The sequence below is a fragment of the Psammomys obesus genome, unplaced genomic scaffold (assembly GCF_907164565.1).
Source record: "Psammomys obesus unplaced genomic scaffold, mPsaObe1.curated_primary_1811, whole genome shotgun sequence".
NCBI lineage: Eukaryota > Metazoa > Chordata > Mammalia > Rodentia > Muridae > Psammomys > Psammomys obesus.
In genome coordinates this window covers 23,109,594-23,239,802 of record NW_026592510.1, presented here as the reverse complement: position 1 = coordinate 23,239,802, position 130,209 = coordinate 23,109,594, and the positions used below count along the sequence as shown (strand labels likewise).

The 130,209-nt window shown below is 39.7% G+C and overlaps 4 protein-coding genes and 1 non-coding gene across 6 annotated transcripts; 2 read left to right on the top strand and 3 right to left on the bottom strand.

The window, feature by feature from the left end:
• Positions 1-10,277: 10,277 nt before the first annotated feature.
• Positions 10,278-16,713, bottom strand: Cntf (ciliary neurotrophic factor). Its single transcript, XM_055613778.1, has 2 exons — positions 12,012-16,713; positions 10,278-11,177 (listed from the first exon to the last, which is right to left on the bottom strand). The coding sequence occupies exons 1-2, from the start codon at positions 12,123-12,125 to the stop codon at positions 10,689-10,691; spliced, it is 603 nt and encodes a 200-aa protein (XP_055469753.1). The 5' UTR covers positions 12,126-16,713; the 3' UTR covers positions 10,278-10,688.
• Positions 16,714-16,802: 89 nt separating this feature from the next.
• On the bottom strand, positions 16,803-47,916 carry Zfp91 (ZFP91 zinc finger protein, atypical E3 ubiquitin ligase). Of its 2 annotated transcripts, none has more exons than XM_055613776.1 (11): positions 47,455-47,916; positions 42,927-42,955; positions 30,220-30,426; positions 29,922-29,958; positions 29,213-29,317; positions 28,121-28,255; positions 27,161-27,211; positions 26,717-26,795; positions 25,377-25,491; positions 17,933-18,032; positions 16,803-17,428 (listed from the first exon to the last, which is right to left on the bottom strand). In XM_055613776.1, the coding sequence occupies exons 1-11, from the start codon at positions 47,805-47,807 to the stop codon at positions 16,918-16,920; spliced, it is 1,722 nt and encodes a 573-aa protein (XP_055469751.1). In that variant the 5' UTR covers positions 47,808-47,916; the 3' UTR covers positions 16,803-16,917. The 2 variants fall into 2 exon arrangements, with proteins under 2 accessions (XP_055469751.1, XP_055469752.1); XM_055613777.1 differs by having other exon boundaries at positions 29,213-29,314.
• Positions 47,917-48,804: 888 nt separating this feature from the next.
• Positions 48,805-82,692, top strand: Lpxn (leupaxin). Its single transcript, XM_055613902.1, has 10 exons — positions 48,805-49,263; positions 51,109-51,203; positions 56,331-56,488; positions 61,913-61,959; positions 66,973-67,072; positions 74,655-74,822; positions 75,549-75,722; positions 75,831-75,912; positions 81,328-81,476; positions 81,817-82,692. The coding sequence occupies exons 2-10, from the start codon at positions 51,191-51,193 to the stop codon at positions 82,084-82,086; spliced, it is 1,161 nt and encodes a 386-aa protein (XP_055469877.1). The 5' UTR covers positions 48,805-49,263; positions 51,109-51,190; the 3' UTR covers positions 82,087-82,692.
• Positions 54,490-54,615, bottom strand: LOC129682061 (small nucleolar RNA SNORA40). The gene has a single exon (XR_008720928.1). It is a non-coding gene; the product is annotated as a small nucleolar RNA SNORA40 (small nucleolar RNA).
• A 45,567-nt stretch (positions 82,693-128,259) lies between the features above and the next one.
• Positions 128,260-129,207, top strand: LOC129681972 (olfactory receptor 5B12-like). The gene has a single exon (XM_055614190.1). The coding sequence runs from the start codon at positions 128,260-128,262 to the stop codon at positions 129,205-129,207; it is 948 nt and encodes a 315-aa protein (XP_055470165.1).
• The last annotated feature ends 1,002 nt before the right edge of the window (positions 129,208-130,209 follow it).

Here is a 130,209-nt window from a genome sequence, read left to right as displayed (position 1 = left end):
TCTATCTATCTATCTATCTATCTATCTATCTATCTATCTATCTATCTATCTATCTATACCTATCTTACCTACCTATCTGTTAGTTATCTATCATCTATCAATCATCTATGTGTATGTGCACTTATGTATATTATGTATGTATGTATATGTATGTGTGTATATATTATGCAGTTTCCTATACCTACATACATACAAAGAAACAAATTATATATATATATATATATATATATATATATATATATATATATATATATATATATATCCATGAGTTTAAATTTGTAAGTTAGGTGCAATAAAATTTAAGCACAATAACTAATAATAAAATGGAAGAATTATAACAATGTTCGGTAATAAAAGTTATATTAATGTGTTGTCTTTTAAAGAGATCAAGACAAATAGTAATGTGTTCAGACTATAGCTGACCATGAATAACTGGGTGGTGAAAGAAATATGGGCAAAGAGGGACCACTGAGGTTTACCACTCACTGGTTCTGTAGCTTTGAGCCAGCCAACCTTTCTAAGCTTTGGGTGTTTCATATATAAAGTAGAAATGTCTGTAAAACAAAATTGAAATTTTCTCAGCAATATATTTAAGGCTCTTGAGGGCTGAGCCTTGACCTTTTCCTCTAGCCTCATTCTTTACTCCTTTCTTATTCTGCTATTTTGCATATTCAATCCAGCTCATACATAAACCAGCATTAAACAGTCCTATACACAATCCAATACCTGGTCCCCATACTTGTTTTCTGCTTGATTTATTTTCCTCTTGCTGCTTGGGAGTAGATGCTCCTTGGTTTCTACCTCTTTTTCAAATTCACTGTCCAGCTTTCCAGTTCCATTTGCAAAATCTTCTGTCCCATTTTCCAGAATTATTCTCTTTTTCTCCACGCCAATGGTCACTGTTCTGATTCAGGGTCTCAGGTTTTACTTTCATTATTTTTCCTTCACTAACCTATCTGCTTATAGCAACTTGAGTGCTCATTTTAACAATATAATATGAGCTCCATTATGTTCTTACTTAAAACTTTCCAATGATTATTTACAGTGTTGGTTCTCTGAATCAAACATTACTTGAAAAGCATATGGACCCATAGTAGGGTTTATTGGCTTGTTGCAATTAGGGAGACAGACTAACATGGAGGACATTGGGACACCTCAGTATGGAATGCTAACAGTATTTTCCATTGGACCAGATGTGGGTTAGTTAATTTGGGGAAGGATTCAATAAAGTACGGTTTTGTTTCATATCTGGTGCCATCAGAAAACTATAGTGATTCTACCATTAGGTATCTAAACACTGGTTTAGGTAGGAATTTTTGACCTTTGCTATCTAGGAAGAATAGCAACCAATAAGGATTAATCACACACTGATTTTAGAATCATTTGTATATTTGTTTGTGCTCACCAGTTTCCTTTCCATACATAACCTTGTCACTAGTGAGAGGTGTGTATAATCCCCGATGGCGAGAATCGAGCATTACTCTGGGATTATTATAAGCTTAGCTGAGGTGCACAGCTCAGTGAGCAGAGACAATGTAAACAACTTCCTAGAATTACAACCTCAGACCAAGTTACCCTGAGACTACAATAACAGAATAAAATAGCCCAGTTCATAATTTTGTTCACACACAGACAAAAATACTATGGTGTCACCCATAAAATATCACATCATAAAATTATATACATACATATATGTATACTATGTGTGTATATATATATATATAATTGTATTAAATATATAAAATTGCATTATATATAAAATTATATTATATAATACAAACACATTTAATTAGCCAAAGTTAAGTAATCAGATACTTATTTAATTAATATTAATGCATTAAAATATTAATGTAATTAAAATATTAATGAATGTTTAATTAATTATAATATGTTTGTATTAAAATATAAATATATTAATATATTTCTATTATACAATATATTACACGTTATATAAGATGCAATTATATCCATGTATGGATGCAACCTAGAGCCCCTGCTCAGATGTAGCCCTTGGTAGCTCAGTATCCAAGTGGGTACCCTAATAAGGGGAACAGGGACTGTTTCTGACATGAACTTGGTGGGCTCTTTGACCTCCCCCCCAGGAGAAGCAGCCTTGCTAGGCCACAGAGGAGGACTTTGCAGCCAGTTCTGAAGACACCTATAAACCAGTATCAGATGGAAGGGGAGGAGGTTCTCCCTCATCAGTGGACTTGGAAAGGGGCAGAGAGAAGATGAGGGTGGAAGGGTGGGATTGGGAGGGAAAGAGGGAGTGGGATACAGCAGGGATACAAATTAACAAACTGTAACTAATATTAAAAAAATTAAAATTAAAAAATAGTCAAAAAAGATGCAATTATATATAAATCAAATTTATGTATAAAATATAGCATATATTATATATAAGATGCAAAGCCCAAAGATAGGGCTCAGGCTATATATATATTTGTTTTTGTATATTGTCTTCTTTGACTGTACCTCAACACTACTCTACAAGCTCAACCAACCATTTTAAAGGCTTTCCTATCTTGAGCAGTTTTATAGAGGTTCACCTCTCGCTGTGATTTCTTGTTGTGTTTGGGGTTAACTTAGTGCTCAGTGCAAGGGCTTTCCCCAGCTTGATGTATGGGGTTTTCACAGCTGAATGCAAGCACACAATGATGGGCTTAGTGCTTGTTTAAGGATGTGACAGCTCTGGAAACCTATGTGCTAGGTCATCATGGTGAATTAGGCTGGTCATCAACATCCAGCCTCAAACTCACGATCTTTCTGCTTTAGCCTCTGAAGTTCAAGGATTGTATGCATGCACGATCATTCGCCATCTTTTGTAAAACCGTGTTAAGTCATCCTCCCTCTGTGTAAAACCAATGCAAATCTCTGCTGTCATGTCATTGTAGTAACAGAGAGCTGCCCACTTCTCAGAGCAAAACTCTGCCCTGCTTAGCCTCTACTCCATCAGCCAATCACAGCCTAACAGTAGATGCTCTAACATGCCCTTCCTGAAATACAGTTCCTCTTGGATCATCTTCCTCATAACACAACTGCTTCTCAGCAGTGCTTCTCCTGGCCTTTGGCTGAAAGACCTTGGCCTTGGTGTTCCTCCTCAAATCATCCAGCTTCAGCGCCATCAACCTTTCATTCCTTGAAGACAAGAAACTGCTTCCTGCCTTGGAGATTTGCACTCTAATAGTGTCTATACTCAAATCTACTAATGGCCGATTCAGCTCTCAGGGAAATGTAACCTGAAAATGAATGAGAGTAAAACAGCAAACCCTTCTGGAAAATGAAGAATAGTAATGTCAGACACAAACCATTTAATATGGCTAGAAAGCAGATCCTCACTATTTTACACAACACACCGTTTGTTGCTGAGGTTTTAGCAACAAAATACTGTAGAAAATGCAGTCTCCCAGTTGTAATTTCATTTCCCTTTCCTGAGGATCTGCCTTGGCTAGGAAACTTCCTGTGTCGTTCCTGACTCCACTGTAGAAGGAGTGAAGCCCTGGATCAATGTTCCTCAGTGATTCTTTTGCTTTGCCTATGTAGTCACCACTCTCAGTAACACTTAACTTTTTCTATGTAATTCTTACCATTATCTAAATTATACTATTGTGTGTGGCTTGTCTTCACTCACCAGAATGCAACTTCAGAAGTAAAGAGCTACTTTGTATTTGTCTCTATGTCCTGGTAGCTCCAATATATCCATGAGTTACCTTGAGCACCAAATAGCAACTTTACAGTGAATTCTTCTGCCTTTAGCTCTGTTCAGCTCCTATGCAGACACAGCTGTCTCACTTTTAGAACAAAGAGTTGCTGCTAGCACTCCTTATCTTCAAAAGCCTTCACAGATTCTTTTTCCAAGGTGTCATCATATCCGTCTTGCAGTCTCATGCTCTTTGAAACCCTGAGAAAGCCCTGAGATTGAGCCACATTGAATGGTCTCAGGCATGCTACAAACCTTCCAGTAACCAAGCCCTGACAAGTGCCGCTGCATCTAACTGCAGTGCTTTTGCCTGCCTCTCCCTTCTATTATTATTATTTTTTCCTAAGGGCAAAATTCTCATCCTCTTCCAATGCTTCACTGCCAGGGTGACCAACTTCTAAAGTGTGTTTTCTGTGCTTTTGCAGCTCTGGGTTATCCACATGAATTACTAAGCACACCCAGACCCTTCACAGTTTTATTCTTGGCATCTTTCCCAAGAGACCATGAGTGTTTCAAGCATAATCAGTGATCAGCTCCATGTTTTCACTGTTTCCTTTGTAAAAACAAGTATCTTTCTATGTATCTTACAGGCTTCTTAAGCGGAATAAATGAGCTAATGCATGGAAAGCAATTAGAACAACACCTGGCATAAAGTGAACACCACTTACATTTATTTTATTATTCAGTTCGGTACTTTGAAAGGGATTGAAAGTAGTCTTGTCAAAACCCATTGCTGTTCAAATTGGTTGAACTTCGGCTGGGAACTTTCAGGGAACTTCAAAATGTTGAGCTTTAGAGCTTTGAGTTAGCTTGGGAACTTCGGCAATTTTCCCCTGGTGCCCTTTCAAGTTATTTATATAATCCTCAACCTTCTTGCTATTCTGAATTTCGGGGATAAGAACTGGATTGGTAGTTAAGCAAGAGAAATGTTTTAATTCTTACTAGGGCCTTATAACATAAAGGTTGCTCTGATCTGAAAACACCTTTCTTGGGATATTATTTAAAGTCTTCTCTGGGTGACTTCAGCCCTGGAAAGGTCTTTAGAATGTGTTCTATGCCTCCCACCAATTCAGAGAGGGGTAGGATATAAGACTATTAGATTACAAAAGAGGTTGTAGTTGGGGAGTAAAAGGTATCTGGGTTATGAGTTCCTAAAACTATGAAGGGTTCTTTGAGTTTTAAAGGAGTTAGAGTTCTAGAACTTCAAAGGGTTATGAGAGGCACAGGAGCTGAGGAGCCTTGATGTAAGCTAAGAGACAGACAGCTGATCCCTTCTGAGAGTGGGTCTAATGGAGAGGCAGGGATATGCAGTGGTGTGTGTGTGTGTGTGTGTGTGTGTGTGTGTGTGTGTGTGTGTAGACTTAGAACACAGTTCTCATTCTCTTTGGAGCTGGAATATTGGGACAGATCTTGGAGTGTCTTTGATTCCCTGATGCTATATCCTTAAAAAGGTATAGGACTAAATGAAGTTTGAGTTCCTTCCTGTATTAAGAGGAGGGTGTGGGTATATGAAGGACGAGTCTAAATGCATGCTTTAACACATCTTGGGTGGTGCCTAGGTTTGCATGTTTGCTTGGCTACCCAGTCTAGGGCCTGCCAGGTGTCTCCAGGGCCTGTCTGATCATACTAAGAAAGACATCTTCTATGAGCAGTGAATGGCCTGTGCCTCAAACTCTCCAGAGATGTAGGATTCATGGAGGCTTGGAGTGAGGCTGGCTTGGTGTTGTGTAACCTAAGGTCAACAAGGTGAAAGCTAGGTTGTGACCCTACCAGGTCAGTCCTGGTAGAGAAGACGATAATGTCTGAGATACTTAGAGCACACTCCTCAGGACAAAGTGTAATTGGAACCTAGGCTACTTGAGTGATTAAATAGACTTGAAGTTCACATGCCACTTACAAGTACATACAGATAACTAGGTAACAACCTGTGAGGTCAGGTATTTGTCATCCTTTCCATTTCATAAGTGTGGAGTTCAGGGAAAGTGACTTGTCCCAGGCTGGGGACTTAAATTGGCCTTGTTATCCTTTGGGACAAGTTGATACTAGTTTTAATCCAAAGAATGTGAACTGTAGAGGTAGAAGTGGATTTCAGAACCAGATGATCTTGGTCACCAGGTTTCTTGTGGTATGGGTATGGAAGAAAGTTTTGAGACCAGAATGAAAACTTCAGCCCTGCCATATGCTAGAGGAATGAACTTGAACAAATTCATGCCCATTGTTGTTTCCCTCATCTGTGAAAGAACATCTCAAAGGATTAAATAGCACAAAATAGTATTCAAGTAGTCTCATATGCTAATGCCCTGTTCTCTTTCTCACCACCTTCACATGCAGTCAGGAGCACAATTTTATTTTCACCAATATCGTTTGACACAACTTAATTTCTACCTCTAAAATAACTAGGAATGGACTCATCAGAGATCTTTCTCAGCCAAAGGGTTGACTGGGAATAAAATTTGTGAAATGAAACTAAACCTTCAATTACAGCCTAGGTGATTGAACTACATTTTCAGAGGGTTGCAGAAACATTTGGCCTAGTGTTGTGGGTGCATTCAGCCTTTTCCAGGCTGCCTGCCGCTGGGACTTTTGCCCAGCGGCCTGGCATCATGGAGATTTACCCAGCATGCTTGATCGAGCCAGGCCCTGGCTGAGGATTACATTTCATCTAGTGTTGAAATCACTTGAAATTCCCCTTGTTCATCCAAAGACACAGAAATAAAAGAAGCAACTTGTGGTCTTGCTGAGAAGAGAACTCTATTGTTAGCAATTCTTGCATCTTTTATTTTCTGTGTGCCCCAGATAGATATTCTTTTGTTAAGAATCTCAAGAACATGGATATTTATTTTAAACACTAAACATTTCGTTTTTTCTTTTTATCTGTGACTGTCAGAATTCTTTAAAAGCTTTTGTGGTGAGACTGTTTTTACTGCTTTTCACTTTTGAATGCACTAGCATTCAGAAGATTCATTTTTGACCATGAAGCTCAAAGCTGAGAGGCCAAACCATTCTCTTTAAAGAATTCCCTGTTCTCAAACAACATATCACACACATCACAATCAATTGAAATGTCAACTCAGCTCCCCGTTCCTTATTTTGGTGAAGGCTTGCTTCCTATGTTGCTAATTTACCTCTTAATACAGTAATAAATGAGCTGATGCTCTGGTATCCAGTTAGGACCCAAGGACACATGATAAGAAGCCATTCAAAGGCACTTTTCAGATTTTTCTTTCTTTGACCAAAGATCACAACACTGTCATTCATTGGACTTTCATCCACAGCAGCCTGAAATAACAGCAGTACCAGGCCTATGTCTATACTCTGCATGTTTTATTAAAACGATAACTTCCCTCAATTCCCAGTACCTTAAAGCTGATTCTTTTCTATACTTGATCCCAGGTTTGTGCTAATTTGTCTTTCAAATCATCATCTTGAGAACTTGTCAGTCCTCATCCATGAAATCCAGGGAAACAGAATTTCCCTTTTTAGGGTCTTTTAAGGGGGCTTTGGGGAAGGATATATATGGTTAAAGGTAAAGGGTATGGGAGAAGGGAGTGTTAGGGTGGGGCAGAGGAAAGAGGGAGGGGGCTGGGATCAGGCTGTAAAGTGATTAAATAAATAAAAGGAAAAAAGTTGAGAAACTGGATTTGTTTATCTTACTACTATTTTTTTAGAGAGTCTATCTGTAGACAGGACTATGAAGTAAGGGAATAAAATCTAAAAAAAAAAAATCTCATTGATTTCGTAAATTAACTATACGCTTGCAAAAGCCAAGTCTGCAGCACAGTGTAGAGTGCTTGCCTAATATGTGAGATACTGGGCTTGATGTCTAAAGGTGAAAACCTCCAAGCCCAACAAGATCAGTGCCTTACGAGCTATGAAAAGAACCAACCAACAGTGTGTGCCCACAGTATTACCTATATTAGGATACATCTAGGAAACTGACACATTGCCAGCCCTTTATTCAGTCTTATGCATTTCTGGTAACCATGATCCATTGTCTACACATTCATATCTCACACGGGTTTATATTTGTGTTATATGGCTAAGTACCTACTTACCTTCTTCCTCCCCCGTCTCCCTTCCCCAAGACAAGGCCTATGTAGTCCTGGAGCTGTACCAGGCTGGCCTGGAAGACGTCTTCCAGCCTCTGCTTCCTGAGTGCTGTGATTAATGGTGTGTACCACTACACCTAACTTTTTGTTTGTGTGCATGTGTGGTACATATGTTTACATGAATGCTCAGGTCAGAGCAGGATGCCAAGTGTCTTCATTTGTTAATGTCTTATTGTCTTGAAACAGTCTCACAGGACACTTAGTGTTTTGGTAAGGCTAGTGAGTTCCGAAGGGTCTACCCTGTCTCTGCTATCCAATGCTGTCATTATATGAAGACACAGTCATGTTCAGCTTTTAGTTTTTGGATTCTAACTCTCTTACCCACTGAAACATCTCCACAGGGAACAATCCCTCTTCTGCTTTTTTTATTTTTTCAGTTTATTTACATTCCAAAGGTGACTCCTCCCTTTTCTCCTCCCATTCTCCCCTTCACCTCTCCCTTTCCCCCAGAAAAGGGGAGCCTCCCTCCCCAGTATCAACTCTTCTAGTACATCAAGTCACATCACTGAGCATATCCTTATCCCCTGAGGCTAGGCAAGGCAGCACTGCCAGGGTAAACTGATCCAAAAGTAGGCAAGAGTCCATATTAGAAAGAGGGGCCCCCTCACTCACCAGGCACCCCATATGAAGACCAATTGGCTACATATGTGCAGGGGCTTAGGTCTAGACCATGCATGCTCCCTTGTTGTCTCTGTAAACCCCCATGGGACTGGGTTAGTTGTCTCTGTGGGTCTTCTCGTGATGTTCCTCTTACACACTGCTGTGAGGCATACTTGAAGTCCTTTTCTTTTTCTTTTTTAGGGGAGGGAGTATGTGTGGGTACAGATTCTTACTATGCAGTTCGAGCTCACCTCTAACTGCCATTCCTTGAGCTGCCTGAGTGTTAGGATACTGTCATGCACCACACATGAGCTTCTTGAAGGAGGAACTGACAGCACAATATGGCAAGGCACTCAGGACTCACTGTTTGTGAGCTACAGGGCTCTCTCATTCAGTAGCTGTGCTTTATCTGGGCCCTTTCCACTTGAAACTTATATACATATTCCTTCATATGTACCTGAATAGAGTAAGCCACTGGTTTCTGAAAATCCTGCAATATCTTTCATAGCTGTGAGAAACATAAATCCCAGAAGATGGAGCATTCATGAAGTAGATGGTTCATAATCTGTTATTCCTCATAATGAAAGTATAGTCACACCTTTCTTTTTTAAACATGAACCCTGTTAACAAACACTTTACTAAATCGAAAATGCTGACAGAATGTAAAAATCAGCATGAATGAAATACTCATTTCTAAACTTAATCAGAAATTAAGTACCTATACCAAAACAACATATGGAATAAAACAAAATAGGCCTTATATGGTGTTTACTGTTTACAGATATTTACTGTTGTCTAAACTGTTTTCAGGAGCCAACTCTCTGTGCTTCTCTCTTTTAGGTTTTTTTTTTTATATTGTACTCCACCAGCCAGGGAAGCACATTTACTTGTGGCTTTAATTGAGCTGTTTCAATTCTCTATAATCCAGCCTAGTTTTGGTGAAATACATATGTAACTGCATTTTCACAAACACAGTAGAGAGCAGGGTCTCCCTTCCCCTGAGCTTCCACAGTGCTTGGCTGAGTCCTGTCACATACTTGGGAGCTTTAGCCTGTATGGAGCCCTTCTAGGAAAGGATGCAAGATGAGGCACACATCCCCACGTCATGTAGCTTATGGAAGTTGGCTCTCCTTGACTCAGGGTTCCTTTACAGCACAAAAAGTTGTGATTAGACTTGGGTACCCAACTCAAGATCTCTCAAGTTTTAATTAAAGAAAAGTAAAAACAAATAATAAATAGGTGGATTTACACTGCATCACTAACTCATAGGTCTACTTGCAAATGACCTTCCCAGGAATGTGTGTTTCCTATCCTTCTATGCCATGTGGTTCTCAAAAGAACATTAAGAGCAGAGCTTTCCTGTGTTTTAAGAATCTCTGGTATTCTTAGTGGGGACCAACTAGGCCTCATCCTCCCCTCATGACTAAGTCCAGAGAATGTAAGGTGATGGAGTCCTGTGACTCTTTAACCTAAGTAACATTCCACCCACTGTCCATGAGCATCTGGTCACGGTACCTGTACAACTGATCTGTTAACTTGTTATAAACTAAGACGAACCCAATATTCAAGTACATTAGTCAACACTATGCCAGGTTGTTACTACATATCTTCAGCTTCCAAGTATGGAAGTTCTTGGGCCCATTTTTTTTTTTTTTTTCTTAAATGCAATCTGAAGATGTATAGCTGCTGTTCTTTGCCAGGTGTGGGCAACAAATACTTCCTTTAACATGGTGGGATGCTGTTGACTCCTGAGAATGTGTAATAAAGGGCTCTAGGGATAGATTGCAAGACACATCTTCCAACCTTCCAAGACAAAGATGTAAAGTTATTAAGAATATACAAAGCCCATAGCACACTCACTGCCTCAGCACAGCAATAATATTTTTATTAGGATAGTTTGAATGGCCATAGTCTAGGACTTCCAATTTGTCTACTGTCTTTTCAGAAGTCAACTAGAACTAGTTACAATTTTTCTTCTGCGGGTATGTAAGGTTGTTATAAGCCTGGAAAGGTTATTTAGTACCAGGGAAGGCTAAAGCCCAAAATGCAAGGTTAATGCCCTTGTTTCTACTCTGTTATACCACCAATGCAAACCAAAACATGTGCACACATACGCATACACCTAGAAAAACCCTGTATATCCATCTGTTCATATGTGGCTCAACCGTACTTGATAAAAATGCCTGTGGTCTGAAGTTTTAAAAGACTGATGCTGAGAAAACGGAGAACTGCCAATATCCCATGAGAACAGAAAGGGAGACAGAGGGAAGAACTAACTGCTATATTTGCTTGTCTTTGGCCCCATAATGGCCCTCATGTGTTGAGATTCCCATCTGATGAGAAGAAATGACACGGAGGTCATGGATAGACCTCACGGTCCACTGTGAAAGCTCTTGAAGGACCTTCAAGCCCCACAGCTTCTTCTCAAAGAGGCCACCATTTCCAGCAGCTACAGGCATCCCATCAGCTTCATTTTCAGGGATCTTATGTTCCAGAAGCACCATTAACTCCTCTAGCTGGTAGGCAAAAGCAGAAACTTGGAGCTGAAGAGTATGTATTGCCTGATGGAAGTCACCTTCAGTTGGGGTGAAATGCATCCTCTGGTCTTCTAAAAGCCTGGTTAGCATCCCATGGAAGATACGGTAAGCCTGGAGGTTCTCTTTGAGTCGCTCTGCCTCAGTCATCTCACTCCAGCGTTCAGTGCTTGCCACTGGTACACCATCCACAGAGTCCAGGTTAATATTTTTATTCAAGCCCTGATGCTTCACCTGGCCAAGGATATAGCAAAACATGCTCCATATCATATCAATTCTTCAATCACAAATAAAATCTCCTTAATTTTCATTGTAAGTGGTCTAAATTATAAAGAACATGTCTAGAACAGAAACCCTTCCTTTGGAGGCCTATGATTCTACAGCACTTCCTGAATTACCCTATCTCCAATGCCCACTCTCAAGGTGAAATTGATCTTTTAGAATACAATAGGACTGGTTTTGAAAGGGCAACCACTAGTTTCATAACTGGCAAAGCTTTTCAGAAGTTATTGATTCTTAGAGAACGTAAATGTAACTTTATCAGAGGCCTAGAGTATTTCCACAGCAGGCCTTTAGATGGAGTCCCTTCATGAAGAACTAAGTCCAGAACTCTCCGGTTAATTTGACATTTTCACAAGATTCCAGTGAATATTCTAGGGAATCTTTTTGACAGATATATTTATTTAATCACAGGTATACATCTGATGTGGAATACTAAAATGCAGGTAGCTTATACTGTACAGAGAAAAACTACATTTCTCTAAAATTCCATACAGTTCTTACTAATCTTATAAACCTTATTTCTAAAGTTCAAAAATTCTATGAAGAACCCAAACTTAGAAAGCCTGTCTACCCTGGCAGGATTCAGCTAAAAGGCAATCAAATAATGTATTTTCTCATTTAAGGAAGGACCTGTCTCTTAAACAGCCTGGAGGACGGCAGTAAGGTTATGTGAATTTCCTCAAAAAAGAAAAGCCATGCCAAATTATCGGTGTTTAATATATGAATGACCATTATGACTAGGGTTTTCATTACTGGTATGGAGTTGGAGCAAAATAGACAACTTACATAAGATTCCATTAGGGCAGTCAGGTCTGAACGAATCTTCCTTGCTAGCCAGATAGAGCGGCTACAGAGGTCCCGGCGGTGAAGGGTCAGAGGTGACTGCTCTGCGAAAGCCATCCCCTAAATTAACTGTCCCAGGCAACAAGTGAGCTGGTTTGCTTCTGTCTTCACTGGTCCAAATAAGAAATGTGACTCCCACAGACTAAATCCACTGGGCATTCTCTAATGGGATTGTGCACCCCCATCCCCACCCCCTGCCTGACTCAGAGGTGGCAGCAAATTCCTGGCTGTGGATTTTTTTGACTGTGGAATCAAAGAGCCCTTTTAATCAGTCTTTTTTTTTTTTTTTCCACAGCGTCTGCCTCCATCTCTCCTCAGTACTTAGCACTTGTTTTTATGTCATTGTTTTGCTTTTGTACTTAGCAACAAGGTCACTATCACACTAATCCTCATAACATCCACCTCTGCCTAATGTAGTCTGTTATTTACACATATAATTTGATTTTATTATTCTGCTTTCTATGCTCGTTATATTTAAAATTTTATAACTTGGCAAAGTGTACTAACTATTGAGATAGGTGCCATTTATTAAATGAGTCAGATACTGTGCTACATATTTAAACTTCATTTGAATCTTAAGTAATATTAAATATTAGTATTTGGGTATAAATAAGTTTCCTCACTTGACATAAGAAACTTTTATCAAATAAATTAACCCAATAAAGTAGATTCATGTTTATTCACTGGTCTTTGGGTTTACCCCCCACCCCCACCTCCCACAGACTTTACAATTTCTTTGGGTAGCTCCTGTTTTGTGCAAGAAACAAAGACCATGTGATAGAGGTCCTTTGTAGCATCTTTCCATTCCCATCCTTTGTAAGGTTTAGACTCATCTAAAATTTAGCTAAAGGAGCATCTCGAATCTCAATCACGGTAGTTACAGGATGTGGAAGACAGTGTTTAGGCCTGTTCTCTCCCAAAGGAAAACACCCAACCCCAACTTGGTAACATTTCTTAGGCAGTTTTACTCAAGTGACAACATGCTTCTTTTTCTTCCCTCTCCCAATCATATTCCATTTTAAACAGGGGAATAAAGACAGCTTTGAAATGAGGACAAAAGAGTCAAAAGGTGCTTACTGATCTGTCATTCTACTGTACTACACTCACAGGGTGATATAAATAAGCCAAAGTTTCAACCCCAAACGGGTCAATGAATGCCCCCATTTTATCACAGATGTTGCCAAGAAGTTTAAACATTTGCCATGTCAGGAGCAAATTGACATAAATGAACGATAAATGAGAAATGGCTGCCATAGAACTTTTACCAAGATTTTTTTTTTTTAAAGTTAGAACTTGATATAGGTACTAAAAGCTTTATTAAGAAGCACTGATGTTAAAATGCAACCAAGGTTTTGTTATTATCAGAGTAAACTGTACTTCACATTTCCTTAACATCCCCTGGTAAGCAACTAAAACATGACTTGGAGTCTGCCAAACACAAGGCATCTCAGCCTGGGAACTGCTTCCCAACTCTCAACAAAGAGCAAATAGCAGCATACAAAAGCCTACCCCGGGGGCATCTGTTTTCCTCATTTAGTAGCATCAACTGTTTTACCCTCGGATGACTAACTCAGTACAACCAAGGAAGACCAGTTGCTTCCAGGAAGACTTTTATTTTTCTCTTTACATATTTATTTTGAATATGATTACCTAGATTAAGAGGAAACAAGATTTTAAAAGCAAAGTATCCCTTTTATTATAATTTTTTTTTTTTTTACATAACTTTTAAACCTAGATCAAGTAACCACCTATCTCTCATCACAGGAAAAGGGTCCTGCACATTTCAACAGGCAAAAAAAGGTTTTAGGAAATATGATTGCCCCTTGACGATGTTCCGGTTTTCTTGAGTATACTGGAAAATTGATAGAAAGACAGGAGGGAAACTGGTCCTGCAGCAAGGCTGTAAGACTTCACTTAGGTTGGTGGTATAGTATATGCTCTTCCTCCAAACATGTACAAGGGAGGTCCAAGTGCTCTACACTTATGTTTTCTTTGCTCATACCCAGGACTCCCAGCCAGTGTCTGACTAAACCCTGTAAAATGCACTAAGGTCTATCTAATTAAGCAAAACACGATAGCAACCCAAGCAAAGAGGTCGCATAAGTCCCCCCAAATTCTGAGTACTTATCACAATTATTATCCATAAAATTTAGAACTGCCAATTGAAGATGGATGTATGACTAGTTATTTAAAAGATAACAAGATGGGTATAAAATATTGTTTTTCAAGATTAAAAGGACTCCTTAGAAGGATAACTAAATGAGTGTCACAGGAAAAAAAGAAAATGAGAATGGGGCTTAGTTTGCTCATATAGACTTTCACTATGCTAGTATTTGTTCTCAAAAGAAAAAAATATAAAGGTCATGAAAAATATCTTAACATTTCTTGCAAACTGCTATAATAATTTATTGTCAGCAAATGGTAGCTACGAAGAAGGCCCAGCCCCTGTACACTCCACTGCACCCCAACGACAGGACAGGAAGTTTCTAATTATTAGGACTAGTTGCTTTCATGGTGAGGGGAATGAGGTACAGAAAAGGTATTTTTCCCCATCCCAGAAAGAAGAGATGTTTACAATATAGTTTGCTTTCCTGTGGGTGGCTGATGAGTAACCACTCTAAGTGAAATTCATGGAGACAGCCTAAATATGAAAAACGACAGATATTAGCTAGAGAAACAGTATCAAGAGGAGCAACTTGGTTGCAGACCCATTTATATTTACTCTTACAGTATTTTCAAATTTACCCAATGTACCAAAATCAACTGCAAAGTCTGTGGGGCAGGAAAGCCTGTCTTCAATGCCTTCTCTGCCCTTGCATGAGAGGGATGGAAGTCTGCAACACTCTAGCGGAAACAATAATGTGTTTAACATTGTTCCTGTAGGTGTATTTCTCCCTCCTCCCTGGAATCCCAACCACTGACATAGGTGGGTGTACAGTAAGCGTCTTTCAGAGATGACATTTTGTACTCTCCTTTTGGGGAAAAATAATTAAGCAGAGAAAATTTGATAAACTCTACAGTTTTAGTGTTTGTGAAAAACAAGCCTTTCCCTGTTTTGTTCTCAGTCAGACTCTTATTTTTCCCAACAGTCATCATGTATTCCTGACAACAATTGGCCAGGTCTTCAGTGGCAGATTCTGAAGTACACTACTAATAATACACTACTACTACTAAAAAAAAAAAAAAAAAAAAAAAAAAAAAAAAAAAAAAAAAAAAAAAGAAAAGAAAAAAAAAAGAAAAAGAAAAAGAGGTGAATCAGGGTTTTAGTCTTCTGAGGTAAGCATGTAAAAACACGATCTGCATCTCCCATTGACAGTAATAAACAGTCCACAATGCATTAAAATCCCTACTCTGAGGAAAACAGATAATTCAGGGGAAAGCCAAAAACATCATCATACGGATTTTCACTTTTGTTTTTGTCTACTGAAGCTTTGTCTCTTCTGAAGAGGAAATAAGACAGAACAGTTTACTCTTAACAAAAACTCAAGGACTCTTAGATTTTGTTCCTTCATGAATGACAGGGTTTGGTCTTCCACTAACGCAGAGTTGGAATGACCAATGACAAAACAAAAACCAAAATCAAAACAAGGGGTCAGTTAGGCCAGCAGAGAGATATATATGCAAAGAAATGCAGGGGACAAAAAGAAGATAAATTCACAGAAGAAAATCTTTTATGTGTGATTCAGACCTTGACCAACATTCCTCATCCCCTCAAAATTTCTTGTATCTCAATGCTCTGAAAACCTCAAAGAGCACACTAGTTACCACAAACCTATCAACCTTCCCCTAAGGCTTCCAAAAAGCACTAGGCTACTGTAGTGATTCTGTTAAGTGCTGAGGACCAGCTTTCTTTAAAGGCCACTGGAGAACTATGATTTTAGAGGCTGGCTGTGCTTCTTTAACTCTAAGCCTTGCCTTCAAAGTACCTCTTGTAGGAAGGATCCCATGTCAGAATAATCTACTCTCCCAGCCCCACAAAACATAGCAACAAAGACCCTCCCCCCCCCAAAAAAAATCAGACTTTCCATTAATAAATAAGAAATCTCAGGTTCCACAACACAAAAACACACATGTTCAAAGTGCAAATTTCTGCCATTAGCCTGGGACTTTTCTCACTAATATAGAGCCCTGTCCTACAGCCAGAAAGACTGTACAGAGGGCAGTCCCCTTTCTCTTGGGAGCCTGCTTCCAAGCAAGTGAGCACCATTAAGAGCCATATGGAGGTTTGGGAGGGGGGACTGAGGTGCTGGGATCCATTGAAGGGGAAGAAGGTGGTCCCCATGTATTCTTCCTTCTCCAAACCTAGTGAGTAATGGAAGAAGAGGGGTGAAGAGATGCATGCTGTTTAACAGCATCCTGCTAAGGGGCCCTAAAGTGCCAAGTCAAGCTGCCAGCCTCCAGAAAATAGAATTATATAATATTTGAGGGTAAGTGTTGGTTGTTGCAGTGGGGAGAAGCCAGAGCCATAGGGCAGTAGTAGAAGAAAACAGATTTAGATGATAGTAATATACTATTATGAGTTAAAAGCTGATCCAGAGCACATCAGTTATAGGTTGGGAAAAGGAGATCTGCCAATGAGCAGGAAGCCTGTTGATGGCTGGAACCAAGTATGCTACTGCTTTTTCATCAACCTTTCTGGTAAAGGCAACATCAATGTTTTAAGGATGAGGGAGGGGAGTTCAGGAAAAAGGGATGATGTGTGTGTATGTGCTGTGATCCACAATGCAAAGAGCAGGCCCTTCAGTTATTTTACTAGATTTTTAAATGCTTTAAATTTTTTTTTTTTTGTCCTTTTTATCTTTTAAATACAAAGTCTGTACTGTCCCAGCGCCCAAAGTCTTCCTTTGCACTAAGGTCCAGTAGAGTCTGTATCTTCAATCAGAACCTCTGTGGTAGCACCGAGTATATCCGAGTTCATGACCAGCCCTTCAGTGCCCCCACTGCTGCCACTTCCTACAAAGATCTTCCCGTCAGCCATAAGGCTCACCCGTTCTGTCCCACTGCAGTATGATTTTGACATCCCTTCTGCTTCTAACAGTAGGCACTCTCCAGATGTTGAGTTTCCCAAGGGCTCAGGAAGAAGAGGAAGCCCCTGAGCATCTGCAGGTTGTGTCAGGGGCTCTGGGTTAGTGCCCAAGATATCTGTGCTGGTGATGAGGGCGCCTGCATTGGCTGCCAAAGCTTCTGCAATCAGCACCTCAGGGTGGCTTTTTGCTTTGTGTGCCACTACACTGTCCTTCTTCTCAAATTTTTTGCCACAGATATTGCAAGAAAACTGGTAGAAGGAGTCTGCATCATGTTTCTTCATGTGCCAATTAAGGGATGCCTTTTGTCGACAAGTAAATCCACAGATCTCGCATCTAAAGGAAATCCAAAAGGAAATGAATGATCAAGCAGAACTCTTAAATCAAGGGCCAGTTGAGAACCGAAAAACTTATATGTACACACAAAACTTATGTAGGATTAGGAAATCATTAGATAGAAATCTAATTTTAAAAAGCATCTGTTTAAGAAAGAGCAAAATAAGCACACTCCACTCCAGTGGATGATCCTATACTCAAGTACATAGGAAGCACAAATTGGCTATTAAAACAAACAAACAAACAAACAAACAAACAAACAAACAAACCCAACCCAAACCAAACCAAACCAAAAAACAACGGTTGAGTTGGGTTAGGTAAGAAGTGGTTAAGAATTCTCAAATTAGTAAAAATATATTTAAAAAGAACAGTAAAGCACTCCCCAATGAAATCTACTCTTTAATTTAGTAAAAGCAAATAGCAGTGACAACTGAATATGGGACATATTTCCAAGTGAGATAAATGCACTTCTACCCAGATGTTGACTGGTAAGCAAATACTCACTGTAATGGCTTCTCGCCCGTATGAATCATCCGGTGTACTGCCAGATTGTGGGAGCTCTTGAAGGCCCGAGCACAATATTCACAGATATAATCCCTCTGATCTAAGAAGAAACGCAATGTGGTTAATATTCCATTAAGACACCTTGTAAGTACTTTCTGCAGTTTGCAGGTGAACAAGTCTTCTGGCATATAACACTACAGTACATAACACTCTTTACAGTGAGGAAATACTTTGAGAAAACTAAATTTAGCACCAAAATATTGTTTTCATTTTTAGTCCATAGATTCAGTAGCATAAAAATCAGCTTTAAAAATTCTAGAAGCTAGTATTACTCTAATACCTAAGCCAGTTATAGACACAGAAAAGCAAAAGAAAAGATAAGGACAACATGCTAATATCCCTGACACACATTGATAAAAATGCTATTAATAAAATACTGCACTGAATACAGACATTTATCAAGTTGGTTTTATCCCAGAGATACAGGGAGGATTCAATACATGTAAGTCAGCAAACCAGTAAAAGGTAGAAACATTCTCTTAAACCAGCTCTTCTCAACCTGCAGGCTATGACCACTTTGGGGGTTGTGTGTCAAACATCCCTTTTAGAGGGGTTGCATATCATATATTTACATTATGACTCATAATAGTAGCAAAATTACAATTATAGAGATAAAGTTACAAATATAATTTTATGATTGGGCATCATTACATTAAGAACTACATTAGAAAGGTTTGGAACCACTGTCTTAAACAGAGAAAAATAAAACAAAACAAACAAACAAAAAAAAACAATTGTACAAAATCAGCAAGTATCACAAATAGATTTTAAGAGGCACAGAGAGGGCCTTAAAGAAACCAAACCAAACCCAGAGGACACCAGGGTGGGTGGATCTGGTAGCAGATTAAAGGAGGAGTAACATCAAGATATGTTGTTATGAAATTCTCTAAGAATTAATAAAAATAACTTTTAGAGATCCCAGTTAAGGATATCTCACAGGTTTAAGTTGCATAATTTCTTACTGTTGTGAGAAAGTAATAGGAAAAAAGGTTTATTTCCTCTACAGAACATCTGATTGCAACCCACTGGAGGGAAAGCTTGGTCCATATTCACACTCAGGAACCAGAAGGAAGGGAATACAATTCCTCAGTTCATTTTCTACTTCCTTTTCATTTAGTTTAGGAATCTAGCTAGCAGTGTAGTGCTGATGCCCACATTCAGAGCATCACTAACTTTTCTTGGAACCCTGAATAGACACACCTAGAACTATGTCTGCTAAGTAAGTCTAAATTCTGCCACCAAAACCAATCAATCAATAAATAAATATCAGGAACAAGACCCACTGTCCTCACTCCTTTTCAATAGCGCCTGAAGCAAAAATTAAAAGTATACAAGTAGGAAAAAAGGTCAAGAATGCCCTATTTGCAGATACAATATTATGTATAACAAAGATCCCTAAAAGTTCACCATAAAACTTCTAGATATAATCAACAATTTCTATAAAGTTGTTAGACTAAAAAAAAAAAAAAAAAAAAAATCAACTTACAGCAGTCTTTCTATTAAAAAAGAATGAGATCACGGACATAGTCTCATTCACAACAGCCTTAAAGAAATTTAAAATATCTAGGAATAAACCTAAACAAGAGGTAAAAGACCTCAACAATGAAAATTAAATCTCTGAGTAAAGAGATAAAGGGATGCATTAGAAAATGGAAACGGCTATTTTATCAAAAGACATTTATAAATGCAATGCAATCTGAATGAAAATGCCCACAGTATTCTGTTCTTTTCCACAACTTTAGAAGACCCTAGATAGACAAGGCAAAAGAGAACAATGTTTGAAGAATTACTAGTTCATATTTCAAGATATATTTCAGAGCCACAGTATAAAGCACGGTATGGCGCCAGCATAAAAACAGACATGTAGATAAATGGAACAAAAGCGAAAATCTACACACATACACGTAACTATAGCTACCTAATATTTGAAGATGCTCTGGTGCCTAGTATTATGTAAACTTAATGAGCTGAAGATATTTTGAAACAGGAACCTCAACTGAGAAAATGGCCCCAGTAAAGTGGCCTGTGGGTAAGTCTGTGGTACATTTTTAAATTAACATTAACAATTGATGCTGCAGGGCTCAGTTCACTGTGGACGGTAACACACCTGGGCAGGTAGCCCTGTGGTTTAAAATCATGCTAAGCAGGCCAATAGGCAGTGTTCTGCTGCTATGACAGCTTTGGTTCCTGCCCTGACTTCCCTTGATAAACTGTGATGTGGAAGCGTAATCATTTAAAATAAAATCTTCCCCAAGTTGTTTTGGGTCATGGTGTATAGCAATAATAAATCTTAATTACAAAATTAAATATTTTTGATTATGAAATTTAATAAAAAGATGGCAAACACAAACCACGGAGACAAGATGGCATCTTCATCAAATAGTGCTGGAAAAACTGGATGTCTACTGAAATCAGATCCATATATATCACCTTGTAAAAAATTAATTCCAAATATATCAAAGACCTCAATTTGAGTTATGAGATACTGAAACTGCTAGAAGAAAACATAGATAGAGGTGTAGGGAAGGACTTTTCTGAATAGGACTCCATTTGCCCAAGAATTAACATCAGCAAGCCTCATAAAAATCAAAAGCCTTTTGTATAGCTAAGAAAATAATTGTGTTAAGTGGACTCCTATAGAATGGGCAAGAACCTCCAGTCAAAAAAAAAAAAAAAAAAAAAAAACACAAATAATCCATTTAAAAATGGAGCTTTGGCTCTGAACAGAATTTGCAAAAAAAGAAAAAAAGAAAGAAAGAAAGAAAGAAAGAAAGAAAGAAAGAAAGAAAGAAAGAAAGAAAGAAAGAACGAACACACAAAGTGTTCATCATCCTTAGCAATCAGAGAAATGCAAATGACAGCAATTCCATTTTATCCCTCCACCAGAATGGCTAACAAAACTGACAACAAATGCTGGAGGAAAAAGAGAACCCTCATTCACTGTTGTTGACATTGCAAACTAGTTAAGTAACTTTGCATATCAGTGTGGAGAATCCTGAAAAATCTAAAAATAAATCTACCATGAACCAGGTAGTCTACTCTTTGACATATGCCCAAAGGACTTGACATCCTACTCCATAGATACTTGCTCAGTCATGTTCACCGCTGCTCTACAGTAGCTAGGAAATGGAAACAAAACTTTTCAAATGATAAATAAAGAAGATGTGATATTATACACTCATATATATGTATATATGTTATATAACCCATATATATATATGTATGGGTTTATATATATATGGGTTTATATAACACACATACATATAAAATGTTCTATTCAGCTGTGAAGAAAAGTGAAGTCATGATATTTGCAAGGAAATGGATGGAACTAGAAGATATACTGAGTAGGGAAACCTAGAAACACAAAAAGACGTTCTTATTCTCTATCATGTGTGGCTCCTAGCTCCAAATCTTCAGATGTCTGCATATAAACTGGAGTAACCAGGCAAGTCTCAGCACTTAGGAAGCGTTAGCCAGATCTCTCTATGAAACTAGCTTTGTGTGCATAGCAAATTCTAGGTCAGCTAGGGCTACCAAGTAAATCTTCCCTCACAAAACCAGAAAGAACTCCACCTAAAAGAAAGGTATAATAAGGAAACCAGAATCTCAATCCCAGTTGTACCAACATTTTACATAATGAATAAACTGGTTAGGATTGTGTAGTGGTTTGAATGAGAATGGCCCCCATAAGCTCATGTATTAGATGTCTGCCTCATAGCTGGTGGAACTATTTAGTAAAATTAGGAGGTACAGCTTTGTTGGAGAGAAGATGGAACTGGCGGTGGGCTTTGAGGTTTCAAAAGCCCAAACCAGGGCAGTTTCTCTTTCTGACTGCAAATTATGGACCAGATATAAACTCTCAGCTACTTTTCCAGCACCATGACCGCCTGCTGTCATGATCCCAGCCATGACAATGAACACTCTGAAACTGTAAGCAATCTCCCGATTAAATGTTTTTCCTTAATGAGAGTTGCGCTGGCCATGGTGCCTACTCACAGCAATAGAACAGTATCTGAGGCAGATATTAAATGCATTTTCCATGGGTTTTATTATTTGAAATGTCTTTTCCAGAGTGTGAAAGATATTCACATTAAACAAACAAAATAACATTTAAAAAGCCCAAATAAAAACAATATTTTTTCTTGCTAGAATAGCTGATTTATATCTACACAACAGTAAACAATGTTTCAGGTTAAATAATACCCAGATATTTCAAATATATGCAAATGATACCCTGTATCTTCTGAATCATTCAAGTATTTCCTCATTCCATTATAACTCCCTCACCCCAAATTTCCCAGAACCTGAATGAATCAATGATATAAAAGATCACTGTACTATGTTTCTACTAGTTAGCTAGGGAACCAAAGAGATATGTTGAATAACTTGTTGAATTAATAACCACACTGTCTATTGCATTTAAAACTACTTCAATCAATCACAGTAAGAACATATTTGTGTAAGTTAAGTTGTCAACAGTATCTATCTCAATCCAATACTCCTTCCCAAATAGCTTTAAAATCAAGTGTACCAGACACAGTATGTGTCTCACTAAAAAGGCTGAGGGATAAGCTATGTTTTCCTTCAACTTTGAACATACATAGCAATCGCTTTGGAGATATTTTTAATGAATATACTGATTCAGCACATATGAGGGAGGGCTAGCAAAAACCCAAATGATGCAATGCTGGTGGTTCTGTGTTGCACACTGTACAAGTTCTGAAAATAAGTTCTAACACTAGAACAACAGTATCACTCAGATGTCCTACAGAGAGTCTTGTGGATAGCCAGCTTTAACTATTTTAGCTTCAATGGAGCACAGCAAATGTGTGGGAAAAACACTTGCTAAGCTACATTTACAAAAGGGATCCACTTCTCTTCCCCCTAGCTGGGTGATCTTTTCAAGCCCCAGTGAGAGAGGATGCGCTTAGACCTGCTGTGACTTGAGGTGCCTGGGTGGGTTGATAGCCTTTGAGGGATTCCCCTTCTCTGATGAAAGGAGACAGGGGAGAGGTCATGAGGGTGGGACTGGGAGGAGAGGAGACACGGGGTTAGGTTGTAAAGTGATTAAATTAATAAATAAAAGAAATAACAACAAAACAAAGGGGATCCGCATAAACTAATTTCCAAAAGGAGTAACATTTTGAAATTATATAAACCAAATATAAATATTTGAATCAGAATGCATTCTAAAAGGTTCCATACTAGATTTGTGATGTTTAGCTACAATAAATAGTCTAAGCTGCTTGTCAGGAAGATTTTCAGTGATAAAACAGCACAGAGAGAGAACAACAAAATAATAGCATGTATTTAGGGAGCAAAACAGCATTTTCCCCTCAGAGAGGACTGCAGAGATAGATCCATCAACCAAAGGCCATGCATAGAGAGGACCTAGAGGCCATGCTCAGATGTAGCCCATAGATAGCCCAGTCTCCATGTGGGTCCCCTAGTAAGGGGAGAACAGAGTCTCTGACATGAACTCGGTTGCCTGCTCCTTGATCACATTTCTCTGGGGAGGCAATCCACCCAGTCCACGGAGGAAGAGGATTCAGGCAGTCTGTATGGGACCTGATAGGCTAGGCTCGGACTGTATGGGAGGAGGACTTCCCTTATCAGTGGACCAGGGAACGAGGATATGGGAGGAAGAGGGAAGAAGGGTTAGACTGGGAAGAGGCTACAACTAGGATACAAAGCCAGTAAATTGTAATAATAGAAATAATAATAATATAATAATAATAATAATAATAATAATAATAATAATGATAATAATAATAAAATTATAAAGAAATGATTGTAGACTGGAGAAATTCAGGCCCAAGATTTCATATTCTCGCTTTTCACAAGTTCTACATAATACATAGAAACACGTCATCTCATTTCAACATTACAATCAGTCTGTCATACTTTTAAGTGAAAAGTAAAGTGACTTGCCTAAGTGAACGTATATGCATCATATTAGCAGCTGAGGGGTGGGGGGGGGGGGGAGAAGAAACATTTTTTTCAGGGGAATTTTTAGTCTTACTGTCCAAGACTGAGAAGAGAAAATAGGTGATTCTCAGTTGTGAGACATATCCAATTAGTACTATATACCATCGATACGAAACTCAATTTATGTTTAAAGCAGAATCTCATTGAGATTTTTCAGTGGCTATAAATGAATAGAAACTGAGCCTACATATACATAATATATATCAGTCAGCTTCTGTGTCTGAATTATTTCTACAGAAATTAGCAAACAAGTTCAATAACTAGATTTTATGATCTCCACACATATAATCATCTTGAGCTATTTAATAGTTAAACATAAAGCAAAATTCCTTTATTTTTTTGGCTTTTTTAGTAATGTTCATTCTATGTTTATTCCCTAATAGCAACTAACAAGTTTCTAGCTTTGCTGGTAAGTATCTACTTGTAGCAGAATTGAAAAATCCTGCTTCTGTTAGTTTAACTAGGTGATGATTGACAAATTACTTAATTCTGCTGAACCTGATTTCTGAGGTATAAAACACAGCTTAGTGGTATGGAGTAGATAATTAGCATGATTGTATGTAAATTGATAGTTGACACAGAATATATGTCAAGTAAAAAAAACTAATCAATATTCCAATTCAAAGAAAATTCTCAGAAGACAATAAAAATTCTAAAGCTCTAGCTGATCATACTCTAATTTAAAAATGTTTAAAGTATTTATTTTTGCCTAAGTATGGTACACATGAAGGGCTGAAGATGAAGTCAGTAGTCTTTTGGGATCCTTCTTTATCCTATTATTTGGGGCAAGATTACTTATGAAACCCAGAGAGCACTGATTCTAGCTAGCCAGCCAGATTGTCCTAGAGATTCTGTCTCTGCCTTCCCAAGGGCTAGGACTACAAGCGGCTACTATGACTGCCTGGCTCTCCCGTAGGTCCTAGGGCATCTGATCTCTGGTTCTCATGCTTTCAGGGCAAGTGCTTTATTCCAACAAGGTTACTTTATGACTACAAAACCAGTGACTGTCAATTCCAATACTTGGGAGAGTATGGCAGGACTGTTTGTTGGGAGCTTGAGGCCAGCCTTTTCTCCACAGTGAGTTCCAGGCCAACCAGGACCTCTTCGGCTTTTAAAACAGGTTTTAACTACGTAGTGAAGTCTGGGAACGTGAACTCCTGCTTCAGTTTCCCCTGTGCTGGGATTATAGATGTGTATGACCAAGCCCAACTTAAAAACATCACATTTAAGTTTTATGTTTATATGTTATTAATATTCATTTTCATTACTTTCTTTCTCCCACGCTTGCCAACTAGGTCCTTTAAAGAAGACTTTTATAGAAAATCTTGCTTTATTATCAGTCTATATACCCAAAGTACAATTGGCTACTTGGTAAACATTTTACTTAGAAATGTACCTGTATGATGTTTAGCATGCCGCAAAAGTTGTTTCTGGAGCCTGAAGAGTCGTCCACAGGAGGGATGGGGACACACATATTTTTTTTTCAGCAAATGCTGGTACTTAATGTGGTGCTAAAATAGCAAAAGTAAGTAAGTAAGTAATAATAATAATAATAAGTTTTTTCAACACCCTTTTTGCTAAGTCGAGAATAATAATAATAATAATAATAATAATAATAATAATAATAATAATAATAATAATGTTTTTTTCAACACCCTTTTTGCTAAGTCGAGAATCCTAAAGGAAAACTAGCAGAGAAAAATGGTAAAGCACACAGGGTATGAAATTGACCTGGATTCTAATCAGCATGTGTCACTCACTAGCAATGTAATCTTGGATGTATGTAAATATTTCAAGTCCTAGTTTTTATTTGTAAAATAAAACACAATAATGAGTGTACAAAATGGCACATCACATACCCAAAACAAAAAAAACAGTAGCTATAATTACTGTAACAGAATCACAATCCAAAAGGCTGTAGTTTCATAATTGCTGTTAAAGACCAGCAGGTATTTATTAAGCAACATTTCACTATTTCAATTCCCCATTTCCTGCCAGACTTGTACCCAGAAACCCAACCAATTAATGTATTTATTCACTTAAGGAAAAAATTTAAAAGATCAAACATTTAAAAATCACTCATTTTGTACTATTTAAAAAAAAAATCACTGGTTTGAATGCTTTATTTTTTATCCTATATATTAAGTTAAAATCTATTATTCTGTCTGGTATTGTTACAATAATCTGCTATACTATTTTGGGACATTCTTACTATAATACTGTAACAATAAAAAAAAAAAAGTCCTGTTCTTGGGCTCAGGTTTTTAGTCCTTTATTATTATTTAACAGAATGTGCTAAGGTTTCAATGTATGCCCGCAAGGTTCCCGGAGTTGAAAACTTAAGTCTTCAAAGCCACAATGCTGACATAGGTTTAAGTGTTCTGTCCCTTCAGATGGATTAAAGTTGTTACCAAAGTAAACAGTTTCCTGCTTTCTCCTTGTCCTCCAGCCTTGTACACTGTGAAGTTAAGAAGACCCTTTCTGGATGCTGGTACCACATTCTTAGACTTCTAACGGACTTAGAATTAAAAGCCAATAAATTTATTCTTTACTATTAGTCTCAGGTATTCCGCTAAAGCAGTGTAAGTGAAGTAGTAAAGATATTAGGTAACTTATACTTAGGAATATTTTTCTTTGTATTTTATGTCACTGTTTACAAATTCCACACAACTGACATCTTAGGAGACAAGTAATGGACACTTTATAAAGACTGTGACATGTAACAACTTCACTGACCTGCAAATAGCGAGGGTGAGCAAGAACAGTCCCACATCCTTCCATCTCACAACGAACATACTGGATTGGAGGTTTTTTCCTATTGCCAAAATGTTGAAAAAAGTTAGCAAGAGAAGTGGTATTCTATATATCGTGATAATAGATACGATGTAAATTATCTATAGTAATACACAGGTTTCACAAAATTTGTAATCAATAAACTGTCAAATGTTTGATAGTTTAAAAATAGCATGATTAAGCTGGCAAGCCACAAAAAGATAAAACAGTACTGAGGATTTCAGACAATTCAATGTCCTGCAATGAAAATGAAAACACACCATCTGTACATCATTAACAAAAGAAAACCACACTTGAAAAAGTTTAAATAAGCCACACCTCCTCTGCTTATGAAAATTAATCAAATGCCTAGCAACAAACCTAAGATAGAAAAAAGAAAGGCTTTACCTCCTTTTGGGTAAACGTGGACTTTTGTCATCTTTCCGCCTTCTCCCTCTCCTAAAATTTAAGAAAGAGTAGTTGACTAAATATTCTAGATGAAAGCTTACAGAGATAAGGATGGCTAAAGGCACGTTCTAAGTGAAAAATAACAGCTGGCAGACACAGTGAATAAAAATAATACAAGAACCAAAGGTACCTGGCCACCGAGGCAGATTTACTCTGAGGTAATTTAACTCTTAATTCATTCTTTATCTTGGAGTAAACTAGGCATTATTTTGGATATGTGGATAAATTTCAATGTTATTACTTGAAGACTAGTTACAGTAAAAAGTTTATCATTTAAATACAATTCATTAAAAAAAAGGCAATCAAGAAGATAAAAACGCATCTAATTTCTGCAGCAAACTCTACCAGGCAGAAAGTTTTTACCCAATCATGATTTGTGCATCATTTAATGTATTTATTAGTTTTTGAGGACACACATTTGAGAAATTTTTTCTGGCTTTCTCTATTCTCTCTCTATCCCTATATATACTGTTTTTATTGCTCACTTGGACTTACTTATATTTTGCTTTGTAATAAATCAAAACCAAACTTTCAAGCTTCTGTTGCTCCAAAGAAACTCGTAGACATTTATCTTTCCTTTGTGTGTTCGGGCCGGCCACTCACTCTCTATCTATCTATCTATCTATCTATCTATCTATCTATCTATCTATCTATCTATCTATCTATCTATCTATCTATGAGAGGGTGTCATTATGTAGCCTTGGCTACCTTGGAATTAGCCATGTAGATTAGGTTGACCTCACAGAGACAGATGTCTGCCCAAGTGTTGCGATTAAAGGCATGTTGCCCCATGGCCAGATGTGTGTGTGTGTGTGTGTGTGTGTGTACACAGAAGTCTGTCTACTAGTGGCTCTAAAAGGTAGAAACACTTTCCACTTTTAGTAGAAACTGCCTACTCACTTCCTAGGAGGCTCCTCATCTTCCCTAATTTCATTCTCTTCTTCTTTAACCTCTACTTCTACTTCCACTTTAATTTCTTTCTTTTCTTTCTCTTCTTTCACCTTCCCTGATTTTCTCCGTGGCTTTGGGGTTTCCCTAAAAACAGAAAAACATTTCAGCATAAATATTCTAACAAAGACTTCATTAGAGGTAGTCTATGATACCATGTTAAAGCTTAGATTTATCATTCTCTTATTCTGAAGCTTACAAACTACATCTAACAAACTGTGCACCCCTGCCCCCATAGCAAGTATGCATACATTTATATATATGTGTGTGTATATACAAGTGTGTGTACACATTTACACACACACATAAATATATATAAATATATAATGTCCATGGATGAATACTGCTGTATACTGGCTAGTTTTATGTCAACTTGACACAAGCTATAGTTATCAGAAAGAAGGTAACCCCAATTGAGAAAATGCCTCCAGAAGACATAGGCAAGCCTGTAGGGCATTTTCTTAACTAGTGATTCATGGGGAAGAACCCAGCCCACTGTATATAGGAACAACCCTCCTTTGGTAGTTCTGAATTCTATAAGAGGGCAGGCTGAGCCAAGCCAGTAAGCAGTGCCCCTCATGGTCTCTACATCAGCAGCTGTCTCCAGGATGTAGCCGTTAGACTTCTTGTCCTGAAATCCTTCAGCGATGGACAATAGGTGTGAAAGAGTAAGCCAAAGAAACTCTTTTCTCCCTAACTTGCTTTTGGTCATGATGTTTTATCATAGCAATAGTGACCTAAACTAAGACAGGCTAAAAACATAAAAATCAAATCTCTGAATAGTTGCAAAGAAAAATAAGATACTGAACAAAACAATTCTCAAGAACATTTCCAGAAAACCTTATTAAACTATACACATATCCACTAAATAATATTAAAGTTCAATAGATCAAAGAGAAATTTATAGGTGAAAGATGTTACAACTGCAAAACAATCACTCATTTAAAATTACTTGTTTATGTATTTAATCTTGCAACAAAAATAAAAACATTCAACAGTGTATTCCTATGTATTTTCGGCCATGTAGTAAAATTTCAAACATGCCTTTCAAGGTGGGGCTTGTAAGTCTCATCTCTTGGGTCATCTTTGAACGGTATTTCCTCTTCACTGATTAACATTTCTTCTTCCTCCTCCTCTTCCTCATCACTACTACAAATAAGCAAACAGAAATGATAAATTCTGGTCTCAAGGACTGTCTAATAGGACTGAATTAGAACACTTACACATAGCCGAATATTTACACTATCTAAAAATTTCATCCTTATGATTTGGTTGGACTACATTCTAAGCTCCTTTATTACAAGCAATACTTAGAACTCAGACTACACAAATAACACTTATAATATATAACAAACTCTTCTAATAAAAATAAGAGATAACTGCCCAATGGCACTAAGACTTAAGACGACTTTGTAAATGTTTATCTGATAACGTGTTTGCTCACAAAAGACTTAACCAACATTAAATTACCTAAGTACCAAGAAAGACAATGGGTAAGATACTTCTATTTTACATTGGTGCCCAACATAGGTTAAGCTTACCCATAGAAGATACTCAAGACATGCTTTTGGAAGTAGGAAACCAAAAGTTTTATGTTCAAAGTCCATTCAACATTAAATATGAAATATTAGTGTGACAAATTAAAACTGAAGTTAATTTTAGTAACAGTTCAAAATTCTATCAAATAAAAAAAGTCTAAATCATTTTATACAACGGAGTATTCAAAGATGTAAGTATAAAATAAACTTTATACCTAATGCCACCGGGAGACTGATGTTCTTCTGGAACGTCTGGAAAATTAAACCAAAGTTTATTGAGAAATACAAACTTTAGATATTCTCTCTTGACAGCCAAAGATTTAAATAAAATTACTGTATGAATCAATTCTATAAATGGAAGACTACAATGTGTCTGAAAAAAAAAAAATGCCTATCTACATTATCACCTGTTACCCCAAATTAAGACATTTAGGTAAATGTTCAACATTACATTTAAGATGAAAGAACAAACTAGATATTGAAGTAACCATAATGTATTTATTTGCACCATACCATAATCAAGTTGATCTGTAATTGGTTCTGACTTGCAGACGAGTTGCAACGAGCCAGTCTTGGACCTAGAGCTCCGAGTGTTCTCAGTGTCTCGAAGGCGAGAGATAGATGTCCTGCTACTACTGCGCCAGCCCCGGCTAGGTCTAGTTGTAGTAATGGAAACTTCCTGAGGGAGGACAGAATCATCTTCTTTTTCTTCCTTGGGATCTGGATGAGTGAAAACATATAATTCTTTTCAAGTTTTTAGTTAGCCAGTAACTATTCTTATAAAAAGAATGCAGAAGAGAAAAAAAATATTGAAATAATAAAAACAAGACAAGAGAATACTTTATTTGGGCACTGTGATGGTTTGAATAAGAATATCCCCATAGGCTCATATATTTGAATGCTTAGTTATTATGGAGTGGCACTATTAGTGTGTTCTTGTTGGAGAAAGTGTGTCATTGTGGGGTGGGCTTTAGGGTTTCAAATGCTCAAGCTGGGCTGCCCCAGCATCTCTGACTGTGAATCCAGATGTAGAATTCTCAGGCACTTCTCCAGCACCATGCCTGCCTGCGTGCTGCCAAGTTCCCCTCCATAATGACAATGGATTAACCCTCAACCTGTAAGCAAGCTCTGCTTTGTAAGAGTTGCTGTTGGACTAGTGTTTCACCACAGAAATGTGTGGTAGGCAGCATTTCTATAATCCATTACTTAGACTGATATAGAAGGATCATGAATTAAGGCCAATGAGATTATTTTAAAAAACAAACAAACAAACAAAGAATCACCAGAATTAAATCTTAGAAATCTACTGCTGAAGACACTACACACTTAAGACTGCAAGACAAAAAAAATCAAGCTGGAACTGAATTGGATTCTTTGTCCCCTTCTAACTCAACTTCATAGGGCTGAAACATCCTATGCACACTGCTGGAAAAGTCATCAACTGTCTCATCCAGTTGTGGATCTTGAAGTCTACAATAGTGATCTGCCAGGCAAGATATACCCATTTCTAGAATAGTGGTCTGACTGTTATATGGGTGATCAGCTGCTTTTTGAACTGAATCTGAGGTCCATTCCTTAAGAGGGAATTCATGTTTGGTAGGGAAAACCTGGTCAAAAACCCTCAGCTGGTAGGAAGCCAGGATATGCTCTAAGAGGGGAAACCTATCACTGTTGATTTCCTAACCAGACATAATGTCACACTGCTTTTATTTATACTTACATCTGCCGACTAGTGTTTTCTCAGCCTCGATTTGGTAAGCTTCTTTTTGCAGCGAGTGGTAGGTTAATATAGAGATCCTTAACTGAATAAAGTACTAACATTAAGTGACTTTTGAGTGCTCAGCCCTACCCAGGACATCTACGCTATGTACTACAAGCTCAGGGTACATCATGGAAGGGAGGGAGAATTTAAGAGCCAGAAAATGGGAATCTGTATTGTAAAATGCTATGTCCCGAATCTGACATGGCTGTTGCATTGATAAAAATTACAGTAACTACAGTTATCTGCCTAAGCCTGGGCCCTTCAATGTCTCTTGGAGGCAGTTAATGCTTGCTGGGAGGTGACAGCCAAACTGTCCTGTGACTTAGTCACTCAGTAAGATACCCTTGTACCAATGCTCATATAAGCAACTCTAGGCCCCCAGTATTAAAACAGCACTTATCCTAATACTGCTACTCTTCATGAAATATTTTTTTATTGCTAAATGGTATTTGTTTATTAAAAATGGAAAATAGACCCAAGAAATTGATTTATGGAATTCTAGCCATTAGCTCTAAGTTAAATTAAGGAAGTGGCCTCAGAAAGAGAACCTGAACTAGAGGTATCAAAAAAGAATGATAGTTAGTACTTAAAAGGATTTTCCCAACAGGAATGGCTTTCTTTGATGCTAAATTTTACTTAGATTCATACCATGATTTAAACTCATCTGTACAGTAACCTCATAGTAAAGTATAGTTCCAGTGTTATTCTATTTCAGGCTCTGTGAGACATTGTACACAGGCATATAAAAAGTTTTGTATTATCTTATATTTTCTCACATTATTAGGGTGAATTAAATGAAGTATATTATCTGCCCTTACACAGCACTAGATACTAGCTTAAATATCCAGAGTGCATTTAGCTAGTGAATAAAGGTAGTTTGTATTAGAGGTGAACCCACTTGGGCAGCAGGACAGCCTTTAAATAACTTCACCATGTGAAAACTTTTCTAAAACATAACAAAATTTCTAACTGCATAACCATAAAATATAGCAGAAGTCAAACAGAACCAACGTCTACTTAATAGCCCAACAGAAAAATGACACCTGAGTAAAATGATAGCTCAAAAAATATGGCTTTCAAACATGTAAATAACAAAAACCTCAATTAATTTATAATGACATCAACATGGCAGTGCGATATCATGTCTTACCTATCATTCTGATAATTATGGCGATAACACACTGCATGATCACAATAAGGCTTCAGGGAAATATGAACCCCAACACTCAGATGTTAGGGTGTTAGTAACAGCAATTCTATTAGACTGTAAGGCCTAAGAATAACAAACGAACAATCCCCAAAGGAAATTCAGAGAAATGATTCCCTGTACTAAAAGAGGAAAAAATATTGCTAAGACAATAATCTTCACAAAACAGATGTGGTCCGAAAATAATTCATATACAAATGCTAGAGCTGGCAAAACTACTCTAGGGAAAGAACAAAGATGGAAGACTATTTTTCAAAATCTCAAAACCTATTAAATACTACAGGAACCACTCTGGTACTGGCAAAAGACTAAACACAATAAGCCAACAAACCGAACAGAGACCGTATCTATAACTCTGATATAAAGCCATCCATCCATCTGCGCGTGCGCGCAAACACACACACACACACACACACACACACACACACACACACACACGTCAACTGATTTTTTAATAAGGCTTTAAGACTGCTGGATGTGTGAATGGACAATCTCTGCAACAAATGTTATTGGGAAAACATAATTCAAAGTGGATCATATACTTAAATTTAAGAGCTATTGCTTTGAAAACTCACAGTGAAGGTAGTCTATACAATAAGAGAAAATATTTGTAAATTATGTCTGCTAGAATACTTCAAACATACAAAACTCATTTTTCAATTTAACAAAGCAAAAACTAGAAACATAAGCAAAAGATCTGAACAAATATTTCATTAAAGATAAACAAGCTGAAAACAAAAAGCCACATGGAAAGATACTCAGTATCAGGCATTAATGAAATGCAAATCAAAATCCTGATGAGACCACAATTTCATACTGACTAGGATGGTTATGAAAAAAATGGAGAGCTGAGAAAGTGAAGAAACTGGAACCGTTGTACAATGCAAGCAGACTTGTAATACTGTGCAGGTAAACCAGAAGATTCTCAAGATTTCAACATAAAATTATGTATGATTGAATGATTCTGCTCCTACTTCATGATTTGGATATAACGGGCCTGCCCCACAGCCCAGGCACTCAAAACGAAGTTTTTACATTTGCACAGTTACGTGTGCTGGGCCTACAGAAGTGACTGGATCACGAGAGTTCTAACTTCAGTGGATTAATCACTGATGAACTCATAGTTTAGTGGACTATTAGGAAGTGGACCTTCCTCCTGGCTGTCACAGAGCAGCTTTCCTTCACTATAATAACAAAGTAGCAGCCTACAGAATAGAAAAAGATTTTTACTGTTTGACAGAGGACTAAAATCCAAAATAAATAAATAACTCAAGAAACTTGTTATCAAAAATCGAAGTAATCCTATCAAAACACCAAAAACACCAATCAAAATATACAAAAAATACAATCAAATGAGGTACAAATCTAAGCAGAGAATCCCAACAGAGCAAATTCAAATGGCTGAGAAATACTTAAATGTTTGATAGCCAACATCTTTGGCTATCAGAGAAATGCAAATAAAACTACTTTTAAGATTCCATTTTATACCTGTCAGAATGGCAATAACACAGGTGACAGCTTACGTGGGTGAGGATGTGTAGTAAGAGGAACAGTTCTCCATTGCTGTAGGAGTATGGAAATCAATATGGTGGAACCTCAGAAAAGCGGGACTTGATCTACCTCCAGACCTAGCTAGACTCCCTCTTTAGCATATAGCCCAAGGACTTTGCATTCTACCTACCACAAGGACATTTGCTCAACCATGTTCATTGCTACCCCTTTCTAATAGGAAGAAACTGGAAAGAATCTAGATGTTCCTCAACAGAAAAATGGAATAAGAAAATGTGGTACATTTATACAATGGAGTACTACTCACCTGTTGAAAGTATGACACCATAAAATTTGCAGGCAAACTGATAAAAGTAGGGGGATAAAAAAACATGCCGTGTAGCTAACCCAGATCACAAAAGATAAATATTGTATGACTTCACTTATATGTGGATATTAGCTGTTAAATGAATGATAACCAAGCTACAATCCAAGATCTGGAGAAGTTAGGTCTAGTTGGGGACACATGGATCCTCCTGGAAGAGGTACATAGATTTTATGGGTGGATTGGGAGTGGGTGATGGTGGGTGGGAATGGGAGGATCAGGTAGGGAGGGGGAGGAGAGATGGGGCTGAGGAAAGGAATTCAGGGAGAGACAGCTAGAATTGAGGGCATCTGAGGAGTAGTATGAAAACTTCCTAATATATACGAAGGTGAAATTAATAAAGTCCCCAAATAATGAGGAAGATGGAATCGAAACTAACCATTTCTTATCACCAAAGAAGCTTCCAGTACTGGGACTGGATTATAGCCAACTGCACTGTGGGCCAAAGGCGTTCTAAGGAAATCCCCAAACAACCCAAGCTGTTGACAAGACAACAGAATGCTCTCCTTAAACTGACAGCAAGTCTGACCCCTTGCTGAAGACAACTCCTACACAACTTACTAAACACTGAGAGGGTGAGGTGGGGCCTACATAGAACCTTCACTTCTATGTTTTAGTGTCTTTGGTATGGGAAGGTACTCTGCAGGCTACCAAAAGAGAAATGTAAACTCCAACCTACCCACAAAACTGATCTGCAATCTGTCCTGCCTGTAAAATCATGCTACGGCAATAGTGGCACAAAGCTTGGGGAAGTAACCAACCAATGTCTGATTTGACATTAAGGCCCACCGTACAAGATGGAAACCATACCTAATACTGCTTGGGTGAGTAAAATCCAAAACTAGATAGCTCCAAGATCTAGGATAAAACCAACTACTACTGGTCTTAAAAAAATGCAGTATTACATGACTTCTAATGACATTCTGCTATACTCATAGATTAGTGCCCCTCTCAGCTATCATTAGAGACACTCCCTCCTGTAGCATATGTGGACAAATATGGAGACCCACAGCCAGACCTTGAAACTCACGGCTTTAAATAGAATGTTTCCATCAAATCCTTACCCTCAGAGCTCAGGGAACCCTGAGGAAGCAGCAGCAGAAACAGTTTAAGGGCCAGAGAGAATGGGGGGGGGGGGGTACCAGGAAAACAAGGCTTTATTAAAAACAAAACAAAACAGAACAAAAACAAAAACAAATAACCAAAGCTCATATGAATTAACAGAAATTGAAGCAGCAAGCACAGGCCTGACATAGCTCTACATCAGGTCTTTTGTGTATACATTACAGCTTTCAGTTTAGTATTTTTATGGGACTCCTGAATCTTGCGGCTCTTTTACTTTCATGGCTTGCCTTGTCCAACTTCAATGCGATGGTTTTTGTTTTTATCTTATTATATTTTATTTTGTTATGTTTGGATGTTATCTCTTAGAAGGCTGTTCATTTCTAATAAGAGACAAAAAGGGAATGGGTTTGGATGGGAGGGGAGGTAGGGAGGTGGAGAGGAGGGGAAAACTGAAACCAGGATATATTATATGAGGAAAAAAAATCTACTTTTAGTAAAAGGGGACAAATAACTGTGCCTCACTACAGGCCTAGAAACACAAGACAAATAACAATAGATGTGAACCTTTGAAACAAGAAGCCAAAATCAATCTTTTCTTTTTGTATGTTGTTTTCTCAGGAATTTTATCCTAGCAAAGACAACTCACAAGTCAAAATGTGAAAACAGGACTATAATCAAATGTTTATAGAGAAGTGGCATAGTATCACAATTCACAATGCCAAAATGTGCAAATAACCCAAATATCTATCAAACAACAAAAGGTTGTGTATCTATACTACAAGTTACTTTTGTGTCTACTGGTCAAAAATATCTGACAAAAACAAGGAAGGAAAATTTAGAAATCTCAGCCATTATGGGAAGATTCTCACATCAAAGCATGAAGTGAAGAAACAAGAGATTGCAGGTAGAAACTGGGACAGCTTTAAATTTTTGAGGCCTGCTCCTAATAACCTAATTATGCTAGTCAAGCCTCCTAACCCTCAGCCTTCAAGACAGTGTGAGAAGCCGAGGACCAAAAACTAAAAACATAATCCTCTAAGTGTCTATGCATACATTCTATGAGTCCATTTAATGTGAAATACCCAGAAAAAGAAAATCTAGATATAGATAGTGGTACAATACTGTAAATATACTATTTTTGGCAATGTTCTATTGCTTTACAGAAATGCCAGGATTGCGGCAAAACATACAGCATTTAATTGGGGCTGGCTTACATTTGGAGGTTTATTTAGTCCATTATTGTCATGATGGGAAGCTTGGTGTCATGCAGGTAGACATGGTGCTGGAGAGGTAGCTCAGAGTTCTATATCAGGATATAGGAAGGCAACAGGAAGAGAGCCATTGGGCCTGGCTTGGGCTTCTGAATCCCCAAAGTCCACCCCTAGTGACACACTTCCTCAACAAAACCAATCCTACTCCAAGAAGGCAACATGTCCTAACCCTTTCAAACAGTGCTGCTACTGATGAGCCTATGGGAGCCATTTTCATTCAAACTACCATAAATACTGTCAAAGAATTGTATGCTTTACATTATTTATTATGCAATTTCCACAACAGACAGAACAGATCTAACAAAAGGATACTCACAGTACCATTAATAATCATGATCAGACAAGAAAATAACTGCCTACAATAGCAGAGAAATCTAGTGACGAATTATACTGTAAATGTGACATGCTGAGCGACATTATGACTTTTACAGTGGTACTTTCCCTTTTACAAAGCTATCCTAAGGCTGTCATGTAATGATACTTGTCTACACATCCACAAGTAGCCACATGCAAGAGAACCTATAACTAGGCAATAGCTGTGCCATATAAGACAGACCATCCTTCCAAAGTTATTCGATTTCACAAATGTCCAATGACTCCCAAAGAAAAACAATTACTCAGCCATCTCAGAAAAATCGTATTTTAAGATACAAAATTTAGTGTTTTCTTATGTAACGTAATACACCGATATTAAATTTCCTTACGTCTCAGTGTCTTCACTTCTTAATGAACAATTAGGGGAAAGGGGCTCTAAAATTACATTCAACTACTGATAAACTCTTCAAATTCTGAGAGGTTACATGGATTTAAGAAGGTAACAGAATTAAGGCACTTAAAAAAATACAGACACATTTCAACAACATTTTATGGGGCTAAATCTAGACTGTGATAAAATACTTGGAAGGTCAAGTGGAGCAGTGAGGCACATAAGAAACACATTATGCATTTTAAACCAGCCCAGAAAGGCTCAATGTAGTTACAATGCCATTTCTCAAAATTAGAGTGTAGAGGAAGAATGAAAAGTACAAGTTTTCGTAAGTAGTTTGATATTGGTCTGATTAAGCACCTGGGAGCCTGAGAAGGGAGAATTTACTTTTATTTTTGGGCCAGCCTGGGCAAGAAAAACAGAAAAGAGATAAAAAAAGTTTTGATCATAGAGATCCCATGCTACCAGATGTTTTTATTATTTAAGAGAAATAAAGTCCTCCTCCCAACCTGGGTAGACAAGATATACAACTATTTCTCTTTAAGGACAATAAACTGATCTCTGGAAAAGCTCCATTCATATTATTCATTTTTATATTAAGGCAGGGCCTAGAACCATGTAGTGCAAGCTGGGTTCAAACCAACATTCTCCTGCTTGCGGGGAATACTATATGCCACTAGGCTTGCATCAAACTCCTACTTTCAAAAGCTTCCCATCCCACATTTCTTTTGAGAGAAAATAAAGACCAACCATCCACATAATTCTACTTTACATTTTCACACTTTACCAGAAAAAGAGGGGGATGGGGTGGGGGTGGAGGACGACAAATCTCTCTGTTCAACAGCCTTGGCTCACAGAGATCCAACTGCCAACTACCTCTGCTGGGATTAAAAGTGTGTATCACCACATAGGGCTTCAAAAATAATTTAAAGAGTATCCAAAAATTTCCTTTGTATTTTATTTAAAAGACTGGTGCCTAGTAGTTTCTGGGTAAATTTAGGACACTAAACAATAAAGATTAAGGTGTAATTAAACATTTGACTTTTTTTTTTACCTCACCAGTATAGGAAGCTAGAGCTAATGGCCAGTGATTAAATCAACCATAGCTACTGAGTGAAGTTTCCAAAAATCCCCCTCCCAAAACCAAACAAACTGGGTTGAATGAACACAGATTTCTGGAGGGTGTCCCTCAAGACAGAAAGGGTATGGATGCTATTTACCTTTTACTCTCATATTCTTTTGCCCTATGCATCTATATTCTTTGTTCTTTCCTTTATATTCTAGTTATATTTCCAAGTTTCATGAGTCACTCTAGCAAGTTAATTGGCCTAATGAAAAGAAGGTAGAAATGTTTTAGTGTTGGTGAGAAGCACTAGTAGAAAAATAAGGGACTTGATATTGGCATTGGAAGTGGTGAACAATTCTGTGGGAGCAATCTGTGACATGGGAAGCCTCCCCAGGCAGGCTTTATTGGAGTCATCTAGAGTAGTGGTTCTCAACCTGTGATTTGCGACTTCTTGGAGGAGGTTGTCGACTCTCCCAGGGGTGACATATTAGATATCTTGCACACCAGATATTTGTATTTATAATTCATAGCAGTAGTAAAAAAACTACAGTTATGAAGTAGCAAAGAAAATGATTTTATAGTTGGTTGTGGGTCACTATAACATGAGGAACTGTTATTTAATGGGTTGCAGCATTAGGAAGGTTGAGAACCACTGAATTAGAAAAACCGTAGCTAATATGGATAAAACCAGCTGCTTGGCATGTGCTAAGAACAAATTTCTATTTAGCTGGTTTTATTTGATCTATGTTTTGAGAATAAGATTGTAGTTAAGTTTGTTAGTCCTACATTGTCACAACCAGAAATGAGGAAAATTAAAAAGAAAACTAAGATAATTTACAAAATGCGAAGCAAAACAAACTAACAATACCCCTTTCCCAAACCAAAAACCTTTAATCACACAGTTCTGGAGACAGGTAAGTCGAGTACACATCATTTATGAGAGATCATATGGCAAAAGCAAAAGACATAAGCAACTGAGAGGTAAGAAAGGCATAAATATTTTAAGTCATTCTGTCATCCCAGTGATAAGGCTTGTGTGTGTGGTTTGTCTATGTGTATAGTCGGGGAATTGGGACAGATTATTATTCTAGAGGCCAAGCTGACTTCAAACTCATAAGTCTCCTGCCTCAGCCTCCCAAATCCTGGAATTATAGATCTTTATCACTACATCCGGCTAAAAAGTTAAAATTCTCAAACTATGTTCATGTTGTAGTTGCCCAGTTGCTGGCCTGAACACCAATCCAGATCAGTTGAAGGACTTTAAGACTTAAGTTTTGGGAAGAAACACAATCTCAAGACTATCAGAAACCCCAAGTTTCCAACCTAGTTTACATTAAAAACTCTAAAACCAACATGAATTTCTACCCTGCTGGTTGACCTTGGGTTTCTCAAAATTCATTTTAACTGATTAGTAATTATATTTAGTGGTGTAGTATATGCTTCTGATTTAACCTTGTCTCAGCACCTACTTCAAATACAAATTGAGCTTTATAGTAATAGAGGTAAGGCTCATCTAACCACCAATTTTCATGCCCTACCCCGAGACAAGTGTTTCTCTGTGTCTTAGAACTCACTCTGTAGACCAAACTGGCCCCAAACTCAAGAGATTCATCTGCTTCTGCCTTCCAAATGCTGGGGTTAAGGGAGTGTGCCACCACCGCCTGGCAATTTTTTATAGCACACTCCAAATGCCTTAAGAGTACAGCCATGAATAAAACCTCCAGAGAGGTCTCTGCAGTCCCATGAACTTCCAGGACTCCTGTTCCTAGTCATCACCAGCGACTGCCTGTTTCTACCTCTACTCTCCCTGACTATGCTAAACCTTGTGTGGGACACTTACCTATGCCACTACTCTCCAGGGTGTGCGAGTACTAAAAACTCAAACTGTGGTTTTCTGCAGTAGGAAGCAAATCCACTCTGCAAGGAATACATGCACTTGCATGTTACTGCTCTTCTGTCCCAGATGCCAGATAAGCTGAAGAAACTTAGTTATAAGCAAAGCATACACCATGTGTGCTTTGTGTTTATATTATAAAGCTCCATAAGCTAATCAACATAATTGCCAGTTCACTAATTTACCATTTTTGTGCGAGCATTTAAAATGACTTTAGCAATCTTGAAATGTCTATTATATTATTACTTACTGTGCTAAAGTGCAGCAAAAATAAAACACTGAAATATACTCTGCAGTCTAAACGAAACTTGTACTACGCTCCCCTTGCCCCGCCCTCAGCCTCTGGCAACCACTCTTCTACTACTTCTGTAACAGTAATTTACAACTCACGTAACATTAAACACAGCATTTGTCTTTCTATGCCTATGAATGTTCCCTATTTCCACCTGTAAATGACAGTTTCCTTTTTGTGAAAGGCTATGGGGTATTAAATTATATACTATACATTAACTTTTTGTTGTTTATGTTTGCTGAAGACAAGGTTTTACTTTGTAGCTTGAGCTGGCCTGGAATTTATGGCAATCCTTCTAAGCTACCTGAGGGTTGGATTTACAAGTATGAGTCATATGTCCACCTACAAACACTAAACAACAACCCCTCCCCCCAACACCAGTTATAAATACTGATAAACTCAAAATTAAATTGCTAAGTCAAACATAACTATTGTCACAAAGAATAGGTTGAGTGTTTATAAGGATATAAAAAAGGAAAACTGCAATACGGATGGAAATGTAAATTAGCAAGCCAATTTGAAAAAATGTTAGGGAAGTTCCTCATAAGACTGAAAGCAGAAGAGGAAACAGTTCAACCAAGAAACTATAAGTTGCTATCACTGTAAGTAACCAAGTTTTAGGGATGAATTGGTTGACTTCTCACATTCTTTCTTCAAGTTTCTTTAATTCTTGAAATGTAAAGCTAATTACTGTATAATTTTTGTCTCAAGGTTCTTTTTTTCACTATATAGCAATAGATAATACTGTAAAGAAAACAAGGCTCAGAAAGTGCTAAGGAGACAAAGTTATGAACAAAATCAATAAAAACTAGGTGACCAGCAGACTTGAGGACCAATGAAGTCAGCAGGTGAGCAGAAGACAAGTTTCTTCTTTTAAGCTCCTCTGACATTAGACTAATGAAGACATGGAGAAGATCGGAGTTTGAAAACACCTAGACTCAGAATGAAGTTTTCATCTTTTCCCAGCTGTACAGCTACTGATCATGCTAGCACTTCAAGATTAAAGTACGCAAGCAAAAATCATCTCCATAAGTAGTTCAAAAATTTTCCCCCAAATCCTCTATTTTTAGCTCTGATAAAAAAGCAACTTTAAAAAACCTAAGAACACTCCAGTAGTACTCATTTCCTATCTACATTTTCTCCCGCATAGTTAAGATCTCCAAAGTGATTTCTAAGCAAGAAACAGACCTTCCACATTTGGCAGACAGTAACATTTTCCCAAAGAGTAACAAGAATCTTGCTAGACAAAACCAGTCATGTCTTATATACAATACTTCTACCTGGTATTTGAGATATTAACTTTACATTCCAAATATCAGAGAAAAACTCAAGGAAGGAAATTGACAAAAGTCTCAATTCAAGTTACTGGTTCCTAATCGCACTGTCATTCTTTCAAATATTATAAAAAAACCACAAGTTTTAGATGTGACTTAAACAGTTACAAAGCATACTTTATTAGAAAAAGCTTTTCATGTAAGTTACAGATATATAAAAATTCTTATGTATTTGTACATCTATCACACACATAAAGTTCACAACTAAAGATTAGAAAAATACATAATTGGCATAACACAATGGAGGATTTTTTTTTTAATAGCTCAATTTGGAAATTCAGAACAAAGTCTTATATTTAAAAGTGAACATTAGCTTCCCTTCATAATCAAGATAAGAAAACTACATTAACACATGTATTTCATTTGGCAAACTATAAATAGAAATGACCTAATGATTTTTTTCAATTATTCATCAAGCTATCTTAGCATACTTTTTGCATTCTTCAAACTACTAGTCCACTAGTTTTCAGGATTTGCCTACACTTTACTGTTACTACTATAATTTTTGGCTACTTCTTAAAAAAAATAGCTAGCTTTATAAATTCGAGTGGCTTTTAAATTATAATCCATTACTGAGTTTCCAAATCCAAAGACACTGTATTGTCCAATACTGCTTGCAGTCATCTAAACAAATTCTAACTTCTACGGCATAAGGTTCCCTTGAATGGAACAGCACTGAATAATCAGTGCCGTTTCTATTAGACTACAAAACAGTACTTTCTACACACGAAAGAGAAGAATGAATCTTACCTTTATCAGTTGTTATTTTTTCTACACACCTGAAAGAAATAAATCAAGAGTTAAATGAATAATTTTGTACATTTCCTTAAAACACAAGTATTTGTTTTAGATTCATCTCTAGAATAATATAGAAAGCATCTATAGTATGTTGTTCAAAGCAAAGCCTAACTTTCAACAATGGTAGAAATAGCCTTTCTGTACTATTTCACGTGGCTGCTGATCACTTGAAATAGTAACTGAAACTGAGGAACTCAATATATTGATTAATCAATATTAAAGAATGGGTACTATAATCAACAGCACAGAAAGAGAATATCATCTGAAAGAGTTGTTTTTAATCATTAAAAAAAAACAAGGAAAATGTTGCTAATTTTATTAAAAGTAGCTAAGAAAGAAAATAAATGTCCTTATTTTATACACGTACAGTAAGACTAAAATGACATCTGAGACCTCCTAGGAGGTAGCAAGGACGGTAAAATCTCAGTTAACTCTCACTCACTGTAAATACTGAAGTTTTGTTACATCACTTCCTTCACTTTATATGGAACAATCTTCCTAACAAAATATAATCAATTTTAAGAGTCCTCAAAATTGATCACTAAATCCAGTAAAAATTTCTAAAAAGTCAATATATGCACATCTGAAACAATATTTATACTTCACAAATTAAATACAAGTTAAAAGCTCAAAAAGTTATAAGCCTACTGACTTAAAAAAACAAAGTGACCTCCATGATTTGAATTTGGGATAGCTTTTATGACATGTAACTGGTAGATACAGTATTGTGAATTCCGTACCCCTTTCCCAAACACAGAAGTAAACTGGCTTCCTATTTGTCATAAAGATAACACACAGTATCTAACAGTGAAAGATTGCTAGTAAACATAATTAAAAAATGTTTTGTGAAAGAAAAGCTGTCATTTTGCCTTAATTTAAAAAAGCTTAGTACCATGATGACTTGACACAAACTTCCCACCTGACACAACTAATTGTGAACCATCTTCACTAAAAACACCTGCTGGATGCCTGAAATTGTTCAATGTTTCTACCACCATCCTGACTGCCCCAGGATCCTGACCACTCCGGATTCCAGTGCTGTGCAGTTGAAGCCTTCTAGAAACAAAGAGCTGTGTTTGTCATTTCAGAATATTCACGACCTCATCAACCCTGATCCACAACGCTTCAAAGGAAACACAGCAAGAAAACGATACCTACAGGTTTACTACTTCACTTTTGACACCCCCCAACACAAACAACAAAAAACCCATCTCCACAAAGAAACCTGAACTCCATGTACTACTGATTAAAATAAACTATTTTTTATGTGTCACTCATCTGTACCTAAAGACTTCTAAAAATAGTTTAAGTCTTAGTTTAAGAAGATGGTGGGATAGCTACATGATCTGTTTTAAGACTTGTCTGTTAAAGAGTTTTAAAATCTGGGATGCAGATATCCAATTTTATACCACAGACTAAAGCAGAATACAGACATTCTGTCTCCTACCCTAGCCTTAATTTGATTTCACTGTTTGCACATGGATATTTTAATTTATTAAAAACAGGAAAGCCAGGCCTTTAATCAAAGCACTTGGGAGGCAGAGGATAACCGACTGATCTGTCAGTTGGAGGACAGTATGGTGTACATAGAAAGTTCCACGCAAGGGCTACCTATAGAGAACCTCTCTTCAAAGAAAGAAACAGAAACCAAAATCAACTAAACACATCAAAACAAAAACAAAACACCCAAGAAACAACAAGCCAATGGGAAAGAAAAATTCTATCTTCAACCTTCAACCTACTGTAACACATGTATGTTGAAGCACATCCACATTTGAAATGAGAATCAAACAATGAGCCTAATTCTTAAATAACATGAATAAACTTTGTACAAACTGGATCTAATTTCCTAACTATTTGCTATCTAAGGTCTTTGTGTATAATACATCTAGAATTTAACAGATGCCCTCCTGAACATATTAACTGCAATTTTTATTTTCCTGCATTCATATTATGTATTCTCTTAATTCTCAAGCTTCAATGTATAACAACTTTGTTATGCAGTCAAGTTTATAAAAGCACAACCTATTATTTTGCTGTAAAACTCCTGCCACAAACTCAAAATATCCACAAGAGGAAATAGCTCTAAAGATGCTAGTGACTTGCTCAAGGTCATTCAGCCAATGGGCAGTACAAACTCAGAAATCAAATATTCAGCCTGAACATCAAGTTCAAGCTTTTCTCCACTATATAATTTGCCTTCCATTAGTAACACAAACTTCAGGTGATCCAAATCTATGTTTTTGATATTTTAAATGATTCTGTATATTTGGGCTATTTCTTTAATTGAAAGAAACAAATACATTTCAAGAGCTTAACAGGATTTTGTAGGGAAAAAGGTTATGGAAAATGGATGAAAAAGTAACTAGAGAGGGAAAAGGATCTGAAAAGAACAAATAGTTACAATTTTATAATAAATTAAATTTCTCACCTCCCTTTTAAATGTCATTTTATTTGGAAGACATTAAACAAGGTCAGAGTTCAGTTCATTCATACTCAAAACTGCATGCCTCATAGGATAAATAGAAAAATGAATTAAAAAACACGTTGTCACAGAACATCTGCAAATCATGTACACAAGTTTAATTAATGGTGCTAATCACTGTTTCCTTCCTCAGCAAGGTCCTTCAAGACAAGGCCAGATCTAGCTTTTTACTGCCTAGGATTAACAGCACTAGCCCCAGTTACTTTTCAAACCAAGACTGCAAAACTGAAATGTGTTGGAATTCTTCTGATTTGCAGGCCACCAAATAAGTGAAAATTTGCAATAAAAATTAATTTTAAGAGTCTAATAAACTCGTATAATCTTAAATACATGAACGAGGGTAAAAGGTAAAGATTACTGTAACTATTGATAGTGCTAGATGAGAAGGGACATTAAAGACTGGTTCTTCCTCTTCACAAGGAATACTGTGATTAAAAAAAAAAAACACAACACAACACAACAAAACATGGAAGCAATCACATCATCCAAGATCAACTGTTTCCACAATTATATTGTAGGATTCAAAGGTCCATTAGTACGTCCTACCTAGTAAAATACTATTCTAGGTATAATTTAACTTGATTCAGATGTACTTAACTCTTAAGTGGTAGCTTTATGGAGAATGATACAAAACCATAAAACTTTACAAAACTGACACAAAACACCATTACAAAGTACCCCTGCCTCTGTTAGGCTACCACTGCTCAAAACAGCAAGTTGAATTCAGTATTTTAATGTGTAAGACACTGTGTGAAATGGTTCCACAACGTATTTAAGACACACAAACTCAGGTCATAGAGGTTATTCCCCGTGTAACTGCAGATGAAGAAACGGAGGGACACATAGTTTCAATAATTTGCCTAAGGAATTTATGTTCAATTGAGATTATTTACATATTTCCAAATTTGTGACATTAAAGAGTTAAAGATTTTAAGCATGAACACTCAGCAGTTACCAGTCTCGATTCAGCTTAAAATTTTGTAACAGGACTTTTATTCTCCACAGAACTACAGTACTAAGTTTTCTTAACTTAAAGAAGTTTAAATCACATTCAAAACCGAAAAGACTCGGATAGCATAATGCCACACACGTGGATTTTTACTCCTGAGGCTTCTTCTGTAACTATTGTAAGTCACAGAGGTAATTCTGGAACAAGCCTGATTTTAAACCTTAAAAGATTTCCTAGGTAAACCAAACCTTGCACTGTCTCTAGTAGGAGCTCGCAGGTTATCTGAAACCGAAATCCCGGCTCTTAGATTTCCTGACTCTTTTCTCACTTGTAAATCCAATGTCACAAAATTCTCTACAGTGAATAGCTAATCTGATTACAACGTGTAACTTATAAACTCTTGTACTTAATTATTTTTTAAGCATTACTCTAATGAGCAATTTAAAATATTTATGCTCCTGGCCATCTGTTAAGGTCCTGTAATTAGTTCAAAGTAGTAATTCAGGTCAATCTAATTTTAAGAACGAGTACCCACGTTAAAATACACGCACAAAGAAAAAGTTCAGATGCTGCTAAAAAGAACTACACTTCTGGTTTAGCTGTGTAAAACACAACTGGCGCAGTCACGTTTCCACCCTGACGGCAGAAGCAAGCGAACGTGACCACTTCGGAGGGCGAGAAAGGCCCCCTTGTGAATGGCTCGCGGGCCAGGGAACCTCAACAGGCAAAGCCACCCCGGGACTACTGTTCTGCGGTCGACTCCTCCCGGGGACGTGATGTAACCCTGGGAGCGAGAGGCTGACAAAGGGGCGCAGGAGCCGGGGCGGCGGGCCGAGCAGGCGGGGGGCAGAGGGTGCGTGGGCCGGTGGCCCCCGACTGCGGGGGCAGCGGGCGCCGGGGCGGCCGGCGGCGTGACATCTGGCGTGCCGGGCCGGCAGGGGGCAGAGCAAGCGGGGCGTCACGTGGAGCGGGCGCTACGGGAGCCGGGAGGGGAGTGCGAGGGCTGGAGGGGGGTCTTCCCCAACGCCTCAAAGACGGTTACTCACTGGAGTCGCGGACTCTTCTTGCCCTGAGCAGGAGACGGGGGCTTCGCGGCCGCGGGCTGCTGCCCGAGGGCGTCGGGGGGCCTGTTGCTGGGGCTGCTCCTGCGCCGGCGGGGGTACTCGGCCTTCCTCCGGCGGGACACAGCGGCGGCGGCGGCCGCAGCGGCCCGGCCTCGGTCCCGACCTCCCCTCAGCACGCGGCTGCTCGCGGTCCCCGCAGGCGCCGCCGCCGCCGCCGCCGCCGCCGCCGCCACGCCGGGCCGGGGCTCGTCCGAAGCCGCGTCGGCAGCCGCTGACTGGCCCCCTTCCTGGTCCTGCTGCTCCGGGGATCGCGGCTCCTCCGTCTCCCCCGGCATCGGGGCTCGTCCGTCCCCCACCCCTGCGTCCCAGGCGGTGGAGGCGGCGGCGCCCGCGGCGCGGCTCCCCCCGCCCCCCTCGGCTCCCGGAGCGTCCGGCTCCCTCACTCCGGAGCGCCTCTCTTCCCCCCCCGCCCCTCCGCCCGCTCCGAGCGCGGCCCCCCCCGCTCCCTGCCACTCAAGCCCGCGACGGCCGGAGGCGCGCACGCGCGCGCCCGTACGGACGCGCAGCGGGCCAATCGGGGGCGAGGGCCGGCTCCCTGGCCCCGCCCCTCGCGGCCTCACACGCAGCCGCGCGCCCAGAGCCCGCCCCCGCCCCGCCCGTCAACCAATCAGGAAACGGCTCCGAGGGAGAGCGCGAGGTTTCCTTCCCCGCGCACCCGTTCTCACCGTTAAACGGCTGCGTCTCGCGACAATCCCAAAGTGACCTTCCCCCCCCCCCCCCCCCCGCTTCAGGAGTTCAGCTCAAGCTAGGGGCGGTGGGCGGGACGGGACGGGCTAGCCCGGCGAGAGGGACAAAACACACCTTTCCCAGCCTCGCGCGAACCCCCCGCCGGCTGCGCGCGCACCTGCCTCCCCAAGGCGCCGCGGCTCCCTCAAGGGGTCTGACTGGCCTAAGAAGTGGCCTGGACGGTATCCCGCCTCCACCCGGAACCCCACCTTCCTGCTCTGTCCTTCCTGTCCCTAGCACCGCCAACTCTCGAGGGGAGAAGGGGTAAATTGTTGGGGCTGCTACGTCTCCTTTAAGAAAAAAAAAAAAAAAAAGCCCCGTCCGTTGCCGGATGAAAGTCTCCGAAAAAATGGCGGCGACAGGCTAGAGGCGGGGCTGAGGGGACGGCGCGGGGCGCTCCTGAGGCGCATGCGCGGGGCCAGCCTAGCCAAGGGCATCCTGGGAGACAAAGTCCTCCTTTAGTCTGTGTTTCCAGGGTAAAGACGGGAAACTAGGGGCCGAGGGAAGCCTGGGAGTTTTTTTTTTTTTTTTTTTTTTTTTTTTTTCTGACTGATTGACCACGGGAAATGTAGTTTTCTAGCCACTGGCCGAGTTTACGTTCCAGACAGGCATCGCTTCCGGGTTAGGCCGCGACGCCTGCGTACAACTGGCACAGCTATTGAGCCAATTCCTGGTTAGGGTTGGCCGGGACCGTATCCTACGTCTTTACACTGTCAATCTTGGCGTTTGTCTAGGCGCTTCGAAGCGCCTCGTCACAGTCCTCCCTTACTTTGGCTGGGTCCCCGGACGCCTCCTCTGCGACCTGCTAGCCACGTTCGTTTTCATTCCTCCATCTTGCGTTGAGCCTCCCATTGGTGGAGCCCTGGAGGTCAGGGGCTCGGTCGGCCTCTGTCAGTGCAATTTTAATAAAACACGCAGGACGGATTGTAAAGTTGTTTCCCAGGAGGAACGGGACATCACGGGACTGACGCTGCCCGAGGTCCCCGAGCTGGAGCTGGAGAGAGGGTTAGCGTGACTCGCCGTGACTTGGGGGGGAGGCTAGCGCGCTCGCACGTTCTCCGCCCCGAGGCTGCGTGCCTTTGCGGTTTGTAGACGCTTCTGCAGCACGGGAAGCACAGTCAGAATAGCAGCCCTGAGGAGCGTGTGCGGCTCAGTACCTTCCTGATGAGTAAAGGGGGATTTCCATTTGTTGAAGCAGAAGCTGGAGGAAATGCAGACGCTTGTGTTCCTTTCCCTCTCGTACATTGTAGGCATTTCTTTCCCTTTTATGCATTGTTTGCATTACTTGGTTTCCCTTTTACACTTTGTAATCAGGGAACAACTTGCAAGCGAAGAAGATGTAAATATCTTCAGTTAAAATCTACACAAAAGGATGGATAGTTACAAAGTTTGGAAATCTAGTTCTGAATTTTACATTAGTCATTACATTGTAGACCTGCAGTGAAGTACTTCTTTTTTTTTTTTTTTCCCCAGCATCTGGCTTATTTGCCACATAGATAAGGCAAATGCTTTATAGTCTGTATTAAATGTTTTGCTCTTTCAAAGGACTAATGTCATTTTCAGTTGTAAAACCTGACAGTGTTAGTAGAAACCTTTTTTTTTTTTTTTCCGGCTGTATTGTATTTACAGTGAGCGGATTTGGAACAGCACTGACATCCAATGGCTGCTTGAAGTAATACAAAAAGCCACCCTCTTAAAAGGGTCTTAGTAAAACGAAAGACTTTTTTAAAAAGATGATCACTGCACTGTAGACTAAAGACCACATACTGAAGTAAAATCCCGATTATGTATTAAATAGCAAAGCTACGTCTTTATTCTGTTCTTAGCCAGTTACTGTTCCCTGTTTCTCTATTGGTAAACACCAGGACAAAACCTACCTCACAGGGCCATAATTATAGTTCTTTACACACTGTCTTCTCAAAGTGGTCCTGTTATAAATGGCTTTTTCCTTTTGAGATGAACAAAAGCAAGGTGATAAGATTTCTTTTTTTTTAAAATGACCTCACCTTTTGGAAAAATTGTTTCAAGGCAATGTGAACTGAGCAGGAATTGACATTCAAATTTTGGAAGCTTGGTACTAAGTGTCTTAAATCTTCTGATTGATTTTTCCTTAGATGATTTTCCTGTAGATGTTTGCACTTTGGATAACTGTATAAACCAGTACCAGAGAATTCAAAAGTGAACCCACTTTTATTCAACTTTAAAGAATGTATAGTGGGCTGGTGAGCATGCTCAACAGATAAAGGCATTTTGCTGACAAGTCTGATGAATTTGATCTTGTAGGACCCAGGTTGGAGAGAGACCCAACCCATGCAACTCATGAGTGACCCCCCCCCACACACACAGGAGAGAGAGACAAAGAGACAGATTTTTTAAAAGACTTTTTTTTTTTTTTTTTTAAATAACTCTTTGGGAAATCAGGCCAGCTTGATTTCTGAGTAAATAGATATAGAGATAGTGAAATGAAGTTGGTGCTATTTAATCAGAAAATTTAAGAAAGGGGCCTATGCTTTCATGATTCTAGTTTAACAGGGGGAAAAAGCTAGCAGTGGGCAGTGGGATACTTAAACTTGGAAAACCCCACAAGTATAAACCTGAAATTCAAGATAAGCCCTTGTATGTGGTAGGAGTTTAATCTTTGAAAAGTCAACTTTCAGTCTTTAGAGCCACACTGGCCAATGTATCATCAAACCCTCAACCTTTCACAACCTGCCTTTTTCTGTCAGCACTATTTTAAAAACTGAGCTACTAGAAGAGAAAAAAAAATTAACAAATCAAAAGGGAGGAAGTGCTAAGCAAATACAGGAACCAAAAAGGGTCACGGAGGCCACTTTGCGCTGTCTCCTTTAGTTCCGTTGTGGTCCCCGTCTTCACCACATGCCAAAGCATCTCTTCACAATCTTCAAGACCAGAACATCGTGGGTATAGGACAATGGAAGAGCTGGGTGAGTGGGGGCTTTTGGAGAAGATGCTCTAAGGAAATGTGGACTTGGCCACCATCATCGCCATGTGTAATGATGAGCTGTGCTCTAGCAAGCTGAGGATAGTGCTGAACGTTTGTTTTCACTTCTGTCCTCAGGTGAATCAGGAGTGATTCAGGAGGAACTGTAATTGTTGGGAGAACTATCCAGTCGCTGTGTGCAGAGGCACAGTAGATAGAGAGCTGAGTGCTAGCCACAGGGCAGACACCCAGAGAAGCGCTTTTAGAAGGACTTGTAATTGAAAATGTTTTCCCCCTTGGCCGATACTGGAGATCATAGGGTGGCTCCCAGCTAGGTGATTGTGGAGATACAATGCTGAAGGGAAAAAACAAAACAAAACAAAAAAACAACAACAACGGAAAGGAAATGAAGGAAGGGAGGAGGGAGGGAAGAAAGAAAAAGGAAAAGAAAGAAAATCATGAGGGAGAGTATAGGGGAAGGACAGGGAAATAGCAGTTCTAGTAAAGGGCCTGCAGAGGTTGCAGAAAGGCCTGAGTGGTTTCATTTCTCTACAGTTTACTTATCAAACTACAGCTGTACCATTAACGTAGTGGTTCTTGTTGCTTTTGGTTTAGAGAAATCTGGAAGGGGCAGATTACTTGGCCAAAAATATGGTCCTTCCTTTCACTCTGAGGTAATGAAAACAGCAGTGGATGTGTCAAGGGCTGCCATGCACAGATCACAGATTTTCAAAGTTTGGAGCTGTAAAGTCTGTCTCCTTGGGACTCATTTCATACACCTTGGCAGCTTTTATCTATCTATCTATCTATCTATCTATCTATCTATCTATCTATCTACCTACTTATCATCTATTTATTTTTGTCATTCTTAACACCAAGATACTTTCACCCAGGTTTCAAGCAGTATTAATTTCACATTATGTGTCTGTACCTGTGCAAAAACTGCCAGCAGTAACAAAATGCGTAGCTTATACATCATCATAAAAAAGAATTATTGGGGTTCTATTTTAATGCTGGAGAAACAGAAAGGAAATAGGGGAGAGAAATTAATGCAGAAAAAGATGTTCTTAATAAATGCCAAACTGTTTTGTCAGTAAAATGTATTTTGATACTGTGATTAATGCTGTATTTTGGACTTTGATGTAGATCCAGATTCTTTTTGTATATAATGATGGTTATTTATTCTTTGAGATTTTTTTTTCTTTGAGAATTTGATGCATGCATATTCTGTGTGGATACTGAGGAAATTTGCATTTCTCCAATTTTTTTTTTCAGATAAAATCTTGCTTTTTTTGTAATTCAAATTCAGTTCAGAAAGTTAAAAGGGCAATCAATACTGGGAAAACTTAAAATATGTTAGTTTACTGTTTGTACTATTCTTCTGAAATAAGTTGTTATTCTTTTTCTTTAAATAAGGAAAAACAGAATGAGCAACTAAATAACAGGGTCACAGGTTGTTCCCCTGTGTCAGGCCTGTGTTTGCTCTGGTGGCCGTGGAGTGATACAATTACAAAATAGACTTCTACATTTTCTGAGTAGGATTGTTGTTAGGTCAATATTGTTCATAAGTGTAACAAGTATGCAGCTTTGGAAGCTACCTGTAGATTTTCCAGTTGGCCCCAAGTCAATGGACTCTTATTAGCTACATAACAACAGTCTCTTCAGATTGTCTTCATTTGTATGCAATGTGCTGTTGCCTTCCTGCAATGCCAATGCTCTGATGGTGGAGGCCCAACGATCAGAAGCTCAAGACTATTTTGGCTACATAGAAAATTTGAGACCAGCCCAGGCTATATAAGATCCTATCTCAAAAAAACCAGACATGGAAAACGGAAACATCTCTGTGAATTTGAGGCCAGCCTGCTTTACATAGCAAGTTCTAGGCCAGCTGGGGCTGTATAGTGAGAATCTGTCTCAAAAAACAAAATGTATCAAAAGGCAGGAATTATCTGCCAGACACAATAGTTTACACCCAGGATCCCAGCACTTGAGAGGCTTTGTTGGATGACTGCCCAGAGTTTAAGGCCAGCCTGGGCTACCCTGCTAGTTCCAAATCATTTTGGGCTAGAGTGAAGCCCCGCCTTAACAAACAGCAACAGAAACAAAATCCAACCTCAAGACTTGGGTGGACTTTTCTTTCTACTTGGGTAGACAGTTCATCAAAGACAGGTTGGCTCAAGTGGGCAAGTATTTCCCTCTCTGCAGTACTGCCTTGGATGTGAGTAGCATGTGTTCACCTAAAAGGTTTTACTTAAATCTTCACAATTTAGGGATGAGATCATTATATAATGAGATCATTGTATTATAGGGAGGAGATCCCTGAGAAACTTGTGTTCTTGATGTGTTAAGGTTGATATTTAATTTCCGAGGGCCAAGGACTAAGGAGACAAACTGCAGTTTTCCCTCTAGTTTCACTCACCCCCAGTAATCTTGTATTTGTCACACCACAGTTAGTTGCCCAGTTTAAATTATAGACTCTGCATGAAGTAAAAGGAGTAGCTTCAGGGTATTGGTGAAATGTATGCTCATTGGAAACAGGAAGTGAAAGTCTTGGTAATTTATGAACAGAAGGAAGAATTTTAATAGATTTGGTGAGGTGATGCTTCTAAGAATAACTTCATACCCTTGGCTGAATGATGCTCCTGTCCCACAATATTTACTCTAAATGAATACTATGGATCCAGGGAGGCCTCTGACTTCTGATTGGAGCGAAGTTTAAAATATAGAAAAGAGATTGGCTGTATTTTTAACAGATGTAGAATGAAATGTTCGAATTCTGAAATTTAGAATTGAGTCTGGCTAATAAAATTCTGAGATAAGACGTTTGTTTTGTTGTCGTTTTCTTTACTTAGACAAAAACACGCCTCATTGTGGAGAATTAAAAAATATACACAGAGAAAACAGTTTAATGAAATCTGATCGCACCCTTCTGATCAGCTTCAATAATCATCAGCTTTTGACAGTTTTCTTTCATATGCTCATATGTTCCTTCCATTTATCTGTTGTTTTCAAACAGTTTCACACATTACGTTTTCATCTGTACGTATTTCAGCATCAATCTGTAACAGAAATATGAACATATTTATAAAAAACAACCATACTAAGAGTATTCCACCCACAATAACTAATAACCTTAATGGTGGTTCCTCAGGATCATGAAATAATATTATCACACCTAAAATTAACTGATGTCACTTTAATGTTAATATTTTCAGATTTGTAAAGTGCTAATATTTACTATTATTGACTATATAGTGTTAAATATTCTTAAATTTATTTTTACTTTTTAGTATCTGCCTACTTATATATATCAAACTCATATTGAACACTGAATTCTGAATTGCCAAAAAGGATTTATTTTTGCACTTACCTTTAAGTTTTTGATCACAAGTTCAGCAAAATCTTGTACAAATACTATCAGTACTCTTGGCTGCTTTGTTTATTTAAATAAAAGTTAATGATCTAAATTGAAATTAGTTATATGTATCTTAGGTTTCTTTTAATATCTGTACTCTTCTGCCCTTTTTTTCTTCTTGCCGTTTTATTTCTTGAAGGACAGTTTGGCCTACAGAGATTAGTTCAGTTTGGTTATTTTTAAAATGGTTTATGAAGGTCAAAATTTTGTGATATGGATAATTGAGAAAGTTCTACGGAAGATCTCCTTTGTGAACACAAAATGATTAGATGGTCCCTTATAATACTGAGAAATACTGATCCTTAATCAGGGGATGTGACAGTGGCACAACGTGCCTTGTCTAGTATTTGTACGTTCCCAGATTCAGCATTGTAAAGAGGGAAGGCAGGACGGCAGTTTTGAGTGGCACATGATACCACACCCATAAATCCCAACACTTAGGAAGTGGAGGCAAAAGGATCATGAGTTTTAGGCCATCCTGAGCTACTCGGTAAATTCCAGGCCAGGCTGATCTATGGCAGCCTCTCTTAAAAACTAGACAGTCAAAACCCCATTCTCTTCAAATATGAAATACACGAGCAAGTCTGTTTTTCAACAGCGTGTAAAGTTCATTTTCTTTATTTGAGAGCTTCAGAGCTTGGCAGGTCCTGAGAAATCATACAGTCTAATGCTTTGCAAACTTATACAAACTGTAACACATATTTTTAAAAAAATCCACTGAAGTTGAAAAAAAAGACACTGAAGTATCTTGACTTTTAATTTGAAAAATATTGTTCCATCCAATTGCTTCATTAAGTAGATGAAGAAAGACCTTCAGAGAACATGCTGTGCTTAAGATGACTCAGACAATCTGGTGATGTACAAGTTTACATTGTTGAGGCTGGGATGAGGTAGCTCTCACTGGAGATTCTGTGCTCAGGAGCCTCTGAGAGCTACGCTTGGCTCTTTCTTGTATATGAAATGAGGACAGTAATGTCCTCTAATGCAAAGTGTTAGGACAATTAAATACAAAATGTACACTCTTCACACACTGTGATTGGCATGATTTAAATGTCATTAATCATTATGATTAAGGTATTAGCAAAATTCTTGTGAAGCCTATTGGCTTTCCCCAAGAAAAGGGCAAAGGAAGTCACAATTATTTGGATTACTACATCTTGCTTAATTGGGTAATACTTTAGTTTCTTTTTTTTTTTTCAATCTCTTTTCCTCTCCACATCTAATCAAACAAACAAACCACCTCCAACAGGAATAGTAAAATAGTTAACAATTTATTTTGTTATGTTATTGGGTTAACCCTTGAGACAGTAGACTGAAAAAAAAATCAGGATTAGCAATGCTTGGTATATTTTGAAAAACTGCAATGAAGTTGCTTCTTTTTTTTAATATGAAGGGTGTGTGTGTGTGTGTGTGTGTGTATGAGAGAGAGAGAGAGAGAGACAGAGACAGAGAGAGAGATTGGAGATAGAGATCTGTCCTATATGGTTAAAAACTAATACCTAGAATGTAACAAACCAAACTGTAGAGAGATTATGAAATTGAATGCAACTATAGGAAATATCAAATGTAATCTCCTCAACCATCTCTTAGAACATGCTGAACTCCTGAAGTGAGATAAGGATGGAGGAAAGTATTTGCAAATTGTTTCTTTCAAAATAAGAGATATTTAAGAAGAAAATACTCTGCGTTATGTTCCTCTTGTTTCCTGTGATGTAGATGCCTTATTGGAGGAACTGGAACGCTCCACCCTCCAGGACAGTGATGAATACTCAGAACCATTTTCTTGCTCCCTGGATCAGCAATCTACACACGAGAGCAAGCTTTCCAAAACTCCAAAGACCTTATCATCTCAGGGTAACACAAGTCCCTTGAAGGTAACATTTAATCTATGGTAGTATTATAGACAATCAATGTAATTTCTGAAATTACCCATGTGAAATTATATTTAAGAAAAAAATATATATATATTCAAGAAAGAAAGAATGTTCAATATTCATTTCAAGATTAGTTTAAAGATTGTTGCTTTTGAAAATGGGAGAACTGAGGAAATGACCATAGAGTATGCCTTTGAAAGTTCTTCTTTCTCTAGTTAAGGCACAACTGTAGATTATTGCCTGGTTCATGTTGGCTACTGTGATGTTACTTCCTGTTTACCAGAAGGACTGGAGTCCCACTCAGTAAGATGGGGTCCACCTGATAATTTAGGCAAGTCTTCTTGGGTGACCTGTACAGCTGTTTCTTTGTCAGTCTTATTTTCTGCTGAATACATTCAGAAATTGTTTTCCTCTAGCTAGATATGGTAAAGCTCTTGGCAGCTACCACAAAGAAACAAAATCTACCAGAGATGATTTATTTGAAAACCCAGAAACCTGAGGTGTTAATTTATGATTAACTGTTAAAACTGTTAAATATATGTTTGCTGAGATGTGTAGTTTCTTCCTTTGGATAACTATGCACAAACCATTATTATAATTAAAGCTTGCTTGATGAGAATGCAATTAATATTCAAGGCATTGAGTGGATGTCCTTCATATCTTATATTTATGAGCTATGGTGTTCTGATTCATTATTAGGTACTTTATAGAATGAGTATCCCAGGCCTGGAATTTGATTGCAGGAATAGCTAGTTTCCAACCTCTCCCCAGATTGCTTATCTGATTCTCTGCTAGAAAGTGATGTTTGTTGAAACTATTAGACTACAGTCATGGCATCCTACCGGTCTCCTGCACAGACACCTGCACTTTCTACCACACAGCAGTTCCAGAGAGCCTTGACGTAAGATAGCTTGACATTCTTCTGCCCTGACTCTTACAGTGACTTACCACCTCGTTTGCAGTGAAAGCCACAGTGTTGGCCCTGATCTTTGTGGATGACCACATCTTTGTTTACCTGAAAGAGACCTGAGCTTTTGCTTCTTTTTCTGACGCCTCATTTGATTTTCTGTCATGAAATACTTTTTTCGGATTTTTTGAAGTTTTATCGTTAGTATTTGCACTCGTATATTATTTTGATGACTAACTCCAAAAGTGACTAATAACGACACTTCATGATCTTGTTCAGACAAAACCTCAGTAACAGCGCCCTTTCATGGCAGTATTCTGTGAGATGGCTATGAAGTCTAGATATAAGCTGACTCCTCTGTTCTTAGACGGTAGCAGGCATGCTGGCCACATGGCATGCTGCCATGCTGTGGTCCGTGTGATATATATGTGGAACATCAAGAGTAAGTAAGAAATAGGAAATCACACTTAATGTCATACAGATGATGTTCAGGGAACAGAATTTAGTATTCTTTTCATCACAAGTTCCATACCATGAATGTTATTAAAGCATTTTTATTTGCATTTGTAAATTTCTAAGTGTTTGCTTTATTTTTTGCTAGCACTTAAGAAATCTCAGTAATAATCTTCTGCCAGTTGGCTCAAAGCAAAAAGGAAACCAAATCTTCAGGTTTTGTTTTCTCAAAGCAGTTATGGTGAATGTGTAATTTTCCTTTGATGTTTTCCAGTCACCAGTGGGAACAGAGAGATATCACTGTCCTCTTGAATATCAAGAGAAAGGTGAAGAACTACTATGTACTTAAAGATTTCATGCTTAATTTCAGAAGCATGTTCCTGGAGATGACAGCTCTTGCACAGCTGCAGGAAGTGTATCTGCAGATTATGAAATACACATTTCCACTTCGAGAAAACCACTCGTAAACATTTTTTTTTTTTGCTTATTTTCAATTCCATATTTTCTTCTGCCTATAAGTAAGGTGGAAAGAGCAGATTCTCCTTGAAAACCATCAAATAATGTCAGTCTTAAGTCAACTGTCTTAAGAGGTCTCAATTGAAAAATTAGAACATTCAGAAAGACCACTCCAAGTTCTTTCTTTCTTTCTTTCTTTCTTTCTTTCTTTCTTTCTTTCTTTCTTTCTTTCTTTCTTTCTTTCTTTCTTTCTTTTCTTTCTTTTCTTTCTTTCTTTCTTTCTTTCTTTCTTTCTTTCTACCCAATGCATAGCATCAAAATAAAAACCTCTGGAAGTTCATTTTTCTGTTAAAAGAAATAAAACAAGGTTACTAATGTCAGTACAGCGAGTTGGAAAATTTTAACATTGAGGATAGCAAAATGTTGTGATAAGAACAAGAAAACAAATTGTTGGTAGCATCACGGTAAAGTGTTGCTACCAGCTTAAACCCGACAGAGCAGAGCTGCATGTGGAGCCGGTGTGGAGCCGGTGTGGAGCGCGCAGAACCCTTGGCTTCATCTGAACAAGCAGCAGCGTTCTACCCATCAAAACTAGAATTCTCAAGACTGGCAAATGTTATGCCAGTCATATTTTTGTTTGTTTTCTCTAGAAGGAACATGGAGCACAAAGTAACATCTAAGCACGGCTGCATTCATTTTCTCTACGTGTTGGCTGAAATCCTCTAGGTTTTGTAAATTCCGCACCCTCTGAAAAACTCATTTCATACGGCTTAGTTTGTATGTTTGCAAAATTAGCTGGAAATCTGTAATCAAATTATTCAGTCGATATCGAGTGAAAAAGTGTTTCTTAGCAAACTGCAGCTATATACAATTGAGTTTACCAAAAGAAGGCAACTCCAGTTTTTCCCAGCAAAAAACAAGAGTTTAGAGATCATGTAGCTAAATTGCTTAATTTAAAAATGGGCTTCTGAAAATCTTGACTTTGATGGATTTTGATCTTATTTTGTTGGATACATTTAGAAGCCAAAATTCAATGGAATTATGGAAGTCTGATTTTGCTCTTGCCCATCCTTTAGAAAATATGTTAAAAAGAACCAGAAACAGAAACAACTTCAAAGTTCGTATTTATTAGACTATTAATGAAGAAAGATGTGAATAGAGGTGGATAGAGATGACACATGGGAATATTGTCTTAGACAAAGTAGAAGGTGGACAATAAATATGGAGGGATAAAAGGGGAGGCCAAGAATACAAGAGAGTTAATGGAATGAAAAAGTATTGCATTTTATGTCCTAGAGCTTTAATACATTGTATAAATTATATAAAAACAAAAAATAGAGTTGTGGTGGGGAATGAACCAGAACGAGGAGGTAGGGGAGACAAGGAGGGTGATGGGAAGGCAAATACAAGTAAAACACATTAATATACATGTATGAAAATGTCCTACTGAAGCCTATTATTTTGTGCACTAAGAAAATTAATCAAAAGAATATATTTTCCTGAATGTGTTTATACATTTTAATAGAGAAAACAGAATTGAGAATGTCTTTCACAGAGCGAAATGGGCTTGAAAAATTGAGGTTCATCAGTATTACACCATATCTCTACTAAAAGATGTATGCTCCAGAGAAAAGCACAAGTTAAAGATAACAATTTCAAATCTACTAAACAGGAAGTGCAGCTTTAGAGAACATTGCAAATTCAAAAAAATGATAGCGATTTATCTATTTTTTTCAAAATAAACATTTTAAAGGAAAGTTCCAAAATCAAACTGTTAGAGGTAACAATGACCAAGTTACCAATAAAGGTATGTGTCTATGTCAAGAGTAATTGTTTTCTTATGCTATTTAAGTGATCAAAAACCACTTAAGAAGCTTTCCATCATGTAAATAGCTATGTGCTGTTTTAAATTATTTTGGGAAAGTTTGTGCAGAAAATAAGTCTCTTCAGGAATGGCGGCTTGCATCTGTTAACTTCAAGGCCAGGTTCAACTATATAGGAAGCTTGATGCTAGCCTGGACTACGTGAGACTCTGCCTCAAAAAAATTTAAAAAATAAAGAAAAGAGGTTTTGATCACAATTCTCATTGTTGCTGTTGTGATTATTTTGAGACAGTTGCTCAGGCTGACCTCACACTTGTGGTCTTGCCTCAGTTTCATGCGCTGAAGATAAAGGCATGAGAGTACAAGCCACCACACGCTGCCCTTGACTGAAATTATTTTATAGGTCCACCAAAACCCACAAGCAAGTGATTTGGCTAGTTCTGTGTCCTTCATTGGGGAACTGAGGTACATGTGCCTGTCATCTCAGTACCAGTGAAGGAGAGACAGGAGCTTGAGTGCTTGAGTTCCAGAATAGCTTATAGAGCCAGCCTCCTCCCCAGACTTAAGTTTAGAGATTACACCACTCGAATTCATCCTGGAGCTCACCCCTTTCCCCTCCTAAGTACCTCAGGTTGAGCTGCATAGTGCCTGATGACCCCGCGCATCCAGTTCATTCCCCTCAGCAGCACTCAGGCCACACCACCTCCCTGTTCTCCAGCCATCATTCCCTTTCATTCCGTGCACATGGATCACGTTGCCCTGATCCCTGCTTGCTTTTCCCACCTCATGCGAGTCATTGTTCAAGTGACTTTTACTCGGTGAAATTTCCCACATCAATGCATTTATAACTGCTACTGTGTCCATACTTCTTATTTTCTACCTCTTTGATTAACTTTTATATCTGCTTCCTGCCAATAGAAAGTAAGGGCTGGAGTATTCCGTTTTTGTTCTCTTAAGGTATGTCTCAAGTAACCTAGGCTGACTTCGAGCTCACTGTGAGGGAGGATGAGTTTGCATTCCTAACCCTGCGTCCAGCTCCCAAGTGCTGGGATAACAGGAGTACCACACCAGGTTTATGTGGTACTAGGATTGGAACCTAGGGCCTTACGGATGCTATGCATGTACTTCACCAACTGGGCTGCACCCTCATTTCCCAGAGTATTTGGTTTTAATGTGATTGTTTTATTTTGTGGTTTGGGCATGACATCATAAGTCCTGGAACTTAACAGTCACTCTGTAAGTATGTGTTCAGTGAATAAACAGATGAATTGCTGTCCGGCCACATATTGGATTGATGCATTATTATTTCTCATAAGGCACATTTGTGAGATAGCCTTCTCCCAGGCATCACTGTGTCTTTTCCCTGAGCCACACCGTGTTTGATGTTTCCTGTCTGAGGATGTCTATGTTTCCTATCTCTTCATGTTTGTTTTTAAGGCAGGGAGGGTAGTAATTGTTCAGGTGCCAACTTCTCTGTTTGGAATTTGTTGTTTTCTCTCATGATGGAAGGTGACTTTGCCTTTGAAAACATTTAAGCAATATGCTAGTTATTACTTTTCTTGATTATTATTATTGTTATTGCTACCTTTCAGACAAGGTCTCACTGTGCTGCCGAGACTAACCTCATACCCATGTTTCTTTTTCTCATCCTCCCAAGTAGCTTAGACTGCAAGCGTGTCCACATTCTGGTTCTCCCCCTTGGAAGCTAAAAACCTTCTTGCTGATAAGCACCAGCCTTCTAATACAGATGTCATACTTTGCTTTTTTCTGTCACTTATGTCCTAGGTGCAGCTCATGTGTACAACCAATGTCCAGGAGCCCAATGTCTACAGGTACGCTTTGGTTCTTAATAAATAATTTTAAAATTAAAAGTTATCTGGTAGTTTATTACCCAAATTGGCAATAATTTGGTTTGTAAAGATTATTATTGGATTTCCTCCATAGTATGCCTTTTCCCAGAGCCTTTGAGCAGAGGCAGAATCCTTTCACACTGATTTGGCGGCCTCTCAAGGTACCTGGCATCCTGACAGTGTCCAGGCTGGAGAAGGGGTGTGTGTTGGTGTCTCTGCATTTTCTTTACCATCTAAAAAGGATAAAAATTTCAGAGTCAGCACACATGTTTTGTCACTTTAGTTCCAGTTATCATGTGGTAGTGTGCAAAGGAGAAAACAGGCCTAAAGAAACTTAAGCCAGGGTCCAACAATGTCAGTGTGAGGACCAGGGCTACATGAAGATGGCAAGGATTAATTATAGACAAATGAGTGTGTACTTCTACTTTCCAGGTCTGCTCAAAGTTTATTTAAGCAGTGGAAGGTTTCTTTTTATTTAAAGTTACACATGAAATAGATTCCCAGTCTCATCCTCTCTCCTTCCCCTTCCCCCTTTCCTTACAAAAGGGGAACTCTCTTTATCCATCCCAGTTCATCAAGTTGCATCAGGACTGAGCATGTCTTCTTCCCCTGTGGCCTGGCAAGGCAGTCCTGTCAGGGGAAAGTGACTGAAAAGCTGGCAAGTGAGTCCAATGCAGTCCCCACTTCCCTTACTAGAGGACCCACATGAGGCCTAAGCTGCCCATCTGCTACGTCTTTGTAGGGGGCCTAGGTCCAGTTCCTGCATGGTCCTTGGTTGGTGCTTCATTCTCAGCAAGCCCTTCTAGGCCCTGGTCAGTTGGCTCTGTTGGTCTTTTTGTGGAGTTCCTGTAACCTACGGGTCCTTTTCTCCCACTTTTCCACAAGACTCCCTATGCATCGCCCAATGTTTGGCTGTGAGTCTTGGCGTCTGTCTTGAGACGCTGCTGGGTAGAGCCTCTCAGAGGATTCCCATATCTGTTTTCACCATATGCTCTGGTTTGCATAAATGAGCTGCACATTGCTTTCGGTATACCTTGAGATTGCAATTAGTAGCAACTGTGACTGCAGCACCAGGATATTTCTAAGCATTGTACATCAATAGCAATATGGCAATAGTTTATAAGGATATCTATTACATGAGCAAAAACATCACTTGTGGTAGTGATGGGGAGAAAAAGTTCACAAAATAGAACAGAATTAAAGGAAAACTCAGCATGATGAAGCTCCTTAGTTGGAAAGTATATGTTCTGTGATTCTTTCAAACCCATGTCTTTTAATCTGTATCATTAAAGTCTCTGAATCACAAATAACTTGTGGCTTGTGACATAGTAAGGCACTTTTGCGATCTTTAAAAAGCGAGGGACAGATCAGAGGTCTCTAATTTGAAGTTTATTTCCTTTCGAGAATACTTTCTGCATGGGCCTCTAGTTTGTAACCATCAGCTCTTCAAGTTCTTATTTCCTACTTAGTACATTGCTGAGTCAGCTATTGTTAGAAAATCTCAACAATGGTCTCCCCTTCATATGCTATACCTGGACTCTAGTTTGAAAGAGTGTGGGTGTTTTTTGAACGTGAGCAAGGTTTCTTCAACTGTAAGGTGAGGAGGCTTATGAATAGGCAGGCTTAAATAAAGAGCTACATTTGGTAAAGTGCCTGCCATTCAAGTGCAAGACCTAGAGCTCGAGCCCCAGAAGCCCTGTGGGGACTTTTCCTATTGTTCTGGGGCCTCGAGTCTTAAATTTAACAACAAAAATTACTTTTTGTTGTTGTTGTTGTTGTTTTTATTCTTTAGTCACTAGATGTTATGTGGACAAGAAATGTGTTTAGAGGCCTAAATATAGCCCAAGACAATTTGCAATTAGGCTGTGAACCTGTAACATCCCAATGTCTCCATAATCACTGAAGTTTAAGTCAATTAAACAGCCCTGCAGATTTAGTTAGTGGCATAATGTCCTTTTGAGAACTTTCATTCATATCAATAATAATAAACATTTGCTTTTATCTTTCTTAGACCTGCTTTAAAAATGATCATGTGTCCATTGGTTTGCTTTTTAATTTATGGATGTTTTTAAAAACATTGTGAATATGATTTAACTATAGTAATTTTGTGAAATAGACTTTATTTATATGTTTTCTTTTTTGTTTCATTTCAGAGGTTTTAAACAAACTCTATTTTAAAATTATTTTTATGTGTGGATACTTTTCATGATTTATGTATGTGTAACATCTGCATTCCTGATGCTCATGGAGGTCAGAAGAAGGTATCTGATCACTTGAAACTGTAGTTATAGAGAGGTATAAGTTGCCATGTGAGTCCTGGGAACTAAATCCAGGTCCTCTGCAAGGACAGTATGTGCCCTTAACCACTGAGGCATCTCTCCTGCCTCATCATTTCAGTCTAATTCCCTTGTTTAAAATACCTTCATGGATCTAAGTTTTTAAAAAGTATTCATTTCCTTCTAATATTTTAATTTTTAAAATATTTATATATTCAGTTCCACTCACTTGCTTATCTTTTTGATATGTTGAGGGCTGTAAATTAATTTTGTTCTAGACAGATTGTTACTGAGCCCATTAAATATATTTCTGACACTTTGAAATGCCTAATGCAGTATCCTGGATCTTTACAGGTGTAAGGGCATGCTTCTGGATTTTCTAGTCTACTCTTTTGATCTGTTTATTTATTCTGTTACCATTGCGCATATTTAATATTTGTCATTTGTAAGTGTTGCATAACTGATTGTTTTCAGTTATCTTTATTTTATAAAATGTTACCTCTATCAGGACAAACTTTTTCTTCTGAAAGTTTTTTTCTTTTTGTTATTTTTGACATAGTGTCTATATATCTCTGGCTGGAACTCACAGAGATCTGCCTGCTTCTGGCTCACAGTTGTAAGGAATACAGATGTGTGTCACCATGCTCAGCCTTTTCAACTTTAAAATTTTTTTCTTGGGTGGTCTAGCCCTTAAATTTAATGCACTTTTACTGATAGCTCAAATAATTCTTCTGGGCTTTTTATGGAATTTTATTGAATTGGAGGGGGACAGTGACACATAGTATATATCTCCATTTAATGTGGGTCTTCTCTTTGATTTAGTGTACATATCACTGTTTATTATGTATAAATGTTTACTTTAGTGGCAATTTATTATGATAAAAGTGTCTCATACACAAAGATTGAAACTTTTGCTAGTCTTTATGGCCAAGGTTAATAATATACCTCAAGGTCACTTAAGGCTTAAGATTGCTATCCTGTTTGTCTAACTTGCCTTTAAGAGAACAATGTAACAACCAACCTTTCTTGCCTTGGATTTCCCATGTAATCAACTTTACCTAAACTAATGTATAGCTGTAACCTTAAGTTATGTACTCCTGACCAGAGAGTGATGCTTGCATGTGTTTTATGATAACCATTTTCTGAAAGCAGAACAAAGGCTCATAGCAACCTTATAAAATGAATATCTACTATAAATGTTGAATTAAACATGGATATTGCTTGATAGCATTGGTTTTTTTATATCTGGGTCAGTTTGAGTTATGATTTAATGCCTTGTAAAATTCTATTAAGGATTTCTATAAAACACCCCTCATTCTGACCTCATGCAGTGACTTCTGTGCCATGTAAAGAATATACAGCAGAAGCATTTTGTTCAGAATGATGGAAAACACAGAGAGAGCAAAGTGGAGAATTCAAACCTAGGCTTGCTCCTGGTCAAATGATACCAATGGGAAGTGCTTGATCAATTTCGGTCCTTAGTGCATCACAGATTAGCTACTGGTGACTCTGAGGTTATTATTAATGTGCTGACGCTGATGTAATGAAGCAAATGAAGAAATTGTCACATTTAGTAGTACTCTCAAATGTATACCTTTATAACTACAGCGCCCAATGTGCATATTAGATCTCTAGACACACATCTGCTACTTATGCTCCTCTGACTTACATTTCCTTTTCTTTCCCCTTTATCACTCCTAGATGTCATTCCTTTCTATTTCTAAGTATTTCATCTTTTTACATTCTACATATAAGCATATAGGTACAATCATACAATGTTTTTTTTCTTTAATCTAATTTAACTTTGTACAATGTCCTATAGGCTCATCTATGTAGACTCAAAAATCAAGATCTCTTTCTTCTCTAAGATTGAACTATATTTTAGTGTCTATGTCATTCATTATAGTTTAACTTTGCTAAGTTGTTCGTTCAGCCACAGACAATTGAGTTATTTTCATATCTTGGCTATGTAAATAACATTGTGAGGGACATAGGATCACAGACTTCTTTACTGTGGGTCAATTTCATTTCCTTCACTGCAGAGGGACTACTGGGCCACATGGTAGTTTTATTTTTTGTTTCTTTAGGAGCCTTCATATTGTTTCTCCTTGTGACTACCAACCTGCATACCACTGGCAGTCTACGTTGGTTCAGTTTCTCTACACCTTTGGTAGCATTTGCCTCATGGTGTAATGGGTATGAAGTAGTATCTCATAGTAATATTGGTTTGCATTTTTCTGATAATTGAGGTTGAGCACCTTTTTTGTACACCCGATGACTGCTAGTCACCTTTAGAGGAATGTTTATTCAGGCTTCTTGGTTACCTTTAAAACTTTTCATTGTGTGTAACTTATAGTTTTGATTTTTTATTAAAATGCTTTAATTGGATTTATAGCTCTATTCTGAGGTCTCCGACTCTAGTAATTGGAAGATATGTCCAATACTTTTCTTCATACACTTGAGAACAAATAGGTTATTTATTTATTTATTTATTTATTTATTTATTTATTTATTTATTTATTTATTTAGGTGGCTAAAGAAAGAGATACACAATGTAGAATGGCCTTACTAAAAGATTTAGAGTAGCAGCCGTATTTAAAATATTTCTTGTCTCTTTTTTTTTAGACTCATATCAAATAGGTTAATAGGTAAAATTGCATCCTTTGATATGTTATGTGTGACTTAACATTTATTTGAGTTTTTTTTCTTTTATCTGTAGTGAGGTCCAAGAGCCAAAAGAACCAGTACCACCTTCTAAAACCTCAGCAGCAGCTCAGTTGGATGAGCTCATGGCCCACCTAAGTGAAATGCAGAGCAAGGTGAGTACAGTCTGGATGATGAGGTCTCTTGGTTCCAGAGAGCCACCAGGTTAGCTTGGAACTAGTCAGTTATCATCCCCTGCTTGGGAACTGTAAGGTGGTATTCACTTTCCTAGACTACATTTAATTCAGTGGAGAAACTCATTTGGGCATGAAAGATAACATAATGAAGGCAGCAGGCCTTGATTTGGAGGAGCTTGGAGTGTTTTTTGGTACAGCCAGTCATAAAACTCGCAATATTTTGAGAATTAGAAGGCTTGTGATTTTTCCAAAGTGAGTGGAGCAAAGCCGAGAGATTTTGAAAGCTTGAGCAGATTTTATCAGAGCAGTTGTGATGGGAGTCAGAAAGGACACTAAAGAATAGCTGAGGCCAGGACACATAATGATCAGAGTTGGAGAGAGCCGGGAAGGCAGTCTGCCCCAAAGGTGTGAGGATGCAGAAGGGCTTTTAAAGACACATTCCTTAGCAGGGCAAAAGGGCCAGTGGGCACACTGGGACAGAGCAAGGAGGCCAAAGTAGGAAGGATGAGTTCTAACCCATACTGAGATAAAATCTGCTCTTTGTTCTTGTCTGTAGAGTGAAAATGGCAAACACATGCATCCTGGCAGGAAGCAGAGACCAGATAAACAGTCTTAAGCATTTATCAAGGAAATAGATCTAGAATTCTTTTTTTTTTTTCTTTTTTCTTTTTTTTTTTTTTTTTGAGACAGGATCTCTTTGTGTAGCCTTGGCTATCCGGACTCACTTTGTAGACCACGCTGGCCTCAAACTTAGAGATCCTCCTGTCTCTGCCTCCCTGACTGCTGGGATCACAGGCGTACGCCACCATGCCCTGATTAGATTTCTAAATACAGAGAACCTAACCATTTAAAATCTGATTGGAAGTTAAAATGCATACCAATGAAATCTGTCTGAAATGTTTAAGGCGTACTGTTAAAATGTATGATAGAGGAGGGAAGGCACAAGGCAGGAGATTCCCAATATCCCACTCAGTGCCTAACACACAGTAACACACAATTGTTGCAGGGAAAGATGAATAGTGTCACAGAAAAGGTCCTCTGATACTAATACTCTAATAGGTATGATACTCTAATACTCAACAATTAGCTAATGTCTACACTTACGTTGAAAGAATTGTGCTGCATACTTGATGATGCTAGAAAAACAATCATATTAGGAAATTTATACTGTGTTTTCTCCTTGATTTAAAGTGTATCTTGGTGTGTTTAAATTTTAACTTAAAATATGTGTTTTAAAAATAACACATATACATTGTACAAAATGTACAAAAATATTTACAGCAAACTCTTTCCACATTATTTGTCCTGCATTGTCTCATTCTGCCCCCTGCAGGTCATCAGAAAATACTGCATCTTACATATATGTCTAGAAGTATTTGGGAAAATGCAAGTATTTTGGAATAGATACCTCTCAAAAAAACTAATTCTGTTATATAAAGGGGAGGAAATAATCTGTTTAATAATTAATTTTTAATTAATTAAATTGTTTATTCACTTTACATCCTGTTCACAGCTCCGTTCTTCCTCTCTTCCCAGTCCTATTCTGCCTCCCTCTCCCCCCTATTTCTTCTCCCCTTCTTCCCAGAAAAGAGGATCCCCAACCCCCACCCCTGAACATTGAGTCACATGAGTCACATCAGGACTGAGCACATCCTCTTCCCCTGTGGCCTGGCTAGGCACTCCTGTGAAGGGGAAGTAATCCAAAAGCAGGCAACAGAATCCTTGTCAGAGATAGCCCCGGCTTCCCTTACTAGGGAACCCACACGAAGCCTGAGCTGCCCATTAGCTACACCTTTGTGAAGGCCTAGGTCCAGTCCATGCATAGTCTTTGGTTGGTGCTTCAGTTTCCACATGCTCCTCTGGGCATTGGTTAGTTGGCTCTGTTGGTTTTCTTGTGGGGTTCCTATCCCCTTCAGGTCCTTCCATTCTTTCTCCCAGCATTTCCACAAGATCCCTGGAGCTCGGCCCCATGCTTGGCTGCAAGTCCCAGCATCTGTCTAGATCCTCTGCTGGCTGGAGCTTCTCAGAAGACATAGTCAAGTTAGGCTCCTGTCTGCAAGCATAGCAAAGCATCATTAATAGTGTCAGGGGCTGGCTGTCTACTGTGGGGTGGGTCTCAGGTTGGGCCAGTCATTGGTTGGGCATTCCCTCACTCTCTGATCCCTCTTTATCCCTGTATTTCTTGTAAGCAGGGTGATTTTTGGATCAAAGGTTTGTGGGTGGGTTGTTGTTCCCTCCCCTTCACTGGGAGTCCTGCCTGGCTAGAAGGTGGTCACTTCAGTCTCCACATCTTCCCCTGCTAGGAGCTAGAGTTATACCCATGTCCTCCAAGGGGCTTACCATGTGGAAGGCCCCCAGCTTGACAGAGATGTGCTGTCTGTCTCCCTTCTTGTTCCCCCCCTCTTACCTCCCAACCCCTTTCTCCTCACATCTTATCCCCACTCTTGTTTCCCTCCCTATTCTATCTCCTGCCCAGTTCTCTCTCTTCATCTACTTCCAATGTCTATTCTACTTCCCCCTTAGGGTGACATTCTGGCAGAACTCTCTTGGGCCCTCCTCACTACTTAGCTTCTTTGGGCCTATAGATTTTAGTATGGTTAACTTGTACAATAGGTCTAATATCTGCTTATAAGTAAGTATGTAGCATGTGTGTCTTTCTGGATCTGGGTTACCTCACTCAGGATGATCCTTTCTAGTTCCATCCATTTGTCTGTAAATTTCATGGTTTCCTTGTTTTTAATAGCTGAGTAGTATTCCATTGTGTAAATGTACCACAATTTCCTTATCTATTCTTTAGTTGAGGGAAATCTAGGTTGTTTTCAGTTTCTGGCTATTATAAATAAACCCGCTATGAACATGGCTGAGCAAGTGTCCTTGTCGTGTAGAGGAGCTTCTTTTTGGTATATGCCTGGAAAGAGTATAGCTGGATCTTGAGGTAGAACTATTCCCAATTTTCTGAGAAAGGGCCAACTTGATTTCCAGAGAGATTGTACAAGTTTGCACTCCCACCATCAATGGAGGAGTGTTCTCTTTTCTCCACATCCTCTCTAGCATGTGTTGTCACTTGAGTTTTTGATTTTAGTTATTCTGACTGGTGTAAGATGGAATCTTAGAGTTGTTTTCATTTGCATTTCTTTGATAACTAAGGGCATTGAGCATTTCTTTAAGTGTGTCTTAGCCATTTGAGATTCCTCTGCTGTGAATTCTCAGTTTAGCTCTGTACCCCATTTTTAATTGAATTATTTGAATGTTGGTGTTTAATTTATTAAGTTCTTTGTATATTTTGGATATTAGCCCTCTGTCCGATGTAGGGTTGGTAAAGATCTTTTTCTAATCTGTGGGCTGCCATTTTGTTCTGTTGTCAGTGTTCTTTTATTTATAGAAGCTTTTCAGTTTCATGAGGTCCCATTTACTGATTGTTGATCTCAGAGACCGTGCTGTTGGTGTTCTATTCAGGAAGTTTCTCCTGTACCAATGAATTCTAAACTTTTCCCCGTTTTGTCTTCTAATAGATTTAGAATATGTTTTTATGTAAAGGTCTTTGATCCACTTGGGCTTGAGTTTTGTGCAGGGTGATAAATGTGGATCTACTTGCATTTTTCTACATGCAGACATCCAGTTAGACCAACACCATTTGTTAAGGATACTTTCTTTATTCCATTGTATGGTTTTGGCTTCTTTGTCGAAAATCAAGTGCCTGTAGGAGTGTGGGTTTATTTCTGGGTCTTCAATTTGGTTCTATTGATCAACCTACTGATTTCTATGCCAACACCATGTAGTTTTTGTTACTATTGCTCTGTAGTATAGTTTGAAATCAGGGATGTTGATACTGCCAAAAGTTCCTTTATTGTACAGAATTATTCTTTGCTATCATGGGTCTTTTATTTTTTCATATGAAGTTCATGGTTGCTCTTTCAAGTTCTGTAAAGAATTGTGTTGGAATTTTGATTGGATTTGCACTGAATCTGTAGATGGCTTTTGGTAGGATGGCCATTTTTTATTATGTTAATCCTACAGGATCAGTTTTTCAGAGAGAACTGATTAAAGAGTGGTAGAGTAATGTGAGGCTATTCCAGGCAGTGAAGATTGAATCTCTATATGTCCGAAAGCAGATATTAGCAGAACCATTAAGGAGAATATTGGAAGCCTACCTGCTCCAATAAGAAGGCTTTTCATTGTGAAATAGAAAATGAGATTCAGAAGACAAAACGAGGGCAGCTGCATGCGAAGCTTTTTAAAATTGAATTTTATTTATATCTTTATTTATTACAATGTATTCACTTTGTATCCCTACTGCAGCCCCCTCCCTCCTCTCCTCCCAGCCCCATTCACCCTTTCTCTTCCCCCCTAGGCCCTTTCCCTAGTCCGTTGATAGGGGAGGACCTCATCACCTTCTATCTGACACTAGCTTATCAGGTCTCATCAAGGCTGGCTGCATCATCTTCCTCTGTGGCCTGGCAAGGCTGCACCCCCCAGGGGGAGGTGATCTAAGAGCAGGCCACTGAGTTCATGTCAGAGACAGCCCCTGTACCCTTTATTGGGGAACTCATTTGGGAACTGAGCAGCCAATGGGCTTCCATTGAACAGGGGGTCTAGGTCCTCTCCATGCATGGTTCTTAGTTGGAGTATCAGTCTCTGCAGGGACCCCTGGCCCAGGTATTTTGGCTCTGTTGTTCTCCTTGTGGAGTTCCTGTCCCCTTCAGGCCTTTCTATCTCTCTCTTTTTCCATAAAGATTCTGGCACTCTGCCTGAAGTTTGGCTATGAGTCTCAGTGTCTCCTTCGATACCCTGGTGGGTGGAGTCTTTCAGAGTACAATGGAAAAAAAGATAGCATCTTCAACAAATGGTGAATGTCTTCATGTAGACATTCTGGATATCTACATGTAGAAAAATGCAAATAGACCCATATTTATTGCACTGCACAAAGTTAAAGTCCAAGTGGGTTGCTTTTAATATATGTTTGATGATAAAAAATTTTGATGGGAAGAAATTGGAGAGATACTGTATCTATCCGATCAGTTAAACATTAGGTAGGTAGATGCAGCCCATGATGGAAAGGACATGAAATGGTGAAGGAAAAAGTAGGCTCTCTCTCTCTCGCTCTCTCTGTGTGTGTGTGTGTCTGGATTGAATGATTTATAACAATTAGTTTGGATCTGCATTTGAATAAATCCAATCTATTGAAAATCCCACTACTACCTTCTCTCTTAACTGGTCTTATATATCACACAAACCATTACAAAGTATTCCTGCACGCCTGCTCCCCTTATTCTCAGATTTGCTGCCCTTTGGCCACACTCATGATTTTGGCATATTCAAATCAAAGTTCTGCCATAAAGGACCTGGACAATCTTTGCTTTTCCACACACTCTTCTGTGTGTTCAGTCTTAGTCTGTTTGATCTGGCCCTGTTGATCTTGTAACTTTTCTTCTAATATGCCAAGAGGTTTTATTTCTCTGGCCTTCTCTCTCTTTGGACTGACAGTCTCATGAATGTCAGTATTTCTGAGTTCTTGAGTTCCTGTGTTCAAGTATCACTTGTTCAGAGGCACTTCTTTAATCAGTTTGCACTGACCAGACTCTACCCCATCGCATCTCTCTCTTATATAATGTACAACTTTTCTTTATCCCACATGCAGCATATGTTTATTACCTGCCACTCATGGAATGAAAATTCCATGAGGCTAGAAACTTGATATGTTTTATATACTGCTTCATAACAATTTCCTAGGATACTGACTGGAACAAATTAGGTGCTTGGCAATAAAAAAATGAATAAAAGGAAGAGAGAATTATGTTTTTTTTACCTGGGGCCACTATAAATGCTACTCAGTGCACTCAATTTTATGTCAAACAGAAGATTTACAAATAAATGACAAATGGTCAGATTTCATTTTGCCCAAGGAATTTAGAATGAAATCAGAATAAAAGTGTTTTTATTGGTGTTCATGTTGGGTGTCTCCAGCACCTTGAAAAAAGGTTGGAGAAGACAAGATCAGCCACCAGAGGTGAACTGTTAAGTTGTATAGAAGATGTCAAAAAGAATAGAGGTGCTTGGTTAAAGTCACCCCAAAGTACTTTATGTTATTAGTGGCTATTGTGAAGGGTGTTATTTCCCTAATTTCCTTCTCGGCCCTTTTGGCTTGGGTATAAGTGAAGTATCCCAGGAGCAGAAAGACACACATGGTGTATACTTGGTATATACTCACTTATATAGTAAGATAAACATACTGAAATATGTGCACCTAAAGAAGATAAACAAGGAGAGCAACAGAACCAAAAAATTTGAACACAGGGGTCTTCCCAGAGACTCATACTCCAACCAAGTACCAGGCATGGAGATAACCTAGAACCCCTGCACAGATGTAGCCCGTGGCAGTTTAGTGTCCAAGTAGGTTACATAGTAATGGGAAGAGGGACTACCTCTGACATAATCTGATTGGCCTGCTGTTTGATCACCTCCCCCTGAGGGGGGAACAGCCTTACCAGGCCACAGAAGATGACATTGCAGCCACTCCTGATGAGATCTGATAGATTAAGATCAGAAGGAAGGAGAGGAGGACCTCCCTTATCAGTGGACTTGGGGAGGGGCATGTGTGAAGAAGGGGGGAGGGTGGGGTTGGAAGGGGAGGAGGGAGGGGCTTGTGGGGGGATATAAAGTGAATAAAGTATAATTAATAAAATTAAAAATAAAAATAAAAAGCTCAAAATATGTTATATAAAACATTTAAATTAATAAATTAAATCCATCCCTGGATTAATCTATCAACAACAACAAAAAAAGAAGATAAACAAGAAAGAGGACCCGGAGTAAGATGCTCAATCCTCACTTAGAAAGACAAATGGGGTGGACATGGGAAGTATGAGAAAACAAGTAACAGGACAGGAGCCTACTGCAGAGGGCTTCTGAAATACTCTACCTAGCAGTCTATCAAAGCAGATTCGGAGACTCATAACCAAACCTTCGGCAGAGGGCAGGGAATCATGCGATAAGAGGGGGAGTTAGTATGATCGGGAGAGGACAGGAGCTTCACAAGGACAAAATATATCAGGGCACAGGGGTCTTCTATGAGATTGTTTCTCCAACCAAGGACCATGTATGGATATAACCTAGAACTCCTGCTCGGACATAGCCCATGGTAGCTCAGTATCCAAGTGGGTTTCTCTAATAAGGGGAACAGGAACTATTTCTGACATGAACACAGTGGCTGGCTCCTTTACCTCCCACTCTCCCCCAAGAGAGGAACAGTCTTGCTAGGCCACAGATGAGGACATGGCAGCCAGTCCTGAAGATACCTGATAAGCTAGGATCAGATGGAAGGGGAGGAGGACCTCCTCTAGCAGTGGACTTGGAAAGGGACAGGGAGGAGATGAGGGAGGGAGGGAGGGTGGGACTGGGAGGGAATGAAGGAGGGAGGTATGGCTGGGATACAAAGTAAATAATCTGGGATTGATATAAAAATAAAAATTAACATAAAATCATACAAACACACACACACACACACAAAAGAATAAACGTGCACACAGGCTGATTTGTCTTTGTGGTTCTTTGCTTGTCCCAGGTTTCAGTGGAAGCAGATGCCAGCAGCAAACACTTGCCAGATAAAAAGGATCATAAGACATCCCTGGACTCAATGCTTGGGGGTTTGGAACAAGAACTACAAGATCTTGGGATTGCCACAGTACCCAAGGGTCACTGTGCTTCCTGCAAGAAGCCAATTGCTGGGAAGGTGGGGTGATGCAGCGTGTCTGTGTCTATGTGTGTCCAATGATGTCTCTTTCTCTTTATGCTGTAAGATGTTGTAGCACTTGTTACCAGTCACTGACTGCTTACAGTAATTTGGACACTGAGCTAAGTGCTTTGTAAGTATTTAATAGTTGAATAACCTTTTAAGGAGGTTTTATTATCAGACCTTTTTCAAAAACAAGGAAGTCAAGAGCTCAGAGACACTGGCTGTCTAGTCCGAGGTTTAGTAAGCAAGAAGCAAAGGGGACATTTGAGTCTGTATACCTTCCCAGCTTGAATTCCTGATCCTTTTTGTTCACTTCTGTTACTGAGACGATGTTATTCGCTGCTCCCTTTCTTCAGACATTTCTGCACTGAAATTTACTCACTGCAATCTCAGCTGATTGTAACTTAAAGTTAGATGTACTGAGACTTACTCTGAGTCATTATCATCAAATCCATGGTTCAGGGCTTTCTGTTCTCACTCTGGAAGGATTAGAGGCACGCTACTCAGAGCTGAGGAGTATATCTGCTTGGCTTCTTGATCAGTCAGGATGTCCCTTCCCTTTTACTTACCCTTTAAGCATGGTCACAGAGGGCCTTAGTGCAACCAAAGTCTGGGCCTTGTTATCGTATAACTCAGGAGGTGCGGTCTACATGGAATGCAGCATGCAGAGTGTCCTCTCGAGGTACTCTGCTGCACTGCCATGTCAGGCCCTGATATCCGCAGGTGATCCATGCTCTGGGACAGTCCTGGCACCCAGAGCACTTTGTCTGTACTCACTGCAAGGAGGAGATTGGTTCCAGTCCCTTCTTTGAACGGAGTGGCCTGGCCTACTGCTCCAAGGACTACCACCACCTTTTCTCTCCACGCTGTGCCTACTGCGCTGCCCCCATCATGGATGTAAGTAACTCCCCACCCCGCCAGCTTTTGTCTGATCACACATTAAGAACCCTGGGCATGCTACAACCCCAAAGCCTTCTAATACCTCTCTGTGTGTCCTGTTTCCAGAAAGTGTTGACAGCAATGAACCAGACATGGCACCCAGAGCACTTCTTCTGCTCTCACTGTGGAGAGGTGTTTGGTGCAGAAGGTAGGAAGGGAGGGTACAACCAACTGCAAGGGAGATAGATGAGAAGGCCAACAGCATTGTTACTTGGGGACTGCTGTCTGCTGAATTTTGGGTTTCAGCATTGCCACTTACAAGCCCATTTTATGCCTAGACGTCCTCTCTTTACCTTTCCCTAATATTACTAATTGTTGTTTATATTGATTTTTTTTTTAAATTAAAGAAGTGAAAATTCATGACTTAAAAGTAGACTGTTGCCTCAGCTGATAACTGGGTAGGTGTCGCACTTGCTGCACAGATATGAAGAAGACCTGAGTTTGAATCTCTAGAACCTGCTTAAAAGGTAGGCCTGGTAGTACATGTTCATGACATCAGTATGCCAGCCAGGGGTGTGAGGTAGAGACAGGAGAATCCTTGGAAGCTCGAAGCCAGCCAGCCTCATGCACATAGTGCGAAGAGAAGAGACTGTCTCAAACACAGAGAGGACTGCCACCAGGGGCTTTCATGACCTCTATGCATGAATCACGGCACTTGCATGCTTGTATTCACACAAACATGCCAACACCTCCGCCCCCCACAATGGGTCACTATTACTTATAGGGTATGAACCCACGTTTTCCTTGGAGTTAACATTTGAATTCCTTTCCTCTAGCTTACTTTTCACTATACTAACCACTAATTTACCTGACAGGACTGTGAAATGCTTTTTGAAACAATCAGCTGTATCCGCTAATAAGTCGGTTCCATTTTATTTTATTGGGTTGTTTGGCAAGAGAGGCAAACCCTCCTGCTCCAACCTTAAATACTTTCTGTCTTTCTGCTAAGCAGCAGTTATTCGGATCCTTCTCCCCAAATTACCCCTGGAAACTCCAGTTACTACCTTCCTTTTTCTGGACCCCATTTCTTTTTAATCTGAATGTGTTCTTTGATAACTCCCTGCATGTATAATGAACATCCTGATAACTATAACCTTCCTCCCTAATCTTCCTTCTGCCGCATTTGGCCCCCTTCCTTCTGACAAGTGCCCTTTCCAAGCTGATGACTTCTTGTTGTTGATTTGAGAGTTTTTTGTTTTGTTTTTTTTTGGTTTGGTTTTTGAGACCCACTGAGCTTCAGCAGGCGGGAGAGTTTGGGCAGGGCAGATGCAGCAGCAGGGAAGGCTTCACTTGCCAGCTTTTGTTAATTGCCTTTTCTCTTCCCAGTGGAGAACTTGACCTATGTCTTGGGTATGCTAGAGTGCCCAGAGTCTCTATGTATTGTTTCAGGTAATCCCTGTGTTTTGTTACCAGATGGAGCAGCTGACCTTCCAATGGCTTTTCAGACTTTGAGCCAATTCTGTCATAAACTTGAGGAGTACTTTGCATTCAGTTCTTGGGAGGTCTCATGCTGAGGACCCCAACAGTGAAAGTGGATGTTCCTTTCAGTCTTAGTTCTTAGTTCTGTCGAGTTAGAGACCACTTCTGTAATTCATTTTATGTAAATACAAGCATCTGCTCCTTTTATGATTCAGACAATTCCTTACATGTCTTTATTCTGTTACGGCCCTTGAGTTGCCAGAACATAGAATTCTATGGGAATTACATTAATATATAGTGGGAACTATTTGCACTTATGGTTTTTAAGACTGGATTCAGCTTCCATAATTGAGAGGTTTTCATTAAGAATTTATTCTTATTTTTTATATTATACAAATTTTATTGCAATTTTATTTTATGTGTGAATGTGAGCATGCCATGTGGAGGTTGGAAGACAAGCGTGAGTTAGTTCTCTTCTGCCATGTGGGCCCAGTGATTGAATACAGGTCCTTGCGCTTGGCCGTAAGTTCCTCTACCCATGAACCATCTCAGCAGCCTATTTTATCTTTCCTTATGTGACCTGTTTTTAACTGTTTGCAAGGTTTTTTTGTCTGAATTGTCTTGACACCCCCCCACCTCTTTTCCTTTTGTTTTGTTTTTGGAGCAGAGTGTCATGTAGTAGCTCAGGCTGGCTTCAGACTTACTCTGTAGGTGATGAGGACTCCAGATCCTCTTCTCTTCACTTCCCAAGGGCACACACACATGTGGACGCTGGAGGACAGCCTTAGGATTATTCCTCAGCCACCTTTATTTATTTATTTATTTATCTACTTATTTATTTATTTATTTATTTATTTATTTATTTATTTATTTATTTATTTGAGATAAGGTCCAAAGCTTGGCTAAGTAAGGTAGGTTGTGTGTCTATTGAGCCCAAGATACCACCTGTCTGTCTCTGTTTCCCAGTTCTGGGATTACAAATGTGTGTCACGACGTCACCATGCTTACTTTATCTGTTTATGTGTTTGGTGGGTTCTGGGGCTCTAACTGAGTTCCTTGTCTTGTGTTTACAAAGTAAGCACTTTATTGACTGACACACCTGTCCTAAAGTCTAACTAGAAGGCTGAAGGGATGGGATTCGAATTCAGGTTTCCTTTCTGTAAGTTCCACATCATACTTTGGCTAACAGATTCTAGCTGCTCTTTGGCTAACACTTAGTTCTTCTCCTGTTGCTAGATTACATTACTTTCTCAGTACCGAGTTGATGTACTTTACTGGACAACAGAGCCATATACAGTAGGACTGACACAATGTAGTAACAAATAACAAAGTTCTTTAAAGTGATTTGCTCTTCATTTGCGCTTGTTTAATGCACTTAATAAATCATTAGGTCTTTCATTTCTATATTGTACTTTAATTAAGCAATGTTCTAAATCATACTAAAGTGTGTCATATTTGCATAATTGGTAACAATAGAAATAGGAGAATAAATCAGAGTATATTAATAAATAGCCATTAAACGAATCCTGTTTATTGCAGAACACTTTCCTCCAACCGTAACAGCCATTATCTTCATCTGAGCAGGGGTGGCTATTTCTATGAGACATAGTTGGGCTTGTTGATTGTTGATATTCCTTCATCAAAAGAGGGCCTAAGGAGAATCACTCCCTGGCCAGCTGAAGGTGATCCTGATCTAGTGGTACGTGATCTCATGTTCTTGGGAGGTGATAGGATACACAAGGTTAGAGGACACACATGAGGTTAGTGGAAGAGGGATTTCCACCTATGCCGCTATAGGGAAGTTCTTATTTACATTCAAGAAAGTTTCTGGTGGTGTGACTGCTCTGGGGTGACACACCTTCTGTAAACCCAGCAAACTCAGTAATTACGCTAAGTTGGACTTCAGTGGAACTGGACTTTGGTTTATCATTGATGACCTATAAGGAGAGGGTGGACAGCACTATCTATTGGTATTTATGATGTAGAAGTTGCCTAGAAACATGTTAAAAGCATATTTGAAGTGCAGCCATCATTTCATTACAAAAGAAAAATGCCCAACTCTTAAGATGACTGCAAAGCATACCTAGTTTCATTGTTCTTGAGTGGGGCTCCTGATTGGGTCATTATGAGTTGAAATAAGCATGATCTTACACTGAAAACATCTATTAATGGAGGCACCCAGCAAAGGGGCTATTTATTAGTTAGAAACTCCTTTTGGGTTCCAGTTCTATTTTTTTTTTTTTTCTGGCTTTCTCGTAAGTGGATCTTGTGCCGTATGGTCAGTCCATTAATTAGCTAGCATCCTGACTTTTATTCCAAGCTGCATAGTCACATACAGAGTTTCAATAATAACAGTTTAACCATGGAATCTCATGGGAAATTAAATCCATTTACATTCTTAGCTCAGAGAATTCCTCTGAGTTTCTAGATGCATTGGTACTAGCTTCCTTCCTAGGGGACTATGTCCTCAGTGTCTCCGTCTTTCTTTTTAATTGTTCATTACCAGGGGCCATGCAGGTGCTCTGTAATTTCCCCTGTGGCTGAGAGTCATATTGGAGTGAAAACACCCTCCCCTCTCTGAAGTACTTTAATTGTCAGTGTCTCTCATTCATTCTCTTGAGGTAATTGGACCCAGAGAGAGCTTCAGGGACAGTAATGCTGAAACTTTCTCAATTTATTGTGTTACTAAGTGTTACGATACTGTGGATTGCTTTGATTCTCCTCCAGAGACTTACTGAGGTTGAGACAGAGGCTCTCTCTACCTGCTGTCTTACTCTGGAGACCACCTGCTCTGAAGATTTCTAAATGGGGGTCATACCTAGGTTAGGTATCTTGTCTTGTAGTTTTCTTAATAAATACCAACTTATCTCACTTGGGGGCATATTAAAAATGTAAAATCTTCAGTACCATCTCAGACACAGTGAAAAAAAAAAAACTGGCCATGTGGCAGGGGGCGTATCTAATCAATCTGCATTCTAATACATTCTCAGGTGAGTGAAGCATTGAGAAGTTAAAAAAAATTCTGTTACACAAAACTAGGAAGATGCCCGTAGGTGGTTTTTTTTTTTTTTGTTGTTGTTGTTGTTTTGTTTTGTTTTTTTGTTTTTTCCTTAAGTGGTGAGGGGTTTGACATTCTGTTTCTTTTAAACAGTCTAGAACTATTTTGAATGGATCAGAAAAGAAAAAGATAAAAAGTAAAGTGAGCTCTGAGTCTGTGGGGTTCACAGGAATAGCATGGGATAGGAATGAAATTACTAGTTTGGATCTTAGATCCATAGATCTTATAATCTTGTCCACTCACCCATTTTGTTAAAACAAAGCATAACTGAGTGCAGCAAGCTGCAACCGACAGTGACAGGAGCTGAGGGCAGAAGCAGCAGCTGTGTGATTTGGGACACAATCCTGACATCCTATTACAGTTTTGTGATCTAGCTATATGATCACAGGACATCTAGAATGTTTATTGAGTAGGCGGCTTGAGCAGTCCACGGAACATACTGTGTTGCATGCCATTAGGCTGGTGACGCATAGGGTGGGTTCTCATGTTTACACAGGTTTGGTGAGGATAGTCACACTTAGATGACCTTTCCGTTCCCACAGAAAGGTCAAGTTTAGGATACATTGAAATCAGGGGATAGATGTGAATTTTATCTCCTCCATTGACTAGTTAGTTATGAGAAACTTATCAAAGACAGTTACGATTTAGAATTATTTTGTTTTAAAATATTTTAAATATGGGACTGGGTAATGGTAGCAAGACCAATGGTATCTAGTTTAGTGGGAGATGGCAGACCATAATGATGATTTAAGATAAGTAAGTGCTATAAAGACAGTGAAGACAGATGAATTGACAGAGAAGGGCTGGACTGACGCCTCTGAGAAGATGACCATTTTAGCTGAGTCACAAGGTGTATCAATGTCAGGAGTAGAACTTCAGGCCAAGGGAACACTTTGTATTAAGGTATTAAGGAGAAATAGCCCTTAATACTTAGACTAGGACCCAGAATCAATGCTGAAAGACACCCACGTTATCTTGTTTTTGAACACGGGGACACTGAGGTTGGGAGAGGTTACAAAATTGACCTTATGACTGCTTCTAATGTAGCCTTAAAGGACTACAAATCTTTGATTTTTATCTTTTCAGGCTTTCACGAGAAGGATAAGAAGCCATATTGCCGAAAGGATTTCTTAGCCATGTTTTCACCCAAGTGTGGTGGCTGCAACCGCCCAGTGTTGGAAAACTACCTTTCAGCCATGGACACTGTCTGGCACCCAGAGTGCTTTGTCTGTGGGGTATGTATGCTCAGTTAGATTCTGTTCTAGGAAAAATAGAAGAGTATTCTTCCCTGAGAGGATTAGCTGCTGCTTAATAACATGGTTTCTAGTCCAAGGAGAGGAATCTATGTTTTTGTTGTTGTTGTTGTTATTGTTTTTGTTTTAATAGTACACAGAACAGATCTTGGGCATTTGCTAGTCTGTTTTGAAATGTGTAATCTAGCCTTTGTTTGTCAAGGACCTGAGTGAAATCATACAACTGGTTGGTAACTGGCAGGAAATATGAAGGTGAACATTTCATTTGGTGGCATTATCTTTTGACTTTCATTTCCTTTGTCTGTGTTCACTCCACCCCCAGGACTGCTTCAGTAGTTTTTCTTCCGGCTCCTTCTTTGAACTGGATGGCCGTCCGTTCTGTGAACTCCATTACCATCAGCGCCGAGGGACCCTCTGCGGTGGCTGTGGGCAGCCCATCACTGGCCGCTGCATCAGTGCCATGGGGCATAAGTTCCATCCTGAGCACTTCGTGTGCACTTTCTGCCTGACTCAGCTGTCGAAAGGCATCTTCAGAGAGCAGAACAACAAGACCTACTGTCAAGTCTGCTTCAATAAGCTCTTTTCACAGTAGTTCCTCTTTGACTCACATCTATTTCATGTTGCTTGTAAAAGTGAAACCAAGTCAGGAAGGAGCACACTTTCTGTCCCCAGCCTTCTGCTCAGTGGGCTAATAGAGTGCAAACGATAACCAAATAAGGGAATTTCTAGATATTCTAGGCTTATAATCTTAATTTTGAAGATGATTCTCATTATGTTTTTAATTATGTATTTGCATGTAGATTTAGATCATGCTATCAAGACCCTCTGGAAGTATATTTTTCATGTGCACAATTCATTCCATCTCTGGTTTTCTCTTTCTCACTTTTCGCCTCTACTGATGTTCCATTCAGATCTTCAGATGTGGGCCCAGAGTCTGACTCACTCTTTGCTCTTAGGAGTCATGACACTACTTTTAAACCCTTAGTGTTTCTGCATTTTTCTTTTGAAGAGGAAGTATATTTTAACTGACATATGTGATGAATAAAGCAGCTTGTGGTTTGGTGACTCACTGTCATATTTGCTAGATAAACTTTTTGCTTACCATGTTATAGAACAGCATGAACTATTTTCAGTTAAATTGTACCCATTCTCTTACTTTCTTGCACACCCCCTTTTAAATCTGAGAAATTAAAATAGACTTTTTGTTTATAACTCTTCTCTTTAGTTTGGACTTTTAACCATTATATTTTTCAGATTTAAATCTTTTAATCATTATAAGGTATCAAGGTTTTGAGAATCTGTTTTCATTCATTTTGTTTATATAAAAAGACCTGGCTGTTCATTTAATACAAATTAATTTCAAAGTGAAAAATAAAGGATTTGTCTCCTTCATACTCGAAACTGCCTCAGGAAGATAAATGACAAATGCCTGTGCACAGCTTCTCTGAGGAAAAATGTGACAAAAGACTAAGTGATGGTCCTTTAGTTTGGACAGGAAAGCCAAGCCACAAACAGTACTTGTTTTTTCAAAATACTTTAAGTTAATTTATAGAAAACCTTACAAGTTACTGAAGAATCCTACTTTCTCAGATCCTGTTGGTTTGTTTTTTAAAGTTGTCTGCACATAAGTGAGGCACTCATGGGGGCTCTACTTTATTTTCTTTCCAAAATCTTAAAGATAATTAAATGCTTACTTTTCCTCTCTAAAGATTTATTATTTCTATAGAATTCTTCCTGCATGTGTGCCTGCACACCAGAAGAGGGCACCAGATCTTACTGTAGATGGTTGTGAGCCACCATATGGTTGTTAGGAATTGAACTCAGAACCTTTGGAAGAACAGCCAGTGTTCTTAACCTCTGAGCCATCTCTCCAGCCCTACTTATTTTTCTTATAGCAAAAAAGCACAGATTTTTAGCACCTTAGATTCTGAGATTACAGCAAAAACAAACAAACAAACAAACAAACAAACCTTTCACTGGAAGGTGCCACTCTCTTTAAAATACACTGAATGTGTAATTTTTAGATTGGTATGCGAATAGTACTTCTTTTGAGTGATTCTTACCAAGATTTATTATATGTCTCCTTTGCTAGGATGAATAAAAAGGGAGTTTTGAGAGTTAAAAAGTAGAGTTAATTCTATAAAATAGGGACATATGTGGGAGGCCACAGAGACATGGAGCCATCTGGCTTTCTGTCCTGTTTGGCTGCCTGAACATAGTACAAGAAGCAAAATATACTTTCAGCTTCTCCGTGTGTGTTTCACTCTGTCTTCACTGATGACATCATAGCAGTGTTTACGGTCACTTTGCCAAACTGAACTTGAAGTAGTAGTGCGAAAGAAGAAATGTTCATCTGCTGAATGTGTGTGGTTTTGTTTGAAGAACTGGCTCTTTTGAGATTTTTTTCACAATCCTAAATAGATGAGAAACAAAGGAGTGTTCGGCATCCCTAGCCATCAGGGAACTGCAATCAAAACTATTTTGAGATTCCATCCTACACACATTAGCATGGCTAAGATCAATAAAACAAGTGACAGCTCATGCTGGTGAGGACATGAAGTAGGAGAAGCTCTCCTACACGGGTGGTGAAACTACAAACTCATGAAGCCTCTATGGGATCAGAGTGGTGGCTCTTCAGAAAGACGGGGACCAATCTACTTTAAGATCCAGATAAACCACGTTTATTCTACCACAGAGACACTTGCTCAAGCATATTCATTGCAGCTCTATTCATAATAGCCAGGAACTGAGGACAACCTAAATGTCCCACCACAGAAGAATGCCTCCTGAGCACATGCCACTGAACTGCTGACAACACAGAGACAGCAGGTGGGGTTCTCTCGGGGCCCTGCTTTCCCATGCCTACACCACCAGGGCCTGTTCTTCTGAGTGCTAAATCTAGTGAGGTGCAGGGCCTGCTCCCCTACTCTCACACTCGCAGACCAGCTCTTCTATACTGCCAAGGAAAGGGGCGTGGCCATCTCTTCCATGCTCGACCATACTTTCAGGGCTGGTTCTTCTGTGCCCATACCACCCAGACCAACTCTATGAGCTACCTAGGTTCAGCGTCCACTCTGCCAAGTGCCATAGCCAGTGAGGGACAGGGCCAATTGTGTGCATCCCTTGATATAACTCCAGGAAGCAGCCCAGACCAGGAACATCTACATGACCTTTTGTGGTATTATGGGAAACATTGACACAGACCCAGGCTGCTATTGAAGGAGTCAGACATAACTCTCAGTGGGAGCATGGGCCAGAATGTCACCACCGCCTCAGGTGGCAGCACAGGACACTAAAATCAAGCTGTTCCTCACCACCTTCCATCTCTATTTTCTCCTCTCTTCATAGTGTACAAATGATTCCCTTCTTTTTCTTTCCCAGTTTTTCACCATATACTTACTTATCACAGTGTCTTCCCCCCACCCTCACTGCTTGGCCAGTGTTGGCCTCTAGGTGTCCTTTTCACATGCACTCCTGCCTGCCTCTGGGTGTCTTCAGCCCATGTACCTGCTGCCACATGGTGACTGACAGGACTCTGGGTTTCTTCAGCTTGTCAGTTGAGCTGTGGCAGCATGTGAGCCTTTTGCCTGTGGGTTTCTTTTTCACTTTTTTTCAGGACCCAGCTCCTGGGATGTTGCCACCTGTATTCAGGATCAGTCTTACTTTCTCAGTTAATCCTCTGAAATGTCCTAACAAACACTCCTGGTGGTTTCCCGCAATTTCCCATATGACTCTAAGTGAAGCTGATAATAAAAGCTGAACTTCACAGAAACCACATAACATTAACTTACATGTGTGGGACCTTTCTGGCCACAGGCTCTTGGATGATTGCATTTATTTATATATCTATATACCAAGACACGATGTGACCTTTATGGATACTGTTTCCATGGAATAGAGTAGAAATAGTTGAGGGCATGAACAAAACTGAAGGGAAAAAACGTGAGAGAAAGTGGACCAATTAATCATTGGTGGTAGAGGAACTATAATGAATTGGCACAGGTTTATATTAGGATAGGAAAAAGTTTTGAGAAATTCTGGGGAAGGACTGGGTAATATAAATACAAATTTTACACAAATTTGATAAAGTGAGTTGAGTGGAAGGCACAGGAAGTAGTTTCTATAGTAAGGTATAACATGTAGAAAAATGCAAATAGTTCAAATTTATTTCCCTGCACAAAAATAAAGTCCAAGTGGATCAAAGAAAAACCTCAACATAAAACCAGACACACTAAATCTGATAGAAGAAAAAGTGAAGAAGAGCCTTGAACTCATTGGAAAAGGATACAACTTCTTGAACAGAACAACAGCCCAGACTCTAAGATCAACAATTAATAAATGTGACCTCATGAAACTGAAGATCTTCTGTAAAGTAAAGGACACTGTCAACAGAACAAAATGAAAGCCTAGAGACTGGGAAAAGATCTTCACAGAGAGAATATCCAGAATATATAAAGAATCCAAGAAATTAAACACCAACAATCCATATAATCCAATTAAAAATGTGGTACAGAACTAAACAGAATTCTCAACAGAGGAATATTGAATGGAGAAACACTTAAATGCACAACATCCTTAGTCATTGGGGAAATGCAAATCAAAATGACTCTGAGATTCCATCTCACAACCATGAGAATGGACAGGATCAAAAACTCAAGTGACGGCTATAGGTACTCCAACACCCAGGCTAGTTTTTTCAGGTTGCAACATGTTTAAATTCATGCATGGGGATCCAAGATGACAGCGACCAGCATGCACCATATCTGAGAGGAAGAGGATCTGAAACTCCAAAATTGGTGAGTGGAGGGGCAACTGAATCCAGAAAATTGACATTGAGGCTTCCTGAATGAGAGGGGACATCACATGAGCTGAGATCACTTAGATTCAGGTTGCCCACGGACTTCTCTGGAAATGGAGAGTGACGAACATTCAAACAGCTCACACTTCCCCTTTTGGGGCCTCCCTCCTCCTCTGCAGAGCCAGCCTACAGTGCCAGAAACTCTTAGCACAGGACTCACTGCCTGAGGACTGAGATATCAGAGGCAGGGCTCTTAGCTCCTCAGCCACAGCTGCCAGCTGTACCAGCCTCCTGAGTCCCAGATGCCTGGTACCATCCTTTCAGGGCCTGGGTCTCTGAGCGGCTGTACAGACTCAGTAGGGCCTCCCAGCCAGTGACTATATGGCTCACGCAATTCTTCAGTGGCAATACAGCCACTAAAGTCACCAGACCTGCCAAACCACCCAGGTACACCAGGCCCGCTGGGCCACCTAGGTCTGTGGACCACTATTGTGGCTCCCCAGGACTTTCCAGCAGGCACCTGGACCAGCCTCCCAGTTCTGCTGCTGCAGCTGGACTCCCAAGTTCAGTGGCTGCAGCACCACTGAGCTGAAGGCACTCCTACACCGGCATTTGCTCCAGCAGGCCTAAACCTGAGAGTAGAGAACAGGGGGAACCCTTGTGCTTTCTGATTTGACCTGCTAGAGAGTAAGTATGCCTTCAAGTGCCTGCAGAGCCCCAGATCTAGGGTCCTTCTAAGCTAGCAGCCAGACATCAGATCCCTCCCACCCATGTATCCACTGTGGGAAACAGAGGGACAGTGTTCTCAACATTGAAGACCCTGTTCTGTGGGTCTACCAGTGGAGTTCAGGCAAATAACTCCTGGAGCACAGACAGATCTGAATACTAGTGGCCTGCAGGCCACTGGGTATTCAGGGAATCTGCACAAGTGAATTGTGCCTGAAAAGACCTCAAGCACCTGCACAGTGCCCCTGCCCCACACTTCAGGCATCTACATCCTCTAATACCTTGTCCTTCAAGAAACACTTCCATGCACACGCACACTCACACGCTCGCCCATATTTGTCCTTCTGCTCCTGCAAATCTTCCTCCCTTAGGTACAGCTGAAGCACCAACGCACACTCTCAAACCATTGTACTCTCTCATCTTCCTGAAGAATTCTCCAGATAACAGAGAAAGATGGTACGGAAGCAGAATCCAAGAACCAACAGTGAAGGTTACAGATAAGCAAATGGCCAGAGGTCAGCATAAGAACACATCCAACAAAAATCAGGACATCATGGCATCACCAGCAACCCCAAAATCAATGGATACTCTAATTTATCAGAAACACAGGAAAATGAATTTAAAGCTATGCTTATCCAGTAATTAGAGGCACATAAAGAGGAAAAAACAAATCTCTCAAAGAAAAAGCCACACAAATGGAAGCAGATAAAGAGGAAATGAACAAAGCTCTCAAAGAAACATAGGCAAATTTAGTGAAACGGGGGTGGGGGGGCAAGATGGCGGCACCGGGAGAACACCGTGTCTGAGAAGCGGGACAACACACTCCGTGCAGCGACCAGGAGACTGAACTCTGGGCCCTAAAACAACAGCGATCGATCATGTTTCCCAGGTGAGGGGAGGCTCCCACGGCATGGGAATTGGTCGGGTCCACTCTCGGCTGCCCAGCCAGAACCCGGAAGAGAACTCGGCTAACTCGGGCTTTGGGTCTCCGGGCTGGGGCCGCACGCCTGCTTGTCCCGATCACTTTCCCAGGCCAATTGGTGGTCACAAGGGTGCCTGAGACTGAGAGTCCCAGTCGCAAAAAAACCCCACGGGGAAGGAAAGTTGCCAGACTGATCACGGGTCACTCAGTCTTTCCCTGGAAGGTCTCTCCGACCACGGGTACCCGCCGCCATCACAACTGAGCTCCCGCTGCGCACGGATTGCAGCTGCGCAGCTGCGCGCCCAGCTCAAAATCCCTACTCCCTCTTCGGAGGAGGCAGGAGGCGTTCAGCAGAATCTGCCACAGACCACATTGTCTGTACCCCAACCCGAGATCGGGGCTGAGAAAACCCAATCCTTTCAGGCACTCCCCCAAACGCCGCCATAACCCTGCCGCAGCAGAGCAAAAGGATAAAGAGATGCACAGCGGCTTCACAGTGCCGGAACTCCAGTGCTGCCGGCTGCTCCTAGCAAACAAACTACAGCTCGGGATCTGGGACTGTGGTCATTCTACATGTCCTGAGATTATCCTGGGTCCAGCGCAATAAGGTCTAGCAGCAAGTTCTATCACCGGCGACACCCCCCCCTGACCCCTGGCAGAGAAACGCCGGCACAGGGCTCAGGATCCGACTGAGAAGCCCCAACCCCTGCTGGCACTCCCCTGAGAGCACCTCCATAAGCTTGCCCTAGCAGAGGAGAAGGTCAGAGGGGAAGGACAGAGAGGCAGCCTGCCAAGGACACAGCACCCTCTCTCCAGCTCACCCAGCGGCCCCTAGCAGAGAAACCCAAGCTCTGGATCTGAGGACACTCAACCCTACCTGGTACTCTCTTGGGATCAGCAAACATAGATTCTACCGCTAGGCTGCTTCTGGCAGAGAGATCTAGGCCCGGGATCTGGGATTGAGTACACTCATCCTAACTCTTTCTTGCGCCACCCAGGGACCAGTCAACATAACCCCTCCTGGCAGAGGGAAAGGACAAAGAGGCAGCACACAGGAAAGGTCCTGCGGCCACAGTGTCACAGAGCTGACTGTTAGCCTACCCGTGCACTTCCGCAGCAGGAGCAAAACAGAGAGTAGTAAACAAGGGGAACCCCTGTGCATTCCAACTGGTCCTGCAAGAGAGTGAGTGAGCCTTCTAGGGAGAAATTGCCCCAGACCCAGGCCCTCTCCACAGAAGCAACCAGACAAGATCCCTGCCACCCACACCCCCTAGTGTGGGCATCATAGGGATTCTTGGGATAGCGACCCCAACATTGAAGCCTCTGCCTTGCGGGTCCACCAGGGTAATCCAGGAAAACAATCCCTGGATCTCAGTCAGAACTGCGTAATAGTGGCTTGCAGGCCACTGCAATAGTCAGAGAATCTGCGCATGCACACTGCGCCCGCTAAAAGCGCACTTGAATAGTGCCAGCGTCACATTCCTTACTTAGGCAAAACTGAAAACACAGTGCACACTCCCAAAGCAGTGAACCTCTCTCATCTTCCTGAAAAAACAGTCCACAAAACAGAAAGAGAGGATCATAGCCCAAACTACAAGCTCGAGGAACAACCAGTGAGGATTATAAATAACCAGATGGCTAGAGGCAGACGTAAGAACACTCCCAACAAAAATCAGGACATAATGACCTCACCAGCAACCCCACAAAACAATGGACACTTCAATTCACTAGATATACAAGAAAACGACCTCAAAATTATGTTTCTCCAGCTATTAGAGGCCCATAAAGATGAAATGAACAAAGCCCTCAGAGAAATAACCAAAGAAATCGAGACTAACCAAGAGGAAACAAATCGTGCTTTCAGAGAAATGACCATGAAAATTGAGGCAAACAGAGAAGAAATGCACAAAGCTCTCAAAGAAATGTCCACACAAATGAAGGCAAATAAAGAAGAAATAAACAAAGCTCTCATAGAAATACAGGCAATTATAGCCAAAGAAGTAGAGGCACAATTAGTGATACATAGAGAGGAAACGGACAAAAAAATAGAAGCTATCATTGAAAAGCAGGAGTCCACATTCAAACAGATGAGGGAAATGGTGCAAGACATGAAAACAGAATTAGAATCAATAAAGAAAACACAAATAGAGAAAAACCAGGAGCTGGAGAACATAGAGAAAAGATCAGGAACTACAAAGGTAAGCATCACCAACAGAATACAAGAGATGGAAGAAAGAATCTTGGGAGCCGAAGATACACTTGCGGAAATTGACACGTCTCTCAAAGAAAAATAAAATCAGAAAAGTTCCAAACACAAAACATCCAAGAAATCAAGGACACCATGAAAAGACAAAACCTAAGAATAATAGGAGTAGAAGAAAAAGAAGACATCAGGCTCAAAGGTCCGGAAAATATTTTCAAGAAAATTATAGAAGAAAACTTTAAAAACTTAAAGAAGGAGATGGGCATAAACATACAAGAGGCCTACAGAACACCAAGTAGACTAGACCAGAAAAGAAATTCTTCATGTCACATCATCGTCAAAACACTGAACCTACAAAACAAAGAAAAAATTCTAAAAGCAGCAAGGGAAAAAGGCCAAGTAACATATGAAGGTAGACCTATCAGAATCACACCAGATTTCTCAACAGAAACTATGAAAGCCAGAAGGGCCTGGACAGAAATCATACAGTCCTTAAGGGACCACAGATTCCAACCCAGAGTACTGTAACCAGCAAAACTTTCAATCAACATAGATGGAGAATTCAAAATATTCCAAGACAAAACCAAATTTAAACAAGATCTACATAGTAACCCAGCTCTACAGAAGTTACTAGAAGGGAAACTCCAAACCAAAGAAAACAACTACATCGAAGGAAACAGAGGAAATAGATAACTACACAATAACAACAACAAAAAAAAAACAAAAAGAAGACAAGCAATGAAACTCAGTGACACCACCAACACCACATCTAAAGTAAGTAACAATTGTTGGTCACTAGTTTCTATCAACATCAACAGACTCAACTCCCCAATTAAAAGACACAGACTAACAGAATGGTTGCGGAAACAGGATCCAACATTCTGTTGCATCCAAGAAACACACCTATGCAACAAAGATAAACACTACCTCAGAGTAAAGGGCTGGAAAAATGTCTTTCAAGCAAATGGTTCCAGAAAACAAGCAGGAGTAGCCATCCTAATATCTAATAAAATAGACTTTCAACCCAAGTTAATAAAAAGAGATAAGGAGGGCCACTATATTCTCATCAAAGGAAAAATCCACCAAGAGGACATCACAATTTTGAATATCTATGCCCCAAATACAAGAGCACCTACATTTGTAAATGAAACAATATTAAAGCTTAAATCACACATTGATCCTAAAACCCTAATAGTGGGAGACTTCAACACTCCACTCTCACCAAGGGACAGATCAACTAGACAGAAAACAAATAGGGAAATAAAAACACTTACAGAGTCCCTAAATCAAATGGATCTAATAGACGTCTACAGATCTTTTCATCCAAACTCAAAAGAATATACCTTCTTTTCAGCACCGCATGGAACCTTCTCCAAAATAGACCATATAGTTGGTCATAAAGCAAGCCTCAACAGATACAAAAAGATTGAAATAATCCCTTGTATTCTATCTGACCACCATGGACTTAAGCTGGACCTCAACAACAACAGAAATAACAAACAGCCTACATGCACATGGAAACTGAAGAACTTGTTACTCAACGACAGCTGGGTTAAGGAAGAAATAAAAAAAGAAATTAAAGACTTCATAGAATTCAATGAAAATGAAGGCACAACATACCCAAATTTATGGGACACATTGAAAGCACTGCTCAGGGGAAAATTTATAGCACTAAGTGCCTGCAAGAGGAAATTCGTAACATCACATACAAACAACTTAATGGCCCAACTGAAAACCCTAGAAAAAAAAGAAGCAGATACACCCAAGAGGAGCAGAAGGCTGGAAATAATCAAACTCAGGGCTAAAATCAATCAATTAGAAACAAATAAAACTATTCAAAGAATCAATGAAACAAAAAGCTGGTTCTTTGAGAAAATCAACAAGATAGACAAACCCTTAGCCAAACTAACTAAAAAACAGAGAGAATCTATCCAAATCATCAAAATCAGAGATGAAAAGGGTGACATAACTACAGACACAGAGGAAATTCAAACAATCATTAGGTCATACTACAAAAGCCTATATGCCACAAAATTTGAAAACCTAAACGAAATGGACAATTTTCTTGATAGATTCCATCTTCCAACATTAAGTCAAGATCAGGTAGAAAGACTGAATAGCCATATATCCCCCAAGGAAATTGAAGCAGTCATTCACAGTCTCCCCTCCAAAAAAAGCCCTGGGCCAGATGGTTTCAGCGCGGAGTTCTACCAGACCTTCAAAGAAGTGCTCACACCAATTCTCCACAAACTATTCCACAAAATAGAAACAGAAGGTACATTACCAAACTCATTCTATGAAGCAACAGTCACCCTGATACCTAAACCACACAAAGACCCAACAAAAAAGAGAACTTCAGACCTATCTCTCTTATGAACATTGACGCAAAAATACGCAATAAAATACTTGTAAACTGAATCCAAGAACACATCAAAGATATCATCCACCACGACCAAGTAGGCTTCATCCCAGGCATGCAAGGGTGGTTCAACATATGGAAATCCATCAATGTAATCCACCACATAAACAAAATGAAGGAGAAAAACCACATGATCATCTCCTTAGATGCTGAAAAAGCATTTGACAAAGTCCAACACCCATTCATGTTTAAAGTCTTGGAGAGATCAGGAATACAAGGCACATATCTAAACATAGTAAAGGCAATATACAGCAAGCCTATAGCCAACATCAAACTCAATGGAGAGAAACTTAAATCAATCCCACTGAAATCAGGGACAAGACAAGGCTGCCCACTCTCTCCCTACCTCTTCAACATAGTACTTGAAGTCCTAGCCAGAGCAATAAGACAACTAAAGGAGATCAAGTGGATACAAATCGGAAAGGAAGAGGTCAAAGTGTCACTATTCGCAGATGATATGATAGTATATATGAGCGACCCCAAAAATTCAACCAGAGAACTCCTCCAGCTGATAAACACCTTCAGCAAAGTGGCAGGATACGAAATGAACTCAAAAAAATCAGAAGCCCTCCTGTATACCAAAGACAAAAGGGCCGAGAAAGAAATTAGGGAAACAACACCCTTCACAATAGCCACTAATAACATAAAGTACCTTGGGGTGACACTAACCAAGAAAGTGAAAGACCTGTTTGAGAAAAACTTCAAGTCTCTGAAGAAAGAAATTGAAGAAGATCTCAGAAGATGGAAAGATCTCCCGTGCTCATGGATTGGTAGGATTAACATTGTGAAAATGGCCATCCTGCCAAAAGCAATCTACAGATTCAATGCAATTCCCATCAAAATACCAACTCAATTCTTTACAGACCTTGAAAAAAAGAGTCTCAGCTTCATATGGAGAAACAAAAAAAAAAAAAACCAGAATCTCCAAAACAATCCTGTATAACAACAGATCATCTGGAGGTATCTCCATCCCCGATCTCAAGTTGTACTACAGAGCAATAGTAATAAAAACTGCATGGTATTGGCATAAAAACAGAAAGGAGGATGAATGGAACTGCATAGAAGACCCAGAAATAAACACACACACCTATGAATACTCGATTTTTGACAAAGAAGCCAAAACCATTTAATGGAAAAAAGACAGCATCTTCAACAAATGGTGCTGGTCCAACTGGATGTCCACATGCAGAAAAATGAAAATAGATCTATATTTATCACCCTGCACAAAACTAAAGTCAAAGTGGATCAAGGACCTCAACATAAAACCAGATACTCTAAATCAGTTGGAAAAAAAAGTGGGGAACAGCCTAGAACTCATTGGCACAGGAGACAACTTCCTGAACAGAACACCAACAGCACAGGCTCTAAGAGCAACAATCAATAAATGGGACCTCATGAAACTGAAAAGCTTCTGTAAAGTAAAGGACACTGTCATCAAACCAAACGCCTGCCTACAGATTGGGAAAGAATCTTCACTAACCCTTTATCTGACAGAGGACTAATATCGAGTATATACAAAGAACTAAAGAAGCTGAAAAGCAGTAAACTAAGTAATCCAATTAAAAAATGGGAACAGCTAAACAGAGAATTCTCGACAGAGGAATATCGAATGGCAGAGAAACACTTAAAGAAATGCTCATCCTCATTAGCCATCAGGGAAATGCAAATCAAAACGACCCTGAGATATCACCTTACACCCATCAGAATGGCCAAGATGAAAAACTCAAGGGACAACACATGCTGGGGAGGTTGTGGAGAAAGGGGAACCCTGTTCCACTGCTGGTGGGAATGTAAACTGATACAACCACTCTGGAAATCTATCTGGCGCTTTCTAAAACAATTAGGAATAATGCTTCCTCAAGACCCAGCTATACCATTGCTAGGTATATACCCAAAACTTGCTCAAGTACACAAAAGGGATATTTGCTCAACCATGTTTATAGCAGCATTATTTGTAATAGCCAGAACCTGGAAACAACCCAGATGTCCATCAACGGAGGAATGGGTACAGAAATTGTGGTATTTTTACACAATAGAATACTACTCAGCAATCAAAAAGGAGGAAATCATGAATTTTGCAGGCAAATGGTGGGATCTAGAAAAGATCATCCTGAGTGAAATATCCCAGAAGGAGAAAGACAAACATGGTATATACTCACTTATATAGACCTATAAGATATGATAAACATAATGAAATCTATACACCTAAAAAATATAATCAAGAGAGCGGACATGGGGTAAGATTTTCAATCCTTGTTTACAAAGACAGATGGGATGTGCATTGAACATATGACAGGAGTCTACTGAGCGCATTTGACAGACTCTAACTAGCAGTGTTTTCAAAGCAATGACTCATGACCAAATCTTTGGCAGTGTACAAGGAATCATAAGAAAGAAGGGGAGTTAGTCTGATGAGGAAAGGATAGGAGCTCCACAAGGACCAAATATATCTGGGCACAGGGTCTTTTCTGAGACTGACATGCAACTAAGGACCATGTATGAATGTAACCTAGAACCTCTGCTCAGATGTAGCCTGTGGTAGCTCAGTAACCAATTGGTTTCCCATAGTGAGGGGAACAAGGACTATTTCTAACAGGAACTCAATGACAGGCTCTTTGGCCTCCCCACCCCCCAAGGGAGGAGCAGTCCTGTTAGGCCACAGAGGAGAGCTTTGCAGCCAGTCCTGAAGATACCTGATAAAACAGGATCAGATGAATGGGGAGGAGGTCCCCCCTATCAGTGGACTTGGCAAGGGGCATGGTGGAGATGAGGGAGGGATGGAGGGACTGGGAGGGAATGAGGGATCGGGACACGGCTGGGATACAGAGTTAATAAAATGTGACTGATAAGAAAAAAATAAAATTCAAAAAAAAAAAAAAGAAAAAACCTTTAGTGAAACAAATAGAGGCACATTTAGTGGCTTATAGAGGAAATAGTGGCATAGAGAGACAGGAATCCACATTCAAACAGATGAGGAAATGGTGCAAGGCATGAAAACAGAATTAGAAACAAAAAAAGAAAACACAAACAGAAAACCCTGGAACTGGAGAACTTAGAGAAAAGATCAGGAACCACAAAGGTAAGCATTACCAATAGAATACAAGAGATGGAAGAGATAATCTCTGATGCTGAAGATACACTTAGAGAAATTGTTACTTCTCTCAAAGAAAAAGTAAAATTAGAAAAGTCCCAAGCACAAAACATCCAAGAAATCAAGGACACCATGAAAAGGCGAAATCTAAGAACAATAGGAATTGATGAAAAAGAAGATTCCAGGCTCCAAGGTCCAGAAAATATCTTCAAGAAAATCATAGAAGAAAATTTTCCCAACTTAAAGAAAGAGATGTCCATAAACATGCAAGATACCTACAGAACACCAAATAGATTAGATCAGAGAAGAAACTCCTCACATCACATCATAGCCCAAATACTAAATCTACAGAACTCATAACCAAACTTTGGGCAGAGTGCAGGAAACCACATGAAAGAAGGTGGAGTTAGTAAGACCTGGAGAGGACAGGAGCGCCACAAGGACCAAATATATCTGGGCATAGGGGTCTTTTCTGAGACTGATTCTCCAACCAAGGAGCATGCATGGATATAACCTAGCTTATGGCAGCTTAGTATCCAAGTGGGTACCCTAGTAAGGGGAACAGGGACTGGCTCTGAATGAACTCAGTGGCTGGTTCTTTGACTTCCCCACCCCCAATGGGAGGAGAAGCCTTACTAGTCCACAGAGGAGGATATCACATCCAGTCCTGAAAAAACCTGATAAGCTAGGGTCAGATGAAAGGGGAGGAGGACCTCCCATATCAGTGGACTTAGAGAAGGACATGGAGGAGATTAGAGAGGAGGGTGGGATAGGGAAAGGATGAGGGAGAGGGCTACAGCTCGAATACAGAATAAATACACTGTAATTAATATAAAAAAGAAAAATTTAATTAAAAAAAGAAAAGATATTAAAAGCAGCAAGGGAAAAAGGCCAAGTAACATATAAAGGTAGACCTATCAGAATCACACCAGACTTCTCATGGAAAACAATGAAAGCCAGAAGGGCCTGGGTAGATGTCATGCAGACTTTAAGGGACCACAGATGCCAACCCAGACTACTATACTCAGAAAAGCTTTCAATCAACATAGATGGAGAAAACAAAATATTCCATGACAAAATTAATTTTAAGCAATATTTACACAGCAACTAGCCCTACAGAAGATACTAGAAGGAAAACTCCAATCCAACAAAAACAATTATACCCAAGAAAACATAGGGTGCAGATAATTTCCCAACAAAAATTAAAGAAAGCAAGCAATGAGTCACAGTAAGAGCAACAACTCCAAAATAAATGGAACTAACATTCATTGGTCACTATTATCTATCAACATCAATGGACTCAATATCCAATAAAAAGACACAGACTAACAGAATATTTGTGGAAACAGGATCCAACATTCTGCTGCATCCAAGAAACACACATCTGCAACTAAAGTAAACACTACCTTAGAGTAAAGGGCTGGAAAAATGTTTTTCAAGCAAATGGACCCAGAGAACAAGCTGGGGTAGCTATCCTAATAGCTAATAAAATAGACTTTCAACCAAAATTAATCAAAAAAGATGAGGAGGGGCACTTCATTCTCATCAAAGGAAAATTCCACCAGGAGGACATCCCAATTTTGAACATCTATGCACCAAATACAGGACTACTTACATTTGTAAATGAAACATTATTAAAGCTTAAATAACTCATTGATCCCAACACCTTAATAGTGGAAGACTTCAGCACTCCACTCTCACCAAGGGATAGATCATCCAGACAGAAGCTGAACAGGGAAATAAGGGCACTTACAGAGGCCCTAAATCAAATGGACCTTATAGATGTCTACAGAACTTTCCACCCAAATTCAAAAGAGTATACCTTCTTTTCAGCACCTCATGGAACCTTCTCCAAAATAGACCATATAGTTGGTCACAAAGAAAGCCTCAGCAGATACAAAAAGATTGAAATAATCCCTTGTATTCTATCTGACCACCATGGACTAAAGCTGGACCTCAACAACAACAGAAATATCAAAAAGCCTATGCACACATGGAAACTGAACAACTTGCTAATCAGTGACAGCTGGGGTGAAGAAGAAATAAAGAAAGAAATCAAAGACTTTTTAGAATTCTGTAGTTGCCCCTGACCACCAATAGTAACTGCCTGCACAAGGGTCTGGGAATTAAAAGAGACAGAGAACACGAAGAAGTGACGCCAAGACAGTGCTCTGATCAAGGCACCGTCTTTATTACAGAGTAAACCACTTATATAGGTTTCCAATTAAACAGATCCACACAAAGCAGAACACTTAACCAAGCAAAACCGGAGGCTTAACTATGTAAAACAGGAGGCTTAACCAAACAAAACAGGAGGTGTCTGCTGAAAACAAGAATAGCAAGCCAGCATGACTTGCATGCACATGACCATCTCAGGTCCAATGGAATGGCTACCTCAGAATTCAATGAAAATGAAGGCACAACATACTCAAACTTATGGACCACAAATAAAAGCAGTGCTAAGAGGATCATTCATATCACTAAGTGCCTTCAAGAAGAAATCTGAAACATCACATACAAGCAACTTAATAGCTCAAATGAGAGCCCTAGAAAAAAAAAAAAGAAGCAGACACACCCAAGAGGAGTAGATGGCTGGAAATATTCAAGCTCAGGGCAGAAATCAATAAATTAGAAAAAAATAAACAATTCAAAGAATCAGTGAAACCAAGAGCTGGTTCTTTGAGAAAATCAACAAGACAGACAAGCCCTTAGCCAAACTAACTAAGAGGCAGAGAGATTTGGGCAGGGATTTGCTGATTTGTCCAAATCAGCAAAATCAGAAATGAAAAGGGGGCATAACAATAGATACTGAGGAAATCCAAACAATCATTAAGTCTTACTACAAAAGCCTATACACCACAGTATTTGAAAATCTAAATAAAATGGACAATTTTTTGATAGATTCCACTTACCAAAATTAAATCATGATCAGGTAGACAGATTGAATAGTCCTATATGCCTCAAAGAAATAGAAGCAGTCATCAAAAGTCTCCCTTCCAAAAAAAGCCCAGGGACAGATGGTTTCAGTGTAGAATTCTACCAGACTTTCAGAGAAGAGCTAACTCCAATTCTCTTCAAACTATTCCACAAAATAGAAACAGAAGGAACATTACCAAACTCATTCTATAAAGCCACAGTCACCTCAATACCTAAACCACACAATGACCCAACAAAAAAAGAAAACTTCAGACCTAACTCTCTTCTGAACATTGATGCAAAAATATTCAATAAAGTACTTGCAAACCAAATCCATAAAAGGCATCATCCACCATGACCTAGTAGGCTTCATTTCAGGCATGCAAGGGTGGTTCAATATACGGAAATCTATCGATGAAATCCATCATATAAACACACCAAAGGAGAAAAACCACATGATCACCCTTAGATGCTGAAAAAGCATTTGACAAAATACAACACCATTCATGTTTAAAGTCTTGGAGAGATCAGGGATACAAGGCACATACCTAAATATAGTAAAGGCAACATACAACAAGCCTATAGCCAACATCAAACTAAATGGAGAGAAAATTAAATAGATCCCACTGAAATCAGGGACAAGACAAGGCTGCCCACTCTCTCCATATCTTTTCAACATAGTATTTGAAGTCCTAGCTAGAGCAATAAGATGACTAATGGAACTTCCCAGAGACTCATACTCCAACCAAGGACTATTCATGGAGATAACCTAGAACCCTGACAATGCAGCCACTTCCGATGAGAACTGATTGACTAATATCAGAAAGAAGGAGAAGAGGACCTCCCCTATCAGTGGACTTGGGGAGGGGCATGCATGCAGAAATGGGGGGGGACTGGGAGGGGAGGAGGGAGGGGCTTATGGGAATACAAAATGAATAAAGTGTAATTAATAAAAGTTAAATAAAAAATTAAAAAAAGATGACTAATGGAGATCAAGGGAATACAAATCAGAAAGGAAGAAGTCAAAATATCACTATTTGCAAATGATATGATAGTATACATGAGCAACCCCAAAAATTCAACCAGAGAACTCCTTTAGCTGATAACACCTTCAACAAAGTAGCTGGATAAAAAAAAAAAAATCAGAAGGTCTCCTGTATACCAAAGACAAAAGGGCTGAGAAAGAAATTAGGGAAACTACACCCTTCACAATAGCCACTAATCACATAAAGTACCTTGGGGTGACTCTAACCAAGCAAGCGAAAGACCTGTTTGAAAAAAAGTTCAAGTTTCTGAAGAAAGAAATTGAAGAAGATATCAGAAGATGGAAAGATCTCCTGTGCTCATGGATCGGTAGGATTAACATAGTGAAAATGGCCATTCTGACAAAAGCAATCTACAGATTCAATGCAATTCCCATCAAAATACCACACAATTCCTTACAGAACATGAAAGAACAATTCTCAACTCCATATGGAATAACAAAAAACCCCAGAATTCCCAAAACTATTCTGTACAACAACAGATCCTCTGGAGGTTTCTCCATCCCTGATTTTCAGCTGTACTACAGAACAATAGTAATAAAAACTGTATGGTACTGGCATAGAACCAGAATGGTGGATCAATGAAACCAAATAGAAGACCCAGAAATAAATCCACACACCTATGGATACTTGATTTTTGACAAAGAAGCCAAAACCATTCAATGGAAAAAAAAGACAGCATATTCAACAAATAGTGCCCATTCAACTGGATGTCTACATGCAGAAACATGAAAACAGGTCCATATTTATCACCCTGCACAAAACTAAAGTCCAAGTGGATCAAAGACCTCAACATAAAACCAGACACACTAAATTGGTTAGAAGAAAAAGCAGGGAAGAGCCTAGAACTCATTGGCACAGGAGACAACTTCCTGAACAGAGCACCAACAACACAGGCTCTAAGATCAACAATCAATAAATGGGACCTCATGAAACTGCAAAGCTTCTGTAAAGCAAAGCACACTGTCATCAGAACAAAACGATTGCCTACAGAATGGGAAAGGATCTTCTATATCTGACAGAGGGCTAATATCCAGAATATATAAAGAACTCAAGAAGTTAAACAGCAACAAATCAAGTAATCCAAATAAAAAATGGGGTATGGAGCTAAACAGAGAATTTTCAACAAAGGAATATTGAATGGCAGAGAAACTCTTAAAGAAATGCTCAATGTCTTTAGCCATCAGGGAGATGCAAATCAAAACGACCTTGAGATTTCACCTCCATCAGAATGGCTAAGATCAAAAACTCAAGTGAAAATACATGCTGGAGAGGTTGTGGAGAAAGGGGAATCCTCATCTATTGCTGGTGGGAATATAAACTTGCACAACCACATTGGAAATCAATCTGGTGCTTTCTCAGAAAATTAGGAATAGTGCTAACTCAAGATCCTGCCATACCACTCCTAGGCATATATCCAACAGTTCCTCAAGTACACAGTAAGGAAATTTGCTCAACCATGTTTGTAGCAGCTTTATTTGTAATAGCCAGAACCTAGAAATAACCCAGATGCCCCTCAATGGAGGAATGGATACAGAAATTATGGTACATTTATACAGTTGGATACTGCTCTGCAATTAAAAAGAAGGAAATCATGAAATTTGCAGGCAAATAGTGGGAAGTAGAAAATATCATCATGAGTGAGGTATCCCAGAAGCAGAAAGACACACGTGGTATATACTCACTTACAAGTGGATATTAGAAATATAATATAGGATAAACATACTAAAATCTGTACACCTAAAGAAGTTAAGCAAGGTTCTTTGATCACCTCCCCCTGAGGGGGGAGCAGCCTTACCAGGCCAGATGACAATGCAGATGACAATGCAGCCACTCCTGATGAGATTTGATAGACTAAGATCAGAAGGAAGGAGAGGGGACCTCCCCTATCAGTGGACTTGGGGAAGGGCAAGGGCATATGTGAAGAAGGGGGAGGGAGGGTGGGATTGAGAGGGGGAGGAGGGAGGGGTTTATGGGGGGATACAAAGTGAATAAAGTGTAACTAATAAAAGTTAAAAATAATAAAAAATAAAAATAAAAATAAAAAAATAAGAAAGTAAAAAAAAAAAAAGAAGTTAAGCAAGAATTAGGACCTGGGTTAAGATGATCGATCCTCACCTAGAAAAACAAATCATTGGAAAGAGGAAAAATCAAGAAAGAGGACAGGACTTTATCATAGAGGGCCTCTGAAAGACTGTACCTAGCAGTGTATCAAAGCAGATGCTGAGACTCATAACCAAACCTTGGGCAGAGTGCAGGGAATCATATGAAAGAAGGGGGATTTAGTAAGACCTGGAGAGGACAGGAGCTCCACAAGGACCAAATATATCAGGGCACAGGGGTCTTTTCTGAGACTAATTCTCCAACCAAGGACCATACTTGGGCATAACCTAGAACCCCTGCTAAGACGTAGCCCGTGGCAGCTCAATATCCAAGTGGGTGCCCTAGTAAGGGATTCAGGGACTGTCTCTGTCATGATCTCAGTTGCTGGCTCTTTGATCTCCCCCCTCCCACGAGCGAGGAGCAGCCTTACTAGGCCACAAAGGAGGACATTGCAACCAGTTCTGATGAGACTTGATAAGCTAAGTTCAGATGGAAGGGGAGGAGGACCTCCCCTATCAGTGGACTTAGAGAGGGGCAGGGAGGAGATGAGGCAGAGAGGTTGGGATTGGGAGGGAATGAGAGAGGGGGCTACAGCTGGGATACAAAGTAAATAAACTGTAATTAATATAAAAATAAAATTTAATTAAAAAAACTCAAGTGACAACACATGCTGTAGAAGATGTGGAGAAAGGGGAAGCCTCTTCCACTGCTGGTGGGAATGTGAAGTTGTACAACCACTTTGGAAAACAATCTGGCACTTTCTCAGAAAACTGGAAGTAGTACTACCTCAAGACCCAGCTCCACCACTCCTGAGCATATATCCAAAATATACTCCACCTTACAACAAGGACATTTGCTCAACTATGTTCGTAGCAGCTTTATCCATAACAGCCAGGATCTAGAAACAACTTAGATGTCCCTCAACAGAGGAATGGATACAGAAACTGTGGGTCATCTACAGAATGGAATACTACTCAGCTATTAAAAACAAGGAAATCATGAAATTTGCAGGCAAATAGATGGTACTAGAAAAGAGCATCCTGAGAGAAGTAACCCAGAAACAGAAAGACAGGCTTGGTAACACTCACTTATAAGTGGATTTTAGCTGTATAGTATAGGACAGCCATCTATAATCCTAAAGAAGCTAAACACTATGGAGGACCCTAGGGAGGATGCTTAAATCTCATTCAGAATGGCAAACAGGATAAACACCAGAAGCAGTGGAAGAGAGGAGACAGGATGGGAGTCTACTATAGAGAGTCCTCTGAAAGGATTCATCCAACAGGGGATCAAAGCAGATGCTGAGATTCAGGGTCAAACTTTGGGCAAAATGCAGGGAGTCTTATGGAGGAATAGAGGGGATAGAAGGACATGGAGGGGACAGGAGCCTCCCAAGGAGACCAACAAAACTAAAGGATCTGAGCCCAGGGGGTCCTGCAAAGACTGTTGCACCAATGGAGGACCATGCATGAAGAGGACCTAGACCCCCTGCTCAGATGTGGCTGATTGGCAGCTCAGTCTCCATGTGGATCTCTGAGTGAGGGGAGCAGGGGCTGCCTCTATCATGAACTCAGTTGATTGCTCTCTGATCACTCGGCCCTGATGAAGCCTTGCCAGGCCATCAAGGAAGAAGATCCAGGCAGTCTGATGAGACTTAACAAACTAAGGGCACCTGGCAATAGTGGAGAACTCCCCTTTTCAGTGGACTAGGGGAAGGGGATGAGGAGAAGAGGGAGGGAGGGTGGGAATTGGGGCAGTTGAGGGAGAGGGCTTCAATTGGGATATGTAATGAATAAACTGTGAAAAAATTAAAAAATTAAAAAACAAGGAAATCATGAAATTTACAGGCAAATGGATGCAACTAGGAAATCATCCTAAGTGATCCCAGAACCAGAAAGACACTTACGGTATATACTTACTTATAAGTGGATATTAGCCATATAATATAGGATAAACATACTAAAATCTATAGTCCTAAAGAAGCCAAACAACAGGGAGAACCCTAGTCAAGAATCTGAAACCTCATTCAGAAGGGCAAACACGATAGATATTGGAATAAGGAGAAGACAGGGAACAGAACAGGACCCTTCCACAGGAGGCCTCTGAAAGATTCTACTCATCAGGGTATTGAAGGAGATGCTGAGACTCATAGCCAACCTCTGGGCAGAGTCCAGGGAATCTTACGAAAGAAGGGGGAGATAGAAAGACCTGAAGGGAACAGGAGAGAGGCAAGGAGGCAAACAGAGCCCAAAAACTTGGGCCCAGGGTGCCCTGCAGTGCCTGATACTTCAACCAAGGACCAGGCATGGAGAGGACCTAGACCCCCTGCTCAGATGAAGCCCATAAACTTCTCAGTTTCCAAGTGGGTTTCCTAGTAAGGGGAGCAGGGATTGTCTCTGACATGAACTTAGTAGTTGGCTCTTTGATCACCTCACTGTGGGAGATTCAGTCTTGCCAGGCCACACAGAAAGATGATGCAGCCAGCCCTGAAGAGACCTGATAAGCTAGGATCAAATGAATTCCTCCCCTATAAGTGGACTAGGGGAGGAACATAGAGGGAGAAGAGAGAGGGTTGGTAGTACTATGAGGAGATGAGGTAGGGGCCTACCGCTGGGATACAAAGTGAACAAATTGTAATACATAATAAATAAATAAAAAGGTAGAAGAAGACTACATCAATTGTCAGGAATAGACCTGGCCAAAATTGTAGTACCTCTAACTAATGGTGATATTATGCCATTGTAAATAATCAATGAAAACTGGCAAAGAGCTTGTAGTAACTACTTGGGAGATATTAATAACAAATATATTAAAAGCAAATGTATACAGTTTATAAAAAACTAATTGGGTTTTTCCATGTATTGTAAAAAGAACAAGTAAATTAACTTCTCAAGTCTTCCAGGTATTATAGATGGGGATTGCAAGAAAGAAATTAAAATTATGGCATATGTAAAAAAGGATAGAATTGCTCAACTGTTATTCCTTCCCTACACTAAGAGCAAAGCAGCCCCAGTGAAAAGAACAGGGGCATTTGGGAGTACTGGAAAATTTGTTCTGGCAAACAATGGCTAACAATCAGAGACCCAAATTAATATTGCAAATGAATGGTGTTGAAATATAAGGTTTGGTAGATACAGAAGCTGATCTCAGTATTTGTTCCCAAAAGCCTTGCAATTCAGATTGGCCACTTCAGAAGGTTTCTACACAGTTTATAGGAATTGGTAAATTATCTCAGATAATACAAAGTGTCTGATGGATTAAATGTGTGGGAGCAGAAGGGCAAACAGGAAATTTGAGATCCTATGTGGCTGACATAACCACAAATTTATAGGGGAGGGATCTTTTATCAAAGTGGGCATTCAAATTAATATTCCTGCAATCTCAGATACAGCCAATAATGAAATTAGGGGTGAAATGGTAGATGCTCCTGGGTAAGATATTGATATTTGTAATTAAGAACCGTAACAACCTGTGCCCACTCTTCAAACACAGAACATCACAGGGTTTGAGTTTCCACGTTTATAAGATTGGCCACTGCTGAGATACCAACAGCCCCACCCCTAAATAGATATCAAACAGAACTGTGTGGCAAGAGCAGTGGCTGTAACAAAGGAAAACTTGCAGTCACTTGAACAACTGGTACAAGAGCAGCTGGAGGCTCAACATATAGAAGAGTCCGCCAGCCCATGGAATTCCCATTGTTTGATGTAAAAAAGAAATCAGGAAAATGGAGGATGATAACAGATTTAACAGCAGTGACTAGAGTAATTTAACCAATGGATTCTTTACAACTTGGAATTCCTTTACCTTCTTTGTTACTAGATCATAATCTATAAAAATAAATTGAATTAAAATATTGCCTTTTCACAATACACTTGCATGAGCAGGGTAGAGAAAGTTTTGCTTTCTCAGTACCTACTCTGAACAACAATGGCCAATAAAAAGATACCATTGAAACATACTTCCACAGCGAATGTTAAATAGTAAAATTTTAAGTCAATGTTTTGTGTGACGACCGTTAGAAAGAATTCATAGGCAATTTCCTCAATCAATCATTTACCATTACCTGGAAGTCTCCAGTGTGGCATGCAGGAATGCTTTTAGTTTAACCACAGCTGGTACCAACCTCCTGAGTGGTCTATGGCGAACTGTTGAAGCGCAGGGATAAAGATGGATCAGAGACCATGGGCTGGGGTGCTGTTTGCAGTAGTAGGTGCTCTTTAGTCCGGTGTGCTTCCACGATCCTCTGCTGCTTGTCCCTGGCCCAATTTGTGCTGCAGCTCTAGGAAACTTTTGCTTGCAGGGGTGCCTGATGTATCAATTCCACACACCTAAAAATTATTAAATTTATTCATTTATTCATTTTATTAGCCCAGTCACAGCCTCCTCCCTTCTCTCCTCCTGGTCCAACCTTCCCACTCTCTTCCACCTTTTCCTTCTTCCCTTCTCTTCAGAAAAGGGACCCACCCACCTCTTTACAAGCCCACCCTGGCATATCATGTTGCATCAAGTCTAAGCACATCTTCTTCCACTGAGACCAGACAAGGCAGCCCAGGTAGGAAAAAGTGATACAAAAGCAGACAACAGAGTCCTTGTCAGATATGACCCCTGCTCCACTTGCTAGGGGACCCACATGAAGACCAAGCTTTCCATCAGTATGTGCTGGGCGTGTAAGTCCAGTCCTTGCATGCTCTTTGGTTGGTGCTTCACTGTTTATAATCTCATATGGGCTCAGGTTAGTTGAGACTGGTGGGCTTCTTGAGGAGTTTTTGTCCCCTCTGGGACCTTCTATCCTTCCTCCAATCCTCCAGAAGACTCCCCAAGCTCCACCTAATGTTTGGCTCTGGGTCTCACCATTTGTTTCAGTCTGCTACTGGATGAAGCCTCTCAGAGGACAGTTATGCTAGGCTCCTGTCTGCAAGCATAGCAGAACATCGTTAATAGTGTCAGTGGTCGGCATCTCCTATGGGGTGGGTCTCAGGTCATGTCAGTCATTGGTTGGCCGTTTTCTCAATCTCTACTCCATCTTTATCCCTGCACAACTTGTAGGCAGGCTAAATTTTCCGTCTAGGTTTAATGGGTAGGTTGGTGTCACCTTCCCTCCACTGGAAGCCCTGGTGGCTATCTGATGATCACTTCCTGTCCTCAGCTGCTAGGAGTCTCAACTAAAGTCACCTCCATATCCTCTTGGGAACCTATCCTGTCACAGACTTCCAGCTTGTCTCAGAAATGCCCTACCCCCTTGGTTTTCTCAACTTTCTCAATTCCTACCCCCACTTTCTTTATATTTGATCCCCAGCCTCCTTCCCCTCCACAGACCCCCTTCCACCCAGTTCCCCTTCTTTATCCACTTCCAATGTCTATTCTATTTCCCCTTCTGAGTGGGCTACAAGTGACTTCATTTGGGCCTTCCTTGTTATTTAGCTCCTCTGGGACTGTGGACTGTAGTATGATTATCCTGTATTATATGGCTAAATACCCACTCATAGGTGAATACATACCATGTGTGTCTTTCTGTGTCTGAGCTACCTCACTCACAATGATCTTTTCTAGTTCTATCCATTTGCCTGCAAGTTTCATGATTTCCTTGTTTTTAATAGCGGAGTAGTATTCCATTGTGTAAATATACCACATTTTCCTTATCCATTCTTCAGATGAGGGACATCTGGGTTGTTTCCAGTTTCTGGCAATTATGGATAACACTGCTATGAACATAGCTGAACAAATGCCCTTGTGCTTTGGTGGAGCATCTTTTGGGTATATGCCTAGGAGTGGTTTAGCTGGGTCTTGAGGTAGAGCCATTCCAAATTTTTGAGACAGGTGATTCTTAACAATACCAGTGTCTGGTCTGTCCTCAGCTCTCTGTGGTACAGAAGTCAGCTTTTGAATATACAAAGACAACCTTCACACAGTGCCCCAAAGCATCACTCCAACGAAAATACACATAGAAACTCCATTTACTATGTACTATAACAGTTGTAGAATTTAGATTTTTGAACTTAAATTTTCACGGAACTCTAAATGTCATAGGGATGAGGAAAGGACTTGCTTTGTGTGAGAATAGAAAGAGATTAAAAAGACAAATGAAAGGGGGGGATGAGGAGAAAGTAAAGTGTAAACAGATGGAGGACAGAGAAAGGAATGCCTTTAATGTTTGAATAACTCCATCCCAAACTCATCTACAAATCCATCATTCTTCAGTCTGCAGATCCCTGAGAAGACCTCTGCTGTGCAGTGGATCAAATGCTATATTTATCCATTTATTTATTTATTGCTTTTTTAAAATAAAAATTTAAAAATTTCTTTATTAATTACACTTTATTCACTTTGTATTCCCCCTGTGGGTCTCTCCCTCCTCCCGTCCCAATCCCTCCTTTTCTCCCCGCTCTGCACACATGCCCCTCCCCAAGTCCACTCCTAGGGGAGGTCTTTTCTTTCCTTTCCTTCTGATCCTAGTCAATTAGGTCTCATCAGGAGTGGCTGCAGTGTCTTCTTCTGTGGCCTGGTAAGGCTGCTTTCTCCTCAGGGGGAGGTGATTAAAGAGCAGGCCAATCAGTTCATGTCAGAGACAGTCCCTGTTCCTATTACTATGGAACGCACTTTTACACTGAACTGCCATGGGCTACGTCTGTGCAGGGGTCTTAGGTTATCTCCATGCACAGTCCTTGGTTGGAGTATCAGTCTCAGGAAAGACCCCTGTGCTCAGATTTTTTGGTTCTGTTGCTCTCCTTGTGGAGTTCCTGTTCTCTCCAGATCTTACTGTTTCCCACTTCTTTCATTAGATTCCCTGCATTCTGCCCAAAGTTTGGCCATAAGTCTCAGCATCTGCTTTGATAGTCTGCAGGGCAGAGCCTTTCAGAAGTCCTTTGTGTCAGGCTCCTGACTTGTTCCCTCTTTTCGCCTTCTTCTGATGTCCATCCTCTTTGCCTTTTTGGATAGTGATTGAGCATTTTAGTAAGAGTCCTCCCTCTTGATTAGTTTCTTTAGGTGTACAGAGTTTAGTAGGTTTATCTTATATTATATGTCTATATAGAGTGAGTATATACCGTGTGTGACTTTCTGCTCCTGGGATAGCTCACTCAGGATGATATTTTTCAGCATGGTACTGGCATAGAAACAGACTGGTGGATCAATGGGATTGAATATTTGAAGACCCTGACATAAATTCACACACTTATGGACAGCTTATTTTTGACAAAGAAGCCAAAACCATTTAATGGAAAAAAAAGACAGCATCTTCAACAAATGGTGCTGGTCTAACTGGATCCCGATTCATCCATTACTGCTGTCTCTGAGTGACATTCTGGCACCCTCTCTTGGGTTCTCCTTGTCTTTTAGCTTCTTTGGGTTTGTGGATTGTAGTATAGTTATCCTGTACTATGGGCCTAATATCATTTATAAGTGAGTATATATCATGTGTGTCTTTCTGGGTCTGAGTTACCTCACTTGGGATGATTTTTTCTAGTTCCATCAATTTGCCTGAAATTTCATGATTTCTTTGTTTTTAATACTGCGTAGCATTCCATTGTGCAAATGTACCACAATTTCTTTATCCATTTTTCTGGTGAGGGACATCTAGGTTGTTTCCAGTTTCTGGCTATTATGAATAAAGGTGCTATGAACATAGTTGATCAAATGTTCTTGTATGGTAGAGCATCTTTTGGGTATATGCCAAGGTGTGGTAAAGTTGATTTCTGAGGTAGAGCTGTTCTCAGTTTTCTGAGAAAGCACCAGATTGATTTCCAGAGAGGTTGTATAAGTTTGCACTCCCACCATCAATGAAGGAGTGTTCTCCTTTCTCCACATCCTCTCTAACATGTGTTTTCAGTTGAGTTTTTTATCTTAGCCATTCTAACTGGTGTAAGATGGAATCTCAGAGTTGTTTTGATTTGCATTTCTCTGATGGCTTAAGACATTGAACATTTCTTTAAGTGCTTCTCAGCCATTCAAAATTCTGTTGTGAATTTAGCGCTGTACCCCATTTTAAAAATTGGATTATTTTTTTCTTTTAATTTTTTATTAATTACACTTTATTCATTTTGTATCCCCCCATAAGTCCCTCCCTCCTCCCCTCCCGATCCCACCCTCCCTCCCTTTCTGCATGCATGCCACTCCCCAAGTCCACTGATAGGGGAGGTTCTCCTCTTCTTTCTGATCTTAGTCTATCAGTTCTCATCAAAAGTGGCTGCATTGTCCTCTACTGTGGCCTGGTAAGGCTGCTCCCCCCTCAGGGGGAAGTGATCAATGAGTAGGCCAATCAGATTATGTCAGAGGCAGTCCCTCTTCCCATTACTATGTAAACCACTTGGACACTGAACTGCCATGGGCTACAGCTGTGCAGGGGTTCCAGGTCATCTCCACGAATAGTCCTTGGTTGGAGTATGATTTTCTGGGAAGTTCCCTGTGTTCAAATTATCTTGTTCTGTTGCTCTCTTTGTGGAGTTCCCGTCCCCTCCAGCTCTTACTATTTCCCACTTCTTACATAAAATTCCATTCACTCTGCCCATCAGTTGGCCATCAGGCTCAGCATCTGCTTTGACAGTCTATACTGCAGAAGCTTTCAGAGGCCCTCTGTGGCAGGTTTCAAGGTTGTTTCCTGTTTTCTTCTGGCTTTCAGAGGCCCTCTGTAGCAGGTTCCGAGGTTGTTTCCTATTTTCTTTTTCTTCTGATGTCCATCCTCTTTGCCTTTCAGGATGGGAATTGAACATTTTAGTTAGGGTCCTCTCTTTTGCTTAGTTTGTTTAGATGTACAGATTTTAGTGGGTTTATTCTATGTTGTATGTTTATATGAGTGAGTATATACCATGCTTGTCTTTTTGCTTCTGGGACAACTCACTCAGGATGATCCTTTCCAGGTCCCACCATTTACCTGCAAATTTCATGATTTCCTTATTTTTCATTGCTGAGTAATACTCCATTGTATAGATGTACCACAGTTTCTGCATCCATTCTTCAGTTGAGGGGCATCTGGGTTGTTTCCAGCTTCTGGCTATTACAAATAAAGCTGCTACAAACATGGTTGAGCAAATGTCCTTTTTGTGTACTTGTGGCTCTTTTGGGTATATGCCTAGGAGTGGTATGGCTGGATCTTGAGGAAGCGCTATTCCTAGTTGTCTGAGAAAGCACCAGATTGATTTCCAGAGTGGTTGTACCAGTTTACATTCCCACCAGCAGTGGAGAAGGGTTCCCACTTCTCCAGCATGTGTTGTCCCTTGAGTTTTTCATCTTGGCCATTCTGATGGGTGTAAGGTGAAATCTCAGGGTTGTTTTGATTTGCATTTCCCTAATGGCTAATGAGGTTGAGCATTTCTTTAAGTGCTTCTCTGCCATTCGTTATTCCTCTACATAGAATTCTCTCTTTAGCTCTGTTCCCCATTTTTTAAGTGGATTACTTGGTTTGCTGCTTTTCAGCTTGTTTAGTTCTTTATATATATTGGATATGAGTCCTCTGTCAGATAAAGAGTTGGTGATGATTCTTTCCCAATCTGTAGGCAGTCGCTTTGTTTTGATGATGGTGTTCTTTGCTTTACAGAAGCTTTTCAATTTCATGAGGTCCCATTTATTGATTGTTGCTCTTAGAGCCTGTGCTGTTGGTGTTCTGTTCAGGAAGTTTTCTCCTGTACCAATGAGTTCTAGGGTATTCCCCACTTTTTTTTTTCTAGCCGATTTAATGTGTCTGGTTTTATGTTGAGGTCTTTGATCCACTTGGACTTCAGTTTTGTGCAGGGTGATAAGTATGGATCTATTTTCATTTTTCTACATGTAGACATCCAGTTGGACCAGCACCATTTGTTGAAGATGCTATCTTTTTTCCATTGTATGTTTTGGCATCTTTGTCAAAAATCAGGTGTCCATAAGTGTGTGGGTTTATTTCTGGGTCTTCTGTTTGATTCCATTGATCCACCATTCTGTTTCTATGCCAGTACCATGCAGTTTTTATAACTGTTGCTCTATAGTACAGCTTGAGATCAGGGATGGATATACCTCCAGAAGATCTTTTATTGTAGAGGATTGTTTTAGCAATTCTCGATTTCTTGTTATTCCATACAAAGTTGAGAATTTTTTTTTCCAGGTCTGTAAAGAATTGTGTTGGCAATTTGATGGGAATTGCATTAAATCTGTAGATTGCTTTTGGTAAGATGGCCATTTTTACTATGTTAATCCTGCCAAGCCATGAGCATGGGAGATCTTTCCAACTTCTCATATCTTCCTCTAATTCTTTCTTCAGAGACTTGAGATTTTTTTCATATAAGTCTTTGACTTGCTTGGTTAGGGTTACACCAAGGTACTTTATGTCATTTGTGGCTATTGTGAATGGTGTTGTTTCTCTAATTTCTTTCTCAGCCCTTTTGTCTTTTGTATACAGGAGTGCTACTGATTTTTTTGAGTTAATTTTGTATCCGGCCACTTTGCTGAAGGTGTTTATCAGCTGTAGGAGTTCCCTGGTAGAGTTTTTGGGGTCACTCATATATACTATCATATCATCTGCAAATAGTGATAATTTGACTTCTTCCTTTCCTATCTGTATCCCCTTGATCTCCTTCAACTGTCTTATTGCTCTAGCAAGGACTTCCAGCACTATGTTGAAGAGATATGGAGAGAGTGGGCAGCCTTGTCTTGTCCCTGATTTCAGTGGGATTGCTTTAAGTTTCTCTCCATTCAGTTTGATGTTGGCTATAGGCTTGCTGTATATCGCCTTTACTATGTTTAGATATGTGCCTTGTATCCCTGATTTCTCCAGTACTTTAAACATGAATGGATGTTGGATTTTGTCAAATGCTTTTTCAGCATCTAGGGAGATTATCATGTGGTTTTTTCTTTCAGTTTGTTAATATGGTAGATAACATTGATGGATTTCCGTATATTGAACCACCCCTGCATACCTGGGATGAAGCCTACTTGGTCATAGTGGATAATATCTTTGATGTGTTCTTGGATTCGGTTTGCAAGTATTTTGTTAAGTATTTTTACATCAATGTTCATAAGGGATATTGGCCTGAAATTCTCTTTCTTTGTTGGGTCTTTGTGAGGTTTAGGTACCAAGGTGATTGTGGCTTCATAGAATGAGTTTGGTAATGTTCCTTCTGTTTCTATTTTGTGGAATAGTTCGAAGAGAATTGGAGTTAGCTCTTCTTTGAAGGTCTGGTAGAATTCTGCGCTGAAGCCATCTGGTCCTGGGCTTTTTTTGGATGGGAGACTTTTGATGACTGCTTCTATTTCTTTGGGGGATATAGGACTATTTAATTGATTTACCTGGTCCTGATTCAGCTTTGGTAAGTCAAATCGATCAAGGAAATTGTCCATTTCATTTTGATTTTCAAATTTTGTTGAGTATAGACTTTTGAAGTAAGTCCTAATGATTGTTTGGATTTCCTCAGTGTCTGTAGTTATGTCCCCCTTTTCATTTCTGATTTTGTTGATTTGGGTGGTGTCTTTCTGCCTTTTAGTTAGCTTGGCTAAGGGTTTGTCGATCTTGTTGATTTTCTCAAAGAACCAGCTCTTGGGTTCATTGATTCTTTGAATTGTTTTATTTGTTTCTAATTGATTGATTTCAGCTCTGAGTTTGATTATTTCCAGCCGTCTACTCCTTTTTGGTGTGTCTGCTTCTTCTTTTTCTAGGGTTTTTAAGTGGGCCATTAAGTTGCTTGAATGAGCTGTCTCGAATTTCTTCTTGAAGGCACTTAGTGCTATGAACTTTCCTCTTAGCACTGCTTTCATTGTGTCCCACAAGTTAGGGTATGTTGTGTCTTCATTTTCATTGAGTTCTAGAAAGGCTTTAATTTCTTTCTTTATTTCTTCCCTGACCCAGCTGTCATTTAGTAACAAGTTGTTCAGTTTCCATGTGTGTGTAGGCTTTTTGCTATTTCTGTTGTTGTTGAAGTCCAGCTTTATTCCATGGTGATCAGACAGGATACAAGGGATTATTTCAGTCTTCTTGTATCTGTTGAGGCTTGCTTTGTGACCAACTATATGGTCTATTTTGGAGAAGGTTCCATGAGGTGCTGAGAAGAAGGTAAATTCTTTTGTGTTTGGGTGTAAAGTTCTGTAAATGTCTGTGAGGTCCATTTGATTCATGACCTCTGTCAGAGATATTGTTTCTTTGTTTAATTTCTGTTTTTTTGACCTGTCCTTTGTTGAGAGTGGAGTGTTGAGGTCTCCTACTATTAATGTGTGGGGATCTATATGTGGTTTAAATTTTATCAATGTTTCTTTTACAAATGTGGGTGGTCTTGTATTTGGGGCATAGATGTTCAGGATTGTGATGTCTTCCTGGTGGAATTTTCCCTTGATGAGTATGAAGTGTCCTTTCTCATCTCTTTTTATTAATTTTGGTTGAAAGTCTATTTTAGCAGATATTAGAATGGCTACTCCTGCTTGTTTCTTGGGTCCATTTGCTTGGAAAGTCGTCTTCCAACCTTTTACCCTCAGGTAATGTCTATCTTTGTGTCTTAGGTGTGTTTCTTGTATGCAACAGATTGCTGGGTTTTGTTTACGTATCCATTCTGTTAATCTGTGTCTTTTTACTGGAGAGTTGAGTCCATTGATATTGAGAGAAATTAATGACCAGTGGCTGTTAGATCCTTTGATTTTGATGTTGGCTGTGTTCATAAGGTTGTGTGCTTGGTTGCTTTTTGTTTTCCTGTAGTAAGGTTAATTATTTCCTATGTTTTCTTGACAGAAGCTAATTTTCTTGGGTTGTATTTTCCCTTCCAATATCTTCTGTAATGCTGGATTTGTGTGTAGGTATTGTTGAAATTTGTTTTTGTCATTGAATATCTTGTTTTCTCTGTCTATTAGGACTGAGAGTTTTGCAGGGTATAGTAGCCTGGGTTGACATCTGTGTTCTCTTAGGGTCTGCATGATATCCGTTCAGGCCCTTCTGGCTTTCATAGTTTCTGTTGAAAAGTCAGGTGTGATTTTAATGGGGTTGCCGTTATATGTTACTTGGCCTTTTTCCCTTGCAGCTTTTAGTATTTTTTCTTTGTTCTGTATACTTACTGTTTTGATTATTATGTGGCGGGAGGATTTTCTTTTCTGGTCAAATTTGTTGGGTGTTCTGTAGGCCTCATGTATCCTTATTGGCTTCTCCTTTACCTTGGGGAAATTTTCTTCAATGATTTTGTTGAAAATATTTTCTGGGCCTTGGAGAAGGGAGTCTTCTTTTTCCTCTATTCCTATTATTCTTAGGTTTTGTCTTTTCATATTGTCTTGGATTTCTTGGATGGTCTGTGTCAGGAATTTTTTGGATTTAACACATTCTTTGACAGATACATTGATTCCTTCCATTTTATCTTCTACACCTGAGATTCTTTCTTCCATTTCTTGTATTCTGTTCGTTATGCTTACCTCTGTAGTTCCTGTTTTCTTCCCTAAATTCTTCCTCTCCATTATTTCCTCCATTTGTGTTTTTTTAATTTTTCTAGTTCTATCTTCAGGTCTTGAGTTGTTTTGTTTACTTCCTTCACCTGTCTGCTTGTATTTTCCTCTTTTTCTTTTAGTTCCTTCAACTCTGTCTCTTTGATTTCTTTCAGTGATTTAATTATTTCTTCTCTGAAGGCCACAAGCTGTTTGGCTGCATCTTCCCATATTTCTTCATGGATGGCCCTAATCTGCTTGTCTTTATCTTCCTCCATTTCTTTATGGATAGCCATGATCTGTTTGGTTTTATCTTCCTCTAATTCTTTACATATTTTATCTGTTTCCTCTATTATTCTCTTCATCAACATAGATGTAAGGTCATCTTCTTGATTTTCTATTATGCTGCATTGTTCAGGGCTGTTTGCCCCTGGATGGCTGGGTTCTGGAGATGCCATATTGCTCTGTCTTTTGTTGGTTGAGCCTTTATGCTGACCTCTACCCATTGGGCTGATTTTGGTGTTGGCTGTTAGTTTCTGTGCTTCCTGGAGTCCTGAGGTAGGGAGTATCCCCTTGGCCGGAAGATGATTTTTCCTGAAGGTGTCCTTCTCTGCTTTTTGGTTATGGTCACTGTATGGCCAGTGTTTCTCCGGAGTTGCCACTGCTCACCTCAGGTTTATAGCCCTGAGTAGTAGCTGTGGTCTATGTTAGGCAGGGGGGATCTCCTCTTACCCATAGAATTTCTCAAGACAGCTGCCCCACTGCTGGGTTTCTTGTTATAAATTTAGTGTGCTGCTGCTCACTAAATTTCCATGTACAGTCCTCTTGAAGAACCTGCTGATTCCCTAGCTGTGGGGTTTTCTCCCAACAGGGGAACTCAGTCTGTTATCCTGGGGCACACATTTCTGTCTGGGAAAGTGGGAGGTGCACTCAGCAAGTCTCTGGGCCAAAGGCTGATTGCTCAGCTCTGGACCTGGAGAATGTGCACCTAGGTTGAGTTGGCACCTGGGGGCACTGCTCTGGTCTGGAGGCTGGGTGCCTCACTCTGGACCAGAAGCTGTGTGTCTCTGTCTGGGATGGCGGCAGCAGGCACTGCTCTGGTCCAGACGCTTTGGGTGCAGCCCCCCTGAAGGACCAGGGATTCCCACAGTTTTGACAGTCCAGCCAGGGACAACTGACTAATACCTGGCACAGTATCTGAGGGCTGCTGTAATGGCCCTTTGGCTCCTGCTGGTCCGAGGATGCAGCTGTGTGTCCCAGTGCCCCAGGGGAACTCAGCAATGGTGGCAGAGCACAGTGCTCCTGCCTGCAGTAGAGTCTGCGTGAGTCCAGAAAGTGTTTTGGTGCTGGGTGTCCTAAGCGTTAGAGCTGCTGACCCCCTCCGCTGGGGGTTTCCTCCTGCCAGAGACACGCAGTCTGGTGCCCTGTTGCCCTGGTGCCCACAGTTCTATCTGAGGCGGCGAATCACGTGCGCAGACAGGGCTCCGTGCAGGAGCCTGGGTTCCCGGCTCTGGGTCCGCGCTGGCTCTTGGGGCGCCCGGGGAACCTGAGTCTTTTCCAGGGGATGTCTGGGTAACCTGAGGTCAGTCCCAATTGTTTCCTGCTCCGTGGGGTTATCTCTCGACTGGGAAATCCAGTCTATGGTGTTGTGGGCCCACAGTTCAGTCTGGGACCGTGACCAGATCGCGCTGGCGTGTAGCCCTGGGTTGACGACCAAGTGCCTGGCGGAACTGAGATCTCTTCTGTGGTTTAGCTGGGTGAGTTAAAGCTGATTGAATCCCCCACTGTGGGGTATCCTCTCACCTGAGAAACACAACCACTTGTGTTTTATGGCTGCGAGTTCTGATTGCTGGTCACTGTGCCAATCCTGCTGTGCTGCTTCTCAGAATGAGAGTCCTCCCGGCGCCGCCATCTTGCCCCGCCTCCAAAATTGGATTATTTTATTTGTTGATATTAAATTTCTTAAGCTCTTTTAAAAATATTATATATTAGCCCTCTGTATGATATAGGGTTGGTGAAGACATTTTCCCAATTTGTGGGCTGCCCTTTTGTTCTATTGACAGTGTTCTCTGACTTAAAGAGATCTCAGTTTTTTGAGATCGCATTTATCATTTGTTGATCTCAGAGCCTGTGCCTTTGTTGTGCTGATCAGGAAGTTGTCTCCTATGTCAGCGAGTTCTAAACTTTTCCTCATTTTGTCTTCTAATAGATTTAGAATATGTTTTTATGTCAAGGTCTTTGATCCACTTGGACCTGAGTTTTGTGCAGAGTGATAAATGCGGATCTATTTGCATCTTTCCACATGCAGACATCCAGTTAGACCAGCATCATGTGTTGAAGATTCTTTCTTTTTTCCATTGTATGGCTTTGGCTTCTTTGTCAAAATCAAGTGCCCATAGGAGTGTGGGTTTAATTCTGGGTCTTCAGTTCGGGTCCATAGATCAACCTGTCTGTTTCTATGTCAATACTGTGCAGTATTTTGTTATGATTTTTTTTCTTTTTACTATTGCTATGTAGTATAGCTGGAGATCAGGGATGTTGACACCACCACAAGTTCTTTTATTGTATAGAAGTGTTTTTTTGCTATTCTAGGTCTTTCATTTTTATATATGAAGTTAATGGTTGCTCTATCTAGCTCTATGAAGAATTGTGTTGGAATTTTAATGGGAATTACATTGAATCATAGATGGCTTTTGGTAAGATGGCATTTTTATTATGTTACCCTTCCTGATCCACAAACATGGGAAATCTTTCCATCATCTAAAATTTTCTTTCTTTGAAGATTTGTAGCTCTTGTCATCCAGGTCTTTTACTTGCTTGGTTAGAGTTACAACAAGATATTTTGTATTACTTGTTGCTATTGTGAAGGGTGTTGTTTCCCTAATTTCTTTCTCAGCCTTTTGTCATTTACATAAAGGAGGGATATGACTTTTTTGAGTTAATTTTGTATCAGAAACTTTGTTGCAGGTGTTTTTCAGTTGTATGCATTCTCTGGTAACATCTTGGGGGTCACTTATGTATACCTTTATACATAAGTGTATACAGAGATGTATATCATCTGCAAATAGTGATGCTTTGACTTTTCCTCTTCCAATTTTTATTCCCTTGATCTCTTTTACTTGTCTTATTGCTCTAGCTAGAACTTCAAGTACTATTGAAGAGATATGGTGAGAGTGGGTATTCTTGTCTTCTCCTTGATTTTAATGGGAACGCTTTAAGTTTCTCTCCATTTAACTTGATGTTTGGTACTGGCTTGCTGTATATTGCCTTTGTTGTGTTAAGCTATGTGCCTTGAATCCCTGATCTCTCCAAGACTTTAAACAAAAGGGGTGTTGAATTTTGTCAAAGGCGTTTTCAGCAGCTAAGGAGATGATCATGTTTTTTTTTCTTTTTAGTTTATTTATATGATGTATAATATATTGATGAATTTTCAAATGTTGAACCATCCGTGCATTCCTGGGATAAAGCCTACTTGACCATGGTGGATGATATATTTGATATGTTCTGGATTCAATTTGCAAGTATTTTATTGAGTATTTTTGAGTCAATATTCATAAGGGAGATTGATCTGAAATTCTCTTTCTATGTTGGATCTTTGTGTGGTTTAGGTATCAGGGTGACTCTGGTCTCATAGAATGAGTTTGGCCATGTTCCTTCTGTTTCTTTTTTGTGGAAAAGTTTGAAGAGTGTTGATATTAATTCTTCTTTTACTCTCTGGTAGAATTCTTTGCTAAAACCATCTGGCCCAGGGCTCTTTTTGGTTGGGAAGCTTTTGCTGACTGCTTCTATGTGGGGGCTATGGGTATATTTAAATTGTTAATCTGATCTTGATTTAACTTTTGTTAGTGGTATCTATCAAAGAATCATCTGTTTCATTTAGGTTTTCCAATTTTGTGGCATACAGGTTTTTTTTTTAATTCTTTATTAATTATACTTTATTCACTTTGTATCCCCCCTGTGGTTCTCTCCCCCTTCCAGTCTCAATCCCTCCCTTTCTCCACCCTCTGCATGCATGCCCCTCCCCAAGTCCACTGATAGGGGAGGACTTCTTTTCCTTCCTTCTGATTCTAGTCAATTAGGTCTCATCAGGAGTGGCTGCAGTGTCTTCTTCTGTGGCCTGGTAATGCTGCTTTCCCCTTAGGGGGAGGTGATCAAAGAGACAGTCCCTGTTCCTATTACAATGGAACCCACTTGGATACTGAACTGCCATGGGCTACATCTGTACAAGGGTAATCTTAGGTTATCTCCATGCATGCTACTTGGTTGCAGTATCAGTCTCAGGAAAGACCCCTGTGCTCAGATTTTTTGGTTCTGTTGCTCTCCTTGTGGAGTTCTGATCTCTCCAGATCTTACTGTTTCCCAATGCTTTCATAAGATTCCCTGCACTCTGCTCAAAGGTTGCCCATAAGTCTCAGCAGCTGCACTGATAGCCTGCAGGACAGAGCCTTTCAGAGGTCCTCTGTGTCAGGCTCCTGACTTGTTCCCTCTTTTCGCCTTCTTCTGATGTCCATCTTCTTTGCCTTTATGGATAGGGATTGAGCATTTTAGCAAGAGTTCTCCCTCTTGATTAGTTTCTTTAGGTGTACAGATTTTAATATGTTTATCCTATATTATATATCTGTATGAGTGAATATACACTGTGTGTGTCTTTCTCCTTCTGGGATGGCTCACTCAGGGTGATCTTTTCCAGTTCCCACCATTTACCTGCAAATTTCAGGATTTCCTTTTTTTTTTTTTATTGCTGAGTAATATTCCATTGTGTAGATGTACCACATTTTCTGTATCCATTCCTCAGTTGAGGGGCATCTCGGTTGTTTTCAGCTTCTGGCTATTACAAATAAAGCTGCTACAAACATGGTTGAGCAAATGTCCTTATTGTGTACTTGAGCTTCTTTTGGCTATATGCCTAGAAGTGGTATATCTGGATCTTGAGGAAGTGCTATTCCTAGTTGTCTGAGAAAGTGCCAGATTTATTTCCAGAGTGGTTGTAAAAGTGTACATTCCTACCAGCAGTGGAAGAGGGTTTCTTAGATGCTGAAAAAGCATTTGACAAAATCCAACATCCATTCATGTTTAAAATACTGGAGAGATCAGGGATATAAGGCACATACCTAAACATAGTAAAGGCAATATACAGCAAGAAGCTTACAGCAGACAACAAACAAACCAGAGAGAAACTTAAATCAATCCCATTGAAATCAGGGACAAGGCAAGGATGCCCACTCTCTCCATATCTCTTCAACATAGTTCTTGAAGTCCTTGCTAGAGCAATAAGACAATTAGAGAAGATCAAGGGGATACAAATCGGAAAGGAAGAAGTCAAAGTATCACTATTTGCAAATGATATGATAGTATACCTGAGAGACCCCAAATATTCTACCAGGAACTCCTACAGAAGATAAACACCTTCAGCAAAGTGGCTAGATACAAGATTAACTCAAGAAATCAGTAGCCCTCTTGTATACAAAAAACAAAAGGGCTGAGAAAGAAATTAAGTAAACAACACCCTTAACAATAGCCAAAGAAGACATAAAGTACCTTGGCGTGCCCATAACAAAGCAAATCAAAAATTTGTATGAAAAAAATTTCAAGTCTCTGAAGAAAGAAACAGAAGAATATATCAGAAAATGGAAAGATCTCCCATGCTCATGGCCTCACAGGATTAACATAGTAAAACTGACCATGTTACCAAAATTTACCTTCTACAGATTCAATACAATTCCCATCAAATTACCAACACAATTCTTTACAGACCTTGAAGAAAAATTCTCAACTTCATATGGAATAACAAGAAACCAGAAGTGCTAAAACAATCCTCTACAATAAAAGATCTCCTGGAGGTATCTCCATCCTTGATCTCAATCTGTACTATAGAACAACCATAATAAAAATTGCATGGTACTGGCATAGAAATAGAATGGTGGATCAATGGAACTGAATAGAAGACTCAGAAATAAACCCACACACTTATGGACACCTGATTTTTGACAAAGATGCCAAAGCCATACAATGAAAAAAAGATAGTATCTTCAACAAATGGTGCTGGTCTAACTGGATGGCTACATGAGAAAAATGTAAATAGATCCATATTTATCACCCTGCACAAAACTAAAGTCCAAGTGGATCAAAGACCTCAATATAAAACCAGACACATTAAATCGGTTAGAAGAAAAAGTGGGGAAGAGCCTAGAACTCACTGGCACAGGAGACAACTTCCTGAACAGAACACCAACAGCACAGGCTCGAAGATCAACAATCAATAAATGGGACCTCACGAAACTGAAAATCTTCTGTAAAGCAAAGGACACTGTTGTCAGAACAAAATGACTGCTTACAGATTGGGAAAGGATCTTCACCAACCCTATATCTGACAGAGGGCTAATATCCAGAACATATAAAGAACTCAATAAGTTAAACAGCAACAAGTCAAGTAATCCAATTAAAAAATGGGAAACAGAGCTAAACAGAGAATTTTCAATAGAGGAATATTGAATGGCAGAGAAACACAGAAATGCTCAAAGTCATTAGTCATCAGGGTAATACAAATCAAAACAACCCTGAGATTTCACCTTAAACCCATCAGAATGGCTAAGATAAAGAACTCAAGTGACAACACATGCTGCAGAGGTATTGGAGAAAAGGGAACTTATCACAACTTTTTTTTAAAAATTTTTTATTAATTACACTTTATTCATTTTGTATCCCCCCATAAGCCCCTCCCTCCTCCCCTCCTGATCCCACCCTCCCTCCCCTTTCTGCATGCATGCCACTCCCCAAGTCCACTGATAGGGGAGGTTCTCCTCTTCTTTCTGATCTTAGTCTATCAGTTCTCATCAAAAGTGGCTGCATTGTCCTCTACTGTGGCCTGGTAAGGCTGCTCCCCCCTCAGGGGGAAGTGATCAAAGAGCAGGCCAATCAGATTATGTCAGAGGCAGTTCCTCTTCCCATTACTATGTAACCCACTTGGACACTGAACTGCCATAGGCTACACCTGTGCAGGGGTTCCAGGTCATCTCCATGAATAGTCCTTGGTTGGAGTATGATTTTCTGGGAAGTTCCCTGTGTTCAAATTATCTTGTTCTGTTGCTCTCCTTGTGGAGTTCCCGTCCCCTCCAGCTCTTACTATTTCCCACTTCTTACAACCTCGGAACCTGCTACAGAGGGCCTCTGAAAGCCAGAAGAAAACAGGAAACAACCTTGAAACCTGCCACAGAGGGCCTCTGAAAGCTTCTGCAGTATAGACTGTCAAAGCAGATGCTGAGCCTGATCGCCAACTGATGGGCAGAGTGAATGGAATTTTATGTAACAACTTTTAAGAGTTTTCTTTAATGGCTTTCTGTCTAGGCCATTAGTTTTTTTGGGAGTAAGGGTTGTCACAGAAGCCTTCTATGCTCCCTTTCTCAGCTGTGAGTTTGCAATTACCAATATCATGACAAAAATAGCTTCCTTGTCCTTTACAGTCAATGGAAGCATGGACAATGGATTTAAACATGGTTTCTGGTGATAGAGCAGACATTTTCAGTGTCAGCATGTGTCACTGACCTCAACATGGTCTCCTTTGGCAGTACAGACCATAGACATTAAACTGTCCCTCTGCCACTCCACAGGTTATGGACTAATCACAGCTCTTGGTAGCAGGACAGGCCAAGGATATCTCCATGGCCTTAGGTGTAAGTTCAGGCCACTCAGATCAATATGGAACCTGACAAGCAGCACGGCCTATGGACAGCAACACAGCTTCAGAGTACAGCACAGAACATGGACATCCACATGACCATTGGTGGCAACATGGCCCGCAGACACCAATACAGACTTGTTGGCCACAGTAGGTCACAGTAGGACCACAGATGCAGACATGCCTCTTGGTAGCAGTATGGCCCTAGACATCATCATGGCCTCAGGTGGCTGCACAGGCCACACGGAGAAGTTGAATTTCTGAAACCTACTTTCTTTATTTAGTGTTATACTCTGTGCCCTTGTGTTTTAATGGTCATGTTGAGTCATGGTCCAGAAAGTTGTGTGAGGCTTGGTTTGTGCATTTTCAAAGGAAATCATCACACATAATGCAAATATACCCAGTGTTTTCCCACAGAAGTAGAGCTACATCCCCATGGATGCTGTAGTCACCTGATCACTAGGCAGCGGAGATGAAGTGTTAGGAACCCTCATGGGATATTTTCACCCTCAGAGCTCCATAGCTATGTAATTACCTCCTGGTTCCTGTTGTTCAACCTTCTAAATCATGATATAACTATAGTTGTCTTCATGTAGAGGGGGAGTAGTCAGAGGATTAAAGTCACTCTGACCATTCATTTATAAATCTAAATATTAGTAACCACATAATAGCAATGACAATCTTCTCTTGAGAGCCGACAGCAATGGCCATGGGGTAAAACTTGTAACAATCATATTAATTGTTGTCATGATTCCCACTCTTTATCAGATATAAAGATTGTAAGTATTCTTTTATCTTCTTATAGTAAAAGTTTTAATTATGGATATTGTTCAATCTATAAGTGGATGAAATGATTAATAGAAAGGAACATGTATTTGTTGATTCCAAGGATACACGTGGCCTTTTTCTTCAATATCTTTTTCCAGTTTCTGGTGAACTCTTAGCCTTTGACAATGTATTAAGGAACACTCTCCAAATAAATACGTATTATTTCTTTCAAGGACTGAATTTCTGACTTGACATTTGAACCTATACAAAGGTGCTGGACTTGAATACTGTGCTGTTCAGGAAGGAAGGTAAGCCTCTAGATCCAAACTACTTTCTCCCCAAAGTTATAGGGAGGTGCATCATGGCAGCCCAACACTTATCTTTGTCTTTTCAGGTATTTGACTTTCATATCATCAGTTTTAATACTCTGTTTCATATGGTTAGAATTAATGTGTCTAAATATCAATGAATTCTTATTAGAACATATACATTGATTGTGAGATATAGAAGAAAAGAGAAAACTTTGTTTTTTGTCTTTGCAGCCTAGGCTTATAAGGTTTTGATCAAGTTAATTAAACCATTATCTAAGTTTTTATTAGAAAAAAATGTCAATATTTGTTACCTGGACTAATTTTAGCATTGTTGAATTGATGGATTGGGAAACAATATAAAATGTCATTGTAATCTTGGAGCACATCATCATTAAAAAAAAAAAAACTAAAAAGAAGATATAAGTTACCAAATAGGGAAGAAGTCAGGCTTAGAAACCAGGTTTGTAGTTTATAGTGGAATAAAATAGGTATTAAATTTTTTTTAAGACTCATTAATTATGAGAATGTGAAGTGATCTTCAGTACCCTTTATTCTAGTAGAGGCTTTTCTAGAGTGGGTGCTTTAGTTCATGAACTAATGATTGATGCACTAAAGTGTTTATGAGATCAATCACTATCTGATTCTGAGACAATGAGAAAACAGTGATTTCCGTTTGGTCATGAGATGAAAATAGCGAATAGTATTCATTGCTGTAGATTTCACAATCCATGAAGCCTCTGGGGTCAAGGGATATGTGGTCTGTATCATTACACCATCAAATGATTTATTTTCTTAGACTTAGTTTAGACTAGATGTCCAAAGTTTAAGACAATAATTCTTCATGACAGGGAGCTAAGATTTACTTTTGGAAGAACTTGGTTTTAGGCTTCACTTGTTACTTTCTTTAAGCCTTCACATATGATTCAATGTGAGAACATTTCATTTTCCATCTCTGTGAATCAGAACTAATAATTTACTTGACTCATAAGTTCTGATGATTAAAGTAGCAGTTTCTAGATTGATGATAGGAACACAGCAAATATTAAATAAGTGATTCTTACAGATAATCCTATTCAATTATGACCTCTAGGTATATAAAACAATAAGTTAAGATAAAGTTAAACATTTTGCATTAACAAAGTAGTAGAATTTTAGCAGCAGAGTAATGTTGGAATATAAGTGACTGGGAAAGACTTCAAGAAAGCTTTGGACCTTGTATTATTCTTTGAAGGATGTATTGGTATGAGAAGAGATAATAATTTGATTGGATATTTTGCTTTTTAATTTAATTTATATATTTACTTATTACAATTATTCACTTTGTATTTCTGCTGCAGTCCCCTCCCTTGTCTTCTCCCAGTCCCACCCACCATCCCTCTTTTCCCTCTATGCCATTTCCCTAGTCCTCTGATAGGAGAGGACCTCCTCCCTTTCTCTATGACCCTAGCTTATCAGATCTCATCAAGGCTGGTTGCATCATCTTTCTCTGTGGCCTGGCAAGGCTGGGCCCCTCAGGGGTATCAGAGAGCCTGCCACTGAGTTCCTGTTCGAGATAGCCCCTGTACCTCTTACAAGGGAACCCACTTGGAAAGTGAGCAGCCAATTGGCTTCCTTTGAACAGAGGGTCTCAGTCCTCTCCATGCATGGTCCTTAGTTGGAGTATCAGTCTTTGCAAGGCCCCCTGGTCCTAGGTAATTTGGTTCTGCTCTTCTCCTTGTGGAGTTCCTATCTCCTCCATGTCTTTCTATCTCCCTCTTCTTCCATAAGGATCTGGCACTCTGCCCAAAGTTTGGCTATGAGTCTCAGTATCTTCTTTGATACCCTGGTGGGTAGAGTCTTGTCTTCTCCTCATTCCAATGTCTATCCTGTTTGCTCTTCTGAATGAGGGTTAAACATCTTCCCTAGGGTTCTCCTTATTGTTTAGCTTCTTTAGGGCTATAGATTTTAGTATGTTTATCCTATATTATGTGTCAAGTATCCACTTATAAATGAGTTTATACCATGTGTGTCTTTCTGCTTCTGGGTTACCTCACTCAAGATGATCTTTTCTAGTTCCCACCATGTGCCTGCAAATTTCATATTTTCCTTGTTTTTAATAGCTGAATAGTATTCCATTGTGTAAATGTACCATATTTTCTGTCTCCATTCCTCTGTTGAGGGACATCTAGGTTGTTTCCAGATTCTGGTTATTACGAATAGCAAATGTTCTTATTGAATGTCCTTATTGAATGGTGGGACATCTTTTGGGTATATGCCTAGGAGTGATACAGTTGCATCTTGAGGAAACGCTATTCCTTGTTGTCTGAGACAACAGATTGATTTCCAAAGTGGTTGTACAAAGTTACATTCCCGCCAGCAATGGAGGAGGGTTCCCCTTTCTCCACATCCTCTCCAGCAAGTGTTGTCACTTGAGTTTTTGATTTTAACCATTCTGATGGGTATAAGGTGAAATCTCAGAGTTGTTTTGAGTTGCATCTCCCTGATGACTAATAAAGTCTAAGAAATGATCATTTCTTTAAGTGTTTCTCTGCTATTCTACATTCCTCTACAGAGAATTCTTTGTTTAGCTCTGTTCTCCATTTTTTAATTGGATTACTTGATTTGTTGCTTTTTATCTTCTTGAGTTCTTTATATATACTGGATATTAGCCCTCTGTCAGAGGTAGGGATGGTGAAGATCTTTTCCCAGTCGGTAGGCTGTCGTTTTGTTCCGATGCCAGTGTCCTTTGCTTTACAGAAGCTTTTCAGTTTCATGAGGTCCCATTTATTTATTGTTGCTCTTAGAGCCTGTGCTGTTGGTGTTCTGTTCAGGAAGTTGTCTCCTGTGCCAGTGAGTTCAAGGCTCGTCCCCACTTTTTCTTCTAACTAATTTAGTGTGTCTGGTTTAATGTTGAAGTCTTTGATCCACTTGGGCTTTAGTTTTGTTCAGGGTGTTAAGCAGGGATCTATTTGCATTTTTCTACACGTAGACATCCAGGTAGACCAGTACCATTTGTTGAAAATGCTTTTCTCCATTGTATGGTTTTGTATTCTTTGTCAAAAATCAAGTATCCATAGGTTTGTGGGTTTATTTCTGGGTCTTCTAATTGATTCCATTGGTCCACCAGTATGTTTCTATGCCAGTACTATGGCATTTTTATTACTGTTGCTTTATAGTACAGATTGAGATCAGGGATAGATATACCTCCAGATGATATTTTATTGTACAGGAGTGTTTTAGCAATTCTGGGTTTTGTGTTTTTCCATATGAAATTGAGAATTGTTCTTTCAATGTCTGTAAACAATGTGTTGATATTTGGGAATTGCATTCAATCTGTAGATTGCATTTGGTAGGATAGCTATTTCTACTGATACATGGGCATGGGTATTTTCATATTCTCATATCTCCTTCAATTTCTTTCTTCAGAGACTTGAAGTTTTTTTTTTTTTAATAGGTCTTTCACTTGCTTGGTTAGAGTTACACCAACATACTTTTATGTTATTTGTGGCTATTGTAAAGGGTGTTGTTTCCCTAATTCCCTTTTTAAAAATTTTTTTTCCTGAGAAGTAAACTACATAATACTTCAATTTATTTATTTTTTGATTTTTTATTAATTACACTTTATTTATTTTGTCCCCCATAAGCCCCCCCCTCCTCCCCTCTAGATCCCACTCTCCCTCTCCTTTCTGCATGCATGCCACTCCCCAAGTCCACTGATAGGGGAGGTTCTCCTCTCCTTTCTGATCTTAGTCTATTAGTTCTCATACTTTCATTTATAAGATGATTTCCAAGTCACCCGTGGTGGAACATACTGACATCCCAGTATTCTGAAGTGGTTTGGTGCAAATTCAAGGCTGTTCTGATTAATGTCTTCCAGGAAAACAAAACCAAACAAACCAAACCAAAAGAAAATTTTCTTCCATTTTAACCTGTGAAGAGAGAACAAAACCATGTCTTCAGCAGCCAATGGATTGCCAATGCCCTACTCTTGGATTTTCCAGCTGTCTGAAGTGTACATGATAAATCTTATACTCTATCTGGTTTATGGTATTTTGTTACAATATGCCGAAGGAATAAAGACATCGGGCTAGTCGGGTTTGAAATAAGGGATGATTTTGTTTTACTAATTTAGAAGGGATTTGGATATATTCTAGTCAGTAATATATCTAATAATGTCATGGTAGATTTTTTTTTCTGGTCAATTCAGTCATCTCTGGAGTTACTAGATTAATATACATTATCTGGAATGTATGATTATACATTATCTGGAATAGAGTATGATCTACCATTAATTCAAACTTTTGCTACCATAGCTTCCTTAGATCAGAATTCTGGAAAAGAACATTTCTACAAGGAAAGAAGGCATGGAGAGAAGGGAGAATGAATCTGCAGTCTCCTCCCCATTCTCATTCTGATCTCTTTTCTCTTTGCTACAGGGAAGCCACACAATCCCCAATGGAGAACAATACAGAGGTGACAGAGTTCATTCTTGCAGGGTTAACTGATGACCCAGAGCTCCAGATACCACTCTTCATCATCTTCTGTCTCATCTATCTCAACACTGTGCTTGGGAACCTGGGAATAGTAGGGTTAATTCTGCTGGACCCACACCTCCACACTCCCATGTACCTTTTTCTCAGTCACCTATCTCTAGTAGACTTTGGTTATTCTTCAGCTGTCACTCCCAAAGTAATGGCAGGACTCCTTTCAACAGACAAAATCATATCCCACAATGCTTGTGGCACCCAATTCTTCTTCTTTGTGAGCTTTATAACTACAGAAAGCTTCCTGCTGGCTGCCATGGCTTATGACCGCTATGCAGCAGTGTGTAAGCCCCTGCATTACACCACCACCATGACCACAAACACATGTGCTTGTCTGACCATAAGTTCCTATGTCTGTGGCTTTCTGAATTCCTCCATCCACACTGGGAACATTTTCAGCCTCTCCTTCTGCAAGGCCAATGTGGTAGACCACTTCTTCTGTGATGCTCCTCCTCTCCTGGCCCTCTCATGCTCAGACACCTCTGTCAGTGAGATGGTGATTTTCTTTGTCGTGGGTTTCAATGATCTCTTCTCTATTGTAGTCATCATGATCTCCTACCTGTTTATATTCATCACTATTCTGAGGATGCACTCCTCTGAAGGACGCCAGAAGGCCTTTTCCACCTGTGGTTCCCACCTCACTGCGGTCTCCATCTTCTATGGGTCAGGCATCTTCGTGTACTTACAGCCCAGCTCCAGCCATACCATGGGCACTGACAAGATGGCGTCTGTGTTCTACAGCATGATCATCCCCATGCTGAACCCTCTGGTCTACAGTCTGAGGAACAAAGAGGTCAAGGGTGCATTCAAAAAGGCTGTGGAGAAAGCAAAATTTTCTATAGCATTCCATTTAAATTAAATTAATTTTTGGTAGGATTCCCATTTTTACTATGTTAATTTAACCAATCCATGAGCATGAGAGATCTTTCTGTTAGAAGAAAAAGTGGGAAAGAACCTTGTACTCATTGGCACAGGAGACAGCTTCCTGGACAGATCACCAAGAGCTCAGGCACTAAGATCAACCATCAATTAATTGGACCCCATGAAACTGAAAAGCGTCTGTAATGCAAAGGACATGGTCAACATAACAAAATGGCAGCCTGCAGACTGGGAAAAGGTCTCCATAAACCCTACATTAGATACAGGGCTAATATCCAGAATATATTAAGAACTCAAAAAATTAAACACCTACAAACAATAATCCAATTAAAAATGGAGTACAGACTAAACAAAGAATTTTCAATGGGGGAATACCAAATGGCGAAGAACCACTTAAAGAAATGTTCAATGTCCTTAGTCATCAGGGAAATGCAAATCAAAATGACTCTGAGATTCCATCTCACACCTATCAGAAGTGACAACACATGCTGGAAAGGATATGGAGAAAGGAGAACCCTCTTCCATTGCTGGTGGGAATGTATACTTGTACAATCACATTGGAAATCAATCTGGCACTTTTTCAGATTGTGGGAAAGCAAGTTATACCTCAAGACCCAGCTGTATCACTCCTGGGTATATATCTGAAAGATGCTCAATCGTATAACAAGGACATTTACTCAACTATGTTCATAGAAGCTGTATTTGTAATAGCCAGAATCTGAAAACAATCCAGATGTCCCTTAATTGAGGAATGAATACAGAAATTGTGGTACATTTACACAATGGAATACTACTCAGCCATTAAAAACAAGGAAATCATGAAATTTGCAGGCAAATGCTGGGAACTAGAAAAGATCATCCTGAGTGAAATAACTCAGAAGCAGAAAGACACTCGGTATATACTCACTTATAAGTGGCTATTAGCCGTATAATAAAGGATAAATATAGTAAAATACTCAGACCTAAAGAAGCTAAACAACAA

Bases quoted from the DNA above. Each gene is read 5' to 3' on its own strand.
- Cntf (XM_055613778.1), bottom strand. From the start codon at position 12,125: ATGGCTTTCGCAGAGCAGTCACCTCTGACCCTTCACCGCCGGGACCTC. The intron at 11,178-12,011 runs GTAAGTTGTCTA...ATCCTTGGCCAG, and splicing joins CTGCCCTAATGGAATCTTAT to GTGAAGCATCAGGGCTTGAA.
- Zfp91 (XM_055613776.1), bottom strand. From the start codon at position 47,807: ATGCCGGGGGAGACGGAGGAGCCGCGATCCCCGGAGCAGCAGGACCAG. The intron at 28,256-29,212 runs GCATGTTTGAAA...TTCTGTTTTTAG, and splicing joins TACAAGCCCCACCTTGAAAG to GGAAACCCCAAAGCCACGGA. The intron at 25,492-26,716 runs GTCAGTGAAGTT...TTGCTATTTTAG, and splicing joins CTCACCCTCGCTATTTGCAG to CACCACATTAAGTACCAGCA.
- Lpxn (XM_055613902.1), top strand. The intron at 56,489-61,912 runs GTAACATTTAAT...CTTATGTCCTAG, and splicing joins GTAACACAAGTCCCTTGAAG to GTGCAGCTCATGTGTACAAC. The intron at 81,477-81,816 runs GTATGTATGCTC...CTCCACCCCCAG, and splicing joins CAGAGTGCTTTGTCTGTGGG to GACTGCTTCAGTAGTTTTTC.
- LOC129681972 (XM_055614190.1), top strand. From the start codon at position 128,260: ATGGAGAACAATACAGAGGTGACAGAGTTCATTCTTGCAGGGTTAACT.